The sequence below is a fragment of the Urocitellus parryii genome, chromosome 7, assembly GCF_045843805.1.
Source record: "Urocitellus parryii isolate mUroPar1 chromosome 7, mUroPar1.hap1, whole genome shotgun sequence".
In the NCBI taxonomy this organism is placed as follows: domain Eukaryota; kingdom Metazoa; phylum Chordata; class Mammalia; order Rodentia; family Sciuridae; genus Urocitellus; species Urocitellus parryii.
Genome location: NC_135537.1, coordinates 51,129,418 through 51,273,596, shown reverse-complemented (window position 1 = coordinate 51,273,596; position 144,179 = coordinate 51,129,418). Strand labels below are relative to the sequence as shown.

The 144,179-nt window shown below is 37.0% G+C and overlaps 4 protein-coding genes and 1 pseudogene across 6 annotated transcripts; 1 reads left to right on the top strand and 4 right to left on the bottom strand.

The window, feature by feature from the left end:
* Window positions 1–49,737: 49,737 nt before the first annotated feature.
* On the bottom strand, window positions 49,738–67,980 carry Impa1 (inositol monophosphatase 1). The gene is made up of 9 exons (XM_026384769.2): window positions 67,901–67,980; window positions 64,323–64,398; window positions 63,839–63,972; window positions 61,604–61,708; window positions 60,018–60,063; window positions 58,248–58,356; window positions 57,820–57,928; window positions 51,565–51,716; window positions 49,738–50,754 (listed from the first exon to the last, which is right to left on the bottom strand). Exons 2-9 carry the CDS (start codon window positions 64,383–64,385, stop codon window positions 50,639–50,641), a joined length of 834 nt encoding a protein of 277 aa, XP_026240554.1. The 5' UTR covers window positions 64,386–64,398; window positions 67,901–67,980; the 3' UTR covers window positions 49,738–50,638.
* Window positions 67,981–73,952: 5,972 nt separating this feature from the next.
* Window positions 73,953–75,263, bottom strand: Slc10a5 (solute carrier family 10 member 5). The gene has a single exon (XM_026384758.2). It carries the CDS (start codon window positions 75,261–75,263, stop codon window positions 73,953–73,955), a length of 1,311 nt encoding a protein of 436 aa, XP_026240543.2.
* Window positions 75,264–78,054: 2,791 nt separating this feature from the next.
* On the bottom strand, window positions 78,055–95,212 carry Zfand1 (zinc finger AN1-type containing 1). 3 transcript variants are annotated; one of them, XM_026383342.1, is made up of 8 exons: window positions 95,109–95,212; window positions 93,082–93,124; window positions 91,903–91,942; window positions 89,510–89,637; window positions 89,331–89,422; window positions 88,466–88,587; window positions 79,243–79,398; window positions 78,055–79,151 (listed from the first exon to the last, which is right to left on the bottom strand). In XM_026383342.1, the coding sequence occupies exons 1-8, from the start codon at window positions 95,161–95,163 to the stop codon at window positions 78,981–78,983; spliced, it is 807 nt and encodes a 268-aa protein (XP_026239127.1). In that variant the 5' UTR covers window positions 95,164–95,212; the 3' UTR covers window positions 78,055–78,980. The 3 variants fall into 3 exon arrangements, with proteins under 3 accessions (XP_026239127.1, XP_026239133.1, XP_026239139.1); XM_026383348.1 differs by having other exon boundaries at window positions 95,035–95,113; XM_026383354.1 differs by lacking the exon at window positions 79,243–79,398.
* A 13,443-nt stretch (window positions 95,213–108,655) lies between these two features.
* On the top strand, window positions 108,656–134,429 carry Chmp4c (charged multivesicular body protein 4C). The gene is made up of 5 exons (XM_026384231.2): window positions 108,656–108,845; window positions 128,780–128,957; window positions 131,371–131,485; window positions 134,019–134,172; window positions 134,365–134,429. The coding sequence occupies exons 1-5, from the start codon at window positions 108,656–108,658 to the stop codon at window positions 134,427–134,429; spliced, it is 702 nt and encodes a 233-aa protein (XP_026240016.1).
* On the bottom strand, window positions 127,139–127,554 carry LOC113179664 (small ribosomal subunit protein eS24 pseudogene; annotated as a pseudogene).
* Window positions 134,430–144,179: the final 9,750 nt, after the last annotated feature.

Sequence of the window (144,179 nt, the reverse complement as noted above, 5' to 3'; positions counted from 1 at the left end):
GGTCTTCCTAAAAGCAAACACTAATTAATTTTGAAAAGCAACAGAGATTTACTCTTGCATTCATTTCTGAGTATTCAAAATTATACATACTCTAATCACACATACTAAAATATGCATAATAAAAATGATCAGAAATTTAAATGCATCAAATTGTTAATGATGATTGTCTTAAAGAATGAAACTGTTTTCTTGCTTCCTTCCTTTTGTTTCTTCCTGCTATAGTAATTTCAATTTACCTAAAATTCCTTATTAGTTAGAAGAATAAATTCTATCACTTAAAAAAAAGGTATATTCAATGAGATCTTGTGAAACTGATAGGATGTAGGAGTTCAGATCAGAAATTATTGTAACGTGCCCTCCTGATGACATTACCAGGCCAAAAATAGAGCATAGAAAAGCAATTTTGTACCAGGAAAAAAAAGGAAATAGGAATGCAATTTGAATAGACAATAAGATGGTCATTTAAAATGTCTAAGAGATAAACCAGTCCCCCCAAAACCAAAGGCCAAATGTTATCCCTGATATGTGGTGCTAAGCCACAACAAGGTGAGGGAAGAACAGATGTTCATTGGATTAGACAAAGGGAAATGAAGGGAAGGGAGAGGGGATGAGAGTGGGAAATAACGCAGAATGAATCAGACATAACTTTCCTGTCCTTATATATGAATACACCATCAGTGGGACTCCACATCATGTCCAACCACAAGAAAGGGATTTAAATTGGAACAAGTTGTGCTCATGTCTGTACAACAGTCAAAATACACTCTACTGTCATGTATACCTAGAAAGAATAAATAAATAAATAGAACCAAAACAATAATAAAAAAAAATAAAATGTCTGATAGAAAGTTGGATAGGCAAATCTGGGATACAGAAAGTAAAGATCTAGTCAGAACCAAAAAACATCTGGTGATCTGGAAGAGCTGAGGTCACTAGAATATAAAATGACAGGAACAGGTACAGAGCTGTGGACAAAATTAACATCAATGGAGGCATCAGAACAAGAACTAGTGGAAGTGACTGAGAAAGGAAGGTTCCTAGGGCTGCTGTAACAAACCACCACAAATTGGTGGCTCACAACATCAGAAAATCATCCCAGAGACCCAAAGTCTGAAAACTAGATATCATCAGGGACATTTCCCAAGGCTCTGAGTGAGAACGCTTCTTTGTGGCTCTAGATGCGCCTTGACTTGTAGCCCGGTCACTCCAGTCTCTTCCTGTCTCCACAGAACTTTCTCCTCTGTTTGTGTCCTCTCATCTGACCCTTATAGGAAACCTCATCATTGGACTTAGGGCCCCTCTGCTGAATGTAAGGTGATTTTGTCTTGAGATCCTTAACTACATTTTCCAAGAACCTTTTTTCAAATACTATCAGTTTCCACCAATTAGAATATAGGCCTATGTTTCAGGGCACGACCATTCAATCTAAGGTAGGGGCCAGGTGGCCAAAATATTGTGAGAACTGTGGGGGGAGAGCAGGGCCTTTTTTATGGATCAGACAATGAGAATTCCTGCAGTTTGAAAGAGAAAGAGAAGAACTGCTTAATTTTGTATAACACATATTTCTGCAAATGCATTTGGCACTCTCTTCTCTCAGTGTAAATACAAAGATGAGCTAGTCTGGCCCTCAGGGAGTCTAGTGAGAAAGAGAAAAAAATCACAAAGCATCGCTTAAGTGCTAAACCAGAAAATGTCCTAAGTATTTTGGAAGCATGGGAAGAGTTAAAAAGGCATATTTTGTGGGCTCAAAGAAGAGTTTATGGAGTATACTCTAGTTTAGAAAAAAAAGGAAGGTTAGGGGAAGAATAATTCCAGGAAGAGGTTTTTGTGAGCAATGGCTTAGAGGCCAGGAAATGCTCATAAAGTACTTAGGAAGAGCAAGAGTCTGGGTAACCTGTGGGTAAGGAAAGTCTCAGGGAGAAGTGAATAAAGTGGACAAAGTACCCTGTGTCCCACTCTAATCCAGATCTGGACATTATGTCATCCTTGGGGACCAAGGGGATGTTCTTTTCAGAGAAGAATATGATTGGATTTCTGGTGTAGAAAAATTTCTTTATGGGAAGTATTGACTAAAATGACAACTAGGGTCTGAGGGACCAATAAGTGTAAAGAAATGTAATGTAGCAGTTTTCAAAATGAATTAACGTAATGCTTTATGAAAATATCTCTGTTCAAATAAATAGAAAATTGATAAAGGCTATAGGCAGTCCTACTTTTTTTCTAGTAAGGGACTGCTTGAGTTTATGTAATATACTTTTCTGCAAATGCATGTGGCACTCACCCTTCACAGTGTAACAGGACAACCCTCAATTATTTCCCTTGTCTTTTTAAATGCTATAAAATTGTTCCTAGTTAATTTGGAAACTGGCTTTTTATTTCCCAAGATTCCAATTTATGTTTTAAAAGTATTTGCGACTTAAACGAAAGAAAAGACTATAATAGGGATTTTGTTAATCAAGAGATTCATTCAGCTGGGCCCAGTGGTGCACGTCTGTAATCAATCCCAGTGGCTCAGAGGCTGAAATAGGAGGATCTCAAGTTCAAAGTCAGCCTCTGCAAATTAGTGAGGCCCTAGGCAACTTATTTTGAGACCATATCTCAAAATAAAAAATAAAAAAGGGCTGGGGATGTGGCTCAGTGGTTAAGCACCCCTGGGTTCAATCCATGCTACCTAGAGAGAAGAGAGAGAGAGAGAGAGAGAGAGAGAGAGAGAGAGAGAGAGAGAGAGAGAGAGAGATTATCATTCAGGTCACTCATTCTTCCCATAAAATTCCCTTAAAGTCCACAGGCAAAATCTATACCATTGGAAACCTCTAGAAAGAAAGTTGTAGGTTGACTCTCTAACTGAATGACACTCACTCTCAGCCTTGGATTTATTCCTTTAATTTCCACGAACAATTAGTTAGGCTCCAAGATCTTATAATTCAGCATAAGACGAAACATCATGAGTGTTTTATGGCCCCATCAATTAATGACTTGATCATAACTCCTCGTACCCAAAACAAGTATTATTGATAATTTATTGGAACAACATTGGTTCTCATTAGCAAGTCTTCATGCTTTTGCTTATGTTTCTTAGAATATTTTTGTTCAGTCAAAATCACACCAAGATTTGATTTTTACCAATTCATTAAAACAAAAGATGAAAACCAAAACAAAACTTTTTTTTTTCTTTATTGCAATATTGGGGATTGAACCCAGGGCCTTGAAAATATCCACTAAGTAGTCTACCACTGAACTATAGCACCAGCCCTATTTTAAGCTGTTTTTTGTTGTTTTGATCTGAAACAGGATCTTGCTAAATTGCCCAGGCTGGCCTCGAATTTGTGATCCTCTAGCTTTCTCCTCCCGAGTCACTGGGATTACAGGTGCGAGCCACCAAGCCCAGCTGAGTGTGTTGTTATTAACAACTGATTTTTTTTTACTCATAAAATTAATGAGTTAATGCAGCATTAGTTTAGTTTCTACAATGATGTTATAGGAATATTAACTAATGCTGTAACAATAGTTCCAACTATAGTGTTACAAATTCTAAAATAATTTCCTATTTAATTTTCCATATATATTCAACTAATATTTCAGAAAGCTTAAAAATTAAAACCTCTTGATAAAAACCTTGTTGGTCACAGAGCCTTACCTGTTTGCATTGTGGGAGATCTCTGTTCAGCCACACACCACCTTCACCCCCATTTTTCACTATATTCTGGCTTTCCTAAGCATCAAGCCTTTACAATCACACGTCATTCTTCCTAGAGCCCTCTTCCCTTGGATCACCAGGAGGCTAGTTCTTTATCACTTAGATGCTAGCTCAGTTGTTGTATGTTTGTAGAAGCCATCTCTGGCCACCTGTCTGAAGCAATCCTTACCCCAGTCACTTTCTAAAGTGTTACATGGTTTTACTATCTTTTTGGTACTCAACAGTAATGTTCTTTTATTGTTCATTAACTTGCTTATCCTCAACCCCCCTCACTGCAATAGAAAAATCAAATCTGTGAAAGGATGGACTTTATTTTCTACTACATATGGCAGGAATCCAGATTCATAGCTGGCACATCATAGCTGCCCAAGAAATATTTTTTGAACAAATTTCTCTATGTGGTCAAAATCTAGTTTCAATTTCCTATTTGCCTCAATGGGAAGTGCACCTCAGGCCAGTTTCAATTGTTAAATAACTCTTTCTTATAAAACATGAAATTTGTCTTCCTGAACTTTCTCATCTTGGTTTTTGTCTGTAGTGTTATAAAAGGTCAGATTCAAAGTCTAACCAAGCTAGGCACAGAGGTACACACCTGTAATCCAAGCTACTTGAGAGGCTAAGACAAGAGGATCCCAAGTTTGAGGCCGGCCAGGCCAATTATATGAGACCCTGCTATAAAATAAAAAATAAAAAGGGTAGGGGATATAGTTCAGTGATAGAGCATTTGATTAGTGTGAGAGTTAATTAACATGGGTTCAATCACCAGTATGAAACACACACACACACACACACACACACACAAAAGTCTAATCAATCTTCACTTGTTGTGCCTTTGGAGTTTTAAAACACAGTTTTCATAAGTCCAGAACTTATGCAGTTCAATAATATTTATTTAATAGATATAGAGTATTGGTACTAGGCTAGGGGGAAATAAAGATGAATATGATTAGGTCCCCACAATAGAGAAACTCATTTGTTTACTGTTGTATTTTTAAAATGTGGTGCAGTATTATAAGGATATTAAGTTATTCATTATTTCAGACTTCATGTGAAATCAAACTCATTTAACATTATTTACTTTGATCTATTCTGTGGATTTTGGATACACACAAAAAAAGTAAAGAAATGAATTCTAACCCTAAAGAGCTTCTACTCTATTTAAGAAAAAAAATTAAATTATCCACATTAAGTAACAGAATAATTAATGCTAAGATATTATGCTAACATAATTAATGCTAAGCTATAAAGTGCTCACCATAATTGCTTTGGAAGTGGGGGTGGGTGAGAAAGAGAGAGAGAGAGAGAGAGAGAGAGAGAGAGGTTAGTAGCATGGGCTAGAAAAAACCCACATTCCTGGGATAAATGGAAACTGATTTCACTGTGGCAAGTGAGGATTGTTCTTTGGATGGGCTGCCAATGAAGAGACAGCATTTCTGGTGCCAGAAACCGTGTAAGAAAAAGCCCAAACATGACTACATGTTCAAAAAACAAGAAAAGCATCAACATAGGAAACAAATAATACCATTCACTGCTGTAAAATATCAAGAATGGTTTGGGGCTCTAAGAGTTGGGACTGACATATTGTGAACACAGGCTTTGGAAATATTTCTGAAAGAAGAACAGTTTGGAAAGGTGGAGACCAGAAACAGGAGGAACTGAGAGAAGGGATGGCTGATGCAGTGGCTTAGAGAGGAAAGAGCAGAGAGCAGAAATGTCAACATGTTGGACACAGGAAAGAAGCTCTAGGAGAGACAAGAAACAAAGATGACCTTGGGGCTTGTCAGAGACAGTGACCCCTGAGACAGAACAAGAGACGTCAACTTTACAATTCCCTGACCACAATTTTAGATCTAAACAGTCCTGGGAAGCTAACATTTAAGAAGTAACTTGGCAGAACCCCCATGGTGGCAAACCTAATCTAAATGAAAGGAGGTCATTCATAATCTTTCCTCACTCTCTTGAGAGTCAAGTCACATTTTGCTGAGGAAATACTGTCTGATTACAAGGTGCCCCCATGATCCATGGTAGCTGCCTCGTGTTACATTTCTCAGACATGAAAAAATGTCTAAAAGCCGATATTTCTGACTTCAGCACCTAAGGGTTTGGGGGAAATTTTGCATCTGTAAAAAGTCCAGTTTGATAGTTGCATCTGAGGTATTGAAAATGAAAAAGTCCTGCTAGGAGCAGTGTGTACAGTGTGTAGATGTGGAAAAGACATTTTTCAGTGAGCCAGAATGATTTCTCTAGATTGGTCATTTAAATGAAATGTTAAAATGATCCAGAAACAGATTCTCCTCACAGGAAGTGTTCTCAGCTAACTTTAATGGGTTTAAACAATGTCTACAGGAAAGCTAACATCTAGGGTGCAACATACAGCACCTCTGCCTACTGGTTTTCTGGCTTCATTTTTCACTCAAGCTGTCTTCTGCGAGAAAATGTCAACCTTACATATTTTGTAATCCGTGATTTATGTTTCCAGTTCTTAGCTATTGCTGAATCAAATCAATCCAACAAGGACAGCTACCTGTTACCACAGCCCTCCTAAAATCAGAACACCCAGGTTTGCTTTGAAAATAGAGTCTTGGAGTAGCATTGTCCTCAGGCTAGGATTACGTGCTCAAACAGAGCAAGCAGACGGAGACACTTGCTCCATTTATGTTTTTTTTTTTTTCTGAATAATGTAAGGAAGAGAGGGTGGGGGGATCAAAATTTTCCAGGATTTGTAGCATGAGAGAAGAAAAGGAGAAACTGAACAGTTAGCAACAATTTAGAAACAGAAGTAGCCTTTACCAGTTAAAAGAGTCCTGACACGTGGACCAGGTTTACTTTAACATCATAAAGGTCCAAAAGCATATTGCCAAAGCACATGTGTGTATGAATAGCTGCACACCACGGACAAAGGAAGGGACGATTTAATAATGTGTTTCTCGCTCCTTCCTCATTTAGGCCAAGCACTGCACTACAACTTTTAAGGTCTCTGGGAGTCAATGAAAACCAAACATGCTATTACAAGTAAGTTTTGAGACCAAATGAGTACATTTGATCATATTCCAGTTTCTTAATTACTATGTGTTCATTTTAATAAGAGAGATTGCACTTAAGTTATAACTGCTTTGCTTCTTCATTTGGCAGGTTCTGGCAGAAATATTTTAGCAAAAGTAATTGCAACATATCCTGCAATTAACATTTACTGTCTAATCCCTGACCCAGAGTGGGACAGTGGATCCCCAAAACCCAACAGTTAAAATCTGATAATATCAGCTTTTAGTCCCAGTTTAAATCACTCAGTACTGTAACTGTGGCTTTCAATTTCCACAACTCCTTTATTCACTCATTCATTACACATTTCAGACATACTTTGAGTTCTGTGCTCATAGTATTCTAATCAGTGTTAGTAGTAGGATTAGAACTGTTTTGATGGGGAAGGAACTCAATTTGTATATGTGTATGCATGTGTGTGTGTGTGTGTGTGTGTGTGTGTGTGTGTGTGAATGTATGTTACTGGGAATTGAATCCAAGCCCTCACTCATGCTAAGGAAGCACTCTACCACTGAAGTATGTCCCCAGCCATTTTTATTTTTCATTTTGAGACAAGGTCTTGCTAAGCTGCCCAGACTGACCTCAGACTTGCTATTGTCCTGCCTTAGCCTCCTGAGTAGCTGGGATTATAGGCTTGTGCCACTACATGCAACTCAGGAGTTCACTTTGGAAGATCATTTATTTTGTCATCTCCTGTGGTCTTCCAAACTGTCCATACGTATTGTTTTAGAAACATGGAAAATTGAGATTTACAGAGGTAAAACCACTTCCACAGAATTCATAGAGCTAAAAATGGTAAGATATGATCCATTCATTCAAATATTTATTGATCACCTCTTATATGTCTAGCACTGGCCTGGGTATCTGGGATACACCATGATACCAAAATAGACAATGATCCTTACCTCTCCTGTCTTTCCACTGTAACCATGGTTCTCAGCCCTGGTAGAGAAATCACCAGAATCACCCAGATAATTTCTAAAGCATACCAGTAGCCAATGTCCACCTCTGCCAATTAAATCAGAATCTCTGAAAGTGAAAACCAAGCATAAGGACTAAGTTCACAAAATCATCCGAAAATTTATGTAGGATTGAGGAAATGTTCATTTATTAAATTATGCGATGTATAGTCACAATCTTCCACACATCCTCTATACATGTTAGAATGGAAGAATTTTATTTGAATTAGATTAATATTTAAAATTGTTGGACTTTGAGTTAATTGGATCACCCTCCATAATGTGGTGGGCCTCATTCTTATCTGTTGACAGTCTTCATAAAACAAACACTGACCTCTCCCAAGAAGGAATTCTGTCAGCAAACTGCTTGGGGACTCTGACTGCAGCTCATCCATGGGCTTCTAGCCTGCAGGCCAAACCCTGCAGACTTTTAGCTTCACGGTTGTGTGAGCCAACTCACCACCCCTTTTCTAGTACATGCATCTAAGCACGCACACATACACACACACACACACACACACACACACACACACACTGCCCCTGTAGATTCTTTTTCTCTAGAGAACCCTGACTAATACAGAAAGAGAAGTTAGAAAAAAGACAGAATATGTAAAGGCCTGATGGACAAGTCAAAGACCTGTCTTTATCTGACCAGGACTGAAGATGTTTTCAGATTCACCAGGAGAGTCTTCAGAGCGTAGGTTTTGTCTCTGACATTCACAGAAAACAGTGAACACCAGTACACAGTGTGAGTCAATCTCTACTGTCCTTCTCTTCAAACTGGCGCCACAGAAAGGGAAGGAGCTATTTGAAAACCATGGAACTTGTTAGAACAGGATTGAAAAGATTGCTAAACCGAGAGTTTTCTTCATTGTTATACCAAACAGCCCAAATCATCAGTGGGAGCAAGAATGGCCACACCATGAGATATTGAATGATGAGGCCGTGGATTACCAATCCTTGGCACAGGTACCAGTCTCATGTTTCTTTGTCATTTTGTGAGATGTTTAATCTGTACTCTTTTGAAGTAATAACCATGGCAAATTATCCTGGAGTTTTAGAAAACAAACCAAGCTCGATTTCAGGGTTTAAACAAAGAATAGTAGTAATTTCATAATCTACAGTCCTAACTTGATTTTCAAAGATGTCTGATCACATACATCTTGTATCCCTAATGTTAGGAGAAGGGTGGGAAAAGACACTGAACATGGATTTGTTTAAAAAGTGTTTAGCAATCACTTATGCATATTAGACTGTTCTGTAGTTATATAGCAAACTTTCTTCTAGACCAGCCTAGGTTTTTTCTTCTTAATTTTTCTAAAACCTGACAGTTCTTTTTCCAGTATCCTACCTTAGTCTTGGTGAAATATCCCTTCATTCTTTCATCTACTCATTCCTCCCATTCAACATGTATTAAGTAAATATGTACTGAGTACATTTCCAAACCCCCCTGTGTTGGGTACTGGGAAAACAATGGTGACCAAGAAAAAAAGAACGATTTTGTTCTTATTATAATTTCATGATGTATTGAAATGAACGAAGCTTTAAAATGAAAAAGATAAATCAGAAAAAACATTTTGAAAGATACTGACTCAGACATCTGATAGATTGCGTTGGCTATACAAACATGTGTTCTTTGTTAGTGCTTGATTTTTTTTTCCTTTGAAGTAGGAAAGTAGCAGGATATAAAATCAATACCCATAAATCAAATGCATTTCTATACATAAGTGATTAATCCACTGCAAGAGAATTTAGGAAAACCACCCTATTCACAATGACCTAAAAAAATACTTGGAAGGAAATCAATCTAACAAAATAGGTAAAAGATGAAAGACTTCTACAATGAAAACTATGGAATGCTAAAGAAAGAAATTGAAGAAGACTCAGAAGATGGAAAGATACTCTTGGATAGGCAGAATTAATATAGTCAAAATGGCCAAACTACCAAAACTGTAATACATATTTAATGTAATTCCTACTAAAATCCCAATGACATTCTTGGTGCTTGATTTCTACAAACCTCCTAGAGAATTTTCACAAATGAAGATGCTTACAGAAATAAAATACTTAGCCAGGAGACTTTAATGTGAACTAGTTAAAACCTTTTTCCTACTTCTTCCTTCTCTCCTTTCTTTCATTTATAAGTATGTTTGAATCTCTACTGTGGACAAGGTTTGGCCAAGGTATGAGAGTGAAAACACAGTCTTTGCACTCCTAAAGTTTACCACATAGAGCAGAAATAAGACAGGAATAAATATGTGTACACACACACAAACCCATGTAAATTCTAATTATAATAGGTGCAATGACAATGATTGAAAGGAACTTAGAGATGACAGAGGAAGCTCATTTAGTCTCGGACATCCATAGAAGTCAACAAACATAAGTACCTTCTTTGCATTTACAGAAATTAGAGAGTTTCTATTCAAGTATTTGCTTTGTGCACTTAGTCTCAATCAATATTAGGAATAATGTGATTCCTTTCTCTAAAATGGTGCTTTACCAAATGTCTACTACTAAAAATGCTAGAAGAGGTCCCATTCTTATTTACATGACCTGGCAACTCAATTGCATGATTATAAGGATGGATGTTCTTCCCTTTGAGTGGATAAGTAGTATTTGAGTTGAAAATGAAGACACTCTCTACTATAATATTAAGTGTCCCTCTGGGTGTGGAAGTCCAAGCTGCTGCTGCTGAGCCATTTCATGTTCATCTTATGGCTTACAGAAGTGGCTCTCATTGGGATCACCCAGGGAACACCCTAGAGGATCTGACTGAATTGGGATTTAAAAAGATCTCCAATGATCCTGATATGAATCTATGATTTAACAACCACTGAGGAACAGTGCTCAATGCTAATGTCACTGTTATTCCAAATCTGTCCATATTTTAAGGTGTTTGGAGTGGTCTTGCTGGTTATTCTCAAGGGTTTTGCAGTCTGCAAGTGTTGGACTTCACTTTGCACTTCTAGAGTTCACTTTGCACTTTTTAGGGTTTATCAGGGGAGGTCTCAGTTTTCTCAGAATCCAAAGTCTTTGATGCCAATTACATGTGATTGATCATGATTAAAAACTAGTTTCAGAGATTAAAAACTTGTTTTATGAAATGTTTTGAGAGAATATTTACGGATATACAATGAAATACTGCTTGAATTTTAAATGTACCTAAAGGTGGGGCTCTCTGACACAGTCTGGGGGTGAATTATATAGGCAAAGCACATTTAGATCAATAGACATTTAGAGTAAAACAAAATTTGTAATTAAAGTGACTATAAATTTAGACTAGAATAATGAGAATTTAAATTTCTAGTCAACTATATCTAAACGATGGTTATGATCCTTAAAGATATGTAATTCTTAAGTATAAGAATTGTGTATGAAGTTCTTCAGGTATACTAAAACTCAAGAAACTTCAAAAACCATTAAGGTTTAAAGAAATAAAAAGAAGTGTCTTTATCTTACAACTGCACAAACACACACACATAATTATTTATCCAGTGTGAAAATACACAAATGAGCAATGTAAATTACATAAGCCATGGGAATTGATCTAAGAGGAGCCCTAGCAAGCTAATATGGTGACCTCTTAATTTATACTATTGAAAACTACTCCTGAACTTTTAATTCTCCAAACTGAGGTATGGTATGGGAACATCACTACATGCTTGTCATTAGGATGACCGAGGAGGTTAGACTGGCCCTAACAGGTAAGCACAGTGTGGTGCAATAGAGAGAAAGGGCCAGGAATGGTGGGCAATGTGACAAAAAGAGAAGAGCACAATGAAATATTGCAGAGTGGGGAGTGAGCACTGGGGTTCGAGAAACAGGGAGGAAGCTGGCCAGCTGAAATTTAGATGAGATGGTGTGGAACCCTGGGAAAGCAAGCGAGGTTAATACAATGGGATCCATTGCCATATGGGGGAGCCATATTCAAGCTGGATGTCAACGCACACAAAGAGAAGATAATCTACTATAGTCCTTGTTAAGTTGTGCTTTTAATACTCAAATTCCTAAACTGTAAGAAGGCTCCAAAGTCCCAAGCAGAACATCAATAAGGTGGCTTTGTGAGTATTAACTTGCTGGTAGTTGCAGAATGGAAGGGAAAGACTGGAGGAAGGAGGACTATGTAGCAAGATTTGGCCATAACTTACCTGTAAGTTTATGACAAGCTTTCCTGATGACTGGACAAAGAAAAATAATGATAAGGATGTATGAAAGAAGCATTTTGCAATAAGAATCAATAAGAATTTGTTAGTGACTTATATATGTAGGTGGTAAAGAAAAGGGAGATGAGTCAAAATTACTCGCAGGTTTTAAGCCTGAGGTATTTAAACAACGTGAAGCATTGGAAATTTTGTGGAGAGCCTGTTCTATAATATGAAGATAATAAATAATCAATGCTTATAGTTGTCCCTGGAGAAAGATCTTAACACACTCTTCTAAATATTTCATAAAACTCAAGAGTGAGTGTTTCTACACTTCCTTAGAACTAATACTGCAATTTTTTTTTTCAGGCAAAATATGTCATGACAAGAATGTAGTGCTGTCCCCCTATCATACCTCAATTAGGAGAATGACAAGTTGTGGAGGAATTTGTCTCTGATATAAATGAAGAGGTCATTGTATTTGTTTGCTAGGGCTCCATAAGAAAATATCACAGTCTGGGTGGCTTACACAACCAAAATTTATTTCTGCACTGTTCATAAGTTGGAGGTCCAAGATCAAAGTTCCCCTGAGACCTCTTTCCTTGCAGGTAACATCTTCCTTCTGTGTCCTGATGTGGTTTTTCCTCTGTGCCTGAGCATCTATGGAGTCTCTCCTCCTTTCATAGGATGCCTGTCATATTGCATTAAAGCCCACCCTTGTGACCTTACTGAACCTTAATTACCTCTTTAAAGGTCCTGTCTCTAAATACAGTCACATTCTGAGGAACCAAGCATAGGAATTCAACATATGAATTTTAGGGGACACAATTTACTTCATAACTTACTTCCTTCAGTGTACTCTCTAATGATTACTCTTTTGGAGACATCCAATATTTAGAACCAAAAAGTTATGTTGAAATATTTCTGAGAGGTGTGTTCCACGATAAGGACATTTTCTTCCCCTTCCAAAAAGGTAGAGGAAATGAATCTGTTTGTGCCCCAGGAATTACATGAGATGAAGAAATACATTATGCAACTAAATTACTTTTTATTCCTATAATTATTCTAATTATTTTGAATGGAGGATGGAAAAAAAACACATTTTTCATCTCAATAAATCATTTTAATGTCCATAAAGTTTCCTACTTGCCATGTTGGTGTCTGGGCACTGACCCTCCAAATATCCATGACATTCAATTATTTTTGTATGTATATGGACATATTCATGCAGTACTCTGGACCCTGCACTGTGAAATGTCTTAAGATGCAGTAGAGAATAGGTTAAAAAAGTGCCCTGTGATACAACTTTTGTAATCCAGTTTGGAGCACAGACAAGCAAATAAGCCATAGCAACAATCTGAGATAAAGGCAAGGTCAGATCCGAAGTGGGGTGCCAGGAAATCTCAACACAGTCTCTGAAACAATCTGTGGGATTCAGAAAAAAAGTCTTCCCTGAGAAAATGACATTTAAGCAGTAACCGGGAAAATGGCAAGAGAAAAGGAGGGAGTGGGCAAGTGTATTCCAGGCAGAGAGAACAATTACATCTCTGGGTGTGAGAAAGAGAGCCAGATCCTTTAGGGCAGTTGGAAGAAGTTCAGTTTAATAGGGACAGGCAGTGCCAGGGCGGGAGTGTTACAACAGACCAGAAATGAGGAGGGTCAGCCCACAGGTGTGGTTTGAAAGAGATTAGGTGGTACCCTCAGGCCTGGGAAGTTGTTGAAGAGATTAAACTAGGGAGTGATTTGATCAGACTTGAACTTCAAGACGTTCACTTCTGAGTGAAGAGTGAGTTGGAAGATGGATGAAAAGATGCTTGTTAGCTTGTTGGAGGAATTTTGAGTGGATAAAATTTGGAAATAAGGTAGTAATAGTGAGGTAATGAAAACTGGATGGGTTTGTGAGAAACTAAAGAATTGAGGAAACTAATGCTTCGAAGTTCCACAAAGGACAGGGGAATTTTTTGGTCTGTTTTGTCTACTGGTGCATATCAAATGCTTTCAATAGTGCCTGGCACACAGAAGAAGACCCATGTGTGAATTGATTGCATATTTGTCCCTTAATATCCACGGGGGATTGATTTCAGGACTCTCTGCAGATACCCAAATCCTCATAAGCTCAGGTTTCTTATATAAAAGGTAATATTTGCCAAGGGCAGTGGTACACATCTATAAGCCCAGCTACTGGAGAAACTCAGGTAGGAGGATCACAAGTTCAAGGCCAGCCTGGGCAACTTAGTAAGAACCTATCTCAAAAATTTAAAGAAAAAAAAATATCTGGGAATGTATCTCTGTGATAAAGATATTTGCCTAGCTTCTCTACTTACTTCAATCCCTGTACTGTAAATAGATAAATGTAATATTTGCATATTACTAAAGCCTATCCTCCGGTATACTTTAAATCTTCTCTAGATTTCTTACAATATAATACAATGTAAGTGCTGTGTAAATAGTTGTAAACTGTGGTGGTGTTCAGAGAATGATGACAAGGAAAAAAGTCCTGTGATCAATATAAAGGCTAATTTTTTTTCAAATATTTTATCTGTGTTTTGCTGAATCTGTGGATGTGAAGCCCATGGATAAGGAGGCCCAGCTTTGAATGAGTGAAAAATATCGCCCCAATTTTATTTTGAGAAACTTGGAAAGTACTGGTGCTGTTTACAGAGATAAGCCATGGTGAGCAAGCTGAGGAGGAGTGAGGAGATTGGTCGTGTTCTATAAGTTTCGTTCTATATACTTTTGAGACATCCAAGTAGAAATGCAAGGTAGATAGTGAAAACTCAGGAGAATTCTGGAGTGGGGATCTGTGAGTCTTTAACATGAATTTCAGGGATTTAGAATGATCAATATAATACTTAGTATGAGCATGGCTGAGATGATCATGTGAGGAATGTACAGTGACCCCAGGGAGTGTCTAAAGTACACCTGAGTACACTAAGAGGTCAGTGACCTAGAGAAAAAGGGATCTCAGGGATCTCTCTCTCTCTCTCTCTCTCTCTCTCTCTCTCTCTCTCTCTCTCTCTCTCTCTCGTTTCTAAAACTCTAACTTAGTTCAGTACACCCAACAAAAGTTTTGCTGTAAGGCACAGTTCTAATTAACCAATTTATGCTATATTGTCATCTGACAGGGTAATGATATTTCACACTACAGATTTTCATAATTATTCAGTTTAATTGTTATTGCTTTTTCTATAGAGCATAATTATAAAATTTAGAAAGGGAGGAACCCTCTGAAAACGTCCATTATTTGACAAAGGAATTTTGTGACTTACTTTTACATTTTTCAGTTGTGTGCATATTTAGATTAAAATCTCTCAAAGGCAGAGATCATATTTCTGTTGTATTTTTTCCTGATCCCCCTGTACTTGGGATGTAGGGAAGACAAGGAGCCCTGGGGCCAATGTTCTGAAGGCCCCAGGTAATTGTTCAAAATGGATAACTCCCTTACAACTGTACATTTCCTTCAAGTGTATAGCTTTGGTGTCAAAGCTGCAGGTGGTCAAATTTCTTTGGTACTAGATGTGTTTTTGTGGGGAGGGATTTAGGGTGTGGTACTGGGGATTGAACCCAGGGGTGCTGTATCACTGAGCTACATCCTCAACCTTTTCTTTAAATTTTATTTTGAGACAGAATCTCACTAAATTGCCAAGGCTGACCTTGAACTTGTGATCCTCTTGGCTTAACCTCCAACCTTATTTCAATCCTCACAAAGACTGTGAGGTGGAGAACCCATGAATCAGAGATTAGGGGTCGTCTTCCTAAGAATGCATAGTCCACAAATGGCAGAGTCAAGACTTGAACTCAAATCTGTCTGATTTCAAAACCAGCTCTCTTCTCAAAATGATAAATTGAAATAACTGACATTGAATTTCATGCTGATCTCTCAGTAATAGGATGCAAAACATTATATTTTCCACGGAACCCACTTTCTACTTGTTCAGGGGATGATAAAATAACCACCCACCTCTGTCTCATTATACCAACTTTGACCCATAGTCTAACTTTCTCTCCCAGGAGTTTGAGTTGGAACAAGGTCAAGGCAAACACTGTTCATGTTTTCTTTCTATGACTTGCTTGGGTGACAAGTTTCTCTCTCAAAATATTTAAAAAGTAGGGGCTGGGTTGTGGCTCAGCAGTAGAGTGCTTGCCTAGTACGTTCGAGGCCCTGGGTTCAATCCTCAGCACATATTAAAAATTAATAAATAAAATAAAGGTTTAAAAAAATTTTAAAAAGAAAAATATTTTAAAAGTAAAGAGCAAAACTGCTATTTCAAGTTCAATTCTGACTTAACTTTTAAGTAGTCAGAGAATAAAATTTTGAGTCATTTAGGCAAAATATTGTCCTCAATTCTGTATCAGACATTCTTTTAGGTCTCATTTAGACACAGGAGGGAAAGGTGGCATTCCCATGTGTGTGGGACAAGAGGGAAGAAACAAAAATGTTGAACATTTATCCTAGAGTTCACAAAACCTGATTTTAATAATTTTTGGAAATTTTAAAAATCCAAACCTTAATGCCAGATAAGTGGCTCTGATTTTAATTTTTTTTTCTTTTCTTTTTAAATTAACAATATCCTTTGAAAATGAAAATTAATTTCTAAAGTGAAATGAATTCAAGCCAGGCATGATGGTGCATGCCTGTAATCCCAACAATATCAGAAGCTGAGGTAGGAGGATAGCAAGTTCAAGGGCAACTTGGGCAACTTAGTAAGATCCTATCTCAAAAAAATAAAAAAAGGGCTGGGGATGTAACTCAGTGGTAAAGCACTCCTGGGTTCAATTCCCAGTGCCATAAAAAAAAAATAAAATAAATGACTAAGACTCTAGAAGATGTGCTAAGTTCTTAAAAGTTAGTTTGGGTTGTGAAAAAATGCTAGAATAAATTCTTCAGTACAGTTTATGAGAATGTAGGAAATGCAAATGGGTGCCTTAATAATAAATAATACTTTTTCAATGTGCAAAACAAAGCATGCTACAAACATAGTTCCTTGATATTTGAAAGTAAATTCCTAAAATCTTTCATAATATCCATGTACACGATTTTAAATTTCATGTGTATCGCTACCATTAGAAAGTTTCCACAGTAACTGATGAATGGTTGGATGGAAAGCCAGCAGGAAAATCTGGCACGGATTCCTATTCTCCTTAACAGTTCCTCCACTGATTTGAATGAAGATATGGAAGGGATATTCTTAAATGTACAAATAAACCAAAAGTGAAGTGAAAGGTAATGAGTGTGAAAAGAAAGCTTAAATTAAAAATAATTTGATTGGCTGACCTGTCTAGCTGCAGTGACTAAAAATTCATTACTGTGGCTACCTACCTTCTCTTGAGTTTGCTGGGGCAAAAACCAGAACTAATTGAGCACCTTGTGTTTTTTTTTTTTTATTAGCCAAATGATTAAAAAATGAAGCATTTATTATAAGAGCAAAGTTTTTTTGAAGCTATTTAATTTGGTTTTGAAGTCCTACACAGGCCTCGTCAGATAAACACTCATTATTCTCTGTGGTGGGGCTGAGCCCTGTAAGCATACCCTGGTGCTCGTGGCCTTGGGCCCCCCTGGGCAGGAGGCTTGGGGAGGCTCCAGGTCAGCACAAGGCACTTGGTGAGGGGAGTCTGAGAAGCCAGCTAGGTAAGAGGCCACTGGAGCACAGTGGAATGAAATCGCCCAAGTTTCCATCTAGGCCAAATGGATAGGAGATTGCATGAGCATTATTATTGGCAAATAGAGAACCAGTTCCTATGGTGTGTCCTTTATATTCTATCTTGGGCTCTGAAAGGTGGGAGAATGCTAGAATTCTTCCCCAGAAGGGGGAAAGAGAATAAATAGCCATAAAATCATATAAAGACACATCTCTCCCTGCCCTCCTCACACACTGAGGCTGGATGGGATACACAGAGCGAGGCCTCTCCTGTGCCTACCTGAGAGCCCGCACAGTGATTAGAATAAGAATTCTGCCAATTTATCCTTTAGTAACATGCATGGGTGCTATCTGCAGCTCTAGGAAGATAACAGCAGACATCAGGAAGTGGTCTACATCTGCAGGACCCAACTCCTCTACCTTTTGTGTACCACGTGGCTGGGGCCTGCCCTCTCTCCCTTCAGGTCAGCTGTGCCTTGAGCCTGCTCCAGATGAAGGTAGTGTTGGCCAAGCCTCAGATGCCCTCAGCAATCACGTGCCAAGGTACTTCTGGCCTGTAGTGGAAGGGGCGGCTCTCTAAAGCCTTGACCAAGTTGCTCTGACTGCAAACTTGCAGACTTTTCACAACCAAACACAAACTTGGCTTGCAAAGGCCTTTCTCCTTGGAAACCACCAGGTTAGCCACCTTATCTTTTTCTTTGAGCATTCCCTTTTGGAGTCTTACCCCCAAATTCCATCTATTAAAGCAGTTTATTAAAATATTCCTTTTAGTACTTAGTACTCTCCGCCCCCAAAGGAATTCTCTCCATCCTGTCGCACTCTCAGTGATGTTTTATGACCTTGGAAACTAGTGTCCTGGGAAATGCCCTCTGGATGCTGACCAAATATGGGATCCATAAACCATAGCCTCTAGGTTCTTTTCATGTGAATCTAGACCTCACTTCCTTTCCTAGGCAATAATAAGTGGTCTGGTTCAAATGAAGTCAAAAGTGAGGTAATGAAATGGAGCTCTCCCCAGGACACCCCATCATTACTGGATTTTGAACCCAGGAACACATTGCCACAGAACTATATTATCAGTCTTTAAATTTTTTTTCTTTCTTTTCAGACAGGTTCTTGCAAACTTGCCAGTCTAGCCTCAAACTTGCAATCTTCCTGTTTCAGCCTACAGAATGTCTGGGATTTTAGGTGTGCAGGACCGTGCCTGGCTATGAAGTGCTCTTGCCATGTAGCCCTATTCCCTTGCCATGTGCCTCACTTTCTGCAACTATAATAAATGTAATAAATATAGTATAGGGGACCCTTGACCCCTTCCCCCTTTTCTGAGACTTACAAGGCAAGTCTTTCCTGGGTACCAGAGGCTATACTTTGCAGACATTTCAGTGCCTGTTGCTCTGTTCCTGGGAGTTCTGGAAGGGTCTGGGTGGACATTGCAACATTATTGCTCCCTGAACTTTGGAGAGGCTTAAGCCCCTGAGTACTCGAAAATGTATGCAGGAGAAGTGATTAACCTCTGCAGTCTAGTCCAGGAGGAAGCACTTAATTTCTGAACTACCAAACCTTAATTCACAAGCGAGAGGACTCCCACAGGGTTCGAACAATTCTTGGATGGAATGTAAGGTTCAGGGATCGCTATATGGGAAAATAGCAAATCTTTGTTTTTCTCCCCTTTCCTCTTCCCTCCCTCCCCAGCCAAGACTTTTTTTCTTGAATTCACTTTGAGGAAAAAATATTCATAAAAAAACATTTTCCCAGTCACACTGTTTCTCATCACACCCTCAGCTGTATTTACCTCTGACTTTAGCAGTGTTTCCTGGTCCTATGAAAAAAGGCAATAAAGAATGTCAACTCAACCAAATGAGCAAAATAACCAACTGGACATCAGTTCCCCACTCTCTCCCCACCCAGCACTCACTCACTCCTCTTCTCCACAGTCCTGGTACCTCACCTATGTTGAGGGGACAGGATTTAGAGAGACCCACTCTACCTCCAAGCTCATGAGAAAGAATGAAGCCCCAACATGACAAAAAAACAAGTCCACCTTTAAATCATATTCAGAGCACTTCTAGCCCTGCTTCATATGCCTCAGATAAGTGTTTTTTACATCCTAGATACTGGATGTGCCTTCCCCATCAGCCAAGCAAAACACCTCTGTGAACTGTATTCAACTAGAGGACGTGGCCTTTCAAGTCCAAATCATCCACGTAGTACTTTGTAAATTCCTTCTGTCCCATCTTCCATTTTTTCCTTGTTCCTCAGGAAACCCTGTGTCCATTTTTAAGGTCATCATTTCATTTAGTCTCTTCAGCAATCTAATAAAAAAATAACAATAAAAATAACGTAATAAAAGAATTGAGATATCATTGTCTCGATTTTACAGAAACACAGACTTAGGTGAGTTTCCCAAGAGGGGGCAAAGCTAGGACAGGACACGGTGACATTAAAGTCAGTACTCCTAATCCTTGTGCTGTGCTGCTTCAAGGCCTTAAGGAGAGAAACAATAGCAGCTCTCCTTGATGAACCCACACAGGGTGTCATTGTGGTTTGGAAGAGCCACATTGCTGTGGGTGTCATTGAGCTGAGGCAGGAACAGAGCCCTGGCCACCTTCCCAACACACAAATTTCCTCATCTTGCTCCACGTATGGATCCTATGTCTTTTCTAAGAACATTTCATTCTCCTTCCCAAGTAATGAAGTTTGGTGGAAATTTCCAGAATTTTTTTTCTTCCCCCATCCCAGTCTTCTTTCAGTCGTTGTGAAATCTTAAGCAAGTCTTAGCTGTTCTCTGTTCCAGGTCTTTCAAGTAGAGTGATTGCTTCCCACTCTTCCTGAGAAAAATCAAGGGATGATAGTGGATATGAAAATATTTCATAACTGGGACAATAATCTAAGGGCCATACTGACCCAAGTTTAAGTTCCAGAAGTTAAATCGGTATTAGTCACCCCAAAGCCATGGGCAAAAACTGTGGTTGCAGGAAGGACTTTGTTCCCCTGTTGGTATGTACTGTACACAAAATCCGTAAAAAATACTGATTTAACAAAAGAGGTTTTGGGTAAAAACCAAGATAGTTGTCAAACAGGTTTTTGTGGTTTATGATGAGTCTCTGGTGTAGCCAGATGAAGTCAATGATGAAGTCAAAGAGAGATGCTGAGCCATAAACCCTGGGGCCACAGGAGCTGGCATCCAGAAGAGGAGTGGCATGCAGGGTTCTGGAGAAAGTAGGTGACCTACTAGTTCTGCTGAGTAGTTCATTTTCTCTTTGGTGTAAAAAAAGAATGAAGTTCGATGGTTACACCTCCCTCAGACTCTATTTCCCCCACCAAGGGGCAGAAATACAGCCCATGCCTGCCCCAGACTGAATAGGCAGTTCTAGACTAGGCTCATACAGAGGCCTCAATTGATTTCCAGGAGTTTGTGGAATTAAAATGGCTTTTTTGACCCTTGAATTAAAAAGTGAAACAAAAACCTAGCAATGCCTGTTAGCCTAAGAAACATTCCATCCAGGTAATCACCAGTTTCTTTTTACTGTTACAAAGTGCTCTTAAATATCTATCTTGTGGTTTTGTGTGTGTGTGTGTGTGTGAGAGGGAGAGAGAGAAAGGGTTATTTCCTTTTTAGAGATGAAGAAACTTACTTTTGGAGAGACAAAAGTCCATAACTAGTAACTGGCAGAGGCTAAACTTGAATCTAAACCTTTTTCAAAGTATCATGTGTTTTTCTATTTTCGGTCCTTGTAAATATCATTGGCAAAATGCTGTGGTTATTTAGAGTCACTGCTGGGGATTCAATGAAACAGCTAACAAATACAAGGCAACATGGTGAGTTTACAGAAAGCATTTATTCTAGGCTTGATAAGATCACCTCAATTTGAAAGCTCACTTCCTATTTTCCTGTAAAAATTCTTAAACCTGTCATATTTTCAAAAGTCTGCTCACTATAGTGATTTAAAAAAAAAATTCTGTATGACCAATGTTGTTTATTAAATTTCAAAAATTAGTTACTGGTATATGTGCTATCTCTTGACTGGAAACATAAGTTTTATAAGCATAGGGCTATTCAGGGACACCTGGTGGGGAGGCAGGCGAGGACACTGGGCTGAGGGCTGGTCCAGTTAGCTCATGTGTGTCAGAGAGCACTGCAGTGCCTGTAGGAGCCCTTGACCCCAGATGTGTCTAAGTGTTGGCTAATAACTCAAATTATACCTTGCTCTAAATGCAATATGCTTGGGATGATGTTTGTAAAACATTAGGTGACCCTAATTACATCACAGAATTACCTATTCTAGGCAAATTTAATTACATCTGAGAAGAAGGTAAAAAAATGCACACACTCAAAAATTTCCATGCCAAATGAATAGAAAAAGGAGTAGATTTGGAATGTTGGATAAGGAATGATAGACAAACTGACCAGCTATGGCCTGACATGGTCCAAGAGGAACGGAATCATCTGGGAACTGTATGATATTGATGAGCAGAGAACTACGATTTTATTTTTGGACTGGGAGGTGAAAGCAAAGAGATATTTCAATGGAGGCATTCCCACAAATATCCCAAAAATAGGTTGTATAATTTTGACTAAATGCATTAGTTAAAGAAATACATCTTGGCCTTTAGGTACATTAGTAGATTTAGTTACTATACGTATTTTCTTTTAGAAGTCTTTCAAGTGTACTATAGGTCTTAATTACATTCTTTGAGCTAGAACAGTAAACAGGAATAACTACAAAATTCTGTTTTAATTCTTAGTCTCAGCATTTGCATGAATTACTTTAAAATTTTGATCAAGTCAGAATCACAGTCTGGGGTGTTGCACTGCAGACTTGGTTTAGAAGCTGGAAGCCCTTAGTTATTTATTTTACTAGATTTCCCAATAGCCCCATGGCAGGTTGAATTGTTATACAAAATCATGGTTTTATAATAAAAATTAGTTTGGGAAACATCAGGTTAAACAAAGCTAACTTTTTAAACATGGGACTTTTCAGCCCTAATTTAATATAGTCGAAGAAACTATAAATTCCCAATAAAAGAATATACTAGATAAATTTTCAAAGGTATTTGTTTATGAGCTATTGCCTTGTGAGATTCCTTCTAGAAAGCCTAATTCTCAACAGAAGATAGGGAAATATAGGCTTACAGCATTAAAAACATGAATCAACAATAATTATCAAGCATGAATTACTTGCTCGCTCCATGTTATTTTGTGATTACATCAAGTGAGCTAAAGTCCTCATTTCAAGGAGTCTGCAGACTTTTAGGAAATAATAGAAGGGGAAAAAAAGAAATTTACATAGAATATAAATAAGCAATTTACACAGAATATAAATAAACATTTTTCTAATGTTACAGAGCTGGAACTTTCTAAGAAACTGAGGCAGCATGAAGCCCCAATTCTTGTCTTCAAGTCAGAAAGATTTCAGACTTGTCTCTTGGAGTTCATTGAACGGAGAGGAAAAGGGAAAAGAGACACTCTCAGGGGAAAGAGTGGGTCCTCTCAGAGAGAAGAGGGACAGCGTGCCTCTCTTGCACTCCAGTTTTATTGGTGTCCCAAGGAATTTTCCAGAGAGTCCCACCCAGATCCACCCCTTGACTTTACTGACAGCAGATGACATCAGATTTTCAAGTCCCCAGGGCCATGACCATTCCAGGTTACTTTGGCCCATGCTGACTGGTCCTAATTAGAACCTGTTTGTGTAGATTTTACAGTTATCCTTTTCTCCCTGGATTCTGGGATCTGGTCTGTGAAAAGGTTCACACAAAAGTCTTCCCCTTCAGGGTAACTTGGGTTCCTCTTACCAACATTATTTGGGGCCTGCATTTCTCCTGCAGGTAACAGGTAGTTGGCTGAGCAATGTGACATATCCTGTCCACTTAAGCCAGGCAGGGCTGCAGGTAAATTGCTTCTTGGAAAAGAAAGCATGTGGGGGTCAGCACAATGGGCCCATTTTATAAAATTATTCCCTTAACTTCATGTTCCCACCACTCACATTAGTCTGTCCCCTATCACCAAGACAAAAGATTTATCTGATTTTCAATTTAGGGTCTGACACTCTTATTCCGTTCAAGTTTCTGTTTTGGTGTCCAATCACCATTTTATTTTTAACAAAATACAATATTTAGCATAAAGAATACCTTCTTTCAGTCTAAATTGTTCTTCAGTGAAACTCTAAGAAAACAAATGTTATCTCAGCAGATTCATAGGCTTATTTTACTGTTTCTAGATTCCTCTTTTAGCAAGGAGTAAAATAAGTTGTAAATAGATTGTATTCTATGGTTCACACAACTGAAGACTCATTACTAAACAGAGAAGAGGGGAACAATCTCTAGGGAAAAGTTTCCAATGAAAAGTATGTAAGTATTTTTGACTTTTAAACTTTCCTAAGTTTTTCAGCCATGATACAAAATGGTTAGATTAAACAATCTGCTCTGGGATAAATCACAAAATAAAAATTCTCTAAAAGCATAAATATGTTCAAATATTAGGGACAATTAAATTTTAAGAAGCAAATGTCATTTGGATCCAATAATTCCTTGATTCCTCTTTGGCACACATTAAGCTTCTTTCATATGCAAAATTGTATTCTTATTCTCATGTTACTACTACAATGAATTTAAGCATGTTATTAATATTATTAATGGTAGTAGTCATAAGTACATTTGGTTGAATTATCTTTAGTTTATATATATTCAAAATGATTTTGACAAACAAAAGTTTGGAAGAGGAATTTCTTGGAAAATTTCTTTGATGATTTGAAGTCAAAGCTTTTAACATATTTCCACCAGCAAGGGCCTAAAAATGGGTTTCCATTCCTAATGAAAAATCTAGAAGCCTCTATTTTATGTGTTTTAACTGAATTAACCCAAATCACCAGTAATATTTACATATGCTTAATATCTGTCATTATATATGCTTTCTTTTTTAAGGAAAAAAAAAATTAAGAACCTGAAGTTTGGTGCTCCTTTGTCCAATGCATTACTGCTAATCAAATTAAAACCAATGTTCAATGTGTCAAAATGCATTCTACTGTCATGTACAACTCATTAGAATAAATTAAAAACTATAATTAAAAAAACTGAGGGCTGGGGATGTGGCTCAAGCGGTAGCGCGCTCGCCTGGCATGCGTGAGGCCCGGGTTCAATCCTCAGCACCACATACAAACAAAGATATTGTGTCTGCCAAAACCTAAAAAAATAAAAAAATAAAAATTTTCTCTCTCTCTCTCTCTCAAAAAAAAAAAACACCAAAAAAATTGATTTAATTATGTATGTTTAGAAAATCTCTAGTTTCATTTATATGAAATTTATAGAAATTTCTGTACACTAGACAAAATAGTGAAGTTATATTGTATATAAAATCTTTGCTCTGAAAACACTGTCAACAAAGTCAGTCCATTAAGGGGAACTGTTCTTTTCATTCAAAAGGCCAGTTATCTACTTATGGGATTTTTTTGGTTCTCAGCAATACAAAATAGACAAATAATTCAATGTGTCAGTTAAATTACATACATTACACATAATTACATACATACACAAAAAAGTAAAGAGAGACCAGCATCTAGTCTCCCTGAATGTCTTTAGACACCCTGAATGAAGGAAGCACATACTTTCTGTTGAGAATTCAGATATTGGCCACAGCCTCTCAGAGGTTTCCATTGTCCTCCCAATAGCAAAATGCTATCAGCTTCTCAGCACACACCAGCATAAGCCTGGCTTCTGCCCATCCTTTCCAGCTGTCCCCTTGAGACAGCATTCCTGTCCATATTTCTCAGTTTGTCCAGTAAGAGAAGGTGTGCTGAGGTTAGGGACGTTCATGAATTGCACTACAGAACAGCTGATAAAGATGTTACATCCTATCCTATTCTTCCCACAGTGTAAGGCTCAGCACAGACTGGAAACATTTTTTCTTTGTTGTTCTCTGTAATATTTTGATCCAAGTAGTTTTGTAATGGAGCCTTCTCTTACTTCCTGGGGAAAGAGCAGGTTTTTTTTTTTTTTTTTTTTTTGGGGGGGGGACCTGGCAGATATCTTGGAGCAAACCTCTAGGACCAAGACAAGAGGAGGAATTTGGGAAAGGGAACAGGTGGGAGAAGGGGTTTTCAAGAGTGAGAAAGGCCTGGAGTCTTGACAGGTAGAAATGCTGAACTCTAACAGGAGTCCACAGGAAAGCAATGAAGGCTGAATTCAGGCAGGAAGTCGAGCCAACTCTGAAAGGCTCAGAAGCCTTTGCTTAGTGTAACAGAGGCCAAACGTGGGCCACCCACAAGACTGAGACAGGAAGGACTTTGACCATGATCACAAATGCCTATCTCCTAACATCCTTAATTATAGAAACACCCTCCCACTTTCAAGAGTCTAATGTGAGCCACATGAAGGGGAAGGAATTTCCTACAATTTGAGTTTGAATTTCTTAGTACCCTGAGGAAATAAAACTCAGAACCAGACTTAGCTTGATCTTAAATAAGGGAATTGATAGTTCTCAGACCTAAGGGTCTCTCAGAAAATCTATTGTTATAACACATGACCTGCCTCAACTGCTCCAGCTATTCCAAGTTTTCAGTTAGATGCTTCTAGAGAACACTTAAAAAATAAAGTTTTTAAGCAAAGGTTACTATTTAAAATGGGAAGCTAAGAGAACTTTCAGTCTTGTTTAACAGCATTATTATTCCTTGCTTATGTTGATACAAAGAATGGACTCATCAGATTTAAACTTTGTACTTTCCCCTGAACTTTGGGCAGAAACAAGTTTCTCGGAAAGTTGAGAGGTTATAATTGTTCATCTATATGAATCAAAGCAGAAGGCTGGTTGGGAGTATTTCATAAATGTGTGAAGAACATGGGAAGGCAGGGCCCAGCGTAAGCCCCAAGGGGAGATCAGCTCTGTTGTCAGTGGGATGGGCAAGATTGCTGAGCTCATGGGCTGTGTCTGGAAACCAGAACCTAAATACCAGAGAAGTGATCAAGGTTGAGCCAGGATTAGGGCTGAGCCTGCAAACAAGAGGGAAGAAATTATTCAAGTGTGATCTGTAAGATAATGTTTCAACAGCTTGTTGCAATATACCACATGTCTGATTGGGACTTTGAAATCTCTGGTGAAGGACAAAATCACAACCATTTAAAAATCTTAATGGGCTTTATTTTCAATTCGAGAATCAGGCAACGTTTCATTCCACAAAATAGAACAAGTGTTTTAATGGGCTGAGTGGGTTTGTTTCACAGAGAAAGGGTAAGAAGGCAGAAACAAAAGAACAAAAGACAGATTGGTCGTTTCAAAGGAGACAGAACCATTGAAAAATAACTGACTGGTTAACATTACCGTTACTTCTGAGTGAGGATGAAAGCAGAGGGACTGTTATTATCATGCCAATTGAAACTGTCCTGTCTGGGAAATTTGGCTGTTATTCCTCTAATCTTGTTTTCTCAAAACTCAGATCAATACCTTAGTTTCAGGCTGGTGACAACTTAGCATGAGTGAGTGACTCCATTTTGACTTTTAGCCTGGGGCCCAGTCCAGGAGCAGAGTCTAAAACAATGGCCTCATATAATATTTATTTAACACCTCATAGGATTATGTTCACAGATATGTCAAACGCCTGAGATCATCTGATTCCTTAAATTCTTATTAGGTATCTACCACGCACAATGCACTGTGCTAGATACTTGGGAGAGATATAAAAGAGAATATTAAAAAAAGAGATATAAAAAAGAATCCATCTTCAGGAGCTCACAATTTAATAGGAAAGAGAAGACAAATACAAATTGGTCTAAGGCAAGAAAATCTGTAGTATATTAAAAGAAAATAATATTACCAGCTAAGATTTATTGAGAGCTTTCAATGAATCAAACACTAATCCACACTATAACCGTATAGGGTATTCACTACTGTTTCTCTCTGCAGAGCAGAACACAGAAATAAAGGGAGATTAGGAAATGTCCTGAGGGCCTCTAATGAAGAAGGGTTGGTTCAGAAATTGAACACAGACACCTAACCCGGAATCAAGTTCTTAAACTCTCCTCTGAAATACAAATAACTTGTCAGTGTAGAATGAAGGGGAAAGAGATGAAATTGAATGTGGAGGGGAGGGAGCAGAGCCCAGGGAGCAATAAAGACTCTTGATCCTTTTACTTAACATGGGATTAGGAGGAGAAAAATGAACCAACCAAAAGTGTTTTACTTTCAAAAGCAAATAAATTCCTTTTGCTTATTAATTTTTCCTAACATGAGGTTAGAAGTTCTTGGAAAAAGTATTGTTAAATTATTTTGAAGACTATAAAATTTTCCGTATGTTTTCTCCCATAGGTGGACATTTCCTTATCCATACAGTGAAAATATGTTATTTCATTATCTTTTATTTAGAATACTGTAGTTTAAAAAATAGTAATATCTTGAATCAAATCCTTGCTCTTTTCAGAACGAATCTTGCTCTTTTCTTTCAAATAATTCTACGCACTTGATGTAGCCATGATTTTTCCCATTTGCAGAAAAAAAACCCAAAAGTTTGTGAATTTTCTGGAGTTGGGAATTACCCTCTAAAGGTGAGACAATAAAACAAGTGACTTTACTTTCAATCCAGAGCACACGCTACCATATTTTGCCAAATAGCAAAGTAAATGGGGTTGAGTTTGAAATGATGAACTAAACTGGAGACTATGTAAGCAAGCCAAAATAAAATCTGTGTACTCTGATAAAAAAAAATTAGCCTAAGAAATCCATCATCTTGTTAAAATTATTCACGTGCAAAATACCCACTGTATAGATATTTTTCAATATATAAACAATGCCACAGTTGTATGTTGATACAGCATCATTTCAGGCCATTCATATGAGATACACATTGCTAGAAGGAGTAATCTTAGTTAGACTTAGTCTTTGGAGCTTCAGAAGCTGGGTGCATCTGGGCTCTCCATAGATAGATATGTCAAATGCAGCCCAGCCCTTCTATTAGCTGAACTTTACTTTGGACTGAGCATGTTTATGATAGAACTCACTCCACAACTGACTTCAATGGAGGTTGAGTCTTTCATCATCATAATAATCCCAAGGCCAAGCTACAGAGTTCACATATTGAATTTTGCAATATTGACAAAGTTCATTTTCATAGGTTCCGGCAGATGAACTCTTGTTTCCTCTGAGTGAGGTTAGTGAAAATCCTGCTTGGTAAATAGCCATCCACGGCAAAAGATAAGAACAATTGTTTACCAAAGAAGGAGAGCTGGCTTCTCCTTGGAGAAGGCTCCTGAAATCCTGTCTCTGCAGACTTTCTGGCAGTAGAAAGACTCAGAGATCAAGAGTCCAGCACCCACAGAAATCCACTCATGACATGAAAGGACCATTGGGGCGGGGCTCTGGGCTGCTGTGGAGTTTGAAATTTGCAAGCTGATTTTTTCTGGTTTGGCTGCTGATTTAAGAGTTAGCAATGAGAGTTATGGCTTCAGGTCACCAAATAGGTGCTGGCAGCACAGCAAGAGGGATGAGGGACAAGCCCAAGGTGATGGACTGAAGCACCCAGACAGTCAGCAGTCACCAGACGGTATCACAGCTGAGGGTTGCTCTTTTCTACTTCTAGGAAGTAGATCTCTTCAAGGAGACTTGGTTAACTAAATAGTAACTGAATGGCAAAAGATTACTTAAACACACACACACACACACACACCATGGTTCAGAAGAAAGGGTCTTTGCAGGTGTGATTAAATGAAGGATCTTGAGGTGAGGGGATGTTCCTGGTTGATCTGTGTGGATGCAGAAGGCCATCCTATGTCTCTTCATAAGAGAAAGGCAGAGGGAGATTTTCATATCACAGAGAAGACCAGGTGACATTAATACATATTATTATCTTAAACAAATATATTTATCTACACACACATATGTTACTCCCATACACTCAGAATTTAGGAAAAAACTGGTCCAAAAAACCACATCTGGGACTCTTCTTGTGCTGATCAAGTTTGTTTGAGAGCAGTTCTTTAAAAAACACCTTCTTGTGCTGTAATTAGTACAGATGACGAGAAGGAATACTTTAAAATGGACAGTTTTACACACAAACTAAAGTGCTGTGCTAGGGGAAGGTACTAATTATTTAAAAGTTATTAATAGGAAATGAAGCATGTTGGATCAAGCCTGCAATTCCCCATTACTTAGAAGGCTGAGGCAGGAGGATTTCAAGTTCAAGGTCAGCTTGAGAAACTTAGTGAGACCCTCTCTTAAAATTAAAAAATAAAAGGGTCTGGGGATATAATTAGTGGAAAAGTGCCCCGGGTTTCAATCCCTAGTATTGCAAATATATGTGTGTGTGTGTGTGTGTGTGTGTGTGTGTATGTATATATACATATATGTGTGTTTGTGTGTGTGTGTATATATATATATATATATATATATATACACACACACACAAACACACATACAAAAATATTTTACCAGAGGATGGAGAGGGCAAAAATAGTAAGAAAATACCAGGTGAAAGTGGCTTTATGCCTTTGAAGAGGGTTATTTTAATAGAATTTATACGGCACAGTTAACTTACCTTTGCTCCTTTAAAATGTCCATTTAAAAAAATTTTTTAGTTGTAGATGGACACAATATCTTTATTTATTTATTTTTATGTGGGCCTCAAATATGCAAGGCAAGTGCTCTACCACTGAGCTATAACTCAAGCCTTAAAATGTCCGTATTTTGATACTGGGGATTGAACCCAGGGGAGCTTTACTACTGAGCTACGTTCCCAGCCCTTTTGGTTATTTTATTTTGAGACAGGGTCTTATCATGTTACTGAGAGTCTCACAAAGTTGCTGAGGCTGGCCTTGAATTTAAGAACCTCCTGCCTCAGCCTTCCAATTTGCTGGGATTACAGATGATGGGGAAGGTGTTTTTTAAAGAACTGCTCTCAAACAAACTTGGTCAGCACAAGAACAGTCCCAGATGTGGTTTTTTGGACCACTTTTTTCCTAAATTCTGAGTGTATGGGAGTAACATATGTGTGTGTAGATAAATATATTTGTTTAAGATAATAGTATGTATTAATGTAATTAAGATCACTAAGGGTTTTACCAGATGGGAGGAAATCTGAGAGTTTTGCCAGGTTTGCATATCCGTTCTTACATCCTTTTCATTGAACATGTGGATCGCATTTCCAAGAGCTGCCCTTACACCTGGCCTCTGACCCCCTCTCTAGGCTTTTACCTCTGGTTGCTTTGTTTCCTCCAAGAACAGTGTGAGGGCCGTATTAGAATGGTTTATAATTCCTCAGACTATACTGATCCACAGAACAATCTCTATTGATCTATAGTTGCTTATATCATGATTAAAATGTTTTCAGGAGGTCCTCTCCACTTGAATCACCTACTACAATGCTAGTTTTATCAAATTAAGTGAATTCCTGTGTGCCCCCCCCCCCACACACACATTTTACCTTATTATCTTAGTTTCCCAAGTTAGTAAACTGTTTCGTTTGAGATACACATTGCTAGAAGGGAGTAATCTTAGTTAGACTTAGTCTTTGGACTAAGTCTCCCAAGCCCCCTTGTGTGTTTTCTCTTCTCAGATTCCAAAGGAATCATGTTTAAATATAAGTATAAAATCTCGGATTGTGAAGTCCTTATCCATCTATTACCTGCTCACCTTCCTTCCTTACTCTTTACTACCACCTGTCATTCATCAAATCTCCAGACCGGCTCGATTCCCACACCAAGAGCTCTGCTCTTTGTCTCTATCCACCTTTTCTTTATACCTCAATAGTTACTGTTTTTTTTTTTTTAATTCCTCCATGAAGCCTTCACTAGTGCCCTTGACCAGAGCTACCACTCCCATCAGTGAACAGTGATGTATGTCCAGCGTGATTAGAAACTGCTGTTAACTATCAGGACCACCTAGTTAACTCTTCTCCTCACACGCCTTAGTCATTCTCAAAGAATGAAGTAGATGTTTATGGAGCCATTAGAACCTTTCCAGGCCCCTCAACATAAGTATTTACTTGGTGCCAAGCCCTGAACTGAAGGAACCAGGAATTCACAATAGGAATCAGATTCTACTTCCCCTATCAAAATGGTGTCTTTAGAGAAGTTACCAGTGGAAATCAGATGATAAGTATAATCAATAATAAGGATTTACTAAGCACATAGTAAGATACTAGCACATACTAGTATCTTCCCCCCAAATAATGGGAAATTAAAAAAGAAAAAGGCACATAAGTTGAAGCCTTTGCCCTGAGTGACATCATAAACAATGTACATGAAGGTATTAGAGAGAAAAACGGTGTGGTACAAACACATGTTGGCAAGAGAAATCCAGAGAGGAAAGATCATTTGTGGGCTGATCAGAGTGTGCCCCACAGAGGAGCTGGGTCTAGGGGTACAGAGAAATATCACCGCTGTTTTATTGGCATTCTTGTTATCTAGTGATTTACCCCACGTGGAGCCTGTTATATCTTTTATGCCTCTTTTAAGTACATATCTCAGAAGTATGTTTACATTTATTTATGTGATTATGAAAAATGTCCACCTCTGCCCCAGCTCAGATGTAAATTCCCCAAGAGGGGCTGTTCAGTTCTCCCTTGTCCAGGGATCATTACTTCTTTCATGCCTCCGTCCTCACCCAGGGTGCGTTAGACCCACACTGTCTCTCTGGGGAGAGAGGGCTTACAAAACTCTTCAACTGCTTGTCCAGAGCAATGGGATTTAGATTTAAGGACAATTCACTCTCCATGTTTCTTTGGCTCTGCTTCTAGTTCTCCCTGTGGAAGGTTCTCCTTGGGGCCCCATACCCACCTCTCTCCTATGCACCCTTTCCCTACCTGAGACCCAGCCTTATTTCGTCTATGGATGAGGAATTTGGCCTCTCCTTTCCATTTTACATTTGGGCTGCATCTTCCTAGGTGAACTAAGGTCACCTCCACTACCAGTCCCCGGCTGGCACACTCATGTGACCTTCATCTGTTGCCTGGACCCCTATGCTCCCTTTGCTGTGGTATTCCCAGCAAGCTCATAGCTCTCAATCTCACCTCTCCTTTGCAGAGAGCTCTTGGGCTGACAAGGACACAAGGAATCTGTTGCCCTTGGTCTTCCAGAAACCACAAACAGCCCTGAGCCTCCTTCCCTGGCAGTCTCTGAGATGCCAGGTTGTCCAGTTAGCTTTCCCCTGCTACGGAGAGTGGGACAATCAAGAAGCCCCTGACCAAGCAGACATCTAAGGGGAAAGGGACCTTGTTTCCCTCTCCTGGGGACAGCACCAGGCCTTAGGAAGATTTCTTGGCCCCTCTGGTTCTTTGGGTTGCTTGGGAAGAAAGCATCCCTTCTCTCTCTGCAAACTGTACTTTCTAAGACGGGCTGCCTTCTCTCCTCTCTGCAGACAGTCATGTGCCCCAGGAGAGGGCTAGCTCTCACTGGTCTCCTCTAATTAGTCTTTTGGGAGGCAGATGGCTTGAAACACAGGTGCCTCCTCAAATTTACTATTTGAACCATAGCATGACTTTTGTGCATAGCATCGAGAGCCTCTGAAACTCCAAACATAAACAGTTCCATGCAACGTGATGTTATTCCCATAAAATAAATCCCAAAGGCATTTCTAAAATTGGTCTAATTATGATAAAAACCACCTGCATTTAAGCAATAGTGTATCGTACCTGAGAATTCCAGGAAGTCACATTAAAGTCACCTGAGGAAGGAATCCCAGATTTTTACCCGCACATTATGCAGAGGCAGTACTTACCAAGAATCCCTTGAGGTTAAAGGATTTTCAGGCTCTATGAGAAGATTACTGATCTATTTATATCTCTTGTCTCCTTGTTTCAACATATGTTCCACCCAGGGTTTATTGTGACCATTTATGTTTTACAAAATATGTCCAAGAATATAAGACAGAAAAAAAATGGGCTTTAATGAAAAGCAAAATATTGTGATCCTCCAACTGTCTCAATCAAGTATGCAAGAAAACATTGCCAAAAAAAATGCAAATTGGCACACTCTGATTTTGAAACAATTAAGTGATAACGTTTCCACAATGTGAGTGCAGAAAGATTTCAAAAACAAGCAGATATTTTGCCTTGTTTGTACTAAATTTTGTTCTTTTTGCTGTTAAATGAAATAAAAATGATTTTGTTCCTTTGATTTTTATTCTTCTGGTACAAAGTTTGAAAGACTATAGGAATCACATTTTGATTCACTTCTTTTGCCCACCACCTATTTTGATCTGAGACCATTTTTTTTTAACCCACTCAAATACCCGGGATTGGTCATTAGCTCCAGTTGTTGTTCAATTAACTCATTTTAAAGGGGCTGAGTGAGGGTCACATGTGCTTGGCAAAGTCTGACATGTTCAGTACTATACTCCCTCTAGTGGATAAAGACAGAAGTACTTGACTCTATTTGAAGATGAGTTGAGTACAATTTCTGAGCATTAACTAACACAGTCTCTGGCTTGGCTTCCTCCGCAATGTTACACTTCCATATATTTAATTTACACAAGGTGCTATCAAACAGTGTAAAAGTTTTCTTTATAGTTTAATTTTTTTCTTTTTTTTTTCCGGTATTGGGGATTGAACTCAGTGGTCCTTTACCAGTGATCTACATTCATAACCTGTTTTTCTATTTAAAAAAAAAAATGTGAGACAGCATCTCCCTAAGTTGGTGAGGCTGGCCTCAGACTTGTGATCCTCCTGCCTCAGCCTCCTGAGTAACTGGAATTACAGGCATGTGCTATCGCACCCGCCTGAAGTATAGTTTTATTTTGGCTGTTGTCTTTTTACAAAATGTTTTTCCTATCCTGACTCTTTTTATCATTAAAATCTTCCATCCAACAAATATGTATTGAGAGTCTGCTATGTGTCAGGCATGAATCTAGGCACCAGGAATACAGCAGTGAGTGAACAAAACCATTCCTGTCCATGGGAGACTTGAAACATTACCATTCACCATTCTTTGTGTGCCTCCTACATGCCAGACTACGAGTTCAGTGATAGGCAATTATTATTTAACTGGATTGTCCCAACAACTCTGTGGAAACGAAGAAACTTTCCCAGGATCATAGATAGTGAGAGATGAGAGAACCCCTCACTGAGCCTGACCGTGAGTCAGTCAGACCCTGCAAGGACCCTGAACCTCATGGCCTGTTTCGATTTTCATTGTGATATATTTTTTTTTCAATTGTCCCCTGAAACCCAAGTGTTTATTTCATGAGAACTGGGACTGGATTTTCTTGTTCACCTCCATAACCCCAGCAGCCAGCACCTGATGTTGGGGCTCCAGAAACACTTGGCCAAATGAAGTAAGTAAGAAGAGAATTGTACACAGGACCATTTGACACCCAAGTCCTCACTGGTGTACTCTACCGCCCCCATGAGGGCCCAGAACTCCGCACTGGTGGGCTTCATTGAATTACTTTGGAGCCACTGGTCTTCTTGGTTTTCTTAACGCATAGGTGAAAAAAACAAACCTGAAATAGATGAAATCTGATTGGTTAGAAGATTCAAAATCTTTCAAATTTTCTTATTTGCCATCTCTCCTGAATTTCACTACTGGAGGATACAGGGAGACGTCAAAGCAGCCTCCACTGAATGCAGATTCCTCTCAAGGGGCCCTTTGTACTTTGGGAGGGAAGGGTGGGGATGGAACTAGGTGAGCTGAGCTTTGTGTGGCAGAACCTGCTGAGTAGAATCCAATGGCAGTATAAAGGGGTCAAGTTCCACAGTATTATTTTGTTATTTATTTTTATAGTACCTATTTCTTCAATCATTGTATTCTCTCTACTGTTATTTGCCACTAACCAAGTGACTCAGGAGTGTGCTAGCCATCCTTCACATCTATTAACGTTTCTTTGTGTATTTGAAAGTCATTAGCAGTGTTCTGGCCTAAGCTGCCGATTGCCGAATAGTAAATATTGAAAGAGTCATCTTGCCATTTGAACTGCTTCTGGCTGGAATAAATGTTTGTTCGGGTTGTAGCACTGCCCAGGTAAATTACTAGGTAATGAGATGGGGTCACCTTCCACCTTCCATATATATTTTAACAAAGATTGGATAAACACAGGTTAGACTTCTCAATTTGTGATCATCAGGATTCCCCTGTTATAATAAAACCCTCAAATACATGGGATTGGTCATTAGCTCCAGTTGTTGTTCAATTAACTCATTTTAAAGGGGAATTATATAACAGGGGAATCCTGGTGATCACAAATTGAGATGCCTAACCTGTGTTTATCCAATTTTTGTTAAAATCACAGGGTAGTTCTCCCTCCTTAAGTCTTTTGTGTGTGATGGGTGCCATAAGATGTTTGCCAATTGATTCTAAGCAGTTCTGCACTGCACCCAGATATTTTTTTCTCCACCAGTTGTACTTACTTATAACTGATAACCAACAGCCTATTTTGAGAGGTCAAGATATCAGTTTCCAATAGGGGTAAAATGTTGTGTTACTATTTTATTTTATGCATAGCAACTTCCTTGATAAACTTGTCTTAGAGAAGATGAACCACTTTTTAAAGATCCTGCTAGGAGCATCTCCTCCCCCAGGGCCACTGAGCCCTTTCTGGATGGACAGTCCCAGCCAGTCAGGAGCAACAACTACCCCTTGTGGACTGTCCCAAAGTTCCCCTCCCTTTTACTGTTATCCTGCCCCCGCCCGTAGACAGTGTAGGTTCAACGTAAACAACTTATGCTTTCCATCCCCAAAGTTTATAAAAATACTCTTAGCTTCTTGTCTGGTAGACATTTTTTCTAACTGCTACCTGGTTGCCGATAGTTTGTGTAAACTTATCCCAGGACCAGTTCTTTCTTTCTGGCTTTCTCTTTTAAAGCCTCTGTACTAATCTCTTTTATTTCAGAGACCCCTGATAGGCCCAAGATAGCTAGAGTTAGGCTCCCTTGCCCAGGCTTCCAGCGGGCTATGTTTTCAGTATGCAGTCCAGGTCATGAACATCCCGATTCAGCGTATGTACTCAAGGTCAGAAACCTTTGCCTATGAGCATGAGTTCACTTACGTGATCTGTTGGCAGTGTGTCTTTTTTGTGTGTGACCTGCATATAAAACCAGCCTCTGGAAGGACTGGGGAGTGGATACTGGATGGGGGGTTGCTGCCACTTCTGAATAAAGCATGTCTACTATCCCAACTGTGCCCTCATCTTTCTTCACCCACTGGGATTCCCAACCTGTTTCCCAGGGTCTGAGTCATAGCCCAACACTTGATCTCAAGTGTTGGAGTTAAACAATGGCTTTCCAGTTCCTCCAGAGAGTTTTCCCTCCAACTCTCCATAGCACATTATTGGTCATACTTCCAATATACTTTCCTTATCTTCATATTCTTGGCATATAGTTGTCGATATACATTTCTTATTTTCCCTTCAAACACACACACACACACACACACACACACACACATACACACACACACACACTCCAATCCATGCTAGAGGATGGCACAGTAGTTAGGAGAAAGCATTTGCTTTGAATGGGTACAGCCACTTGTGTCCTTATCCACTCTTGATTTAGAACCCTTATTTGTAAGAAGGGAGGAATACACAACCTTTTCAAATTAAATCAAATGATGGACATTAACTACCAGGTACTCACTAAATGCTAGCTCCTCTTTGCTATAATTATCAGGAGGACGAGCATTCAGTGTTCCCATCCCCAAATTCTAGTAATGAACTGCCCGTACTTACAGATAAACTGAGGACCTCCCTTGTCTATCGGTGGATCCCTCCTATTAATACCTCAAAATTGAGTACTGATTGGACACTGTGTTCAGTTACAGAGCACTGAAGAATATTTCCCAGCTGGATTTATCAGGCACCTGGGTTCTCAGCTGGATCAAAATGGCCTGATTTCTTTTTAAAGAAAAATTTTATTTGTTCTTTTTAGTTATACATGAAGTAGAATGTATTTTGACATATCATACATACATGGAATATAACTTCCCATTCTTGTGGTTGTGATATGGGGTTACACTGCTCAGGTATTCATATATAAACATAGGAAAGTAATGTCTGATTCATTCTACTGTCTTTCTTATTTTTATTCCCCCTCCCTTCCCTTCATTCACTTTTGTCTAATCTGAAGTACTTCTGTTGTTCCCTACCTGCCCCCTTATTGTGTGTTAGCATCTGCATATCTGAAAGAACATTGGACCTTTGTTTTTTGGGAGGATTGGCTTATTTCACTTAGCATGATAGTACCCTGTATCATCCACTTATTGGAAAATGCAATGATTTCATTATTCTTTATGGTTAAGTAATATTTCATTGTGTATTTTTATACCGCATTTTCTTCATCCATTCATCTGTTGAAGGGTACCTAGGTTGGGTCCATAGTTTAGCTATTGTGAATTGAGCAGCTATAAACATTGATGTGCACGTGTCACTATAATATGCTTATTTTAAGTCCTTTGGGTATATACTGAGGAGTGGGATAACTGGGTCAAATGGTGCTTCCATTCCAAGTTTTCTGAGTAATCTCCATACTGCTTTCCAGAGTGGTTGCACCAATTTGCAGTCCCACCAGCAATGTATGGATGTACCTTTCCCCCCACACCTCACCAATATTTATTGTTACCAATAATCTTGATAATTGCCATTTGACTAGAGTGAGATGAAATCTCAGTGTAGTTTTAACTTATGTTTCTCTAACTGCTAGAGATGTTGAACATTTTTTTCATATATTTCTTGGCAGATTGTATTTCTTCTGTGCAGTGTCTGTTCAGTTCTTTTGCCCATTTATTGATTGGGTTATTTAATATTTTTTAGTGTTAAATTTTGTGAGTTCTTTATATATCCTGGAGATTAATGCTCTGAGGTGCAGGTTGGCCTGATTCTTACATAATTACTAAAGTTACCTCTGGTAGGATGAAGTCCAAACATTGCTTATGTTTCAGGAGAAGAACAGTTGTGTAACAAGTAAGTATCCACAGAGTCAAAACCCAACATAGGGTAAAACAAGCCAGAAAAATCCGGTATTCTCAGCATAACACATGACAGTCATCAGATAAAGAAAACAAATAGTCCCTTTGTGGTGTATTCTCAGCCTTAACTCCATTTGGAGGGATTTTTCACAGGCAGAGTGGTTGTAATATGGATGGAGGACAGAGAGTGAATTTCCTTTTAGGGAAGCATTCAAAAGAAACTCCAGGTCCTCTTGACTCCCAGTAATTCACATGATCATGTTCTAAAGCTCTTAAAAATGAATGACTTTGTGGGACTTGGCCAGTAAGCAATGGTCAACCAAAGAGGGAGTAAGAGGAAATGTTGGAACCAAGCAAGAGAGGACACAAAAGAAGAAAAGTGGCGTCCAATTGTGTTAGTCAGCTTAACATCATTATGACAAAATAACTGAGAAAAACAATTTAAGGGAGAAAAAATTTTATTTTGGTTCATGGTTTCAGAGATTTCAGTTCCTGGTCATCTGGCTTCATTGCTATGGGCCTGTAGTGGGGCAGAGCATCATGGCTGAGATGGTGTGGTTGAGCCGAGTTGCTCACTTCATGGTCACCTGGAAATAGAGAGGGGGGTGAAGGAGGGAGTGTCTGGGGACAAAATATCCTCCAGGGCATGCCAATAAGAATCCACCCCCTCTAACTAGATTCCACCTCCTACAGCTTCTAGCACCTCCAAACAGTTCATTTAGCTATGACTCCTTCAGTGGGTTAATCCATTGATGACGTCAGAGGTCTCATGACCCACTCACTTCCCAAAAGCCTCACATCTGAATATTGCTGCACCTGGGACCAAGCCTTCAACACAGGAGCCTTTGGGAAACATTCCAGATTCAAACCATAACAGCCCATTGAAGCATCCATGTCACTATCTAGATGAGACTTTTACACCTGGTACATGTACCCTGAGTACAATAAAGAGAAATAAAGAAGTAGCATTACTTGTTTTATTTTATTTTATTTTTTTGGTGGTGGTGGTTCTAGGGATTGAACCCAGGGGGGACTTTATCCCTGAACTACATCCCCAGCCCTTTTTATTTTTTATTTTTAAAAAGGCCCTTGCTAAGTTGCCCATGCTAGCCACAAAGTTGAGATCTTCCTCCCTTGGCCTCCTAAGTATCTGGGTTACAGGTGTGTGCTTCACTCCCAGTTTGGTTCCATTACTGTTTGATATAAAAAGTCACTCACTGAGAAATAAGTGCAATGGTTCTCTAATCCACATGCATGACTTCTTCCTCTCTTACTCCCAGCAAGAGTGAGTTCACCTGTGCATTTTCTTTCTCTCTCTCTCTCTTTGTGTGTGTGTGTGACTCACACACACACACACACACACACACACACACACACACCCTTCTCCTGGTCAGCCAAATGTGTTTACTCTGTATCAATTGCCAAGAATTTTTTTCTCTACAGAATGTGTGTGTGTAATAATTACTTACATATTTGTGTGGTTATCTACTTGCTCCTTGCTATGTTGCAAAAAGGACTTAAGATGGCTTATGTGGCTATGTAATATGACAAGAATTTAAATTGGAAGTGAGGTCAAAGAAGCCAAAACAAACCAAAGATTAAAAACACAGGAGATAGTAAAAGAACTAAAAACATAATGGTCTACATGACTGCTTCCTTGAACCACAGATTTGCCTCTAAGCTTTGTAAGTGGCCAAGTTTGATGAGAAAACTTGTCAATTACTTAATTACTGTCCATAGGAGGGATTCCCAAACTTTTGTGTGCATCTGAATCATCTGAAGAGTTTATGAAACTAGAATTACTGGGGCCCACCTACAGAATTTCAAATTTTGTAAAATGTAAAAATGAGGTTCTTTATATAAATATAAGGTGAGATCATGTTAACACGTTCCTGTTCCCACTGATTCCCTCACTCAAAATCTAAAGAAATATTCAGGTTAAGAACAATTATTGTGTGTGTGTGTGTGTGTGTGGTTCCAGGCATTGAATCCAAGGATGCTTAACTACTGAGCCACATTCCCAGCCCATTTTATTCTTTATTTTGAGACAGGGTCTCACTAAGTTGTTTAGGGCCTCGCTAAATTGCTAAGACTAGCTTTTTACCTGTGATCCTCCTGCCTCAGCCTCCGGAGCATCTGGAATTACAAGTGTGTGCCACCATGCCCTGCAAGAACAGTTAACTTTGATATTTAAATCAGACATTCTAGGAAGTGACAACTAAAACCTCATACAATAAACATTCTCACAGAGATGTAAGATGTTTCAGAGGTCTGCGGGCTGTTGCTTTAATTAGCTTCAAAATGGGTTTTTTACAGACTTATATGTTATGTTGTTATGAGATTCAGTAAAAATTGGGGAAGGGTCAAAAAACTGACAATAATAATATAATAATAATATTCTTCAAGAATTCATTTTTGCCAATTTGGCTTGACCTAGGGTAGGAATTAAAAAGAATCCTATTCAATTCCATGTTCATTGTTTTGTTTGGGGTTTTCAATTTTTCTTTCTTTTTTCCAGTGGTGGGGAATCAAGCTCAGGGTTTCACACATGCTAGGCAAGCACTCTACCACTGAGCTATACTTTTAAGTCTTTCAATATTTTTAAACCAAGAAAAAAGTAAGAGCCCCATAGTAAATAGATGAGCAGAGTATACTAGCTTCAGGGTCTCATCAGTACCGAGGTTTATCTACAACTCTAATGTGGTTTTGAGGAAATGTAATCTAGTTAATCTTATCTGTAAAGTTTATTCTTCTCCCAGGCTTCACTTGTGATGGAGGGAGAAGGCACAGGGAGCAGGAATGGAAGGAGACTCATCCTCACCCTGGAAATTGCTCTCTGGGAAGGTCTAAATCTGTTTTTAGTGGGCTCAAATCATCTGAAGTTCTCAATGTGGTGAAGTACTTTCTCAATATACACAAACTTTGCATATTCACATAAGTTTCATTCATTTCACTTTTGTGGCAGAAGAGACTTAAATTTCAACATGTTTTCTTTTTCCATCTATCTTTCCCCTTTGAATTAAATCCATCAGATCTTGGGGTGTTTCCTAGGGTTTGCTCATTTTGTTTTTTAGCAAATCAATTACTAGATGGCTGGCCCTTTGCTTTTCTGAGAAAGGAACAGTTTGCAATGTTCTAGACAATCTGTTATGTGCAGGTATATGTAGTTACTGCTCTCAAACTCGAGTACAAAATTGCTTAAGGTGCTATTGGATATTGAGCTCTCATTCTCTTATTTAACAAACACTTACAGAACATTTTGTATTTCCCAAGCATTGTGCCAGATGAGGGTAGTAACAACCGCCATCATGAGTTTATGGTCATATCCTTCGCGCATGTGCGCAGACTGTGTATGGAATCCGGGGCCATCTACTGTATTCTGAGTGAAGAAACCACAGAACACTCAGGAGAGGAAATAAACCCACACTTGAATGTCGAGGAAAGGCTCATTTGGATGAAGTTGCATATGAACTAAAACCAAATATGTAGAAAATATACAAGCAGAAGTTAAACATGTGAAGGTGGACTGAGCCTGAGTTTGGATGCAGTTCACAATGGAAAGTGGGAGAGAGTAACAAACCAAAGACTGCTTGCCATGAACGTTTATAGAAGAAGATGCACTCAATTCACAAATGTCAAACTATGGAACCAGCCTAGGTGTCCATCAATGGGTGAATGGATAAAGAAAATGTGGTACGTACACACATGAGATTTTATTCAACCATAAAGAAAAAAATGAAATTATGTCATTTTTTCAGGAAAACAGATGGAACTTGAGACCATTAAGTTGTTAAATAAGCCACACATATATTTTTTTCTCTCATGTGTGGAAACTAGAAAAGAAAATGGAAAAGAAAGTTGGGGGATGTCATGAAAAAAGAAGACAGATCAGTAGAATAGAGGAAAGGGATCAGGAGCTGGGAGGAGAAGGAGGGGCAAGTGGTGGAGAGTGATATTGGCCAAACTATATTGTTATATTGTGTGCATGTGCTTACATGTAACAACAAATCCCACCATAGTGTACAACTATAATGCACCAATAAACAATTGTGGGTGGGGGAGAGGTTGCACTGCCGAAACTCAAGGAAAGCCTGAATTCTGGGTGGAATAAGTGAGATTTAGGTGAGGGTGCTGACAGAGCTGGAGAGGAGACCAAATCTTGAATGGCCTTGTAATCCATAGGAAGAAATTGAGGCTGGACTCTAAGAAAACGGAGCAGCTAGCAAGCCGGTGATATTTGTCTGCATGAAGAAAGATGCCTTGAGCACCTGTGTTCTCAGGCCTTATCTGTCATCTTGTGTAAAGTTGAATACGTGCTATGAAGGATTTAATACTCAAAAACCTAAGGACATAAAAGACATGTAGAACAGAGAGTGCTGTTGCAGCCTGGAAAAGCTCAAGCAGCTGCACAGGTGCACCTGGCCCTGCCTGCCAGAGCATGCCAATGCGGGTGGCTGGACAAGCTGTGGCCACCTGGAGGTCTGAAATATGAAGGCACCTTGTGGGTTATGAGACTAAATCTAATAATGTTGGTATACTTTCCCTCAACATGAGTAGTGTGTTGTATACTTACTTTGTTCCTCACATACCCCACCTCTAGATCTCCATCATTCAAGAAGCTTCTAAGGAAAAGGAAAAGGAAACCCAGACACATGGTAGTGTCTTGGTGCCCCCTGCCTTGTACTGCTAGAAATGCCACAGACTTCCTGAGAGGTAAACAAGACATTGGGCTAATGTTATTTTTAGTGGATCAATTATTTAACAGGAATGTTGAAGTATGTTAGAGGAAAAATATCCTCAAGTATAATAGAAAAAGACAAATATTTCATTTTATATATATATGTTTCATTTCATTATGATTAATGAACCACTTTTACTAACTGAATCTAGGAGACAAAACCCAGGCCATAACACATGCAGGGTACACATAGCTCTGCTTAGGGGAATGTGAGTCAATCCACAGTACAATTTAAAAAGAGTTACCTTGATTTTAATTTTTTTTTTTTTTTTTTTTTTTTGCAGTGAGTAAGATTGAACCTAGGGTCCTGCCCATTCTAAGTACATACGATCACTGAGCTATACCCCCAGCACTCAATATTATTAAACTAAGTATTTAGTCATGAGGTTATTTGAGAGGAACACAAAATGTTTTGAAAATGAAAATGCTGAACATAAAATTATTTCCTATGTGCCGTTTGCCATCTAGTGTTAATTTTGGGAACTAAAAAAGACTAATAATAATTTCCCAAGCAGGATTACCAAGTGGCAAAGGGCCCACTCAAAGTAATATTCGATTTTAAGATATCAAACTGTACCACAAAAGTCTCTGATCTGAGGATGTGGATGAGTGGGTGAATGGGCAAGTGGGCTACTTTTAAGAAATGAGTTATTTCTGGGGAAACAAAATGCTTCTCAATCCTGGCTACCTGGTCATTTTACCTGGCGTTATGGTTTTGATATAAGGTCCCTCAACAAACTCATGCGTAAGATAATGCAAGAAAGTTTAGAAGTGAACTAATTGAGTTGTGAGAACTTTGATCAGTGGATTGATCCACTGATATGAACAAATGGGGCAGCAAGTGTAGGCAGGTGGGAAGTGGCTGGAGGGACTGAGTCACTGGTGGCAGTCTTTGGGGTTTATATTTTGTCATTACTGAGCAGAACTCTCGTAGGAGAGTTCTTTGTCGCCATGCTCTGAGCTGCTTTCTTCCACCATGCCCTTCTGCCATGATAGTCTGCCTCATCTTGGACCCAAAGCTATGGAGTTGGCTATCTATAGACTGAGACTCTAAAACAGTAAACTCTAAATAAACTTTTCCTCCTCTAAAATTGTCTTTGTCAGGTCTTTTGATCACAGTAATGATAAAACTTCTGAGAAACTTAGAAATATAGAGAGAGTTGGGCCATACTCCAGACCTAGGAAATCAGATTGGCTCAGATGGGACTCCATCAATGGCATGTTTTAAAAGCTCCCAGGCAATTCTAATGTGCAGCCAGGGTGAGGGCCACTGAGTAGTGGATTCAGACTGTGGACTCTACTGAGCTTTATCTCTACGGGAGTTCATCACTTAGCACATTACCTCATGCAGGGAAATGGGGCTAATTATATAACACTCGTGTGCCTCAGTAAAATGAGGAAGACAACTTCTCTAGGGATTTATGTGAGAATTAAATATGATAATGAATATCAAGTGCTTAGCATAAGTGGCACATTGTACTCAATAAATGATAAACATTATTGAATAACAATAGTTATTATTAAGGAAAATATTTTATGAGTTATCTAAAAAAAATAAACTTTAAAGGATATGAGCTTGTTACACAGACTGATTAGAAATTAGAACACAGTACCTGGCATTTTCTGTGGCATATTTTTATTCCTTTTAAACAAGTAAAAACATCATAAAAAAAAACAAACAAATAACCCAATCAATAAATGAGCCAAAGAACTGAACAGACACTTCTCAGAACATGATATATAATCAACAAATATATGAAAAAATGTTGATCATCGCCAGCAATTAGAGAAATGCAAATCAAAACTACTCTTAAGATTTTATCTCACTCCAGTCAGTATGGCAGCTATTAAGAATACAAACAACAATAAGTGTTGGTGAGGATGTGGGGAAAAAGGTACACTCCTACATTGCTGGTGGGACTGCAGACTGGTGCAACCAAACTGGAAAGCAGTATGGAGATTCCTTGGAAAACTGGGAATGGAACCACCATTTGACCCAGCTATCCCACTCCTTGGTTTATACCCCAAAGATTTAAAAACAGCATACTACAGGGACACAGCCATATCAATGTTTATAGCAGCACAATGCATAATAGCTAAATTGTGGAACCAAACTAGATACCCTTCAGTAGATGAATGGATAAAGAAAATGTGATATATATATGTATGTATGTATATATATATATATATATATATGTGTGTGTATATATATATACACACACACACACATACATACATACATATATACATACATACTCAGCAATAAAAGAGAATAAAATCATGACATTTTCAGGTAAATGGATGGAGTTGGAGAATGTCATGCTAAGTGAAGTAAGCCAATCCCAAAAAACCAAATGCTGATGTTTTCTCTGATAATATGAATGCTGATTCATAATGGGGATGGGGGTGGGGAGCATGGGAGGAATAGAAGAACTTTAGATAGGGAAAAGGGGAGGGAGGGGAAGAGAGAGGTCATGGGGTAGGAAAGACGGTGTAATGAGAGGGACATCATTACCCTAAGTACGTGTATGAAAACATGAATGATGTGACTCTACTTTGTGTACAACAGAGACATGAAAAAATTGTGCTCGTTTGTGTAATATGAAGTGAATTGAATTCTGCCATCATATATAACAAATTAGAATACATTTTTTTAAAAAAGAATAAAAAAACACAGAGACAACCAAATGGGAAAAACTGCAGGTCAATTAAATTAAAGGCAGAAAAGATTTGGCTTCTGTAAACAAAGACATCACTGGTGACTTCAAAAAGAGTAGAACCATTGGAGAAAGAGGTAGAGCCAGATTGGAATTCATTCACATTATTGTGTAGCTGTCATCATCTTCCAGTGCTTCATAGCATTCATTATGTGACTATTCCACACCCTTTTAAATCCATTTTGTTGTTGATGAACTTTTGGATTGTTTTCTGTTTGGGGCCATTACAAATAATGCTGCATGAATATAGCTGGTGGACAAAAGTATGCATACGTTAGGTATGTACCAAGAAGTGAAGATACTACATCATGGGGCAAGATCACCTCTATTCATGTGGTAAAGCGCCTTGATTTTGATGTCATCAGGGGGTTATGTGCTGCTGCTGGATTTTGTCTAGTTTAGCCATTCTTGTGTATGTAGTCATACAACTTTATTATTTTGATTTTATGACTGATAATATTTTAATATATTGTTTTATAGAGTATGAATACATACTCTATATGTATGTATATGTATCAAATACATAGTTGCTTTGGAATTGGATTATCTTTGTTAATATGTGGAGGTCATACATTCAGTAGTTTGTCTCTATATTGCAAACTCTGTGGGTTATGCTTCTGAATCTCTCTCTAAATGGTCCTATTTTGATGACAGAATTATTAATGTAGCTCAAATCATCAACCCTCCTTCTCTCCCTCCTTTTTTCAGTATCCCTAAATTGCCAAGGCTGGCCCCAAACTTCAGATCCTCTTGCTAAGCCTTGAATCACTGGGCTTACAGGTATGGACCGCCATGCCCATCTTAATCCTCCTTTCATGTTTTTGTGTTTACTGTTTACCAATTCTTTGCCTACCAAGTTCAGGAAGCTTTAGGAGTCCTTTTGGGAGAAATAAATATTTTGGAAATGAAAATATTTTTAGAAGTATTGTTTTTATCTTTAACCGGCACTCGGGATTGAACCCTGGGCCTTGGGCACAGTATGCAAGCATTGTACCTCTAAGCTACATCCCCAGCCTTTTTAATATTTTGAGATAGTGTGTCACCAAGTTGTCCAGGCTGGCTTCAAACTTGCAAAGCTGAGATTACAGGCACACACTACTGTACCTGGCTTTTTCCCTCTTTGATATTTAGGTTTTATGATCCATCTAGAATTGATGTGCGTACATGGTGCAGTAGGATCAATATTTTTCCTCCTTTAATATGGACATCCACACCATGTATTGAAAATACCAGCCTTTTCTTTACTGCACTGTGCGGCCACTTTTTATAAACTAGGTGGCTGTGTATGTATTTTATTGACATGCTTATCTAGATTTGTGCTAGTGTCACTATTAGAGTTCTGAGTCTTGAAAAGCAAACAAAAACAGCAGTCATAACATTACTAGAATGAAATGGTGTTTTGTATAAGATGCAACAGTCTTCTCACTTTGCTCTTTTGCTTTCAGTTATATCTGCTCTGGCTCTCCACATTTCCATTAGTTGTTAACCTTCTCATTTTTTAAAAAAGTATTTACTTTTTTTTTTAATTGTAGGTAGACACAATACCTTTATTTTATTTTTACGTGGTACTGAAGATCGAACCCAGTGCCCCACGCATGCCAGGCAAGCGCTTTCCCTCTAAGCCACAACCGAGCCCTAACTGTCTCATTTTATCTCCTGCTAGTTTGAATGTTGACTATCTCCCAAAGGCCCATGTTAGACACTTGGTCCTCAGGATGGCATTATTGGGAAGTGGAGGAATCTTCAAGAGGTGAGGCCTAGTGGAAGGTCTTTCTACCACTGGAGATGTGTTCTCAAAGGGGATTTTAGGAGCCTGGACTCTCCCCTTTCCTTTTTTTCCTGGCCACAGAGGTGAGCAATTTTGCTCCAACATATCCTTTTCCCTGATGTGCTGCTTTGCCACAGGCCCAAAGCAGTGGGGACAACCATTCATAGATTGAACGTATAAAACTGAGAGCCAAAATTAACCTTTTCTTTTGATGCTAATTATTTCAGATTATTTTGTTTTAGTGACTGAAAGATGCCTAACATACCTAATTCCCTCAAACGTTATTGAGAATTTGGGAATGTACTGAATCTTTAGATCAATTTAGCAAGAATTGATATTTGAGCAATGTGGAGTTTTTCAAACCATAAACATATTATTTTTACTAATAGTAAGATCTTTAAATTTTTCTTCTCAGTAATGTTTGCTAGTTTTTCTGTGCAGAGCTGGAATGTGCACCACTGCGAAGTATCTGATGGCTTCTTTTTATATTCCTGTAAATGGTGTCTACATTAAATTCTCTTATGTTTTGCCAGTTACACAAATGCAGTTGTAGTAACCTTATCTATATTGACATTACTTATTCTAAGAGATTGCTTGTAGATTCTTTTGGATTTTCTAGTTACATAGACTAAAAATGACTATATAGTCATTTTATTTCTACCAATCAATTTTACTTAGTTTCCCTGCCTTGAACTTAAGGCTATAGATCTCATAAATAAAACCTTACATGCATCCCACTCATTTGAATATATATCTCAAGACAAGGGACCATCATCAGAAAGTTGAAGATGCTCAAAAATGTAAGAGACTGCCAGGCGTGGTAATCCCAGCAGCTTGGGAGGCTGAGGCAGGAGGATTGTGAGTTCAAAGCCAGCCTCAGCAATTTAGAGAGGTGCTAAGCAACTCAGCGAGACCTCGTCTCTAAACAAAACACAAAATAAAGTTGGGACATGGCTCAGTGGTCGGGTGCCCCTGAGTTCAATTGTGGTATCCCTCCCCCACCCCCAAAAAGGTAAGAGACCAAGAAAAGAAACATACATTAAAAACATCTGAAAATGAGTAATTTGAAAAGGAAAATGCAGAGGACAAAATATTTATATTATAAAAAAATACTATGAAGAATAACATATTTAGTCAATGAATAAGAACAAAGTACCCAAAAAAGTTAATGGATGCATTGGAAGATAAAAATACAGATAGGTAATATACCCTGCTTGTAACATAGATGTCAGGTCCATCAAAGAAGTTCTGCTACTCAAAAACATCTTCCAATTATTATTGGATAATCCACTTGCAAACAATCCATTTTCAATATCTAAAAACTTCTAGTCACTAAGAGTATACATTCAATCATAATGGCAAATTTCAAATAATTGTAATTTACCACAGAACTCCTAAAATTAGTTTAAACTATAAACTTTAATAATGTTAATATCAGCTACATCTTTAAAGTTTTATTCATAAGTCATTTTAATTAAAATAAACTTAATTGAAAAAAACAACCTGTCTCAGAATTACATAGTATGAGATGTTTTAAGTGCATGTAACTAACAGTATAAATACAGTAATTATAATACCCAAATGTTAGTAACATACAGATTTAATGTATCATATATACCCAACAATGAGATTAGGCCCTATCTTGAAAATTGTATACAAGCACTTTTCATTTTATCAATTACAAGGTTCATATGCACCTGTAACAAAACATAACAATCTGTTAAATGCCAAGGGAAAAGACTAAACAATAAATTAATCCTTTAAATATGTCTACGAACCAATATAATTTTCTTGTTGAGTTTGATAGGCTAAAGGCTATTAAATATTTAGAAGCAATGAAATTAAATATAGAGTTTGGGAAGGAATCAAATAATTAAGTATCAACAGTGTATTTGTTAGCACAATTAAATCGGTGTCTACATCTTTATAAGAATATTAAATATAGTAAAATGTTATACTATATCTACTCGGATACCTGATGAGAGCTTTCTAAAGTTTCTTGTCTCTTTCACAGAGAATACATACAGGGAATCCAAGCATATGATATAACATGTGCTTTGGAAAATACATTAGTTGCAGAAATGCCCACAATAAGCAACACTATCTGATGGTATAGCAAAATGAAATGATGTAGTAATACGAAATATAAAACAGGATAATAATTTTTACTCCAACTTGAAGCAAAAATAAACAATGAGCTCATTACTTATGTATCTATTATAACAAGGAAATGCTGCTTGAAAACATTCATTCTTGCTAGGCATGGTGGAGCACTACTGTAAATTCCAGTGACTTGGGAGGCTAAGGCAGGATGATCACAAATTTGAGGCCAGCCTCAGCATCTTAGTAAGACCCTCACCAACTTAATGAGACCCCATCTCAAAATCAAAAGTAAAAAGGACAGGGTATATAGCTCAGAGGTAAAACATCCCTGGATTAAATCCCCAGTACCAACCAAAAAAGTTAAATATATGTTTTACAATGTTTATTTTGGATATGTTAATATTTGACTGGTACTTTGCTAAGTACTACAGGTACAGTGATGATAAAACAAACAAGGTTTTCTGCCAAGAAAGAAACAAAACCTAATCTAAGTAGTTGTTATATTCTTAAGGTATGGCTTTTGAAACAAATAGAATTTTTTCCAAAAAGGTAACTTTTAAATTGAGTGTTTATATATACAAATAGTAATTCAAATTAGGCATGATGGCACACACCTGTAATCCCAGTGACTAAGGAAGGTGAGGCAGGAGGATTGCAAGTAACAAGAGGATCATAGTTAGAAACAAACTACTAATCGACAATTTTAATTGATAGTTCATGAACTAAAATCCTGTTTATTTTTCCCAAAGTATATTCTTACAGGCAAAATTGTTCAAAACAATGAAACAAACATTACATCTATTTTTGCATACTTATTCTATGGAAAAAGTTTCCATTTTAAAATCAGGACATCAAAGACAATTTAATCAATCATATCTTCCTATATCCGAAACAGATATCCATCAGTGCATCAGCAAATCTGGGGAAAGCAATTGTGACTGAATACAAGGCTATTGTAATCAATCTTCATCATCTCTTTGTAAAGGTATTATCTGAATTTCTTTGGCTATCCTTTCTGCTAATGCTTTACTATTTGCAGCAATTATTCTTCGTGACATCAAATCAAATGGTCCACCTAAAATCAGATTGAGAAAACAGTTATAACCTGTATAAAAATAATTCAGAAAAAAACAAGTATAGTTATATATATCATGAACAACCTTAACATTTTAATATGTTCAGTTTTTTTTAAAAAAAACTACTGTCAGATAATTATAATGTTTAAACTTAACAGTATATGACTGAATCTCTAAGCATTTTGAGTAAATACCAGGGTAAAGGTGGATCTCAATTCATACCAATCTGAAAAATGTCTTCTTTTCTCTTTTTCTCTTTTGTGCATGCTTATTACCTTTTCATTGTTTGAGATCTATGGAAAAGAATCTGACTTCAACACGTTTTCATACTATTGTCCTTTCTCATTTCCTATTTCTTTGCTGCTTTTTTCCCCAGGTCACTGGGGAACTCCTTAAACCCAAATTCATTCCTTAAACATTTTGCTCTCAGCTCAAAGGAGGTATTATTAAACCTCTTTAGGCCCAAAGTAGAAAATGATAATGAAGGAAGTCTACTGTCATCTATCACCATGGTCACCATTCACAAAGCTCTTGGTAGAGCCTCAAATCCAATGACTGCCTAGACTTTCTCTACAGCCTCTCAAGAGTTCCTATACACTTGAAGGGGTATAGCCATTTGTCACTGTTAGTCGAACATTACCATTAGTTCTAATCCTTGCTTCTATCTACTATTTTTTAGACTTTGCATCAAATTGTATAGCTTGTTTTTGCCTTAAAAGCTGAAAATTTAACATGTATCAAACATTTTTTTAAAACCCTATATGGAGAGGAAAGTACACAGAAAAATGCTTTATTTCCCATAATTTTACCTGTTACATCCATTAGCACTCCACCAGCTTCACTAACAATGATGCCAGCTCCTGCCATATCCCAGCAGTGAATTCCCATTTCATAATATGCATCTGCTCCTCCAGTTGCCACAAGGCACATATTAATAGCTGCCGTTCCAACGCTCCGGATTCTAACATTTGAAAATAAGATTGGAAAAATCGTCCTCTCAAATACTGTATTCCTCCTTACTTTCAGTTTACTTTAAGTGTTGACAGACAACCTGAACCATCTAGAGGATACAAGTAAAAAACAGTGGTCTCTGATTTTGAAATAAAAGACATAAAATTTAATTATCTTGGTGTACTATATAAATCAAAAAACTAATCCTCACAAAGCAATCATTTAATAAGATAAAAACAAGGATTTTTTTCAGGAAAAAAAATTCTGAAGAATACACTGAAAGTCTACTATGATAGCATTCATGTATATTCACATGTCTAAACCTAGGCACTAGTTTATTTTACATACATACACATACACACACACACACACACACTCGCTCTATAGTGTAAATAGTCTTTAGGAGATATAAAACATCATGCTATTGGTCATCCCAACTGGGTGTGCATCACACATGTATCTGAAGGAATAATATTAGGCTTGTCTGGAATCTGCAGAGACCTCGGCCTGTCATGGAAGATTACTTTGGGTTTGTCTTCTCACAGTAACTCTTCCTTAGAAATATACCAAGTTAAGATATAAGTACTGGTACTACTTGATAGCCACTATAGTATTAACTGAGTCATGACAGAATCAAAAAAAGCTAAAATTAATGCCAGGAGCAGTGGAGCACACCTATAATCCTAATGACTTAGGAGACTGAGGCAAGAGGATTACAAGTTTGAGCCCAGCCTGAGTAACTTAGTGAAACCCTGGCTCAAAATAAAAAATAAAAAGGGTTGGAGATATAGCTCAGTGTAGAGTGCTACTGGGTTTAGCCCCCAGTACAAAAAAAAATTTTTAATTTAAACAAAAGAAAAACTATGCCAAAATTAACGGGCAAGTTTGATGTTTATGTAGTATCAAAGTATCTTCCCACAAGACACATAATAATTGCAACAGGAAAAATATCATTTTTATAATGTTCTACAGTTCCCAAGGTATCAATGTTAACATTCACAATGGAAAACAGGACCATGTACCTCCTGATAAGAAGCCTTAAGAAGAAAAGAAGATAAAACTTCTGTGGCATTCTTGCCAAAAAATGCAGAATCTAAACAAACAAGAGGAAATCAAACCCACCCAAGCAAGGAGACAAACTACAAAACATGTGGCCTATAATTCTAAAAATATTCAAGATCAAAAAGACAAAGACTATGCAAATGTTCTACACTAAAGAAAACTGAGGAGAAAGGACAACTAAATGCAATGCATGCTCCTGAAATGGACCTTGGTTTAGAATTGTTTCAAATTTTGAATAAGACTTCTATATTAGGTTATGCATCAAAGTTAATTCACTGATTTTTTTGCGGGCGGGGGTGGGGGTGGGGGTGGGGGTGTACTGTTGAACTCCGGAATGCTTAAGCACTAAGCCACATCCCTAGCCCATTTTATTTTTTTTTATTTTGAATCAGGGTCTTGCTAAGTTGCTTAGGTCTTCCATAAGTTGCTGAGGCTGGTTTTGAACTTGTAATCCTCACCTACCTCACCTTCCTAGACCACTGGGATTACAGGTTGTGTACCACCACACCCAGCCAAATTCCCTAATTTTTATAAATATTTTTACCATTTTTATGTTATAGAATGTTCCTTTTATTATTAAAGAAATGGATATGTTTGTGTGTATTTAGAAAAAGATTCATCATGTCTGCAAGTTACTTTCAAATTTTTTTACTGAAAACTCTTTTTTAATCATTTAACATCTGGAAATAAGGCAGTGAGTTCTATCCACCAAAATCTTTCAAAAAAACTTTTTTAAAAAAATTCATAGGGCTGGGGATGTGGCTCAAGCGGTAGCATGCTCGCCTGGCATGCATGCAGCCCAGGTTCAATCCTCAGTGCCACATACAAATAAAGATGTTGTGTCCACAGAAAACTAAAAAAAATATATTAATTAAAAAAAATTCATAAAGGTGTTTTTTTCCCCTTCTCACATGGGATATAATTCATAGTAAAGGTATTGTTATCTCATGCTCTGAAAAGAACACACCAAGATCTTTTACAAATAATCCTTTGATATTCCATTAAGGGACTGACCCCAAGTTAGAAGAACAGCTATGATGGCTACTAGTAAATCTTAGGTCCTCTTCTAGTGAACATCTGAGTTCTCAAGCAAGGAGTTTAAGAGTCAAGAAGAGCATATTCTTCTATGGACAAATATTTTCAAAGGATTACCAAAAAGGTTATATGATTATCAAATAATAAGGCCATGACCCCAATTCTTAATTCACTAAAATTGTGAAAAAGTCTGATTTTAGCTTTCTGGATATCAAAACAACAATACCATTTTACCTTGGATGACTACTGTAATGACTACAAATACCCTAAGTTAAGCACTCACAGAGTGCCTAGCACAGAAAAGGTCTAGTGAAAAATAGTTATGTTTATGAAGAAACTTTCCCTAAACCATTGTCAAACACAATCTACAAGAGACACAGTAAATGAATTCCTCAAAATTAAATAAAGGTAATTGGCCCACAGTCATTTTACTTTATTTCTCATAAACAGTATTCCCTAGTTAGCAACCTATTAGACTATTCTTTTTGTTTAAGACATTCAACCAGATTATGATTCTCTTGGTCTCATTTTGTTTTGTATTAGTAATTCTGAAGTCACAATCAAGAATCAGCTGAATCCACAGACCATTAAAAATATAAAAATAAAAATAAAGAAATCAATATATATCCCTGGTAAATCAATATATATCCTGGTTAAACTATTGAAAACATCCTAAAGTAAAAATTGTATTTTACTTAAGCCAATGGCAAAATAAATGGTCAAAGTTGTAAACACTTGCGGCTTTTTTATGGCTAACATAGACATTTTAGTGTCCAATGTTAAAGTGCTTCCTTCAAAAGAGCTGTGGCAATAGATTTTTAAAATCACAGTGTTCCTGCCTGAAGGAAAACATTCTGGGAGGTTCTACAGCCACATGACAGTGATTCTTTTACTCATTACGATTATGGACCACAGATTTACAGCCTACAATGACAGTTTGTACCATGGTCAAACTATATTTTTAATGTCTAGATTCCTAAAAGAGAAGTCGAATTCTGGAGAAAGAGAAAGATCTAGAGGCTAGGGTTGTAGTCTTATCTCCATCTAGCTGTCTGATCTCAGAAAACCACTTCATCTCACTGTGCCTCTGTCAACTAGACCTACAAAATAATGGCTTATTTAATGATCTTTTTGACTAGTGCCAAGAGTTTTAAAAGTTAAGTAACAATATTTTCAGGGAAAAAAGGTAGAAAGGTAGGAACAGTTGGCAGTAAAATAAAATCATAAAAACATACTATTATTCCATAGCTTTTTACACATGATTTTTCATTCAAACTAACTACAATAAATGTCAGAGAAATGATACTTAATATAGTCATAACCTATAATAAGTTAAAGAACGTCAAACCTCCAGATCTGCCCAAAATATTAAGGAAAAATATAAAAATAAATATCTTAGAAAACTAAAGCATCAATTCAATTTGAATTAAATATCCTATCAATATCCTCAAATACTTATAAATATGAAAGAAAATGCTAAATCATAAAAACAGAAACCAAGAGCAGAAATGGACCCAAATAAATAAAAAGTTTTTTTAAAAAATCTAGATGATTAAACTTAGAAAAAAAAGTGGGGTGACCCCACATTATATAAGAATCAAATAATAAATTACAAGGTTCCCAAAGAAAAACTTAGCGAGTAAAATAAGAAAGAATTTAAACAGGACATAGAGAAAATGGTGAAATGTAAGACACAAAGGATGTAACATTCCTACTGGTGTCTTAGAAGAAAAAAAATGGGAACAGCAGAAGTGAAATGGCATTTAAATCTAACTCAAGAAAATGTTCCAGCAATAGACATAAATCTACACACTGAAACAGAAAACTAATCCAGAATGAGCTATTCTAAGATAAATCCTTACAAAAATATTAGCCTTCAAGGTTTTTTTTTTGGGGGGGGGGGCTGGAAAGGGTGATTCTCAGAGCCTCCAGTGAGATGAAATAACTTAAAAGCCAAGAAAATTAGATTGACATCTTATTCAAAAACAATACAAAAAGCAAGGCAACAGTGAAATAGCATTTTCAAGAAATAACTTAGTTCATACTTTCATATCCAGCCAAGCTGCCTTTGATGTTTCAAGGCCACAGAAAAAGAGTTTGGAAAATGTCAAAATTCAAGAAATACTCTGCATACATGCCCTCTCCAAGGAATCTACTACAAGATGCACTTCATCTAATCAAAAGGTGACTGGAAAACTTTACCAAGTTTTATGGAACTGTGAATTGAAGAATACATAAAATTGATGTTTTGACAAAGTAGAAAGAATTCCAACTTAAAAATGGGAAGAAACTGAGAAAATGGGAAAAGAAAGTAAATTTCTGTTATATATGTAACAAATGGAAGTAAAAAAATCTTGGGACCTATACAGATAGTTAGTGGATAAGTGAAAAAAAGAATATTAAAGTCACCATAAAAAGTTTTAATGCCCAAGAAGTTCACTAGAATAAAATTTAATTTTATACAAATACAAAAAGAAAGTTAAAAAAAAGGAGAGAGAACTTACCAAATAAACATTGTAACTATAAATAATATACACAGTAATTACAACATTAGATAATACAGCAGAATTGAGGTCAAACAAAATAGTCCTATCAATTCACCAATAGTACTCACTTGTCTATTCAAAAGATTTTAAAATTGACTTATAAATAAAAGCTCCACTTATGTTGTATAGAAGAGATGCATTTAAAATGCAGGAATTTAAGAGGGCTAAAAAGAAATGGGGGTGGTATACAAAGATTTAAAAGGCAAATGGGAACAGTAAAAAGGCAGGGATGGCAATTCTGATGTCAAAGTAGACTTCAAGCTAAAAAGCATAAAATAAGACAAAGAATACTTTACAATATTAAAATTATAAAATGAAGGTATAACCATTACAAACAGGCATCAAATAACATCTTCCAACTATATAAAAGCCACAAGAGTCATAAGAAATACAGACACACACTAACAGAAGGCTCTAACACAACATTCTCAATATAAGACAATAGACAAAAATACAAATAATATGATTAAGATAGAGCTTTGGCTGTGCATTAAATATTATACCCTGAAAATAGAGAATATACTTTTTTTAAAAGTATATATGGAATCTTCACAAAAATTGATCACAGACTAGGGCACAGAAAACTCTAGTGGGTCCTTTAATGAAAAATTATTACAGTTCAATAAAGCTACAGATTAAAAATGATAAAAAAAAAAAAACCCTTCTCCTTATGGACATTTAACAATATAACTCCATGCCAGGTGGGTGGTACACCCAGCATCTGGAGCCTGAGGCAGGAGGATTACAAGTTCAAAACCAGCCTCAGTCACTTAGCAAGACCCTGCCTCAAAATAAAAAAGAGAAAAAGGCTGGGGGGATGTGGTTAAGCAGCCTTAGGTTGGATCCCTAGTTAGATAAAAATGTATTTATTAAGAAAGTAACTATACCTATTCCTAGGAAATAAACTGAAAAATTTAGGAGTAAAAAGCCACAATGTATGTAACTTACTCTGAAATGGTTCAAGGAAACACACACACACACACACACACACACACACACACACACACTCTCTCTCTCTCTCTCTCTCTCTCTCTCTCAGGATAAAATGTAAGGCAAAAAAAAATGTAAGGCAAGCGGGATAAAGTGTTAACAGGTGAATCTGGGTAAAAAGTATACTATTTTTCTTTGTACCATCTTACTTCTACTTTTTGTTAAGTATAAATTATTCAAAAGAATTTCAAAATTATATTACAAAAAGTTTTCAAAATTGTATTACAAAGGGCTGAGGCGGTAGCTCAGGGGCAGAGCACTTGCTTAGCATGTGTAAGACACTGGGCTTGATACTCAGCACCACAGGAAAATAAATAAAATAAAGACATGCTGTTCATCTAGAACTACAATATTTTTTAATTGCATTACAAAATTAGAATTATGGTACTGATTCTGTGTTGTAATAAAAATTATTAATTTCTAAAGAAAAACACTATTTTAAAAAAATCCTATATTGTCTGGAAAATGAAAAGAGCTTACCCATGAATGGGAATGGAAAAAAGCTTTTCCATGTTAGAAAGAATAATTCGTACAGTCTCTGGTGTTCTGGAAGAGCCCAACTCAGTCACCAAGAGTGATTTGGTAATATCTGAAAAGGAAATGTTTCAGATAATCACTAGATTTTAATATTAGAATTCTAGCAAAAATGTGACATCTCCAATCCAAACTATAATAGGACATTTTAATACCTCTTCCTAGCTTTATCAAATGTCTTTCTAAGCCTTAAATGTTAAAATACTGATATACTTATCTTCAAGTGATGATTTTAATAAGCAAAGATTCTAATTTCTTAGACTATTACCTAAAATGTATAAAATATAACCGGTTTACGTATGGGTCTGAAATAAACATTTAAAAAATATAAGTACACAAAATCAACTCCACCAAAAATTAGAAGACAAATCTACCTTCTTGTTTTGAAACCTGCAGTTTTTGGCCATTACAAAAGGCACCTTTTCCTTTCCTGCCAGTATACATCTTATCTTCTACACAACTGTACACAACTCCAAATTCCATCTGTGGAGGAAAAAACAGTTTTCTTTATCAACCTGAGTATTTTTCTTTATTAAATCAGTATTTTTTTTTCTAAAAAAGGAACTGAAAAATTGTAGTATAGGGTAACAATGTATTCAAATGACAAAACTGTGGGATACTTAAAATGCTCATTTCCAGTCTAGATAGAAAAAGAGGTTATCAAACCTGAAATCCTCAACTTTCCTTCCACCCAAGTCTAGACAGAGCCCCTACTTTCCCTCTCTCCCTTAGTTTGAAATGCAGACAGCTCTTTCCAATTTGCTAGGGTGAAAATGCTCTCCTGTGTTTCTACTTTCTCATCCACTCCTCAATCAACTGATCCCTAATCTTATTCTTACTGACCAAATGCCTTATCTACAGAATTGGAGGCTGCTAGCTATCATCAATACTTCGATACTTAGTCTGACACCTGTGTGCTCCTGGCTCTCTTGTTTGTACCTCACTCACAAATCCATCCCAGTGTCATGATTTTATAATCTTCTCCCTAAAAGCTGTGTAACTGGGGTGTTTCCATACCTAGGGTATTTCCCCAACTTCCATTACTTCCTTTGCCCTTTTAGCTCTCCATATTCTTACAGATTGGTCCATTTCAATTGACAAATTCAGCTACCACTAAAAACTTTGGTTCCCATCAACCCATCACTACAGACTGAGAGCATATGCTTTCACACCTTGTCTTACAGAAACCTCAGGGGTCAAAAAATCACTAAAAAATCGCTTCTTCAACCTCTCCAAACTATTGTTTCTGATTGAAATGCTTTCCTTTTCTTTTTTATTTGGCAAATTTTTAATTTTCTAAGTAGCAACTCACATAACTAACTTCTAAGACCCCTTCTGGTAGAAATATTTCCCCAACCCACAACATGCAGAATTGTTCATATCTTCTTGTGTGTCCCACTGCCCTGAAGTATGAGTTCAACAGCAGGGTCAGCATATAGCCCCAAAGCTAATTATATGCTCAATGCTCAAATAGTTCCTTTGGGATGTTCTCACTTTTTAATACAATCCTGTAGCTAAGATTTCAACTAATTTGTGTTTTTATTTTCAGAAATTTCTTAACTGTTTTATACATGCTGATATAATATACAAGCTCCTTGAAGATAGATGTCAGTACATATCCTTTACTGTTTAGATAGTCAAGGAGTCAATCAGCAAAGAAAGGCTATAGGTATGGATTTTACTCAATTGAGTTCTGGATGTAGGTATTCAATGTTTAGGTCCACATTTTCCAACCATGCTTTGGCTCTTGCTCCTTTCTAGACTTTGAATATCTCTATTCACTAGTACCTACTAAAGTATTCCTAGCTCCCAAACCTCACCTCTTCCAGGCAGCATTTAAGATCACATCAACTGCTATCATTATCTGATTCTATCACATATATAATGGTGATTAGATACTAAATTGAATTTCATTTACTTGTGTCCATTTTCTTCTTACAATTCCTGCTTCTCAGAAAACATTAAATTTTCTTCACTGGAAATGGATTATGAAAATTTTAATAGTTCTATAGTTTATATTAAAAGTTAAACAATTATATAAACTGAATCTAGAGACAAATCTGAACTATTAAAGAGATACATTGACTCTTCCTCAGAATATGATAGCAAGGCATTTTATGAATGGTACATTTAAAACAACATACCTTTTTATTTACAACAAAGCCAATCGAAACAGCTACAAAAGGAAATCTTAAAAAAAGAGACAAAACCCACAAATTTACCAAGACAGAATTTAATTTTAATAAAATCCACCTTTTTCATAAGTGCTTACAAAGTTTTTCATACAAAGGCTCATCCCTCTTTCCCCAATTAAGTTTATAGAGTATGTAAATAGGAGGAAGGGAAGAAGCAGTATATATACACATATATTTATATTCATACATACAGAAAGCCTCTGCAGGCATGAAACATATCTGTAAGGAATCACAAGAAACTGATGATAACTGTCATTTCCATAAACAGATGTTGAGAAATCAGGGAATAAAGTGTGAAGTACACTTTGCACTGCATGCCATTTTCCATTTGATGAAGGTCAAATACCATGAATATAGTAAGTATGTAAAATATTCTTTTCATAAAATAAAAATAAATTGGAAAAAAGTTTAAATTGATCCTGGTTAAAAGAAGGGGCTGTATGCTCAGCCCTTTTTTTTGTTCATTTCCCTCACAGCCTGAACCTGTGATAAAAGCAATTCTACAGAATAAATAGTTGTTGCTTATCTGTAATCCAATGCCAAGCTCAGAGCTTCACGTTTAAAAAATAAACTGCTGGCCACAGTGATTACTTATGGCTGCTAACAGTTTGAACAGAGGGGTTCTAATATCTTACTCATAAGAGAATCAGAATTAATAACAAAATAGGTTCAATGTAACTACTGAAAATAAAAACTCTCAAGTATTAAATACTTGAATCCCACTGTATGCACTGTATTATCTTCTTATGTTACAATATATTATGAGCTGCTTTCCACATTTTAAAGATACAACATTCTATCACATTTAGATTCTAGACCTTAACTTTATATTTAACAAGATTCTGTATGTGGTACAGACACAGCAGCTACAAGACAAGTTCAAATACAACATTTATTTATGTGCAATCCCATCAAACTAGGTACTAACTTTAACTCTCCAATTTCATCAGGCTTTCTTCTAATGATAATACACTAAGCTGCAAAATATTTACTAAATTCTTATATAAACGAACTACTCAATGAATCCCAACAACAAAGAGGTGCCATTAATATAAAAAAGGAAATCTTAAAAAACTGAGGCTTACAAAGATTAAGAAAGATTTAAAAGAAATCTTTTAAAAATTGAGGCCTACAAAGATTAACTATCTTGCCTATGGTCATAAAAAGAATTTAAAAAGCACCAGAATTCAAGTCCAAGTCTGCTGATTCTAAAATTTGTGCACTTTTAACACTATTTTCCCTCTTGAACTGAATTCATTCTATACGGACAACACTCCATTAATGACCTTTCATTAGTTTTCTACATTGCACTTTCTACAAGTCTACAACATTTTTACTGTTTCTTCACCTCCTCTATATATGATTAAAAGTCCACATAATACGTTTTGCTCTACTATTAAAATATACATTTCTTTAGAATAAAGAAGCATAAACAAATTATACAACTCTCTAAAGTATGTATGTTTCTTGGAATATTCTGAAGTTCCACCCAGTTAATATACAAACAGTAATTATATTAAAAATTAAAAACATACCTATGTACAAAGTTAGTTGTTCCATCAATAGGGTCAATGATCCATGTGGGGTTATCAGTCAAGATACTTTTTTCCCCAGCTGCCACAGATTCCTCACCAATGAAACTAAAAGCAAGAAAGACAAACTTCTAATCTCTACATTGTTTCCAACAGTTATCAAACAAGAATATTTCTTTACCACAAGAACGGACTATAAAACATAACCAAAACTGTACATTATTTTTCCACTGTTGCTTCTTTGTTCTTTCTGTGAAACCTAATAAAAGTGACAAAGCTTTATTTCTCCCAGAGCAAAGGCATATGAAGTTACAGATTCAATAGAAGTTCATTGGATTAGACAAAAGGGAATGAAGGGAAGAAAGGGGGGATAGGAATAGGAAAGACAGTAGAATGAATCAGACATAACTTTCCTATGTTCATATATGAATATACAACCACTGTAATTCCACATCATTTACAACCACGAGAAGATATACACCATGTGTGTATAATATGTCCAACAATACTCTACTGTCATGTATATCTATAAAGAACAAATTTTAAAAAAGAGAAAAAGTTACAGATTCATAATTCTAAAATAAAATGGCAGGGTATGTAATGGCACACATCTGTACACACACACAAGCACCTAAAAAGGACATTTATTTATTTATTTATTTATTAAAAGAGAGTGAGAGAAGGAGAGACAGAGAGAGAGAGAGAATTTTAATATTTTATTTTTTTTTAGTTTTCGGCAGACACAACATCTTTGTTTGTATGTGGTGCTGAGGATCGAACCCAGACCGCACGCATGCCAGGTGAGCGCGCTACCGCTTGAGCCACATCCCAGCCCCAAAAAGGACATTTATTGCAGATGAGAAATCAGTAGGAAATATAATTTTACAATAAAGTCTATAAATTCTCTACTCATTTTTTTTGAGTGTGAGCTGGACACAGTTGTTTCTAACTAACAGAATAAAGTAAAAGTGACAGTGAACAACTTTGAAGACTTCTCACAAAATGGCCCTGTGATTTCCATCTTTGAGGACAAACCTGTTGTGTTATGAGCTGCTTAGAGAAGAGGCCCACATAGTGAGGACCTGAGGGAAGCTGCTAGACAACAAACCACAAGGCGCTGAAGTCTGCCAACAACCACAGAAATGAATGGATACTTCAGCCCTAGTCCAGCCTTGTGATGACCGCAGCTTTGACTGACACTTTTGACTGTAGCTTCATGAGATCTTGGCCTCAACTTAAGTACAATAGGATAAAAATGTCTAGAGCTTTAAGTTTTTAGAGTAATTTCCTCTGCAGTAATAAATATCAGAGGATATTAAATACATTAATGAGAAAGTAAATCACCCATAAAAATTGCTGTGTATACATGCCTTCTTAAAACAACTATACAAGAAATCTTCGGTAAATTTCACAAGTGATGTCTGAATTTATTGGTATACTTTATTCCTATTTTATTATTTTCCATTTTTTAATACTGAACTATCCTAACAATCACTTGTCATGTTTTCTTTTTTAATCTTTTTCTGTTAACTGTAAACCTTTTTACTGGAGACATTATCTTTAGCCACAGCTTTAATGTTTAAGAGACCAGGAAAGGCCAATGGCATGACTAGGAAAAAGTACAGAAGCACAGTGGACTCTAAAGTAAGTACAGTGCTATAACTTAAAAATGATGAAAATGTCTCTACTATATTTCTGTACCTGAGAGCCCTGATTTTAGGATTTTCTTTTAAGCTCCCACAAGCTACCACTACTGTAACATATAAAGAAGTTTACAATATAGAAAACATAACTGAGCTTTAAAATCATGCCTATAGCAGATTTTTGCCTCCTAACATCCAAATGTTCCTCTTATTATGAAAGAATCCAAATTTTCTTCCCTTTTCCCTGATCTCTGGCACTTAGAGCACAAACAACCTAAGCTTAATAATCACATGCTGCTGCCCAGAATTTGTAATCTTAAACCAATGAGGTAAAGACATAAGACTGGGTAGAAAGTATTCAAAACCATCAGTCAAGGGTAAGGCCAGAGATACCCTAAACAATGGTTGCTGTATTATCTATAAGTATGCCTTCTTCCCTCTTCCTGGCCTGAGCTGCCCAAAACCCTCAAAATAAATTCCTTTTCAGATTAAATTAACTAAAGTCAGGTTCTGTGTCTAGAATTAAAATTTTTGTCTAATACATTAACTCCAACCTAGGCTTCTTATTATCATTGGAAATTGATATAAGAAATACCTGTGAGATGGATACTTTTCCTTTATGGAAGAGATAAGCATTTTTTCAACTTTTTGGTCTGTAGCAGTTACCAAATCAGCCGGAGAACTTTTAATCATAACATTCATTTCACATTTTAGAGCTTCACAGATCACCTAAAAAGATTTTTTGGTAAACAAACAGAAAAGTCATAAGTAATTTTAAATCAAACAAAAAGATAAAATACTGTAATAGGATTTAAAACATTCACTTACAAAAATTGTTATAAAATAACTCTTTAATGGCTATGACCTTCTCAGCACAAACTTATATAACCTTACCTCCTATTTTAGATTCTTAACTGTCATCACAGAATGTTTAATGATATAAACTGAAATAGTCTCTCTATTTAAAAGAGTTCATTAAAATGAAAGCAAATGTAAAATAATCAAAATACATGTTTTATCTAACAAGGCAATCATGCTCTACTATATCTCATTTTGGTGGACAAAATTTTAATTTGTACCTCTCCAGCTTGTCTTGCTAGGGTTACTGCATAATCCATGCATTCCTGCCACGGATCAGCCATCTTCTGATTATATCTAACACATAGAAGGACATAGTAGTTACTAATCTCTGATAGTTTTAATCATATAACAGTTAGTTTACAAAAGCATCTCAATTAGCAGAAGATTTTCATTCCAAGATTCACCCCCTCCCCTATTTTAACGTTCATTTTTTGCCAAAAATTTACTTGTAGGTCCAGTAAAAATCATTTTTTATCTAACACTTCACATCTATTATAGAAACATTTTTATCACAAAAAACAGACTATGATATCATCTCCCTAGGTGTCCATACCATATTAGATTAAAAAAAAAAAACAAACAAAAACCTTAAAAAACCTACTGGTTTGGAGAATGAAAAAGAGAGGTATATGGTTGGGTGGAGAACAAAAATAAGAAAAAAAAGAAAATACTTAAATAAAAGAAGCTTTGAAAATAAGGAACAAAAGGCACACGTACTAACAAAAGCCAGACAGGTGCTTAAAACAACAATTTTTTAAAATAAGGTTTTTGTAAAGATAAAAAATTTAAGGTTCAGAGGTGAGAAATAAGACTATATAGAAAGATGATAAAGACAGAAATTGATTTCAATTCTGATTTTAAAGTCGACTTCTCTATTTGGATTCTGAGAGAAGATTCCAGGACTAAAAATATAGTTAAAAAAATTAAATTTATTTCCCTGAGTTTTACAGAGAGGAAAAAAAAATCATAGTTTTGTATTGTGACCTGTCCAACTTTCCACTGACTTCTGAAGATTCACTACTGCTTGACCACACTCCAAAGTGGTCAAGTGGTCTGCCTAGCACAGAGAAGCATTTTAAGCTGACATACTCAGAAAATCTGGCACTCTTTATGAGCAATCTTAAATTTTTCCTCTTTTAAAATTGAGAACAGACTGTTTCATCTTGAATACTACTCAGAAATCCATATTATATTGCTTACATTACAGGAGAAGTGAAACAAGAACAGGGGAAGGCAAGGGACATATAGGGCTTCTGCTGGTTGTTTTTTCTTCCTGAGATAAACATTTAAAGAATTTTTAAAAGGAGGTCACTTTTTGAGTTATATAAGTAACTGCTTAGAAGTCTTCAAGAATAGTATCCAAACTTTATTCCACTCCCCCTCCCACTCTCTTTTCTCATCAGAAGTAGAATCCTTGGGCTGTGTGTGTCTGCTTCTTCCCATTACTTTGCTCAAGTCTCCCACTTCACCTTCTGATTGCACTAATATTGTATCAAGAGCTCAGATTCTTCACTTTTATCTGCAAATGCTGGATGGGTTGCTAAAAACAGGATTAAAGAGTTGGAATCTCTGCCTCCATTTTGTATCCATCTTTGAGGATGAGTCACCTAGGATTCCAGGAAGAAGTTCAGATCAATAAACACTTTGTGAAAAGATGAAGCCACAAAGCCCTCCCTGATCAAACCTGATGTGGTGGTGGACTAGACCACAATTCCTTTGGCAGCTGTGAAAAGGCTCCAGCTATGCAAATCCCCAACCCCTGCCCTCATTCCCCTTTCTATAAAACCTCAAAGTTAGCCCCTAGAAGACAGGACTAAACACTGGTTACATCTGATTGGCTGAATCCCCAGAAATAAGTCTCTGGCCTTGGACTCTGGTAAAATCTAATTCTTATTCAATTCCTCAAGGCTCACTTCAAAACACCACCTTTTCTTTTAGGAATTCTCCACCCAGAAGTTGTTTAATCATTCCACAAACAATTGATGAATACCTATTATATGCTGTATACACACTATGGTGAGTAAAACCAGGTCCCATTCATTTACTTTCTAATAGGGAGTCAATGTCAATTTAAAAAATCACAGATTACATGAAAAATCATAAATATTATATAAGCTAAGCAGAAGAAATACAATGAGAAGCATATAACAGGGGGGCTTTGACTGAACTTAGGTATCCAATAAGGCTTCCCTGAGGATATGATTAAACTAAGATACAAAAGACAAGTGAATAGGCATCAACTAACTCTACTCAGGTCTCTTGATGCATGAAACATGCACCCAAACATGATAGCTCAGAGATCCAAGGAAATAGGAAGAGATAAGGCTAGGGGAGGCAGTAGAATCACTCCTTACTTAATATGACAGCCATGAAGAATCATTTCAATGTGGCTACTAAACAGAATGAATTGGATGGTAAAGGGAAAAGCAAAGAATGAATGTGTACAAACATGTTAGGACTTTTAGCTTCAGGATGCAAGAGTCCAGAGGAGACCCAATGGTTGGCTTAAACCTAGGGAGAGAAGTTTTACAGGCAGAGAAACTCAAGAGTCAAGAGATCTGCTTTGTGGAATAAAACTAGGGAGACTTGGTAACAGATCAGACATGGAGTGTGAGGACAGAAGAGCTGAAGAATGTCCACTTTTCACTCTGGCAACTGAATAGATAATGATGACACCTACTGAAAAGGGAAGCAACAGAAGAGTCAAGTTCAGGAGTTAGGAGACCAGAAGATTAAGAGTTTAATTAGTGTGGCAGAAGCACTTCTGTGAAATCCAGTGACAATGACAATTAGCTAGTTAAACCCTGAGCTCAGAGAAGTATGCCCTGAAGATATAAATATGTAAGTCATTTGAGTAAGCAGCAACTGAGGTTCTGAATCTTAATGAGAATCCTGGAGCCTTGGCCTGGAAGAACCCACAAAACTTTGGATATCATTTTTAGGGCACTCAACAATGTCTTCCTTACATTTGTATGCATACTGTATCTTCTCAACCAGTTTGAGTACATTTCTTGATGCTAAGGGAAATTCTGAGATGACCTAAAATTTATTACAAGAGTCAGAAAGAAGAGATAATTACAGTTAATTAGTAAACGGTTTGGGGATGTGTGTGAAACCAACATCTAAAAATTCTCTTAACTCTAGGTCCCAGGGAAGTTTTTTCCAACCTAGCCTCGTTGCTGGTAATTTTAAGAAACTTTTCCCAGGTCCTGGTCCTTTTTCCGGTGAGCAACTATAAATGGCTCAATAAATCCTTTTGGTTCGGAGATCTCTCGGTCTCAAGAATACTGGTTTCACAAGGGCTGGATTTTATGACCCTTCACTTTCTCAAAGCTTTATATACCTGAAACGTTTCCAACCGTCTCTGTTTCTGATCAGCCTTGCCGGGGTGGAAGTCACACCAATTTACTGCCACCTGTCCCCAGCAGCGCGACCCTGGACAGCACAGGAGCTGTGGCCAAGCCCCCCTCGCTTACACTCTTGACGATACGACCCTGGCAATGTGCCAGGTCTGGGAGCTCCTTTGAAGTCCGTGAAAATGCGAACTGAGCAATTACCCTACATAAAGTGCCTCGAGGATTAAGTAAGATTGCGCAGGCGAAGCCACTTCACTAATGGTTTGGCTGTTTCTGCTTTCACTCAGAGGCGGCCCGGGATAACGGTGCAGCAAAGAGGTGGCCTCCGCTGCGGCCTTCGCCCAGGGCGCTGAGCCCGCGCCGGAGGCCGTGCGAGAGAGGCCGCTCCGAGTCCTCCCAGCCCTCAGCGCCCACCCAACCCGGAACAAAAGCGGTCTCACCTCGGAAGGTGGTAGGGCGATCTCCTCTCTCAGCTGCCAGCTACCTTGGACGCGGCTCAAGTCTTCCGGATGTGGAGTGGCTGCCCACGACAGGAAGTCCCGCCTTCATAAGGCCTGCCCGTGGGGGCGTGGTCTCCTTGATGCCCCGCCCTGTCGCTGCAGCTCTGCCTCTAACTACGCCCCCGGGAGGCCAGCCTGGGAGCGACGGATCTTACCTCTTCTAACTCTATCCTGGTGACCCTTTTTTCCCCCTGAAAACCCCTTTTTTCTTTGCTTCCCACTCATTCTTTTCATCTTCTATTCGTTCACATTTTCCCACTTCCCTTTTCTTCTCCTCTCATTTATTTTCTACTACTTTGGCCAAACATAAATAGGAGCTGTGACTCCGATTGTGCAGCTCTTATTTGCTAAACACTGTGCTTGGTAGATTTCTTTTGTTTTTTTTTTTTTTTTAAATAACTGATTACCACAACCAACTTCGCCCCTGTTCTCAATAATTCATTTAGATACCGTTTGTTGAGGACTTACCAAGCTTCGGGCAGTTGTGGTTTTGTATGTGGTGTTTAATAAATTTTAAAACAGTTTCATAAGCAGTTTCATAATTTGCTTCATCATACAAATAAAGGTTAGCGTTGTTAAGTGATTTGTCCTCTGGTCACACAGTAGAGACAGGAACACACTGACTTCAAAGTCCACCATGCAGGAATATATACAGCACAATGAGGTCCAGGGCTAATCTATGGTCTTTGAAATGCTTCCTCTTCTTGAAATAACAAATTTAGCACCATTTTATATGTATATCACTATGATGCAAAAGTGTTGCAAAGATAGAAATCATCCTAACCACATCAGGACCAGAGAAGTGAACTGTCTGGCTCCTTGCTTGTGAAGTGATTGTTTCCCTTAGTTTAAAACTGTGTGAAACAGTTCTCAAAGAATGATGTGAATGGTGGATTCAATTCTCAAAGCTTGTGAAGAGCCAGAGACTTGTCTTTGTTCTTCTGAAGAAGGTACCTTAGGAATCAGATTTGAATACCTCTATTTGTATATGAAATGATACTTTGGGCTTCTTGATTTTAAAAACACCTTCAGAAACTAGGAAAAAAAATTTGGTTCTCCATTGTCAAGCTAAAATTAAAATCTTGCCTAATATATATGACAAGTATTGATTTGTAACTACATAAAATTTTCCAGGCATGTGCAGAAATATCATCAGAGTCATCTTTAAACCTTTTTTAAACAAACATTGTCCCACCAATTTGGCAAAGCCGCTAAAATCGGTATAAGCAATTCAAAGTAAGATGAAGGATCAATATCTTTCTCCTTCAAATTAAAACCATTTCATGCTTCCTACGCCAGATGAGCAAAAGTCCAGTTTTTTTTTCTAGAGGCATCGGCTGCTACTTCACAATTGAGTTGTTCTCAGGTAACTCAGTTTTTTCTTTCTAGAAAGGCCATTCTGCTTCCAAATGCCTTCTGAAAGTGAAGTAATGAATGTGCCAGGGCTAGGGAGTCTAGCGTTCAGATTCGTTTGTGGCCCTGTTACAAACTGGTCCCACACAGCCAAAAGATCTTTATTGGGTACTGTGAATGTTGTTCAAGTGGCAGCAAAGACCTCAGTACATGACAGGAGGAAAATTCTGAGATGTTAAAAAAAAAAAAAAAGAAAGAAAGAAAAAGAAAAACAAACAAGAAAACAAAAATTGCTCCACACTTCTAAACAAAGACTGATAACTCTTGAGGTCTAACTTCCAGGTGCCATCACATTCTGCTTATAGTGCCAACCAATCAGGGAGCAACACTATCCTCCTATGCCAAAACTTTGCCTGCTTTGCTTTGTCCCATCCTCTTATCTATGATCAATGTAGGTTCATTGTAAGTAATTTATACTTTCTTTGCCCCCAAATTTTATTATACAACATTCCCACTATTTAGATCTGGTAGACATTTTCCCGGCTGCTATTTAGCCTTGTTGGTAGTAGCTCAAGGCACTTAATCTTAAGACTGATCTTTTCTTTCTGACTAGTAGCTATGTAATGGCTCAATAAATTTTTTTTTCAGAGATCTTTTGGTCTCAAGAATTTTGATTTAATAATGAGTCTTCACTCTTAAATTCTCAAAAGGGCAGTTTTTCAAGCTGCAGTCACATCTGCAGTCCGTGCTTCCAATACCAAAGAACATGTGCTGTGCGAAAGTGGTTGGTGAGGGGGAAGGAGGAGACAGGGTCCAGCCTCAGCTATGCACTGTGACAGAGCAAAATCTGCTTCCTGGTATTGTGTCCACATCATCATGTTTCTATTCTTGATCTCTAAGGGCAAGTTCCCCTTTGGAGGCCTTTGACATTATTTTCCTGCCAGCTGACTTCCATCTAGAGAGGTTTTAATTATGTCAAACCTCAAAATGGAAGAGAAGTGAGGTCCAATATACCTGACTCTACACAAAGGAATTCTGGAGAAGGATGGCCATTGTCAAGCCAGGCAGTAGTCTGGTCAACCTTCATCATGGACAATAGGTGACCATTTGCCCTACATTTGCATAATTAAGAGGGGCATCCGCTGGGATACCTTCCCCAGAAATTGAGAGCACCTTGCTAGTTAGTTTCTGGGACTAACTAGCAACTTTTACATAGCAACTTTTTTCACTTAAAAAAAAACAACAAAAACAAAAACAAAAAAATCCTCAGGTTCAACACACCAAGACTTTGTTAACTAACAGTTACTTCTTTAGTAGTAGTTTTTGATTTTAAAATGATCAAACTTAGAACCAAGTACAGTGATACATTCCTGTAGTACCAGCTACTCAAGAAGCTGAGAGTGGAGAATCACTTGAGCCCAGGAGTTTGCAACCAACCTGGGAAACATAGCAAGACCCCATCTCAACAACAACAACAACAAGATATTAAAAAATAATCAAACTTACATACACACTATACAGCTGCTCAGGAGCAGTCTCCGTGCTACTTAAGATTTCATGTTACAAGTTAGAGTTGCAAACTTTGGTTAAAACTTCTAACATTCTCCTATAATACTAACAACTTTCTCAGTTATAAAAATATGTATCCGATGATTGTTTTTCTTAGAATAGTTTATCATAACATCATCTCTCTAAAGGACTGAAAAAAAAAACTTTAAGAAATAAGTCCAACAAACTCTCATTCTTAATAATAAAATAATGGGTGATTTCATCCCCATCTCACATTTCAGGCAAGTTTTATTATGCAAAAATCTATCTTCCATGACATATATATAAAAGAAATAAAATACACTTAAAATTTTATCCGTGTACTTCCAATGGCTTTTTAAGCTAATATCTGATATAAATAAGCATAGAGTAACATTAATAATAGTAAAATTTACTAAGTATTAGACACTGTTCTGAGGATTTTGTTCATATTAACTTACTTAATCTTCACAACAAAACCAGGATATGGCACTATCATTTTTAATCCTCATCTCCCACATAAATTTAAACAGAGAGAAATTAACAGAACCAGTGTCACCCAATAGTAAATTGAAAGGGCTAGGATTGCTGACATAGGCATAGATTTGGCTCTTGAGTGTGGGACTCTGACCTTTACAGATACTACTGATAAGTGATTTAATAAACATTTAGTGAATACTTACTTTGTTTAATGCATCATGTAAACACTGTGGGTAATTCAAAATGTAGTATGTGGTTCCTGTCCTCAGGAAGCTCATATTTTGGTTGTTCCTTAATCAGAAAGCAGCAGCATTGTGTACCTATTCTCATCATCCTGAACCTTCTACTCTACCCCATCATCGTACCCATAGTGCTAGGTTTTATTCCTTAAAATCAGATGCTTTTTTTTTTTTTTTGCTAGAATCATCAACTTATTGAGTTGAGTGAGATCTTAAACCTCAACTGCATCTCTATTTTACAGATTTGAGAACTAAAGTGTGGAGAAGTATTACAAGGTCAATGATAAAATAAAACTAGAAAGACAGGCTTCTTGTTTCTCAGTGAGTAAAATATGCTCATTAAAATGTATAGAAATTGAATTCATGCACATTTACTTATAATGTAAACATGCAAATGAAGATTTTTGTTTAGAGGAGGAAAATAGTCCACATAGCCAAATATTGTTTTAGAGACTGGGATATGTCATTTATCCACCACCAGGTCAGTTATGAATCATGGTATCCATACACTAGATTGGGTGACATAAAATAATACAGTTGTTTTTTCAGTTGGCTAAGTAAATAAAAATCCTAATAGTATGGGCAAAATTGGATGAATAATTTCAAATCAACAAATCAGGATCAAAATTTGAGGCTTTGATATAATAATAGCAGCTAACAGTGTGCTTGCTATGTGGCAGGTGCTCTTTTAAGAACATTTAATTTAATTCCTCTTTTAATTCCCAGACCAATCTGATGGAGGTGACACCATTATCTATATTTTCAGGTAAGACAACTGGACTGTAGGGAATCAAATAAATTTCCTACAAACAGAGGGTTAGGAAATCGGAAATATAGGATTCTTAAGAGTCATATTTCCTATTCTTGGTGCTCATACTTTGTTTGGAGAAGAACATAGACTGGATGTAGATAGAAGATCATAGTCTATGATTCAACACTTTATTTAAATAACTCATAGGAAATGTTATGCTGGGCATTTCAGGGAATGTCAAAATGAATCAACATAATTCTTACATTCAAGGACTTACAGCAAAATAAAAAGGATAAAATAGGAACAGAAATAGCTGTGAAACAAGCCAAGTTGGCTCATTGAAAGGCATATTTTTATGATATTAAGTCCTTCTGCTCAATTGGAGCAAAAATTTGTGTGTAAAGAAGTGGAAAAGAAGAAAAACTGGAAAGATAAATCAGAGAGTAAAGTGTAATAAATGTCTCATTAAGGAATATAGAGTTTATTTAAAAGGAAAAAAGGCTTCCTTGAAGAAAAATTACATGATATAAGTTAGATATTTAGAAGATTAATATGAGAATGACTGGAGATTGGACAGACACCATAAGTCAGTTTGGTGAAGTTTAGGGAAGGAGCGATTGCAGGGTAGAAGAAAAGGGCAAAAGGGATAGAATGGGGAGCAAAAAGGAGATTGATGAAAAGGTACAGGTAATTATTTATTTACAGGTTATTATTATTTTTTGGTACCTGGGATTGAACCCATGAGCATTTAAACCACTGAGATATATCCCCAGTCCTTTATTTTTATTTTTATTTTTATTTAGAGACAGCATCTCATTGAGTTGCTTACAGTCTCACGAAGTTGCTGAGGCTGGCTTTGAACTTGCAATCCTCTGGTCTCAGCCTCTCAAGATGCTGGGATTATAGGCGTGTGCCACCTCGCCTGGTTTATAGGTATTTTTTTAAAAAAAACTACAAAGATAAATAAAAAGAGGGAAGACAGAATAAGAGGGAGAAGAAATGATCCTGTGTTTCAAGGCAAATGATAATGCTACTGTGGGAGTTACACAGGACAGAAAGATGTGCAAATAAATATGTTGCAGGGTGCAGGGGCGCACACAGTAATATCAGCTGCTTGGGAGGCTGAGTCAGGAGATCGAAAGTTGGAGGCCAGCTTTTGCAATTTAGGGAGACCATTTCAAAATAAAATTAAAAGGCTGGGGATGTAACTCAATGGTAGAAGATCCTGGGTTCAATCCCCAATACAAATAAACAAACAAAAACAAATGAACAAGCAGAGATGTCACATTTAGTTTAAGACATGTGTATCCATTAACTTTGCATTTACCAAATGTGTACCATGTGTACATACCTCCCTTAATATTTAGTCTTGATTATATTTATTAGTGAAGGAATTTGCTTTTTCTCAATGTGAATTATTCTATCCAAACTAACACAGTGGAAAATTTGTCTCTTTTCCTCTAAATTCCTGCATATTTTGCTGTTTGTACCACACTAAGCATGTGATACATACAAAGTCCCCACATCCCCCGGTCAAATTTTAACCAGATCATAAGTGGCTTAAGAGTAGGCATTATTTTGTGTATTTTTTAATCTCCCACAGTACTTCCGCCAGAGTGGGAATTGAGTAACGCTTTAATTTTTAGAGTAGAAAAGATTTTTTGTCTTCTCTGGTAGAGATACATCTTTTTTTAGCCTTGTAGACCAGAAGGATCAGTAACATTTCACATCCAGAACACATGGCTACTGTGAAGGGAGCTAGCGAAGCTAAGTTGGCCTTGGACTGTGATAGAGACAGCTGAATGATGGCAAGGGCTAAGAAACTGTTTAATATCCCACTTTCGATAGCAACAGTTTTACAAACAGGAAGAGGCAGCATACAAATTTTACTAAAGGAGTACCCGAACAACAAACCCAAAGTAGGGACTGAGAGACCCAAAAGAAGTACCTCTAAGTTAGCTGTTTTTAGAAACATCAATCCCATTCTGAAAGTCAAATAAATCCCTACAAACATTAAAATAAAACTCAGAGGTCGAATTATTTTCTCTAAGAGGTTTGCTTTTTCAGGTATTCTACGCTTGATGATTATTCCAATTGATATTGGTATAAGGATGAACAGGAGTGTGGACACAATTTTAAAAACAGGAATATGAAATATACCTGATAACCCTAATATCTTACTGTATATATAAGAATTGATAGGCATCATTATCAGGGCCAATAATGTTGACGTGCAAGTCATCAGAATGGCCAAAGTGACATCTCCTTCCAGAAGCAGAGCAAAGAAATAACCCCCACCCCCTCCAGGGCATGTGCAAGTCATTATAAATCCAAACGCTTGTGCCTCAGGCAAGGCCAAAATCTGAGACAGAAGAAAACCGCAAAAGGGCATAAGAAAAAACTGTGTAACTGCCCCAAGAATTACGGGCAAAGGTCTCTTCCATACTGTTTGAAGCACCTGTAATTCAATCTTGCAACCAAAGGCACATTTATTTAGCAGTATCAGTGGTAAAATAAGCATTAGGATCTTTCTATCGACATGCATTGATGCCTGGAAAAGATTCTTTTTTGTTTGTGTGCAAACTTTGACTTTGACATTCTTTATTTCTTCGATGAGTCTTTCTTGCCTACCTTCAGAATCCCAGAGTTGAATGGTCAAATTGGTCTCTCCTTCTTCATCTGCTCTTAGGTTTATGGTAAAGTTGGTAGCATCCGAGGAGGTTTTGGTCACATTCACCACATGCAACATTTTAGGATCTTCTAATTGCACAAAGAGGTAGCTGGAGTTAGGCCGTTTACCTTTGTAACTTGACTTTACAATAACAACCTCTTCAGTCTTTGTGAAAAATAGTATTTCAGTCTTTTCTGTGTTCTGAAAACTGAGAAATGACTTCCTTGCTTCTCCCAGAGTCACAAACAGCGAAAGTAGGATCATAAAATTTTTTCTAATCATTTTGAAGCCGTAAGTAAATGACATACAGCAAATCGCTTTTTAAAAATGAAAGAACATTCTTCCCACTGACTGGTGTTCAGAGATGGTATAAGGTTCAGTTGGGTGAGTTGTTTTGCTGGATCAAAGTCCAGTAGGAGGGACTGCTGTACTTTTCAAACTGATATAAAAGCTCTCTCTTGAGTGACATAACCTGTTTAACTTGTAGTTAATACAATTTATGGCATTTACCAGGTTCAATTTACCACAAATAGAAACCTAATCTCCTTCTTCCTGACCTCCTTGTTTCTGCTAATAGGAGAGGGAGGAGGGCGGGAGATCAAAACAAAACAAAAAAACAAGTCCTATTTATCTGAAGTTAAAAATCTTGGTATCATCAGTTTTTAGTTCTTTTCTATGCTAAGAAAAATTCGCCAGGCACAGTTGTGCATGCCTGTAATCCCAGAGGCTTGGGAGGCTAAGGCAGGAGGATCAAGAGTTCAAAGCCAGCCTCAGTAGAGCTAAATTACTGTAAATAAAATACAGGAAAGGGCTTCACGTGGTTCAGTGGTTAAATGCCCCTGAGTTTGATCCCCGGTATCAAAAAAAAAAAATTACACTGAAAGCAGTCAAGATAAAAAAAAAAATCTAAAATGTATATTGAAGAGCCCTGAAGGTCTGTATCAAGTGAAAACCAAACAAGCATTTACTGAATACCTTGCTGGAGCACTGAACTAAGACCTGGTTTACACCATGGTGATCAAGCCAAGTGCAGTTTCTGCTCATTTAGGCTTAGAGAACTACAGAGCCCATAGCCTGGCCTTATACTACTGATAGCTTTATGACACCTGAGAGTGACTGTATGGGTCAAGCAAAAAATGGAAACTATTTTGATGTCCTTAAATACGAAAATAATTTCCTAGAGGGTTACCAGATAACTTGGGAACATAGGGAAAGTAGGTGGCTGCTATTATTGCTAAAGGGTATATCCTAAGGGGCTGCTGCTATTGGGTACTTGAAACCTTATACATAGGGCAATGGAAAAACACTGACACTAATTCTAAATGTCTTATTCCTTCTTTTTTAATACTAATCCCTATCAACAGTTAGGGACCATGGACATTAACTAACCTAACTTAGGTCATGTCTGTCCCTCAGTTGCCAGGGATAAGGAAAAGCATCAGTCTTTTTACACTTCAACCCACAGACACACACAATTGTGTAATTTCCCAAACAAGGTGATGAAGTTCTGATACTAAGCAGGCAAGAAACAAAACAAAAACAAACCCCCAAATACTACAACTGTCTACTATTGAGCCTGCAGATCTAGTAGTTGTTTGTGGCCATTTCAGAAGATGCTTAATGTAATTATGATGCAATTTGTTAAATGAAGACAATGTGTATAATTTTAGATCATTTATGATCCTCAAAGAACACCAAAGCCATTTTTTAAAATTTTGATAAATTTTTTAAAAAGTCTATCATTTATATAGGTTAATCTTTCAAACACAAGACTTTAGATGTCATGAATTTTATTTCCACGTAGAACACTAAGGAAAACAAAATTCTCAATGTTGAGATTAGAGAAAGGAACAAATCTGTTGCAGACACTTCAACTAAATTGCCAAGGAACTTAGTTTAATGACAAAAATAAAACAAACATAAAACAAAACTATCTTTATAGTTTCCTGACCAAATATCTTAGTTCACAATATTTATTGCCCAGGTCCAAGATGTGTAGTATGTAAATTTTCCCACTCCAATGCCTTTATATACAACCTTCTTCCTTCTTCAGGTTCTCCCAAGTCTTCCTATTTGAAAACTGTGGAGTACAATATCTGATAAAGCTAGAAAAGATCTGATAATCTCCCATTTACGTGTATTTGCTGTCTGATTAAACTGAAGCTTATTTGTATTGCAGAATTATTTTTCCTATTTACCTAATTTTAAAACACTTTTTTTTCTTTGTGGATTTTCAGTCGTCTGTAAGCAAGTGAAGAGAAACTAGGGTGAGATGTGAACAGTGTAATACTAAAATTATATTAGGTGTATAAAATTCTCACCAAAAAGTCTGAGAAAGTAAATTGGAAATAGGGAGCTAGAGAAACTAGATTCCTTCTTTCCTACACTGGTTGTCTTTAGAGAACAGGAAAGGGCTTCACATGGTGCTGGAGCCACCAGTCCCTAGTACTGAGGACGCTGGTACCTATGCATCCTCCACAATAGTTCTACCATCTGAGACCTGACCTAATTCACCACCAGTATGCTTACTGATGTCTTTTTTTCTCTGTTCATTCATTAATAGGAGCATTTTTTATTTTGCCTAGATTTGTATCTATCCCTGCTAGCTTCATTTCCCTCTTCTCAATAGTTGGGTTTTTGGGGGGCATATTTAGTTTTAGTTCACTTATGTGGCTGACCAACTACTATGTGTAAGTAATTATGACAGACACTAAGGTATTGGTTTGCATTACAACTTTCTGGTATCTTTCTATTATTAATCCTTTAATTTAAGGATTATTTCTACTTCTGGTTTATGGTTTCTGATAAAAGAGCTGTTGGAACATGGCTATACTGCCTACTAATCTGCAACTTGCTATCCTACTTTGTATTACCATTAAAAGATTGCATAAATATCTTCATTGTATTTACTGTGACAATTAGAAACCAATCCTTATATTTAATAGGTATTCAAATAATTATGTTAATAGATAAATGCATAAGCTCCTAATAAAAGCTGAAAATTATTGTCATCCTTCATATGAAAATAATATGAATAACACAGTAGACCAAATGAACATTGTTTATTGTTTTAATTAAATTTAAAGTCACTGTATAGGTCCATGATAATTAGCATAGAAAACAAAGAACATAGAAATAATTTATATTCCGTCTGCATAATAGTACTTTGTTAAGCGTAACAGAAAACATTAGTTAGAAACATTAAATTCAATTTGTTGGCAAAGTGTAGTTATTTGTGGCAGGTGTTTTGCCATGGTACAGAGACTATAATAAAGTTGGGCTATTCCATCATCCCTCTCATTTGTAATACATTCATACAAACAATGGGGGAGGTTATCAGAAACATACCCCAATGCAGTTAGGTGATACCAAGGCAACAAGTTTCTCTTCTTAGGTCTGAGATTCCTCATCTAAAAATTTAGAAGACTGAGACTGAATGAGGTGATCTCTAAATCTACATAATTCATGTATACACATCAATGTATACATCATGATGTAGGTAAACAGTAAAGCTGTACTTTTGGGCCCTATAACACCAGGCGTAAGCATGTGACTTCTTAAAGCAAAAATAACACAAGAATCTTTTAAGAGCTGACCTCATATCTACCATCTCCTTCTGCCATAAGAATGGCAAAGTCCCAAAAAGGGGGTTGTTACTTCAGCTTGGATTCTGGAGTGAAGATGGGATGGAGCAGTGTCACAGCCAATCAATAGCTGACATTAACCAAATGGGAAACACACTTCTACTGATGTTTCTACAGTATAAACTAATAAATCTAATTTTTAAAAATTGCTAACAATTGAGTATCAGCACATAAACTTTAAAACATAAAAACCCCAATTAAGTAGAAAACTGATAATATAAATTATGACAGAATGGAAATAAATTAAAAAGCATCTTTTAAAAATTGAAAAAAAAAGTATCTATAGTAAAAGAAATTAACTTAAACATGCACATAAAAATTTTCCTTGTGATTTCTGGTTTGAATTCTTGAGTGATTATTCCAAATAAGAATCAACATTTTTTAAAGACTGTTCTTCATCACTAAGATATTCCAAAATAATATTTCCACCATTATATAAAGGACAATCCTCCTTAGTAATCCAGGTTTCCAAAGCATGATCCAAGGGTAAGGCTTCTCCTGAAGTAATGTGACATAGCCTTAATTTCTGTTGAGAGAGAAATTAATCATGCTGTAATATACACTTGTATAGATTATCCTAAAACTTTTAGAGAAAATTAATCATAACCATATGTTACCTTAGCTGTTAATTTGTTATTGTCATTTTTAAGACTGGCTAGAGAAGCTGCAAAGTCTATGACCTTTCCAATGCTCCATCTGTGGCAAAAGAACATGGGTTTGCTTTTTTCTTTGCTCCCCTTAGGCAAGAAAACCTGAAAGTAAATTCTTTCTGTCTGTAAAATAAAAAGTTAAAATACAGGTTATATATATGAAGTAAAACATATGTTTTAGTCTGGTGATATCCTTTCTTCTCTTCCTCTGGTTAGAGGATTACCCTCTAATGAATTAACTCTTAATGGGAAGACAAATCATGGTAGCTTCAAATCTAACTAATTGTATGGGTATGGCCATGGCTATCTATGCATAACTTAGGCCAATCGGGCTCTTTTTCTTAAGATTTTATGTTCAAAAGCTGAGGATAGGGGGAGTTCTTCTTTTTTTAATTTGCTGATTTAAACATGGAGCTGCTGCAGTGAGTCCTCATACTCCTTTAGTCATTCCTGAACCAATGTGGTAAAAGAAGCCTTAAAGAGAAAAATCAAGAAAATGGATGAAATGGATGAACTCTTTCAACGTAATTTGGCACTCAATGAGATAATACATAACTCTCCGTTACATGAGAAGGCTAAAAATTTTTTTCTTTCCTGTTTCTTGGGAGGTACCAGGGATTGAGCCCAGGGGTGCTTAACCACTAAGCTATATCCCTAGCCCTTTCTAATTTTTTATTTTAAGACAGACCAAGCTAAGTTGCCAAGATTGGCTTTGAATTTGTGATCCTCCTGCCTTGGCCTCCCAAGCTGCTGGAATTACAGGTGTGTGCCACAGTCCCCAGCAACAAATCTATTTTACTTGTACTACTTGGGAGTCAAGTTTCAGCCACTTGCAAGTAAAGGATTCTTTGAACACAAAGCATTTCTTTTTGTGTAAAAGACCCCACTACTACATTTTTAGAGACAGTAGGACTTTTTAGAACAAAGAAACTTAAAACCAAAAAACTAAACTATAAAACCCCAGAAAAAATTTATTAATAAAACAGGAATTCAGAGATGGTTTCTCTAGTATTCTATATACTACTTGCCTCCTTATACTCTATTTTCTTGCTTAATTAGCAAATGAAGGAAAGAAAATAGGATCTTTACTGATTAGTTGGAGCTTCTCTATGTTGTTGGAGAAAGTATTTTAAATAACACTTCCCATCTCAACACAAGGGAATTCAGATTTGTTGAAGATCAGTGGAGTGTGTTAGTAAGATAACAAGCATTCAAAGAAAAAAACAAGAAATCATTGGAAATTCCAGTGGTCCATAAAGAAAGTCTCTGCTTCAAAACAAAGTAGTAAGAGAATAAATATAAAATGAGATTAACTAAAAATATATAGCCTTGTTGGGCACTGTGGCAAACTCCTGCAATCCCAGCAATTCAGGAGGCTGAGGCAGGAGGATTGCAAGCTTGAGGCCAACCTAGACAATTTAGTTAGACCATGTCTCAAAATGAAAAATCAAAGGGCTGGGGGATATAGCTCAGTGGTAGAGCACTGCTGGGTTCAATATGCAGTACTATAAAAAAAATAAAGAAAGAAAACGAATAAATATATCTGAGGATCAAAAATGAAATGCATGTTGTCATGATACTCTAAAAGGAAGGAAGAGGTCATTCAGAGTTGAGACTGAGGGTGAATGGGAAATACTGGTGTAGCATAGAAATAGAACTAAAACTCCCTGGTCAGGTTCACTGGTTAAAAGCAGAGGCTGGAATGGGGCTTGGGCTCTAGGAAAGGTGGCTAAAGAAGTGATTGCTAAATCTTAACTGGGCTGTTGCTTATACAAATCAACATTCTGAAGGCAGCAAAACATGATATAACCTAATGACAGTGAACAAAGCTCAGTAAATGCATCTTTAAAATTTTGAAAATCTCTGTAGGGCAGAAGCACAAACTTCCAGTCTCAAATATGGATTTGATATGGAGGTTCTGGAAGTGTGGGTCAGGAAGAAGAAAACACAAAATTGCTAGACAGGGATTAACCATGTAAGGAGAGGGAGAGAGATACAGACAGAATCTCTTACTCAAGATGAACACACAGAGTCAATCAGCTGAAATTTTAAAACAAATTCAGGGTTCAGCTATTATAGACCATTGAAAATAAGTGAACTTAAAAGACATTAAATAAAGAAATAATATGCAAAGGAACAAAAAGTAGTGAAACCAAAACAAGTAGAAATGAAACAGGAAAAGTTACGATGATCCAAACAGAAAACCAAAAATAAGATTATTGAAGTAGGAAACTCAAACAAGGTAAATTTCTACATTCCTCAATAAAAAAAGTGTATTAACCAAGAGTCGGCCAGAATATAAAGACATACTGAGAGAAATTATAAATCTCCAAAACATGTTGAATAAGAACTTCAGAGACTCTACACCTACCAGTGAAGTGACAACCAGAGAGAAAATGACTATAATTTTTCAAAAGTGAAGAGAAAAAATTAAAAATGTATTTCAACTGTCCAGTTGGATAATTTAAAAATACATATATTATTTCGGTTTTTTTTTAGTACTGGGGATTGAACTCAGAGGCACTCAACCACTAAGCCACAACCCCAGCCTTATTTTGTATTTTATTTAGAGACAGGGTCTCACTGAGTTGCTTAGGATCTTGCCATTGCTCAGGCTGGCTTTGAACTTGTGATCCTTAGCGTCTTGAGCTGCTGGGATTACAGGCATGCGCCATGGTGCCTGGCAGATAATTAAAATATACTGAAACCTGGAACACTGCACCAATATTTGAGAATATCACAGATAAAAACCTTAAAAGCTATCCAAAAAGGAGAATTACAAAATACAACAAGAATGAACCGCAAAAAGATGTTTCCCTAATAACAGATGGCAGAGGTCAATGAAGAGTATGAGTTGAGAAAGTCTAATAGCAAATCAAGCTAAAAGTGAGAGCAACTTACATCCTTGTGGGAAAGGGAGGAGATAGGAAGACATATTTCTAAGACCATGTTGTATTATCCCTGTCTCTTAAAATATTTTTAAACAGTATATGCTGAAGCCTATCATTTGCAATTATATCCCAGAGTTATAGTATTGAAAATCCTGAGATGTTTTTAAAAATTTGGATATAGTAATTTTAAAGTTCATATGAATGAATAAATGCTAAAATATTTCTTAGAAAAAAATAGAGACAGGACTTAGGTTACAGATATAGAACAGTCTATGAAGCTACTATTAGGTATTAACATGAGAAAAGAAGAGATAGATGGTGAAATAGCTTGGAAAGTAAAAAATAATTCTGTATATGTAGAATGTTAATTTACCATGAAGGTGATATTTTGGTATTTCAATTCAATAGGAAAAAAATGACTATTTAATATCAGTGATGTAAAACTAGCTAACCAACTGAATGAAAATAAAATTGAGCCCATAGCTCATAACATCTACAATAACAAAATCAGATTGATTAAAGACAAATGTAAAAATATTTTAAAAAGACAGATCATACAAAATTCAAATATTATATCAATGAGAAGCATAGTGAAATCAATACACCTGATTTCAAAGAAAGTTTGCAAAGTAGATTGATTATAAAAAGATTAGTGCCTGTTATAGTGTAAGAGTTTCTTTCCATAAGCTGACAAAACAAAATAAAAAGCCCCAAAGAAAAATAATCAAAGGATATGTATGGGCAATTCAGAAAACGCAATTTCAAATGGCCAAAAAACATATTAAAAGAAGTTCAAATCCAACAGAAGTCAGATAAATGCAAATTACAGCCATTATGAGCTATGATTTTATAGCCAACAAACTAGAAAACTTTACTTAAAAAGAGTGATAACAGCTAGTGGAAATCACAGGAGAGAGGTATTCTCATGTAAGAGTGACAAGTGGAACATACTGAACTGGTTAGGAGGGCAGGCTGTAACTGAGTAATTCTTTTCTTGATTTTCTTTTTCTTTTTTGCAGTACTGTAAAAATTTTATTTTAAGGCTGGCTTCAAACTTGTGATCCTCCTGACTCACCCATCTGAGCTGCTGGCATTTCTGAGTGATTCTTAAACAATACTTAACTTCATTTAGATTACTGTATGAAATGAAGAATAGTGAGAGAGGAAAAAAAAATCCAGAGTCACAAAATAATGCTTGGTATAGTCAATAAAGGTTTGCTATTATAATTACTTTTGGTAGAAATATGAATTGTTACAACTCCTCTGTAGAGTTGTTTGCCAATATTTATTAGATTTTAAAATATATATAACCTTCGGTGCAGGAAAAACATCATTAGAAAACATCATTACAAATAAAAAAGTATCAGATTGATACTTAAAATAGTGGAGGAAACTAGAAACAACATGAATGCACATCAATAGGAAAATGGCAAAATAAGTTACAGTGTATCCACATTATGGACTATGATACAGCTTTTAAAGAAAATGATGGAGAGCCATACTTGTGCCCTTGAGGAATCTTTAATAGGCAATAATGAGTAGTGTATGTAGAAAAAAAATGCATAGCCACTGAGCCCTTTCCCCTGCCCTTTTGTATTTTATTTAGAGACAGGATCTCACTGAGTTATATAGGCCCTCGATAAGTTGCTGAGGCTGACTTTGAACTTGTGATCCTCCTGCCTTAGCCATCCAAGCCACTGGGATTACAGGTGGCACCAAAGGAGAACTGCTTTCATTTTATTTATAGACCTCAGCACCATACACCAGACGTGTGTGTATGTGTATTATACATACACATAACAATATCAGATTCAATAGCATATAAACATCATATGAGCAGAGACTTTATTTTATTCACTGCTGTATCCCCAAGGTCTCATATATAACAGGTGTTCAAAAACTATGCTGACCAAATGAGTACATGTCATTTTTGTAAAATAATGATCAAAAAACACTCTTCAAGTTATTGCATACATAAGTAGAATACATTTCATTTTGTGTAAAATCAAAATCACACATGTATAAATATATATGTACAAAGAAATGTGTGCATTATATATATATATGCATGTGTATGTGTACACATGTGTGTACATACATATTACCTATGAAATGTGTGTATGAGAACACATACACCAATATATCTATATATTTATATTTGTACACACATACAAAAACATTAATAGTAAGCAGAAAAATTATATCTATAGATTTGTAGAATGTTCCATAATTTATTAAGGATGTAAGAAAAGAGTCTCTGAAGCCAAATTGGCTTGTTTTAATTCACAATTCTCTTACTAGGTATGTCACTAGCAAGTTACTTAACCCTTTTGTGCCTCAGTTTTCTCATCTGCAATAATGTATACCTCACTGGCTTGCTGTAAGGATGAAACATGTTACAATAGTGCTTAGAACAAAGTTAGGTGATATTTAAATTTTAACTATTATTCTAAGTATTGAAAGAAATGAAAAATAATGTGAATGATATTACTGGATGCTTTAAGATAGGTATTCTCAACTTTACAATACTGACATTTATTCTTTGCAGTGGTGGGGACCAAATTTACTTAACATAAGCTAAATAAGAACTCTAACTCCCTCCAGACCAGTACTGATATATTGGCCCAGAAAACTCTATTGTGAGCACTGTCCTTCGAATTGTAGGATGTTTAGTAGCATCCCTGGCCTCTATCCATTAGATATCAGTAGCACCACACTCCCAGTTGTGACAACCAAAAATGTCTCCACTGTCAAATGTCCCCCAGAAGGAGAAATCATCCTTAGTTGAGAATCACTGATTGCGGGGCTTGGAAATGGACGAGGGACATAGGAGGGTATATTTAGTTTTTAAATATACACTCTCTCAACAGGTATACTATAAAAGTATGGACTACCTTTGTAATTATAAAAACATCTAATAAATTTTTGTAAATGACACTATTAAGGATAACCACAAAAATTAGAAAACTATAATCAATGATTTCTAAACCAGTAGAAAGTAAGGGAATATAGAAAATTTAAATAAGAAAAAAGAAGACGGGAAAGACAGAAGGAATTATAAGAATAAGCAGAAAACACAAGATGGAAGAAATATGTTCAAATGCATCAGTGATCACAATAAATAAAATGTATTTAACTCACCTATAAAAGAGATACTATCAAACTGGATTAAAAAAACAAACTCCAGCTATATGCTGCTTACAAGATACACCCTAAAATAAAACAACACAGAAAAGTTGAATATAAAAGAATGAAAAAAGACATAATAGTTAAATGTTCACTAAAATAAAACTAATAAAAATATATTATTATAAGTAAAAAAGAATTTAAGGCAAAATTCATCAAAAAAATACAATGAAGAAATTCCATACACCTGATAAACACAACTCAGGAAACCATTAAAATTACAAGAAGAATCTCCATGGTTGAAGATTTCACTAACACACTTGTCTAAGAAACTGACAGATCAAGTAGACATAAAATTAACACACTTGTGCACACACAAAGAAAGAGAATGCAAATGTTATAGCAAACAGAGAAAAATGTAAATAACTGTTGCATTTGGGTAAAGGATATGAAAAATTCTTTGTACTATTCTTGTAACTTTTCTGTGTTTGAAATTGTATACAAATAAAGATATAAAAAAAAAATACACCCAAACAACTACGCTGAACATAAATAAGTTGACCATTTCATTTGAGAACTTAGGAAAAGAATGTCAGACAAAAATCTAAACACAGTAAAGACAAGGAAATAATGTCTGAGCAGAAATTAGTGGAATGCAAGACAAAGAAATAATATAGGTGAATAAAACCAAAACATGGTTCTTTGAAAAGATGAAAAAAACAAAAACAAAAACAAACAAACAAACAAAAAACCCTAGCAAGATTATTTAAGGGAGAAACAAATCAAAGTACAAATGAAAAATATTAATGAAATGGAATATGGAATAACAAAAGACACAACAGAGATTTGGCTTCATAAGAGAATAACTTGAACAATTTTGTAACAATAAACTAGAGAATCTACAGCTAATAAGAATTCTCTAGAAAAATACTGCTTACCAAAATTGACTTCAGAAGAACTAGATTCACCAAATAATCCAAGAATTATCTAATGAAGTAGAATAGTATTTAAAATTCTCCTCTTAAAAAATATTAGACTGGGTGAGGAGGGAAGAATAGAAGTTCATTGGATTAGACAAAGGGGAATGAAGAGAAGGGAAGGGGTATGGAAATAGAAAAGACAGTAGAAGAAATCAGATATAACTTTCCTATGTTCATATATGAATACATGACAAGTGTTAATTCCACATCATGTACAACCACAAGAATGGGATCCTAATTAGAATAAATTACACTCCATGTATATATAATATGTCAAAATACATTTTACTGTAATATATATCTAAAAAGAACAAATAAAAAGATACTGGAAAAAAATATTAGATTTAAAGGTTATAAAACCTGAATGCTATAATCACTATATTTTCTACAACTATCTCAAAGTGTAGAAGAGGGAAAGCTGCTCAACTAATTTTATGAGTATACTTTTACTAACTAATGTTATTAAGAATATATTAGCAAATCAATGTAACAATGCATTTTAAAATAATCATCTACTAGAGTCAAGTGGTTTATCCTGGAATATATGGCTGGTTTAAAAATGTAAAAGATCAATCAGTGTAATTTTTTATTGTAGTAAGGAGAAAAAAAGATGATCATCTTACAAGATACAATAAAAAAAAACTTAACAGTGAATTTTTTTTTTTTAAGAGAGAGAGGGAGAGGGAGAGGGAGAGGGAGAGGGAGAGAGAGAGAGAGAGAGAGAGAGAGAGAGAGAGAGAACTTTTAATATTTATTTTTTAGTTATCGGCAGACACAACATCTTTGTTTGTATGTGGTGCTGAGGACCGAACCCGGGCCGCACACATGCCAGGCGAGCGCGCTACCACTTGAGCCACAGCCCCAGCCCTTAACAGTAAATGTTAATACCCATTTATGATATAAATTCCTAGCAAACTAGCAAGAGAAACAAATACTGTTAGGCTGATAAAGGCTATAGAAAATATAATATTTGATGAAACTTTAGAAGTATTTGCATTAAAGTTAGATGAATGACAAATGCCTGCTACCATCCATACTATCAACATTTTTGTGGAGCTCTCAGCACAAGGAAAAATAATAATAACAAAAAGAAGAAGTTAGAGAAAAGAAAATTTTGGGAAAAACACCCCACAGAAACTGGTATTTGCAGAATATATGACTGCACAGAAAACATTTCAAAAAATCTACAAAGTATAGGAACCATTCAGAATTTATTTGCTGCATACAAGGCCAACATATAATAAATAACCTGCAAAGACAGAAAAATGTGACTTTAAAAAAGGTATTCGTGATGACAACTAAAATGATAAAGAATGTAAGCATAAACCTAAGAAAAGATAAAAAATAAGGTAAGTATTACAGAATGTTGTTTACACATATAAAGAACACCTGAGGGCTGGGGATATAGCTCAGGTGTTAAAGAGTGCTTGACTCGCACGCACAAGGCCCTGGGTTCAATCCACAGCACCACACACACACACACACAAAAAAAAGCAGCATAATTTTTATGAAGATTGAAGTTTCAGGGGCTAGGGATACAGCTCAGTTGATAGAGTGCTTGCCTTGCATACACAAGGCCTTGGGCTCCATCCTCAGCACTACCCCCCCCCCCCAAAAAAATGCAATTTTGCAGAACAGGACAAAGTAATTCTGAAAGAATAATGGCCAGGAATGGATACAATTGAAAGTGCTTTTGGAAGGAGATAAATCAGTACAATCACAGACAATAGGAAATTGATTATGTCCAACTACCTATGGAAACTCTACCACACATACATAAGGGATAGCAATTTATATAGCAAAAGATTGTATAACAATTATATAGCAAAAGATTGGAAAAGTCTGAATTTTATTAATAAAAGAATAGATAACTTGGAGTATATTCACATGATGGAATTAACATGCAGCTACCAGATGAACTAGAACTAATCTAAAAGTATTGGCATGGATAAGTTTTAAAAATATGATGCCAAAAAGTGGGGGAAAGTTGGAGGATTTATATGGTTCACTGTCATTTTTATAAGTGAAAAAACTCATAAAACACATATTATTGATGCATATCATATACTATGTAATATTAAAAATGATACATATCAGATGCAGGTTAATTGTTACTTCATGGGACGGAGGAATAAAAAGGAGACTTCAACTATATTTAGAACACCTTTGTTTCTCCAGATTTCTAAGACTAACCTGTGGCAATGACTTGTCCCCATCAGCATGCATCTTTAACTTCATCAATGCAACCTTTGCAGCTGTTTCACTATTTTTGGCACCTTTCCGTCGTTTACTTGCTGTCTCTCCTGTCTTGGAATCTAAGAAGTAAATGTTAAGCATGTAAACACATAAGAACTTTTACATTACATTTCCAGAGTCTTATTTTAAGGCATTTATTCATTATGGCCCTAAAACATATACAAATTGCATACTATAGAGATTCAGGCACTATATATGACTAATGGAAAAGTATCACTGAGGTTGATCAAGCAATCTCCACATCAAAAAATTTCACTGTTTCCAACTTAGCCTGTTTAATCTAAAGCAGTCACTAATGCTTCTACAAAAAAGTTCAGGATTTTATTATGGAAGATTTTAATACAGGTACTATCCTTAACACAAAATGAAAATTCTGCTGAACTAACATACTGGCAGAGATAACAAATCTAAGTCACAGATCTATTCTTTCTTGGTATCTTAGCAGCATTTATAACACAGCCAAACAGGCTTTTTAGAGTTTGCTCTTAAGAGAAAGCAAACAACTATGTCAACCTCATGAATACCAACCAAATCTAGCCAGGATGGTTAACCAGCTGATCTGATGGGCAGCCCAGCAAGAAGACCATCTTGTGTGGTACTTTCAAATAGCTTCCAGATTTGGTCAGGTAGGCCTTGTAAGTAATAGTATTGCAAGAATGTCCTCAAAATACAAGTTATTACCATTGGAGCTGTTAATGATACATTCCATAAATGGTAAGCAGAAATAAGAGGCAGGAGCTCTGGAACTAACAGAGAATAAAGAAACAAGAAAATCAATAGTACAAGTTTTCTAGATACCTACCAATAATGTCTTTAACAAGTTTCTGAGTGTTAGCCATTCGGGGCTTTTGGATTTCCAGTTTTTCACACTCATGATCTGACTGATGGCGATGTCTATGAACAACAGAAGAGTTTCACTAGCACATGTATTTGTATACAACTTAAACAGATATACAAAGCTTGAATGGTCTAAGTAAATACCTCAGGCAAAAATTCTTCTCACAGTAAGGACATATAACTGCCACAAGCTCTTTTTCAACACAATTCTTGAATGAGCATGGGTAAGATTTATGTTTATCAGTCTTCAGTCTCTCATTGATTATAGTTACCTGAAAATGTAAAAGGGGGGAAATGGCATTATCCTCAACATTTAAAGTATATATGCAAATCCATTTTAGAAGGCAGAATTCACATCATTTTGGTTTTAACTCATTATATCAAGTTATATATTCTCACATAAAAATATAATGATTGTTTATAGAGTGCTTGCCTCACATGCACAAGGCCTTGGGTCCAATCCCCAGCACCATAAAAAAAAAAAAGGAAGGGCTGGGGATGTGGCTCAAGCGGTAGCGCGCTCGCCTGGCATGCGTGCGGCCCGGGTTCGATCCTCAGCACCACATACCAACAAAGATGTTGTGTCCGCCGAGAACTTAAAAATAAATATCAAAAATTCTCTCTCTCTCTCCTCTCTCACTCTCTCTTTAAAAAAAAAAAAAAATTAAAAAAAAAGGAAGTTATTACAGTGTTGAATTTTCTACATTTTCATAATTTTCCTACTATGGTATATTTATCTTCTAATTTAAAATGACTGTTCAGTTATTCTCTGCAATTTTAATCTTCTATTTCAAAAAAGTCCCTCATACAAATGCCCCCATAATATGTTCAGGTGATCATCTTGTCAATCCGTAACTGGCAAGTCATAAGTACTTTCTATACAAGTTTTGGGGAACTAAACAGTTAACTTAGGGAACAGACTACTTAAAAATTACCTATTTACCCATGAGACAAATGGCTAGACATAGTTTTATAATCATATACTATTTTCTATGCTATATTTTACATTGTCAAAAAATATTATATCAGGTGAAGACAAGATTTTTGTAAGAATTAAAAAAAAAAAAAAAATCCAGACCAGCCAGGCTGTTTGGCATTAAAGTAACCTAATTTATAGAGTTGAGTAAATTTAGGGATCTGTGTGAATACTATACAGCCTGAAGAAATTCTTTTACATTCATGTTGTACATTTTTGTTGCAATTTACTTCTTAAATATCCTTCCAAATTTGTTGCAGTAATCTAATGATAAAATTAATTTATTTCACTATTTATTTAATAAAATCCAATAATTTGAGTGACACTCATAGAAATCAAATGATACCCTTAAAAAAAAAAGCATAGGACAGATTTGTGAGCTGCATTAGAAACATTAAGAAATTTTACTATAAACTCTAAAGGAGTATTTCCTTCCAATTAATCCTATAGAAAACTGACATATTAGATAATTTTTATTTTCCTCATTATACAGATTACTTAAACTTTAAAAACTGAGATTTTTAAACTTTAAAGGTTCAGATTTTTGCAGGGATAGGCACTAAGGGATGGAATCCAGAGTCTCACACATGCTAGGCAAGTGCTCTACCATTGAGCTACATCCCAAGTCCCTAAAAGTTCACATTTTGATTTAAGTTCATGTAATTTTATTTTTCTATAATTCAAAGAGCACATGAAAAAATCCTTGGAAACCTTGGAAATGTACTTGATAAATGGTGGGTAAGAATAAATGTTAACTGAAAAGTATTAAAGACAAATGTTTTTCTAAATGGTGTGAATTCAGTCTAACTCCCCATCTTTCTTTGTCCATAGGAAGGTGGAACAACTTATCTGACTGCAAAATTGAAGATGATACTACACATGGTAGTCCTAGCTTTCTCTTTCTCAAAATGGAATTCATCTGTTTCTAGTGAGGAAGCCTAACTTGGTCCAGTGCTGCTGTGACTGGTGAGCAAATCTACCTAATTCTAGATTTCCTCTGCAGACCCAAATGTCTCTATATTAAGCTTCTTCATTCAACTAAATAACAAGGGTTTTTTTTCATTTGTATCTGCCAGCCCTTCCTTAGTCCATTAACTTGTTCAGAATTAAGGTAGGGATTCTGCTGGATAAAAAGTTTGTTCCTGGTGTATGAAAGCTGATAGAGCCCAAACAACTTACTATCAAAGGATTCTACTACAAAATACCAGTGAAAATGAATAATGAAGGAAACAACCAACTGGAAAGACTATATACTGAGAATATTAATTTCAAGGTATATTTATAAATAGAAAACCTAATGTTGTAAGTGGACTACCTAAACAGAAATGTCAAGGAATAAAAGTCATATGAGGATAAAAATTTATACATACCATGTAGAACAATTTTTCTTTAAATCAGAAAAAAATAAAAATAAAAATGAAGCAAAAGCTTCTTTAAATATTCAGTTCAGTCTGCCAAACTTTAATCTGTAGGGTACTGACTGGCTTTAAATCTAATCAAATTCTGAATGAAAGTGCATGGTTACAAACATGTTTCATTAAATTGGAGAAAATTAACATACCTCAGGACAACCATGTGACTCTTTGCTTCTGTGTTCAAGGCTTAAATAATTAAAAAAGTAGCGTTTAATTAAATGCAATCAAATAAAACACTTAAGATAACTATAGCAATGTGAGATACTTTAATGGTTTTAAATTAGTAAGGACCATCAATAGTGAAATGTCAAGGAGTACTGTCTTTTTTGGGGCAGCACTAGGGATTGAACCCAGTGGTACTCTACCACTAAGCTATATCCTCAGCCCTATTTATTTATTTATTTATTTATTCATTCATTCATTTCAAGACAAAATCACACTAAATTGTCCAGGCTGGTTCCAAACTTGTAATCTTTCTGCCTCAGTCTCCCAAGTTGCTGGGATAAACAGGCATGTACTACCACACTTGGCTCTATTTCTGAATAATTTAAATATACACACAACTTTTATTTACCTATAATTCTTCCTGAATTATATTCAAAATATGCTCCCCGCCCCTGTGTTCTATTTCATAAATACAATACTTAAAATTTAAAAAAATTAATTGTAAAAAAAAAAAAACATTTTCCAAAATTCTTGGTTAGTTTTTGGGTTTCACTATACATGTGATATGTTGAAATCATGTAATGCCCATTTTAAAAAAATGATAGTTGAGTTCTTTTCATTTTATTTTTAAAAACAAATAGTAATAGCCGGGTGTAGTGGCACATGCCTGTAATCCCAGCAACTTGGGATACAGGATCATGAGTTCAGAGCCAACCTCAGCAACTTAGCAAGGCCCTGAGTAATTCAACAAGACTCTGTTTCTAAATAAAATATGAAAAGGGCTGGGGATGTGGCTCGTGGTTAAGCATCCCTGGGTTCAATCCCTGGCACTAAATAAATAAATAATAGTGATAACCATAACTGGATTGCTTTCCATATTCTTTGTATTTATGTATTATTTCCTCCTTGCAATTTAAAGATACAAATATATTATTTTATATAAAATTCACATATATAACCCCAATTCTGGAAGTTGACAGGTTAACCATACATAGGTGTAAGTAGTTAATGATTAGTCAGTCTTTCTCAAGTGATTAATATATTGAATATCAAGTATCAATGGTTAAAGAAACAATTATTTTAAATTGTTATATTTTTCAGAAATAAAGCATATTACAAATACCAAAATTACTCCCAAATCCTGCATAAGAACAACTTACCAAAATATTCCTGAACAACTGTCACATACAAATGGAAGAAAATCTAAAATTGGGGAAAATGTTGTAGGTTCTGATCAGTATCCAATTTTTATTTAGTTTTCTTACATAGAATCAAAGTATTCATTTTCTATAGAACATTTTTAAAATTATTAATATACTAGTGTTACAAGTCACTACATAATCACTGCTAAACAGAGATCATCACAATTTTAATAACTGAAAAAAAAAAGAATTAACAGAAGAATGCAATCTGTGGCATTCATCTTTTTTGTTTTGTTTCCAAGATTTACTAGATGCAGTTTTTGAGGATTGTATACTGCAAAAATTCCTCATTTGGAGTAAAATATCTGGACTTTAATTCTGATTCACTGTTTACTGATCTAGTAACATTAAGTAGAATAGCTTTGGAGATATATATGTATACACACATGATATAGTGTACATGTGCATGACTCTATGTCTCTACATACACAAAAACAAAAGCTCTATTACTAGGTAAATATAAACAGGTAAATAGAATTACATATACAAAATATAAGTATATAATATTTGTCTATGTACACATGTGTATGTGCATATGCGTACGCATCTACATCTGGATTTATGCTATATACCACACTCACTCCACAAGGTAATTGTAAAAACCAAATGAGATAAGTGTGAAAGGTCAGAATAGTAATGCAGTAACTAAAATTAATAAGAGCAATATAATAATTAGCTTCCTTTGCGTATGCTCAACTCCAAAAAATATTGTTGTAACTGGGTGGAGATGCTTTCAATGAGATTCCAGAAATTCAATAAATGGACTGATACTTTAAAATTAATTGCTGAATTGTTTCTTTGTTGGTGAGGAACAAGTACACCAGGACCAAATAACAAGAACTGAACTGAACTTTTGGAAAGTACATGAAAGTATCCATTCTCAAAAATGGCAACTAACAGTTAATTACTAGATTCAATGAATCACTTTCTAAATTTTTAATATTTTCTCATATTACATTATACAGCCAAGTGAAGCTGGGTATACCCAAGCTTACTACTTTTAAAAAGTGAAAATCAGAAGGTACTACTGAGTCCTTCTTTAGAGAAAGCTACAAATGCCTTGAAAAGATCTTATTCTACAGGTGTTTTCATTCCAAATAGAAAGAGGTTTTACTGCAACCAAAAGGGACCCTTGGATCATTATACTTTTGGAATAAAAGGGCCTGATAATTCTTCCCTCACCGGAGAAATGGGCTTGATGAACTGTCACTATTGTTATTACAATATTCTAAGATTTAGTTTCAAACCAAGAAATTATGGATACATTTGTCAATAAGAGAAAGAAAGTACAACACATAATATTCTACAAACTTTAGTTATGTTTTCAATATGAAAGATTGTACATATTTGTTATTTTGAGACTTTTTATAACAAAGTAAACATTAGATGCACCAAAACCAATGCTTTCAGCTCCAAAACCAAAGCTTTGTTCAATGATAATCAGAATCAAAGAATGACCTAACATAGAGAATATAATCAGCAGATGGAATAGTTTGAAGATAAGGAGCTCTTTTAGAACATGACAAAAGTCTTCTCCCACATGCTCATCTCGCCCAAGTCCTTCGTTTGACATGTAAGTAAATACAAAGGCTGGGAAAGTGGTTTGTACAGGTCGCCAGGGCCAAGGCCGGAGGGGAACTTGAGTGTTCCCACCTAAGCCTCCTAGCTCCTGGCGCTAAGCAGAAAGGAGAGGGCGCTCCGCGAGCCAGCAGTGTACTCTCTCGGACTTCTTGGAGAAAACGCACTGGAAAACCATAGTGAACTCTGCAAGGTTCATTTTCAGGAACTGCATGGAGACCGCAAATTTCTTCCCAAGACACAGGAACAACAATTAGCACCAATACATCTCACTGCCCACTAAGCAGGAACGCACCCGCCCGCTCCTCAGCCAGCTCTGCGGCCTCCCCTCACCCGCCGCCACCATCCGTGGCGCCAAAGCAGAGCCTGGATCTACCGCGGCGGGGGAATGGGGACTCCCGGGTCACCTCGCTGCCGGCAGTGCTCCACCTGACAATGCTGCCCGATGTCCAACTCCGCCATGTTTGCAGCGCCCACCAGGCGATAGGCGGAACTACAGCGGGGCAGGGCGATGTTTCGCTCGCGGCGCCTGCTGGGAGCGTGGAGCTCCCGGGGGCGGAGCCTGCAGGTGAGGGACGGGCGAACACTGGAAGCTGCCGGCATCCTGGCCATCTAGGCGTGCACCCAGGCGGCACCGAGTAAAGGGAGGGGCCTCCTGAGTTCTTTTCCTGGAGCGGAAGTTCTGTTCGCCCAGTTTCTACCGAAAGCTCAGCTGCAGTTCTGGGATTTTGCAGGCGGTGGCGGTGTTTTGAGGGTGCCACCACTAGGATCTGGCACGCTTTTATAAGGAGAAAGTGGCTTGTACAGGTCGCCACTTTTTTTTTTTTTTTTTTTAATTAATAAGACCCCAGGAACCAGCACAGTTCCTGGGACAAAACATTTCAAGAATCAAGTGAAAGGGACACTGATTATGCAGCTCCTGACTTATCCTGTCACACTGTCTTGATATATGATTTGAAGTAAATGCCCCTGATAATGGAGTCACTAGGCCTTTTAAGAAGTAAAGGTTCTTTCTCTTGTCTTTTTTTTTTTTTTTTAATTCAAATGGGGGATTTTTTTCCTGAAGTCTCCAGTGTGTTGGCTTCCTCGGTTTCTACAGCACACATTCATTTAACATGACGACCTGAGAGTTAGGAGGATTCCATTGGGAAGTAAGGGAGTTGTGTGCCTGATGAGCCACCTCAAAGGCTTTACTAGGTGGGGTAAAAAGAATGCCATTCCACTAACATGACATCAGACACCACGCAGAGTGGAGTGAACATTATACTCATGACAGGATCTGGAAAAGCATCCAGTGCTTGCTTGGGATCCTTCTGCTTTAGCCTCCGGAGTTGCTGGGATTACAGGTGTGCACTACTGCACCCCACTCAATTATCTTTTTGCTTAAGAAATTCTTAGCCTGGCCCAGTGGCCCACGCCTGTAATCCCAGAGACACTGGAGGCTGAGGCAGGAGGATCCTGAGTTCAAAGCTAGCTGAGCTCAGCAAGGCCAAGGCGCTGAGCAACTCAGTGAGACCCTGTCTCTAAATAAAATACAAAATAGGGCTGGGGATGTAGATCAGTGGTTGAGTGACCCTGAATTAAATCCCTAGTACCAAAAATAAAAAGAGAGAGAGAGAGAGAGAGAGAGAGAGAGAGAGAGAGAGAGAGAGAGAGAGAAATTCTTTGTTCTCCCTGACTGGAACAAACCTTGCTGTTATACAATTCATTTTGCATCTTTTTCAAAACTGTAAGCTTCAAGAAGACAGAGATCGTGTATGTTTTTTTTTTCTCTCCATTGTATTGTAATTGCCCTGAGCCTGTCAGACATAAAATAAATATTTATTGAATAAATGAGTAAAAAAAAAAAAAGACTTTAGATGTTTTATGCACTGGTCAGCTTTAGTTACTACATGTTTCCTCTTCCAATCCCCAAATGCTTTACTCTGTGTCTTTGTGCTATTCCCTTTGCTTTAAAGTGTCCTTTTGCTATCTTTACAAATCAAATTTCTACCTATCCTTGAGAGTTACATTCAAATGTTATTATTTCAGGGCTTTCCTTCATTCCTCCCACTATCAAGGAGTCAATCTTTCTTCTAGACTCTATTGTGGTTTATCTGTACCTCTTTATTAAACTTAGTTACTTCCGAATTTTTATAGTTATTTTTATGTACATCTTCTCCTTTACAAGGCCATATGGTTATAGCCTAATGGTTCATTTGATCTTTTATTCCTTGCTGTAATTCTTCCAATCTACCACAATGCCATTAGACCACATAATAAATATTTGATATAAATCTATGAAATAATTAGCTGAAATTTAGATTTTTTGATTCATACCTAATATTTTGATTCATACCTAGAGCCCTTTTCTCCAGATTTTAGAATAGAAAAATGACCATAATCTAAACACCTGAAACAGTAATATTGCTATATACTGGAGGATATTTGAGCATAGGAGAGACATACAAGAATCCTGAGAGCAGCACCAGCTTAATCTGAAAATAAAACAAATGCTTACCAATAGCAGAAATGCTAACTCGTGGAATGGCTAAACAGTTTAATCCTTTACAACAGTGAAAATGAAGGAGATACAACTGTGTATGAGAATGTTGATAAAACTTAAAAATATTCTGTGGTAAAATAAAACCCAAAGAATGTATGTCATATCATTCCACTTACATAAAGTTCAAAGAGGCATCATTAAATTGTTTAGGGATCAGTACATAGAGGTGTGCCTATAAAGAAAATTAAGATAACAGTGCAGTGCATAAGAGTGAATACCTGTGGAGGTAAGGAAGGACTTTGATCAGAAAGGCACACATAGGATGGTAGTGGGGAAAAATGCCCTATTTTGAACCACATGTTGTGTTTATATTGATGTTCTCTGTACATTTCCTTGTTAATGTGTGTCTGTGAACTTCTCTGGTGATTTGTTGTTTTGCAATGAAAATGTTTTTTCAAAAGTGATATACTGGAGAATGAGAAATTAATTCTGTTTAAAGGTTTGGCATATTTAGACAAGTAGGGAATGACTATGATCCCACTTAATGCTACAACGATGTTAAAACTCATTCATAACAAATGTTTGGAGTACTGATGTTCAATTTATGTATTTAGGTACTGAGGATTGAATCTAAGGGCACTTTACACTGGGCTGTGTCTCCAGCCCTTTTATTTATTTATTTTTTATTGGTTGTTCAAAACATTACAATGCTCTTGACATATCATTCTTTATTCTGAGACAGGGTCTCACTAAGTTGACCAGGCTGGCTTTGAACTTACTATCCTTCTGCCTCAGCCTCCCAATTAGCTGGGATTATAGACATGCGTCACTGCACCTCATAAATCTAAAAATTTATTTCTTAATTAGTTAAAATAAGAATTCACTTTTGCTTGAATTTTCTGGCAATACCAAAAGGTGGGAATAAGAATAAACTTAGTACCTGAAATTATGATTGCTTAAAAACATTGAAAAGTGTCAAGTAAGTGTGAAAAGTACTTATCCTATTGTTAAACATTTGAAAAGAATGCAATAATGTTTTACTTTTAAAAATTCCATATTTATTTTTAAAATTCCACATTGCAGGCATGGTGGTGCATACTTGTGATCCTAGTGACTTGCGAGGCTGAGGTAGGAGGATTGCAAGTTTGAGGCCAGTCTCACCAACTTAGACCCTGTCTCAAAAATGAAAAGGGTCAGGGGTGGCTGAGTGATAGTGGGCCAGTAATTCACACCTACACACAAAATTCCATATTATTAGCAAATAATTACTATTATTTACTTATATTATCATATGCATGTTTAGAATCCCTCTTTGTTCAGAATCTCTGCTCAATGTAATATTAATAAACATGAGTAAGAGAAAAAATATGTTGTTAATTGAAGTTATTATTTTTTGATACAGAGTCATATTATCTGTTATAAACCTGCAGGTGTGACAGTTTGAATTATTATTCTGCAAATATTCACTGCCTTTCTACCCAGTGGGGGCAGGTGTGCTTTATCAACTCATACATATTTGGTTTGGCCAGCCATATGACTTTCATTGCTTACGGAATGTTAGCAGACCTGGCGTAGGTAGGGTACTTAACTGGGTTTCTGTGGTTTGTCTTGCCTGTTGTGCTTTTGTGCTATACCACAAGAAGAACATAAGCCACAGAGCTGCTGCCTTTCAGTCCTGGCCCCAGAATGAACACATGTGGAGCATGTCTGAAACCAACCCACAACCTGGATTGGAACTTCGGCAATTGACAGCCATGCCTTTTCCATCCCAGATAAATCTTGATAGGCCTGTGGGTCTGCAAGCATGAGTATGAAAGCTTATTGTTAAGGTCCTAGAATTTGAGGGTGTTTTGTTACACAGCATCATCGTGGAAATAATTGAATAATATAGTTGATAAACAAAACAAATGAAAGTGAGATATTCCATAATTCACAGGAGATTATTTCCACTCAAGGTCAATTTTGTTTTTTACTGTAGGAAATATCATTTAATCAAAGTTTCTGGGTTTTATTACCACTCACAGGAGAAACCAATCTGACAGAGAATGTATTAATGAGAATAGAAAAAGAAAAAACGTAAAGCACTTTCAAAAAGCTCAAGATATTTTTAAAAAATTTTTACCTAAAAATGGAGCAAGGGATATATTTTCAAAATTTATTTTCACTTTTTTTGTCAATTAGTCAGTATTAAAATTTGTCTTGTTAGATATAACTAACTTAAATAACATTTTTTATGATAACATTAGTTATTGATTTTGTCTCTTCTTCTGTACTAGGAAAAGTACAGTTATTTTCTTGACTAATTATCTTCCATTCTCTAAAGATGTCACATTACCTTTTTTATTTTCCCACTTTTAAATTTGTTCTTATTAGCTATACATGATGATAGAATGTATTTTTAAAAAATATTTTTAGTTGTAGATGGACATGGTACCTTTATTTTGTTATGTGGTTTTGAGGATCAAACATATGCGAGGCAAGTGATCTACCATTGAGCTACAAACCTAGTAAGGTAGAATGTATTTTGACATATTATACATATAAGGAGCACAATTTCCCATTCTTCTGGTTGTACGTGAAGTAGAATTACATTGGTAGTGTATTCGTATGTGCACATAGAAAAGTAATGCCTGATTCATTCTACTATCTTTGCTATTCTCATTTCCTCTCCCTTCCCTTCATTCCCCTTTGTGCAATCCAAATTCTAATTTTTTCTACCCACCCCCCCCATTATGATTTAGCATCCATATATCATATGGTTCTTTGGGATTGGCTTATTTCACTGATAGTCTCCAGTTCCTTCAATTTATTGGAAAATGCCATAATTTCATTACTCTTTATGGCTGAGTAGTATTCTATTGTGCAAATGTATCACATTTTCTTATCCATTCATCTGTTGAAGGGTATTTGATTTCATAATTTAGCTACTGTGAATAAACATTGATGTGGCATCTCCATACTGCTTTCCAGAGTGGTCGCACCAATTTGCAGTTCCACCAGCAATGTATGAGTGTACCTTTTTCCCCAGAAAAGATCAACTTTTGAATATTCTAAATTCAAAATTTAGAAATACTAACAGTTTAGACATTTTGATTACTTACTATGTGCCAGGTAATTAAATCCATTATTTCATGAAGTTTTAAAAATAGATACCATTATTATTCCCATTTAATAGACTGGTTTATAAAAATGACTGACCTCCTGCCTTATTGTCCTCAGCATCTAAGACTACTCCAACCTTTAAGTCCACAGGTAGACTCTGAATCACTTTTACTTACCAGCTTTCTTCCTGCCCAGCCTCATGGACCAGTCCATTAGTCTGAAATTTTTCTCCCTTCCCTCTATTTACCTGGTAATCTCTTTCTCATGTTTTGACTCTCAGGAGAGGGTTCTAGGACATGCCCCAGATTCAATCAAGACCTTTGCTGTTTGTACTGGTTTTCTATTGTTGCTTTAATAAATTAGCATACATATAATGGCTTAAAACAACAACAAAAAATGTATTATCTTAAAGTTTTGTAGGCAAGAAATTCTAAAATCCATGTAACAACAGTTCCTTCCAAAGGCTCTAGGGGTGAATCCAATTCTTTGCCTTTTCCAGCTTCCAAAGTCGGCCTGCTTTGCTTGGTTTGTGACCCCTTTCTCCATCATTAGGACTTACACAGTGGCATTGTTTTCTGTCAGTTTTTTCACTGCCGTGACTGAAAAATCTGACCAGAACAATCGTAGAGAAGGAAAAGTTTATTTGGGGCTCATGGTTTCACAGGTCATAGTCCATAGAAGGCCAGTTCCATTCCTCGGGAGGCTTGAGGTGAGGCTGAATATCATGGCAGAAGAGTGTGGCAGAGGGAAGCAGCTCACATGTTGATCAGAAAGCAGAGGGGGGGGGGAGGGAATCTCCATCTTCCAGATACAAATATATACCCCAAAGAAATGCCCCTAAGGCCCCACCACCTCCAGCCACACCCAACCTGCCTTCAGTTATCATTCAATTAATACCATCAAGTGATTAATTCACTGATTGGGTTAAAGTTCTCAAACCCAGTCATTTCTCCTCTGAACCTTCTTGCATTGTCTCACATGTGAGCTTCTGGTTGACACCTCACATCCCAACCATAACAGGCATCCTCAAATCTCTCCTTGCCTCCCCATGCTCTTCTTCTGCCACATCTCCTTCCCTGGGTCTAACCCTTCTGCTTTCCTCTTTTAAATATCCTTGCAATTACAATGGGTCCCTTGGGATATATCAGGATAATCTCCTCATTTTATGAGCTTTCATTTGATCACACCTCAAAGTACTTTTTTGCCAAAGGTTTCAGGGATAAGGTCGTGGATAATGTCAGGGACCATCATTTCAACTACCTCAATGTACATTCTTACTTATCTCATATTTCCAAATATTTCTTCACAACATTTGTTATCATTTTCAACCTTATATTTCCATCATTATTGATTTATATGTCTCCTCTTTGTCATTTGAGGACAAAGATGTTGTCTTATGCATTATATCTCCAGCTCATTGATCAGTGCTTGACACATGGCAAGGCCTCAAAAATATCTGTTCACTGAATCAATGAATAACCAAGTCAACATTGACATATAGCTGTCCCCAAAACTGTTATAATCTCAATATCTGTCTCTGTCTCTCTCTCTCTCTCTCTCTCTCTCTTTTCTCTCTCTCTCTTTTCTCTCTCTCTCTCTCTCTCTCTCTCTCTCTCTCTCTTTCATACAAGGGATTGAATCCAGGGGCACTTAACCACCCAGCCACATCACAGACCTTTTTTTTTTTTTTTTTTTTTATTTATTTTTTAGTTTTCGGCGGACACAACATCTTTGTTGGTATGTGGTGCTGAGGATCGAACCCGGGCCGCACGCATGCAAGGCGAGCGCGCTACCACTGAGCCACATCCCCAGCCCCTCACAGACCTTTTTTGTATTTTAATTTTTATTGAGAGACAGGGTATCCATGAATTGCTTAGGTCCTAGGTAAGTTGCCAAGGCTGGCCTTGAACTTGTGATCCTCTTGCCTCAGCCTCCTGAGCCTATGGGGTTACAAGCATAGCTGTTATAATCTTATCAGGATTATTAAAATACAATTTTCAGAACAAGGAACACGAACACTGTAATTTGTTTTATGTGCTTGTCTGATCAAAACACCAGGACTATTTTTCTTGGTTCTGAGCATATACTTTTGATGTAAAAGAAGATAATTGGAGCATATTAAAAGGAAGGTAACAGGATGGTGAAGAAACTAAAAACAGTAATGTGGCCAGGCTTGGTGGCTCATGCCTATAATCCCAGCAACTCAACAGGCTGAGACAGGAGGATCAAAAGTTTGCAGCCAACATGAGCAATTTAGTGAAACCATCTCAAAATAAAATTTAAAATGGCTAGGGTTGTAAGTCAGTGGTAGAGCACTTGCCTTGCATGTGCAAGGCTCTGAATTAGATCCCTAGTACCAAAACAAACAAACTAACCAAACAACAACAACAACAAAAACATATTATGTAAAACTCATGGAGTGTTTTTAATGTTTACAGCTCAATGAGTAGAGAAGAGGAAGGAACGGTGTTCCGTGATACAGAGACAAACCTATCATCATGTCCTCAGCCCTGTCATCATCATGGCCATTTTTGTGAGGGTATTTTTATGTTTGTGTGTGGGCGTGGGCAAACCTGTGTTCATGCATGCTGCATGTGTGTGAGCATGTGTGTGCATTTTGGACATCTTCATCTTTTTAAGCAGTAGTCTGCCCACACAGGTAAGTTTATAACATTTTCTTAGGTAATTATTCTTTAGAGAGACAATTTTAGTAGTCCTGACCAACACATGTGAAATTATTTTGAAACATCAGCTTAAATTACATTTTGGCAGGAGGTGGATATTTAATTAGTCTAACTAGGGAAGTTTCTTGATGATGCAGTAACAGCTACTATTATCTTTACTCCTTGAAATTCCTACCAATGCAAAGGAATAACAGATCTAAAAACATGAATGATTTTCTAGAGAAAATATTTTTATTTTGAGAAAGTATTTACCTCTCTTTCTAGTGCGGGGTGCTGTACCATCTCAAGTGTTTTCCATTGCCTCAGATGGGCCAAATATTCTGTCAGAACTTTTGCCTGCTGGTCTCAGAGATTTGATTACTAGAACTGTGGGTGGATCTTCTGTATCGTCAGAGTGATGACACAGGTTGTAGGATCTAGGAAATGAGTTTCAGTTTTTTTTTCATATGTTGTTCCATCATTTGGATATGTTACCTATGTTGTCTTCCTTGCTTGCCCTCCCTCTTTCCCTCCAGCCCTCCCTCTCTCCCTTCCTTCCCTCCTCCCTGCATTCAGTGAATATTAATAGAGATCTTACAATGTGCCAGGCTTAGCTCTGGGAACTGGGAAGGTACTGGTGATCAAAACAAATAGGTACTGGTGACCAACCTCTGCTCTCATGAGGATTGTTCTGGAAGCAATGGAGATGGAAAATAAACAGAATTAAAAAAAAAAACAGCATATAACAGATGGTAGTGAGTATTATGAAGAAAAATAAAGCCAAGAAAGGGGATTCATATTCTGTAGGCAATAGGGAATGAGAGGTTAGGGAGGTGATTTAAAATACAGTGGGGTGACAATGTGATTTCACCCAAAGAAGGTGAGGGGTGAACAAATTAGATGTCTGGGAGTAAGTGAGAAGGCAGAGGAGCAGCTTGGGCAGAGACTCAGCTGGGAGATGGTGCTGGTGTATTGCAGACCAGTGGGGCTAGTGCAGAGTGGACCAGGGAGAGAGAGAGGATGTAGGGACAGGGGGGCCCTGCTGGGGTAAGGCTGGGGGTCAGTATTACTTCATGTGAGGGTTTGAAGACATTTGTGAAGACCTTGGCTTTTAATTGGAGTGAGATGGGAAGTCATTGGAGGGTTCTGATGTAGCTCACTCTGGCTGCCATCTAGGGACTATGGCAAGATCAGGGTGTTTATAGGGAATTCAGTCAGATGTCCCTCCAGGGATAATCCAGGGAAGACATGACTGGCTCACAGCATGAAGTGTGATATTAGCAGTGTTGGTGGTGACAAGGAGTCAGGTTTCTGTGTTAGAGTCCCCGGATTTGCTGGTGGATTGAATGTGCTTCAAGGATAATTCTAAGGATAATTTCTTTTGGCCTAAGCAAAAGGAAGCCCGGGATTATCATTAACTGAGAAAGAAAGAAACTGGACTGGGGAGAATCTGTTGTTTTGGGATTAGGTTCAAATCTCATGTGATTCTATTCAAGAATAATTAAATTCTGGAGGAAAAAGGAAAGTGTAAAAATTAGCTTTTAGAAGGTTGTATAATAAGGGTGACATTGAGCTGTCCATTAAGTGTGGTGTAGAAAACACTTTAAAGCCGAGTCTGATAAACCTTAGGCTTTTTTTTTTTAAACTTCTCTCTGATCAAAGATGGACAAAGATATGAGGAACATGAACAAAGAGCAACACAGGCGAAATTCAGTCACAAGCATCATATATTTTCATTATGAATTAGGGTAATCAAACTTGTAGTTTTGCAAAATTATTATTTTTCATAATGGCTACTTTTGTACTCATTATTGTGATTGAGTATTACATACAATGAGTATTTGGTTCTAAGAAGCTAAAAAGAACTGCTGATGAAAAGAATGTGTACATGCTTGTTGAGCTGCTTAATAAATAACTATTTGATGATTATTCTGCAGTATGTTTAAAGGATAATTCTTCTTCTGTTGCTTTAGAGAGCTCATTTGGCATTCTAAAAATGGATGTAATTTCAAGGGGTGGCCAAAATGTATCAATTAGCCTGACATCTAGGTCTTTTTAACAGATCTATAAATTTCCAATTTCCTTTGCTATCTTAACCATGGTAAATCATCCTGAACAAGATCATTCTTTTGAACAACAGCCTCCTTATTAGCTGAGATCAATTGAGATTAGAAAATGAAAAATACACTAGATGCTGAGAACTCTTTATGAAATCACATTTGTAGGATGAGTATTGAATGAAGATTAATGTGTTATTTTCAGCTTCTAAATCATTGATTTAAAAATTTATTTTCTACATCCTGCTGCTGGATTAAACACTAATACATATCTGGATGGTTTACTTGCTTGCAAGTATTATCTTTTCCCCATTGAATTTATGTATTAATGGAAGGGAATGATTTTTAATTTAAACGTGTCTTGCTTTGCATACCACATGTTTCTGAAAGTGCTACACATTAAATTGGGTAAATTACTTTTTCCGCTGAATTTACAGATTAATAACCAGATTCTTTATTTTACCTTCTGATTGACTTTCAGTTGCTCTTCTGATAAAATATGGGTCCTTAGCACATGGTGTGGACCCTCTGTGATCAGGATGCTACCTTTGAAGGCAATCTTTCCACATTCCGCTCTTCTGTCTCCAAACCCCACTTATACTGGCTTTCCTTCAAATGTTAATACTACAGACTTGAGATATTTGTATGTATTATTTATAATTTTAATTCTCAAATAGTCCCCATTTTCCCCCAAAGAGCACATTTGGTACATTATTTTCTTATTTAATTAATTGTCTGTCTCCCCTTATCTAGAACACAGGCAACAAAAATCCATGGATTTTTGTCTAATTGCTACTGAATCTCCCCATCAACTGTTTTGGCTATAGAAAATGCACTAAGGAAAAGATGATAAATGAAAGAAGGAAGGAAGAAAGAAAGGAATGAGTGATTTCTTATACTAGAACACTGATTTCCCTTCTGAAAACTTATGGAAATTGTATTTATTACTCAAATTCTAGCTTAAGTGTCACTTTTTCAGACCATTTTTCTTTGATCCCAAGACAAGACCAGTTTCCTCTATTATTTACTCTTATAGTTGCTGTCCTCTATAGAACTTTTTATAAAATTAACTTATAAAGCTCATTATTTGTGAGATCATTTGTTCAACTTTTGACTTCTCCGCTAAGGTATAAACTTTCTTGGAACAAAAAAAAAATGGTTCTTATTCTTAATAATATGACACAATACCACTAGCACAATTCCTTGGACATAGAGATATTCAATAAATATCTGAAGAATGAGAACATAGGTAAGTGGATAATTATGTAGCTCCCCTTATAACTTTCAGTCCCTCTGTTCCACTTGTTCAATATTCTTCTGACAAAAAAGTAGAATGGTGAACTACAAAAAAATTGGTAAACTGGACAGTTCCTATGTAAATGTAGCCCTCTGTGAATTCATTAATACATGTAGGAGTCTTTAAGTTGGATGCTTTTTCATAACCTCTTCACATCATATCATTTAATCAAACAACTACATAATGAATTTCTTTTATGTATCAACTCAGGGAAAGAAGGCCATATAAATCGTGACAACACCATAAGTTTTAAAACAGAAAGCTCTCTTCACTCTTATGTGTGACCAATTGAGCCTTAGGTACTTCCTTTGTCAAACATAAAAGGGAATATTTATCTTGTGAGGTTATATAGGGGTTATTGATAATGCATGTAGCATTCTTGCCACACAATGGCAGTCAAAAGATGGCAGCTACTACTATGATAGCTAGACAGTAAGCTCCCAGAGAGTGAACTATACCTGCATTCTCAGTCTCTCATATGTAGATTATACTCAAGCAACTCAGGAGGCTGAGGCAGAAGGATATCATGTTCAAGGCCAGCCTCATCAGCTTAAGGAGACCCTGTCTCAAAATTTAAAAACTAAAATTAAAAAAATAAGCTGGAAATGAAGCTTGTCAGTGATACAGTGCCTCTGGGCTCAGTCCTCAGTACCAAAAGAGGAAGAGGAGAAAGGAAGGAATAAAGGAAGAATATACTCATAAAGTTTGGGCCAACAAGTCATTAATGGGAAACATAATAGGATATGTATACTACTCAATTTTTAAGGGGCTTAAAATCTAATTAAGAAAGCAAGTTTAAAACATTTATGAATTTTTTTGTAGCTGGCTGCAGTTACTGGGAAATGGTAAGCTCGTTTGTGTGTGTGTGTGTGTGTGTGTGTGTGTGTGTGTGTGTGTGTGTTGTATGTGTATATGATGTATATTGGTAGTTTCCTATGAAAATGTTTAATTGTTTTAGCAAAATTTGATGCTAGCTATTCCAATGTTGGATAAAATGGAATAATTTGCTTCTTCTGTGTTAATATGATGGCAGACAAAATTAGGATCTTGATCTTGGGTATCAAGGTGAATTTGTTAGAATAATGGATGCTGTTTTCCCCTTTAGCAGTGGTTTGCTAACAGTTACAAATAGGTTCTGATGATGTTCCCTAATGTTGCTCAAATAGGGTTGCATTATGCAGTGAACCTTGCTAATCTTTGAAAACTGGAACATAGACAAAATTTCACATGCCACTTCTTTGTAGCATACTCAACACAGGTTTTTGATTGCATTGTATCATCCATAATCATTACATATATTTTTTCATTTTACCAAAGTCTTTGCTTGCAGCTCTAATAGATGGGACAAAGATAATGAGCATGACCTAAATAACGTATCTTTTCTATAGGTCGTTTTCTACTTTTTGTTACTTAAGTGTTTATGTAAAGGCATTTGACAAAATTCAAACAGAAGGGAAGCTCCATTTAAGGTTATTGATATACTGCCAATCACACAGAAAGCTTCAGATTTTTAATTATAGACGTCAATGCAACCATTAAACACACTGAGAAGTCCTGACTTTGGAAAACAAGTAGCCACCACCTCTCACTTGAAATTATGGAAAAATAATTTAGATACACTCATGCTAACTGGCTGCCGCTTAGCCACATACCAACCTACCTGGACTACATAAATGCTGACCAGCCAATCAGAGCAGCTGCTCTTAACTTGCCCACACACCTTCAAGATAGGGGCAGGCAAATGTCCCGGAAGCCACACACCTCTACCTACAGGACACACACTTATTCACAAGAATGGAGACCTGAGCGCGCGCGCGCGCGTACACACACAAGTACACACACACACACACACACACACACACATACATTCACATACACACACACACACACACACACACACACACACACACACACACACACTATCTTATATTCCACGTAGGCAGAGCGCACTTGTTATATCCGCGATCAGGTACCGCACAAGCCCCCAGGAGCCATTCGCATCCCTGGGTGCGTCCCCAGCGTGGATCAGGCAGCAACTTTGGCGCAGTCTTCCTGCCCCTTTCAACTTTTCTCTGCTCTCCCACAACTCCCAGAGGGCGGGTGGCGCCGGCTGGCCGCCTCGGAATGGGGTGCCCTCCCCTCCCGGTAGCGCTGAGGGGCGGGCCCGAGCAGGCAGCCAGGAAATGCCCAGGAGTGTGTGTCACCTGCGCCCGCAACTTGTTGATTCCCGGGAGCGTCGTCTGCTGGGTCTGGACTTTCTCGCCCCCTTGTCCCCTGGGCGCAGCCCTGGGGAGATACGGAGACGCCCCGGAGACGCCCCGGCACAGCACTATCCCGCAACTCCACAGCCATGAGCAAGTTGGGCAAGTTCTTTAAAGGGGGAGGCTCCTCTAAGACCCGGGCTGCTCCCAGCCCCCAGGAAGCCCTGGCCCGACTTCGGGAGACTGAGGAGATGCTGGGCAAGAAACAAGAGTACCTGGAGAACCGAATCCAGAGAGAACTGTCCCTGGCCAAGAAGCACGGCACGCAGAATAAGCGAGGTAGGCTGGGGTCGCGCCCCCAGGCCGCAGCTCTCCCACCTACCTCTGGCCCCTCCTTCCCTTGGGGACCTTGGGGAGCAGAGCACCCTGGTCCCCCAGGCGGCAGGGTTTGCTTTACAGCCTTTCTAGGAACTGATGCTGGACCCTAGGGCCCGGTGATGAGGGTAAGCTGAGCAAGGTACTTACCTGTATGGCAAAATGTAAGAGAGCTTCCAAAATCTCGAAATGAGCAATGCTGTTATGCCATATTTAAAAGACTCAAATTAATAATAATAAAAAAAGAATCCATGAAGGACCCCAAATCAAGTGTTCAAATCAAGTCATGATAGATATTATTGATTCTTTTTCTCTGGTATCTGGTATGTTATTCTATATGGCACTTCTTTATTTAAAATTCTTTTTTTCATGGGATATTTTGTTTATTATGAATTTTTGTATTGATTTTGAGTTTTAGTACATATTGCAGTAAATGTTATTTATCTTGAATACTGAATTTTCTGACACTCCCTTCAATTTTGCTTCTGGCTTTCCTTTCTCTAGTCCAGCCCTCTCACTCCAGTACTGCACAATTAAGTTTTCTGCTGTATGTTTGTGTACCAACACAAATCACGCATAAATCTCCAGTGAAGCATATTCTAGTTTGTTCTGGCTTACTTTGCTCCTCAGACTTTGAAAACTTTGGCTGGCTGTTGAGTAGTTGAGATCTTTAAAAAAAAAAGTTGAGGAATTAAATATTAAATTTCCTATCACTGGCTTTTACCACACACAAGGGACTTTGAGTCAGTAATGATTCTTGGTTCTCCTGTTGCACCTTGAACTCTTTGTTCTTTGCCAGAGTTAATTGGTTTCTACAGTATATGGCTTTCTCTCTAGGATTAGATCCAAATGGTACCCATGGCACATATAAAAACCCAATGAGAAGATGAAGTGGTTTGCTCTTATAATATCAGGCAGACACAGAAATAGAAGTGATAGAACTGGACTTTGCTTACCTCCAAACCCTAAACATCTGCATCCTCAAGTTGGGCTTCTTTAGTCATGAAGAAGCCCTGGGAAGATTGAGCTCACCCTAATGATGCTGCCATTGTTTAAGGCAGGAAAGGAATGGTGTCTCATGGAGTTGAACTTGACAGCCTGCTTCTTCTTGTAAATGTAGGCATGATACTTTTATGGCCAGTTATTACTGGCAATGAAAAGGTCAAGTTTCATTTTTCTCTTCTATTGCATATATCTTTTAGTCATATTAAAGCTTGTTTTAGAGCTAAATAGTGGTTTCTATTTTTACTTTATGTCAGAAAATATTTTAGGAAGTTATTAAATGGCAGTTTCTAAACTGAGACCATATCATTATGGGTTGCTAAAATATCACTGGTCAAAAATGTCACTGGTCAATCTGTTACTCCTCCCTTTTTCCTCAGTTTGATATGTACTCTGACATTTGCTTAGTGCCTGTCAAGGCATCTTTCGACTTTGTCATCTATTTGGATTTGTGTGTAGTTTTGTCTGCTGTGGTTGCTTAGTAAATATTGGTTTAAAATGATCAGAAAAACTGAATATCTCCTTTACGGAACTGGTAAACATGTAGGTTTGCTTTCAGAGAATCACATGTAAAATAATATGTGTTTTATTACTTCTTTTTCCCCCCCCAGAAATGTCCTCCAATTGGCAATGCACCAAAGTGTGTCAAAAGCTAACTTTGTAAACACAAAGAAAATTAAAGACATTGTTAAGAGCCCCAGTCTAACTTCCTTGAATCAGGGAAATTACAGATGCAAGTGTAAAGAACAAGTCACCAATTGCTGTTAAGAAATTCATCCATTCTTTGCCATTTGTACTTGGAAACTTCACAGGTGTTATCCCAGGCCTGGTTCTGCAGTAGCCCTTGCAAGTAAGCAGCAGAGGCTGATTAGCATCAGGCCATCTATTGTATAAACTATGGAAAGAATTCAGTCACAGCCCTGTGCATTAGAAATGCTCTTAATATCAATATCTTCAAAATGTACAAGATAAAACCAAATGCTGAATGTTTTCTTTGATATAAGGAGGCTTATTCATAGTGGGATTGGGAGAGGGAGCATGGGAGAAATAGATGAACTCTAGATGGGTCAGAAGGGTTGGAAGGGAAGGAAGAGGACTGGGGTTATAAATGATGGTGGAATGTGATGATCATTATTATCCAAAGTACATGTATGAAGACATGAATTGGTGTGAATATATTTAGTATACAACCAGAGATGAAAAATTGTGCTCTATATGTGTAATAAGAATGTAATGTATTCTACTGTCATATAAAAAAGAAAAAATGTACAAGATAACTTCATATACATCTAATTACCTCTGTTAGACACTATTGTCACACTCATAGTAACTTAAAACTCTGTATACTCAGTACTAAATGGTCCCCATGCTGCTTTATGTCATTGTTAGAATGGCTGTAATTTACATTGTAACCAGAGTGAGATAGTGAATGTGCAGTTAAAGCTTTGCTTCTAGACTTGGTTGGTCAACTAACACCCTGCCAAGTTTACAGCTAGCATTGCATTGAAAACTAAAAGTTCTTCAATGAACTGTTTCTGTACAACAGAAGCCTTGACAACAATCTAAATGCCCACAAGGAGTTTTACTGGAAAAACAAGTAACTTCTAAGTTAGCAAGTGTTAGAAGTGGAATCTCATTGGTGAAATTGTAGATTGGCTAAGGTAGATTTAGAGACACTTCCTTGTCCCCCATGTCCGAACTTGTGAGAAGAATCTACTAGGTACATTACTACTTAAAACCAGGTGGTATCTGAAGTTTGATCTCAAATCAGTGTGGCATCCTGTCATTGGTTCTGGTGGATTTCTGATTTGAGTGCATCTCCCATAGGGCACAGCACCTTCCAGGAAATGTCACTGTCAGCCTCAGTGAGCCTTTCAAACAACGTGTGTTGGAGCATCTGAAGGACATAGAGTCGGGAATTCATTGAGCTTTGAAACAGATTGACAAACTGTTTATGTTTGCTTACCAGTGCATGCTTATTTAATAATGTATTTGCAGAATTTAGTCAGAATCTTGTTTGCATGATCACTTGTAGAGAGGCAGTGCAGAAATATCTAATTCTCCTCATCTTAAACTTCTTTTGAGGTTACCGTAAATATCTATCAAAAAGAATCTAAGTATGCATAACCAAATTGACTTTGTGATAACCATAATATCATGATATTCAATATTGATATTGGAGGCTAGGGATATAGCTCAGTTGGTAGAGTGCTTGTCTCACATACACAAAGTCCTGGGTTCAATCCCCAGCACCCTCCCCTCCCCTGACACACAAAAAGGTTCTGTTGGTCCAAAGGAGTATCACTTAGAGTTGGGTAATGTGGTGCATGTCTCTAACCCAGCAACTTGGAAGCTGAGGCAAGAGAACTGTAAGTTCAAAGGTTAACCTCAGCATCTTAGCAAGACCCTATCTCAAAATAAAAAATAAAAAGGGCTGAGAATATAGCGTAGTGGTAAACTGTCCTTGAGTTCAATTCTCAGTACCAAAACAAGTGAAGAATAACAATTGGAGCAAGATTCATAATTTAATTTTTTAGTTCTTCAGATTACTATCACATAACACCTGCTTTTACAGTTAGTGCTCTTTTTTATACAAAATACAACTTACACATGGCTTAATTTTTTTCCCCCTTTCTGAACTCTGTCACCTACAGCAGTTTTTAGTCTTGGCTGCATAATAAAGTCCCTTGGATGCCTGGAGTCCGCTCCTGTAGATTCTGATATAACTCTCAGGAATGGGTTTAGGCATCAGACTTTAAAGAAGTGCTTCCAGCTGATTCTGCCCTGTTGCCAGGCTTCAGTATCAGAACTCCAAATCCATAGTAATGTGAATGAGATAGAAAAAACAGGTCTTTTACTCTCCCAGTGCTTCCTGACCCCTCTCACATCATGCCCCCATGGCAATGATTATTTATACGCCTCACTGGGATATGGCAAGTCACCTGGAATTTCCATGCCCCAGGCTGGTGGGCCTCCAGAGTGTCAATTATCTTAGCCCACTGCAAACCTCTGCTGCCACATTGGTTTGGCAACATACCTTAGAGGTTACTCTTCTAATTCCTTTTTGAGGTCTTTTTTTTTATAACATCCCTGACAGATGGCCGTAGGGATTTTGCTCAAGTGCAATTTCATGATTTAATTTTTATAATTTAATATAAAAGAACTTGGTGTCATAGTTAAGAACCTAGCCAGGCCTGGGCTTGATTTCTAGCCCTGTCTGTCACTTATCAACTCTGTGACCTTAAATCTGACACTTGGAACCTCTCTCATTTTCCATTTTTTCATCTACATAATGTAGTGATAACAGATACTTAGAGTTTTGAGGATGAATGACATTTCTGTGTAAAGCACTTGGTATACTGCTCTATAAATATCTGCCTTGGTATAGCATAGTAGCATTTTTTTTTTTTTGAAGCTGAAGTCAGCCCATTTACCGGCCCAGATTTTTGTCTCCTTGAATAATGTTGAACCGATGTACTGTATCTCTTTTGTGGGACAACAATCTTTTCTCTGAGAGTCCTTTCCCTCATTCTCCTTATTTTTATTCCCTTAGCAAACCTCCTTTACTCTGCTGAGGTTTGTCCCCCAGGGCCCAGTTTACAGTGCAGCAGGTGAGACACCCAGGACAAACCTGTGTGACCTGGGTGAGTGCCGCCTAGCATTTTGCACCTTACCTGCTCCTTCTCTTCTCACCCTAGTCATGGCCCTGATGCTTGTCTTGTTGAGGGCTGAGCAACAACTCCAGATATGTAATTAAATGAAAGAAGTGAATTCAATTTGTGGCTCTCTGTAGGCTTCAGCTTGCTGATCTCATAGGTTAATAGAAAGAAAAAGCTAAGACAGACAGGAATAAATTTGTCCCAAAGCTCTCCTTGGTAATATTACATATGATTCAGGGGAATATCTGGTGCTGAGGCTGCTCCCCCAGTTCGTCAGGTTGTATGGTGAAGTGAGTCGGTCGCCCAGGCAGAGCGTCCTCTACTTGAATGAGCTATCTTGCTTTGGAGTCTGGGCTGTGTGGACTGACAGGGATGGATTTGCTTTCAGAGTCATGCTGCAGACATGGTCTGCTGCAGAGCCGCAGAGCAGGGGTGTGTGCACAATCCCACTCTTATGTCAGTGATAGGAACCTCCTTGGTCTCTTGATTTTGCTTTTAACTGTACTTGTCATAGGGCTGAATTCTTCCACGCTCACTCACCAGTGACCAGAAGGACTTCAGTGTGAAGAGAATCACAACACAGCCAGCTAACACTGAGGGCAAAAGCATGGCTCAGGTAACCGCAGGACCCTGGCAGAAGTCCCCTGGGTGATATAGCTTACCTGGTGACCTCCTTTCTGAAGAGTTTCTCAGAATGTGGCTCTCCAGTTACCTGCATTAGTGTTCCTTCTGGATGCTTATTAAAATGTTTGCTCACCAGAACTTGCTAAATTTATTAGGTATGTAGTCCACATATCTGAACTTTGAGGAAGCAGCTCAATGATTCTGATCCCCACCACACTTGAGGGCCTGTGAAATATTATTCAGTGCTCTGTTCAACTGCAAGAAACTAATCTCTATTCTGTTTTCTCCCCTTATCCTATATCTCTTGATTTTCTCCCTCTCTGTTGTCATTCAGATACCTGGATGAGAAATATTTACCTACCATCCCCTCTGTTTACTTCTGAAGAAACAATTGAGGAGCTTCTGGCAGATCCTTATAGCCATCTGACTCAGTTTCTTTTCTTTTTTTTAATGACCCAGTTTCCTTAGGGACATTTATATGTCTATAGGTGGTACAACTCAACCAGTTAAGGAGGGTTTCAGATTTATCTAGTATTGAAATTACAACTGGGCATTCTCATATATTGCTCTGTTTGCCTTTGTTTATCTGATTATCTTGTACTATACTCAATATTCCAGTGCCTGGAGGAGAAATTTTCTTTTTTTTTACTGGATGATTAATTAATACCTAGGGTAGGTCTTCCTCCCCAATCAACTGTCCCTCTCTCTTCCAGAAATACAGATTGTAGAAATGTGAAGAAATGTGATCCTTCTCACAGCCTCTACCCCACCCACGTTTCTCTTCCTCACATAGACAGTTACCCCATAGTGGGGGACCCTAAAACATCTGCCCCACTCCTGAAAATCCCCCTTGCTTAAACTATGATTTTAAAACTTCTCACCCCCACCCCCACCCACTGCCTCTGTCTCCCTCTGATCCTGACAAGGATCCCATTTTGACTTAGGCCTTCACTCACACACCTAGGTAAGGACCAGCACAGGGTGCCCTGGGCTTGTTATCGCTTTTGCTCTATCAATACGTCCTCAGTTTGTGGGTACTTTTTCAGGTGCCCATGTGACTTACTTTTTTATTTTTTTTTTATTTTTTTTTTTTTAAAGAGAGAGTGAGAGAGGAGAGAGAGAGAGAGAGAGAGAGAGAGAGAGAGAGAGAGAGAGAGAGAGAGAATTTTTTTTTTTTTTAACATTTATTTTTTAGTTCTCGGCGGACACAACATCTTTGTTGGTATGTGGTGCTGAGGATCGAACCCGGGCCGCACGCATGCCAGGCGAGCGCGCTACCGCTGAGCCACATCCCCAGCCCAACTTACTTTTTTGAACTAGATTTGGGAAGAGTTAAAATTCCTAGCCAGAGGAGGACCCTCTCCTCTTATGTAAACCAACATGTCAAGCTTGCATTTAGTGCTTTACATTTATTTCTATTAAACATTCTATTTTGGGTTAAGAATTTTAACTGAAATTAAATTAAATTCATAACTTAAAATTTAGAATTTTTAACTCCAATTTTATTGCCCTTTATATGAGCTCTTTTAGTTGAATCAGCCATAATCTTTTTGTTGTTACAGAGATATTTGTTAAAATATCAAGTAAGACAGAAAAAAGGACAGAACCTTGTGGCTTTCTACTGGAGACTTCATTCCAAGATAACTTCTGCATGATCCCGACAATGTTTCATCTAAGATTCAGCTACCCCATGATAGATCAGCACTCAATGAGTTAGCTCATTGAGTGATCTCACCCACAGCTGTTCTTAATGGTGCCGACATGTTTCTCACTGTTTAGAGCTATTCATTTTAGATAATTTTCAAAATAATAGGAAAGGAAAAAATGTATGCTATTCTAGACAATGAGATAGAAGGTCAAATATCTAATACTCAGGTTTTGAAACTTAGATATTTAAACTCAGTTATTCATCTAGCTATGAATACACCTGACCTACATTTCAACCCATTATCATTTTGCTTATCCCACTTTTTTCTCTTTTCTACACAAAATGCTCTTAAGTACCTTGTGAATCTCATACCTAAAACCAAACTATCTTCACGTGCCTGGGGATTATGGAACTGATAGTGTGTTAGATTTATCACATTCACTAAAGAGCTCTTCAGAATGCCACAGTAGGAGGTTCTATTTCAAGAGATGAGGTTTCAAGACTGTGGTCCTCAGAGCTTTCTGTATGATTTTCTTTGCTAGATTAGAAAGCCAGCAAGTGAACTTTCCTTGAGTCAGCATCCAAAGAAAATATGCCCATAAGGTTAAACAGTTTGGCATTTTTAATTTTTGGTAACTCATATGGACTTGTTAGTAATCACAGTCTTATTTTCTAACTTCTCAGAATTAAAGTGTACGATATTACAGCTCTAAAATTGTTCTGTCATGTTCGTGTGGCACAGATTTTGACAATTCACTGATGCATTCTGGACACTTCCAGAACATTTGGGACTCTTTGTAATGTTGCATAACACTACACCCACTTTTCTAAAACATTAATGAATTCGAAACAGTATTATGAATATTGAAACATTCATTATTATTCTTCATTTAAATTCCACCAGAGTAGGAAGACACTATATTTGGGGAAACATGTGTGTTAAGAAAAGAATGTGAGTTTTCTTGTTGTCTACTTTTTTTTTTCAGCTTATTGAGTCAGAAAAAATAAGATAGAGTAACATAGAAAATCTGTATTAACCTGTAACTATACCAGAGTCAGAGGACTTGATACAGTTTCAAGAAACTATGGCAGAAGAGAACTGTGAGCTTACCCACATGTGTCCTTTTTTTTAACTCTTTTTTTAATATTTATTTTTTAGGTGTAGATGGACACAACACAATGCCTTTATTTTTATGTGGTGCTGAGGATCGAGTCCAGGTCCCACCCGTGCTAGGCGAGCGCTCTACTGCTGAGCCACAATCCCAGCCCCCCACATGTGTTCTTAGGTGTTGATATGTTTCTCAGTATTTAGAACTATTCATTTAAGATAATTTTAAAAATAACAGGAAAGGAAAATGTGTGCTACTCTAGCCAATGAAATAGAAGGTCCAATATCTAATACTCAGTTTTTTAAACTTAGAATTCTTTGCTTGGAATGGGCATGAGTGAACTGTGCTGTTGTTCTATTTGTATAATAAGCTTGATTGCATGTACTTTTTTAATTATACCAGATACTTAATATAACAGATAATATTGAGGACTTATTATTATTTTAAATCACATTCTTGATCTTCCCCCTTAGTAAATGTAATCAGGTTAATGCTTTCAGTACACATTACCAGTGATTTTAGTCTCTCCTGCTTCTACGGATTATCCTTTGGTAGAAGTTCTAAGAAACACACTAGACAACCAGTGAGCTAGCTCCTCAGGTAGGGACAGGCCCCACTACCATAGCCCTGTGCAATCTCATTAATCTCTTCCTCAGTCTAGCAATCTAGTGACTTAAAATACCAACCCTGTAATCACTACCCACAGAAGAAAACTCCCTCAAAAAGGAAGCAAGCAAGAATGGTGATTCTAAAATTACAGGCAAAGAAAAGGAGCTCATTCTTTATGAAAAGTTAGGAATCCTGCATTAGAAGTGAAATCCTTGATGAAAAATTAAAATTTAATGTCAAGCATCTAGCTTAAAGGAAATGAAGGCTTCAAAAGAAGTTTAGAGAAAAAAAAATCATGCAACCCAATGTTTGACAAGCACTTTGGACATTTTGTTCTCTCTTTAAATAATTCCCAGTGAATCTTTTTGACTTTTTCACAGAGTGTTGTAGGCTACATAGTCATAATGGGTGTGTCTTATTTTCTGTGGCTGTGACATTGTTCTGTGGGCCTTGCTCAGTAAGCATGCTGTTTACATTACCACTTATTTTGAATTTTTATTTGTTTCTTTTGAAATAGAGTCTTGATATGTTTACTTGGCTGGTCTCAAGACATCTTCCCACCTGAGCTTCCTAAGTAGCTGGTACTACATGCACATAGTACCACTCACAGCTATACCATTTCTTTCCACATATTTAGCACATACAGAGTGAAAGTAAATAAATCCTTGGAGTTTGAACAAGAATATTATCCTAATGCAAAAGTTACACTCTGTTAACTGCAGAGAGAGAGAGAGAGAGAGAGAGAGAGAGAGAGAAAACAAAAAAATATGATTATGTTAAACTAATTTGTATACTTTTCAAAGATTGTATATGCAGCCAGGTGTGGTGGCCCATGCCTGTAATCCCAGCAGTTTGGGAGGCTGAGGCAGGAGAATCACAGTTCAAAGCCAGCCTCAGCCATTTAGCAAGGCCCTAAGCAGCTTATCGAGATCCTGTCTGAAAATAAAAAATAAAAAGGTGTGGTGGGGATGTAGCTCAGGGGTAAAGTGCCCCCTGGGTTCAATCCCCAGACCCCCCCCACCACACACACATGAAGATTCACACATACGAGATCCCATGTTATATCATTTTGTGAGCTTTAAATATTTAATAATTTTACTCAGGAAAACTATCTTGATTTGTTGAGTGTTACTTGTCTTTGAAGAATTAGAGAATAGTATAGTGTGATATTAATTTCAGGATAAGTATATTTCTAAAGAGTTTAAAATACTAATACTCATCTTGAGTGACTCCAAAATTTGTTGACCATAAGTTCTCAAAGGAGTGGTCATAAAGTCATAGACAGATCTAAAAGGAATATGGTTTGTTGGTCCTTGAAATTCAAGTGATAGAGCAAATTTGTGGTTACTTGCATAGTGCTTCAAACTATTGCTGCATCACATGAACAAAGAATTTTTCCAACAAGTAGAAAATAGAACCACATTAAATATATACATAACATTTAAATAACATATTACATACATAGATGTATATATTACATCCCAAGTACACATATACCCTGTAAAATTAAGCATAAGAAGCTATTTGTGTTTTTTCTGTTAACATTTGCTGATTTCGTATTCATACCATTTTTCTTATATTCTAGGTGACAGGAGGTCCACAAAGATTTCCAATTTGTGAAGTTATGAATAATACTAGTAGCAAGTAAAATATTCAGTCAGTTATGTATTCTGCCTAGTGTCAAACAATTAATTAGGTTTTCACAAAGAATATCAAGTAGATTTTAATTAATGTATTGGTATGTTGTTCCAATAACAGATCACTTCTACTTGCCTGGCAATTGACCTCTGTAGCAATTAATTATAAGGGATGAGAGTTTCACTGGGTATTTAAAGTAAGTCTTTTTTGCTACATTTCTGCTTTTTCTATAGTTCAGGGTTGATAGCATTTTTGGATCATGAGCTTCCCCTTAGGGTTTACCTCCTCTAATATTCTCCTGTATGCTATCCTGACAGCAAGAATGGCCTCATCCTCAAAAGCAACTGTGAACCATTTAGAATGAGGCGATGAGCATTTTTTTCTGTTGGAAAATCACTTTAATTGTCCTTGTCTATTTGTTCTGTATCTGGCGAAGGAGGAGGGCACTGATCCACTTATCTTTTGCACTTTGTAATATTAATCAAACACTATGTTTTCAAATACAAAATGAGGTCCAAAGTTGTGGGATTGCTCACTGCAATATTCCACTTCCAAATGCTCTTTCCTCAGAAAATCTCTGATTTAGCTTCTCCAATCTCATTCCCTTTTACTGTTTTCTCAGGCATCTGTCTTGCCATTGTATAATCCCATATTTCATTGTTGTGTTCCAGGCTTTTTTTTTTTAGTTTGCTATTTACCCTTCTTATGACATTTAATATTGGGAGACCTCTGAAAATATGGAGGTTATATATAAGATCCAGCTGGTGTGGCAAGCCGGTGTGATTTGCTCTATTTGTGAGGTTTATAGTTCCTGGTGTCCAATATATCTCAGCCAGAAACTTCATATTGGTATGAGATTTGCAGTAGGAGAGAGGTCATGTTTTTTTTATCGATCAGTGTATTGAGTATACGTGTAGATAGTCACTGGGCTTTATCTACATTGCCTCCTCTCTGAAGCCTTCCTTGAGAGAGAGAGAGAGAGAGAGAGAGAGAGAGAGAGAGAGAGAGAGAGAGAGAGAGAGAGAGAGATTCAAATCTCTCCGTGTATCCACTGTACTGTGTACATGTCTCATTCTCACTACGACTTGAGATGGAGAATGTTACTTATGCATGTTACTGTACTTGGGGGCAGTGCCTATAACATAGCAGGTGCTTAATAAATGCTTCTTTTATTTATGTGGTGCAGGAATCCATCCCAGGGTCTTGCACATGCTAAGCAAGTGCTCCACCACTGAGTTGCACCCCCAGCCCTAATAAATGCTTACAGCATAGTGAATAAGCAATTGAATGCCCATTTTGTATTTTGCCTTTCTGAGTTTGTCATCTTGTTCCTTTGTTCCTCTAGTTCCTAAAAGCGCCAGGCATGTGGTAGATCCTTCATAGGTATGTGTTAGGTTACTGAAATAAATGAAAAAAGAACATTCTTTGAATGTGCACAAACCGAGGAAAATTCATAATGGGATGTCCCTGGCTAAATGACTGTTAAAATTTCCTAGTATTTTCTCAGCTGTTTCCAATCTAACCTGTGACTTTGAACAGAAAGATTTTATTTTTATCCCACTTGTAAAATGCTTGTGACACTTATTCAGATTGTGCTTTCTGAGAACTAAAATCATGTACCACAAATGGAAGGCACTGCTTAATTTACGAGGTGATTTGTATGTGAATATGAACAGGGTTTACAGTAAACTTCCTCAAATAAAACCTGATCATGAGATTCCCCAGTTAAAAACAAAAGATGACATAACCAATTAGCTCTCTTAAGAACTCTCATAACTGGCTTAATCTTCAGACCCTCATCTATTAGTTCTTCCTTCCTTAGAGCTCATCCATTCATAGAGAAGAGCTGACGTAATGCAGTTTCATATTTTATGACCAGGGTTGTCTGAAGTCACTGGATAAAATGGCTCCTTAAAGGTTCTTCCTGTTTGCCAGGATTAGCAATGCACACATTTATGCATCCTAGATGAGAAAACAGACTGACCTTTAAAACCAACATGCTTTACGCATTATACAAGCAATGAAGCTACAGCCCTTTTTTGCTATTTTAAGTTCTTTGGAGCAGATGACTGAAAGTCTTCCTCCTTTCGCAGCAGAGTTGTATAGGATGGCTTTTATTTTGACTAAAGTGGATAGTTCTTGCATTTCATTCTCAATCTCCAGTGGTCAGCAGTCAGGACTCTTCTGTATTGACTTATGTTCTCCTGAACATAAAGCACATTGTTCTGCAGCTCCATTGCTAAAGGGACATCACTATTATGTGAGAAGACTCTTGGCTGTTTCTCCAACACAGAGGGATACAATAGGTTCTTTTGTTTTAGAAAGAAAGTTGCCCAGTTCTCACCAGCTGCTTAAAAACACATGCTGGGAGTCTGGAAAATGTAATTAAACCTTCCAAACAGGTTAAACTACATGGTTCTAAAAGTGTCCTTTGCCATATCAGGAGCTATGCTTGATTTGCAGCATTTGTTGCATGCCTTCTCAAAAAGTCATAGTAGTAGGGCTGGGGTTGTGGCTCAGTGGTAGAGTGCTTGCCTAGCATGTGTGAGGCACTGGGTTCGATCCTCAGCACCACATATAAATAAATAGAATAAAGATCCATTGACAACTAAAAAATATTAAAAAACAAAAGTCACAGTAGATGTGAGATCTAGTCATGTAGGAGTCATTGGTTTTACCTATGCAAGATTTATAAAAAAAATATTTAAATCAGTATTTAAAATTAAAATTTGGGGACTTTGCTTGCAAATCCAGATTTCTTACTTCTTTGGAATATATGGGGGGCTAGGCCATAGACAGAAGCCCAGAGGTGTTGCTTCTATTAGATCATGTACATGCTCTCTGGTCTCTGGGTCCCCCTTACTTCTCTTGAGGTCCTGAGTCTGAGGCTGAGGCTAGTGTCCAATGCCCTGGCATTGGACTTTTTTTTTTTTTTTTTTTTTTTTTTGCACTAGAGGTTGAACCCAGTGGCGCTTTATCACACTGAGCTACATCCCCAGCCCTTTTAATATTTTTTATTTTGATATAAGTTTTGCTAAGTTGCTGAGGCTGGCCATGAACTTGCAATCCTGTTGCTTTAGCCTCCCGAGTCATTGGGATTAGAGGTGCGTGCCGCTGTGCCTGTCCTGGCACTGTTTTTTAATGTTACAGTAGAGAAACGTTTCTCTTTCTCATAGGAGAGAAAAGAAAGAAAGCCCTTTTCCTGACCCTCTGTCTGCTTCACTTACTTTCCTTACCTTCCTGGCTCTGTCTGAGTTTGGGACTCTGGTGTTGGCCAATCTGTTGTTTGCAATATGGGAATTAAAGATGAGGTCCCAATCCTGGGTGAATTTCACATTTCTCCTAAATATTTTGAGAGGCAGAAACCATGTGTTAACATAGGCATTTAAAATCGTGTCCGAACCAGAATTTATTAATAATTACCATTTTGCATATTGTGTGTATCTCCCCATTGGGGTTCCGACAACCTATGAAGGAAATGGCCATGAGGACAAAGACCCCTGATATTTAGTTATTATGCAGTATGTGCTAGGCATGGCACTAAGCATTTTACTCGTGTTATTTCATTTAATCCTTAACAACTGAGTAAGTTATATTCCCATTAACCACGAGGCTAAGCAAGTTATTTAAAGCCATATAGTTGTATATTGAGGGAGCCCAGGTTTGGAAGCAGGCAGCTTCTCAGTTCTATTGTTGTCTTCTAGGTGTTGTTTTTTTTTTTTTTTTTTTTTTTTTTTGCTTTTTAAATATTTTTTTTTTTATTGTTGGTCGTTCAAAACATTACATAGTTCCTCATACATCATATTTCACAGTTTGATTCAAATGAGTTATGAACTCCCAATTTTATCCCATATACAGATTGCTGTATCACATCAGTTACCCTTCCATTGATTGACATATTGCCTTTCTAGTGTCTGATGTATTCTGCTGTCTGTATTATTCTCTACTATCCCCCCTCCCCTCCCCTCCCCTCCCCTCTAGGTGTTGTTATTATTGCAGTGAGGGAACGAACGTCAGTAAGGAGAGTTAAGGGTACACATTAAGATTATTATGCGCAGTTATTAAGTGGTAAAGGTAGGATTAAAATATAGGTTTGGAGACTCCAAGACTTCTTTATACCAAATTATATTTCTTAATTTAAAAAAAAATCTATAATTTTTACTAGGAAATATGGCATATTTCTTCATGGAGAACTTGTAAAATTTTCTGGAAGGAAATGTTCTTGGGTCAGTAGGTACCACTGCACAGAACAGCCTGGCAAGTGAGGGAGGAGACCCCCTGGAAACGTTCCAGAGTGCTGGGGGAAGAGATGTGTATTTGCTAGTCAGCTTTTTAGGATTCTCTGCTGGAAACCATGGTTTGCTGTACCTATTGAAATGCACAGCAGTTTTGTAATATTGTGTTCCTATTATGGTGAGTTATACTGAAAAAAAAAAGTAATTTGTTTTCAAGGGTTATCACAATTGGGATAGACAATCTTATTAAGAATGTTATATAAATCACTGTCATTGATAGTAATATTTAGTGGCTATGCCCCTGTCATTCACAGGGGCTATATAAATGATCCCAGTTCTTATAATTCCCAGGACTGATTTAATCCCCATTCCCAGAACAACAAACTAAAGCTCAAAGAAGCAAAGCGACACATCTGTTAAATTGGGCAAGAAGGTCCACACTCCATACTCTTTTCACTGGACCATGCTGTTATTGTACTGTGGGGCACAAAAATCATGAAATTTATTCATTTAATATTAATTTATTCCATCATCTTTAAAATGGCTTATTGTTGTATGTACTCTTGTGTGTGTTTTTTTTTTTTTTGTGTGTGTGTGTGTGTTAAGTGGCATAAATTGTATCATGCACACAAAGCACTTAGCACCAGTTTGGCATATAGAAAGTTATTCAGTAAATGTTACTTTTTTTATGTATTTTATTGACCCAGTCGTAGGAACTGGACAAGTTGCTGGAGAAACAGAGACGTAAGATGCTCTTTCATCAAAATGTTTATAATTAGGCACAGGAGAGATGGAACAGAATAGATTTTACAAATAATTACAATACAGTGTGGTAGATTCAGCAGCAGCTGTGGATCCACAGACAGAGGGGGTAGCCCAGGGGGTCAGCTGGCCATTCTCCCTGTGCATTGGAGAAAACCCTCCTCCAGATTGGTCATTAATGTGGTAAGGCTCTCTTAAGTGTGATCTTGTAAGAAGGTCGTTGAGCCAATTGACTTAAGAAAAAAATGTTTTAGTTCTTTCCTAAAGGACAGATTAAGCAAATAGGAGCTGTTCTATAATTAAAGTGTAAATGCTGTTCAATAAAAGCTTAATTGTGATACCACACCCAAAGAGGAAAACAGCAGAGCCACAGTGGGTAGGGAGGGTGGGAAGGAAAGTCACCACTGCCAGGAGGGAGAAATATTCCACAATCAAACAAAGCCTTTCTTGGGCAAAGGAGTCCCCAGCTGTGTGCTTGCTCCCTCCTGTGGAAGGAAGCCTGCTGGCATTCCCACTTGTTCCACAGAGCCGTGGGCAGCCTTCTCCTTCCAGGAGAGGCTTCGGTAACTACAAGACACACAGCAACTTACACGAACCATTCTAGCCTTTCATTTATAAATATGAACCTACAAGAGACAATCAGAAGCATTTTGAGGAAGGGCAGTTATGCAAAAGCATCAAGGTAAGCAAAGCAGACAATGGAACCCAAGAGAAGAGAGAGAGTTTCAGAAATGAAAGGTGGAAATAAACACCTTGTATTGAATCTTCAGAGTTCAAGAGGCTATTGCATCTTTGAGACAAGAGAATGCTGCCATCAAAATCTGCAGGTAGAAAACAAGAAGTTAGAAATTAAAAACATCATTTAAAAACCAATTAAAGGGCAAGAAAAAGGTAAAATGAATACAGGTGAAGATTTACTAGTAATCAGGAAAATAAAGTCAAGACATTCTCCCTGGATATAGATCAAAAAGATGGAGAGACAAACTAATAGGTTAGAAGATAGAGCCAAAGAAGCTGGTATCCATCTCACAGAGGTTTCAAAAGAGAGAAAACAGAATGTTTATGTGGGAACAGGTGATGGTAGAGATAATTAAAAAATAAGTGGGGATTTCAGAAGAGAGTGACAGAAATATTGGAGAAGAGAGAAGAAATAAAAGAAATAATGGAATACTTTTTTTCTCAAGCTAAAAGAAATTTTTATTCTAATTCTTCATAATAAAAATGCTTATTTGGAAAAAAACAAAAGATAAAAGGCACATGCCTAGAATTATCCTAGGGAGATTTCATGACTTTAATATAAAAAAATAGAATCTCAAATACTTTCAGAGGATAAACAAAAAGGCAAAGCATTTACAAAGAAATTAGAATATTTTTAATCAAACTTTTGAGATGTTGACTACTGCAAAATAGCAGAATAGAGTCTTAAAATTTTAAAATATTTGGCATCTAGAATTCTGGAAAAGTCTAAATTATTATTGCAAGTTTGAAACAAAATAAAGATGTTTTCAGACCTATAGGTATTCAGAGTTTACATCTATGCACATTTATATAAGTATATCTACAGTATTTTATCTATATGCTAAAAAATACTTTGCTGAAAAACAAAGATTCACTTCAGTAAAATTTAAAAAGCCATCAAAGAGAACAATGTAGAATATAAGAAGCAATAGTAAGAAAATAAGCCACTAAACATACAGATTAGGGTAAATAACTAGTGAAATTGTGCATATGAAGCTTATTATTGAGAAAGAGTCCCTTAAAAAGTTGAAAGAATAGCAAGAAATTTGTTAGTCATCTCGAACTAAAAAAAAAAAATTGCAGATTATTTAGACATGTGGGGTCTGAGGTGGGAAGGGAATGTTGTTTGGGAATAGTAAATTATAGACTGATTAATTTTCAATAGGGTTACAAAATTATTTAATTATATGTGTATATTTTAAATACAAGTGTGTTTGTTAGGAGAATAAATTTAGTATATGCACAAACTATAGTGAAAAAAATGAACAAAAATACTTGACTAATCTACATAAAGAAAAGAAAGCCATGAAGACAAAATGTACAGCAATCAGAAAACTCAAAGTTTACAGTAAAAAGACCATATTTTGTAAAATCAATTATTGTAATAAATGAGGCTATGGCTACATGCAGTGGAACATGTCTGTAATCCTAGTGGCTCCTGAGGCTGAGACAAGAGGATCACATTTAAAGACAGCCTCAGCAACTTATTGAGGCCCTAAGCAACTTAGCAAAATCTTGTCTCAAAATAAAATATAGAAAGGGCTGGGGATATAACTCAGAGGTTAGGTACTCCTGGGCTCACTCCCCAGTACCATGCCCCTGAAAAAAAGAAGACCAGAAGACCCAACAATAAAAATTTTAGAAGAGGAGAAGTTCATTTGGGATTCACAATTTCAGAGGTCTTAGTTCAAGTACCACCAATTCCATTGCTCTGTGCCTGAGGTGGGCAAAATATCAAGGTGGACAGTTGTGGTGCAGGACATGGCCACCAGGAAGCAGAGAGAGTGAGAGAACTCCCCTCACCATGGACAAAATATAAACCCAAAGTCATGCCCCCAGTGACCCTCCTCCTCCAACCACACCCTGCATGCTTACAGTTACTACCTAGTTAATCCCCATCAAGGGATTAATGCACTGATTAGGTTAAACCTCTCTCGTTATCTAATCATTTCACCTCTATGCTTTCTTGCATTGTCTCTGAGGAGAGCTTTTGAGGGATTCCTCATACATAAACCATAAAAACATTCGAGTATATGCTATTTTTAATGGGCATTCTAAAAAAGGGCAAATAAAATTTTGAAATAGAGGTCCATGAAAAAGTTTATTAAAAGCAAACTGTAACCAAAAGAAGGCCAAAATGTTATTATAAGACAAGATGGAATTTAAGGAAAAAAATATAAGTGGGACATAGGATGATATTTTGTGCTGATTTTTTCAAAGTCCTTGCAGTTTATTAACCCTCTTGTGAAAAACTGGCACAATTGCCACAGAGAGTCATGGTAGAGTCTTTACTCTGCATTTTGCTGGCTCTAACACTGGCCTTTGCAGTTCCCCTGACTCCCTTTGTTCTATTCTTCTGTTCCTTTCACTGTTTTCTTGAGGTCTTTGTCTTCTTGTGTATGTCAAGTCTTGCAAGCCTATATTTGTATTCACTTTTCTTTGCATAACCCAAGGAATTATAAGTCATGCCAAAGCCATCACCAAAATGGGTTCTAAATCCAAAAACAAAGATGATGTCTGGGTGGTCTTGTACATTTTGACTAGATTTTCCTGAGAATCTGTTTTATGTACTGTTGTCTTCTCAAGGTGAAGGAAATCAGTAACCATTTGTTCCCTCTGAAGTGGTCAGTTGGTCATGGACTTCCTGGTCTGGATATGAATGTGTCATTCATGATGGTGGCTGATCCTCAAGTAGCCAGAGAGGGTTGAAAAGAGCTTCACGGATGACTAATAAAATCTATTAAGAAAATACAATGCCTATGAGTCTGTGTACCAGTGAAAAAACAATGGAATAAGTAAATTTTGTTGGAGTTAACAAAAAGCAATTCCTGCAAACAGAAGGAGTTTTCTCCCAGAAGTATCTTGTAATAACTCATCTGCTTCTGTCCAGATCCACAAACTATTTGAGTTCTTTTGTCAAATCCATTTAATTATCTTTATGCTAACATTCTTCTTTTATTCGTTTCTTGCACTTCCCCCAAATGCTTTATCAAAAATGAACATTTTAGGTGGCTCAGCAGAAGAGCACTCGCCTTGCAGGCATGAGACCCTGGGTTCAATCCTCAGCACCACATAAAAATAAACAAGTGAAATAAAGGTATTGTGTCCAATTACAACTAAAAAATAAATATAAAAAATGAGCATTTTAGGGCCTGATAATGTTGCCTTTCAAAATGCTAAAGTCAAAGGACTCTTAGTACATGGCATATGGGTTTCAAATTGATACAGGTAAGATTATCTTGCTAAGGGGTGAATAAGAAGGTTATTTGGATATTGTTTCTCTGAAGGCAATGTTCTTTGATGACACCCATATGCCATGTACTCCTTGAGGATGACTCTAACTGCACTGATTTCACGGACACTTGGTTAGATGTAACCTTAATGGCCATTTCTTAATCATTTCAAATCAAGACATGTAGGTCCACACTCCAGGATCTGGTTCCAGCTGCCACCCATTAATGGTCTAGCTTTAAGCAAGTCACTTAATTAATCTGCGTCTCCATAAACTCGCCTTTAAGGAAGCAGGACTAGAATTGACAACCATTCAGGTCCTTTGCTCCTCTAAAGACTTTTTTTGTTTTGCATAGTTTTACTCATATTTTTATCTTTTTAGAAAAATCCAATATCGACAGAATTTTTTTTCTGTGTTATATTTCATGGAATATTATAATTGACTTTGCAACCTCTGTTATACCTTCCAGATCTTTGGAAGAAAGCATAACGCAGTGTTTGAGAGATGTCACCCTTTAGTGTCTCAGGAGTGTTTGGTGTGAGCTTTGTCTTAGGTATCATCAGTTCTGAGTCTGTGGGTGGTGTGTGTAAATGCCTTGAGTAGTGTCTCTTCCCTTATAAAGGTGGTCTCTCCCTTGTCTAGCTGCATTGCAGGCGCTAAAAAGAAAGAAGAGGTTTGAAAAGCAGCTCACTCAGATCGACGGCACCCTTTCCACCATTGAGTTCCAGAGAGAAGCTTTGGAAAACTCCCACACCAACACAGAGGTGTTGAGGAACATGGGCTTTGCGGCAAAGGCAATGAAAGCTGTTCATGAAAACATGTGCGTGACTTTGTTCTCCCTCTGAATCATAAATGCCCTCAGTGTTGGGAAAAGCCCTTGAAATTATATGATGATTTTAGCAGGAATCTCTTTACTCATTTGAGGCTCTTTGGCATATTGAATGGAATGCTTTCTCAGAGGTAAATCAGAGGTTGCCATGACAAAAAAAGGCGAGGACAAACCAACCAGCCATGAAAAAAAGAAGGGTGTACATTTTTATCCTTCATGTTTCTTAGTTCTCTATGATTGCTTGAAATTCCATCGCTGTACATACCTTAATTCTGTAATTTTAAAAAAACCTTTCAATGTCAACATCTGTGCAGACATTAGAACTGAGGAATAGTGGTTGTCCAACTTGGGTGGGAATCTGAGCTGTTAAAGGGAACAGATTCCAGGTTCCTGGAAGTAGGATAGGATTTTTTATTTGTTTGTTTGTGTTTAACCAACTTCCCAAGTGATTCTGATACCACCCAAGGTTTGAGAATTTCATAGAATAGATATAGAATATAGAGAGAGTAACAAGTTATGGGAATGAAATTTTATACTTTGGGGCTCAAATTTGCTGGCTTATCATCCTACTGCCCAGGGACAATCCCTTGGGCAGATTGCTTTCTATCTCTCTGATTCAGTTTCCTTATCTGTAAATTGGAAATTTCAGTGAGATACTAGATGAAATGCACTTAACACAGTTTTCAGAGTAAGCACTCAATAATCATTCATAGTGGTAGTGGGGCTGGAGGCAGTTTGGTTTACACCCACATTGGGAAGTAAATGCCAGTGACCTGATCCTTTCCTGGTGTTGGTCATGACAGTGGAATCTTGGTCAAAGATGCATAAGAGCAATGAATGCCTGAGGGATGTAGACAGATTTGCAAGGATAGAAAGAGTGGAGAAGGCAGAGGCTGGGGCAGTGAAGACAGCCTTGTGAACATTTTCTTGCCTTTGTGGTCCATTAACAATCAGCCACCATTTTGGCAGCTTTAGAGAGGTCATTAGATTTGTTATCAGACTCTAAATTCTCTATGGTTGCTGTAAGCTGGGTGCTGAAATGTACAAATTAGTCTCTCCCCAGGTAGCTCAGCAGCATCACACCATTGTGTTCCTTTTGAGAAAATTTCACACCCAGCCCCAAACTTTAGCAACACATTTCTCATTCTCCTTTTAATAAATATATTCATTATAGATATAATAGTAAGGATTGGAGATAAAGGGTGTAGGAGAGTGATAAAAGTATTCTTTTTGATTACTGCATGAAAATATGTCAGAGTACTCTGTGGTCATAGCATATAGAGAGAATCTGATAAACTCAAAAAGAGTGATTCTACTGGGACACAAACTTTCAGTGTTTAGGTTACTTAATAATGAGAGACACAAGACAGTGTCTCTCATTATTAAGTAACCTTGTATCCAATCAGCTTGGCCTAGTTTTGGAGCTGAAGGAATGATATGGAGACAGAGTATTAGAGAGACATCTTAGACCCTGGGGACACCAACAGCTTACGCTGTTAGGTTAGCGGCCAATGGGGCTCTGGTGCTAGAAAGTGCCTTTAAGCCTTCTTCACCTAGGCCCATGGCCACATGGATTCCTTTGCTGTAGTTGCTGATTCTTCTGGGGGACCCATAGGCCAAATCCTTTTCCCTTTAATAATCTCCTGGGGCATCACACTATGGGAAAACCCTCAGGGCAGTAGGATCTGGGGTATTATAGAAATTAGATCTCTAGTCTCAGAGTTCAGCTTCTACAAATGCTGCTTTCAGAAAGTGGCTATTGAGAGCTGCCATACATATCTCCATCTTGGTGGTCCCTGGTGGTTCATGGTATATCTCCTACAGAAGTAATATATGGTAGTATATATCTAAATTTTTACAAATGCCCTTTTAGACAAAATTTCAGAATGGCCCCATAATTTCTGTTATAAAATAATTTGATTTATAGTAACTCCTAAAGGTATTGGATATTTACTTAATATTTAAAATATAGGTGCATATAAAGGATTGTTAAGTTTTTTGAAATGCAAATTTATCAACTTTATATCAGTGGGAATTTTTGTTATGTTACTGAAATAATTAAGAGTTTATATTATGGGCTTGGGATATAGCTCAGTTGGTAGAGTACTTGCCTTGCATGCACAAGGCCCCGGATTAGATCCCTAGCACCACACACACACACAAAGTTTATATTAAATTGACTCATTGTGGTGGGGTTTGGTGGTATATACTTATAATCCCAATTACTTAGGAGGCTGAGGCAGGAGGATCACTTCAGCTCAGGAGTTTGAGATCCGTCTGGGCAACACAGCAAGATTCCATCTCAAATTTTAAAAAATCCACTAATTTTTCATATGGGATTATGCCTAAATTTATAATTTTAAGGTAAAATCCTAAAATATTTCAACAAATTATTATTTGCTAGGGATCTGAACAAAATAGATGACTTGATGCAAGACATCACAGAACAACAGGACATTGCCCAAGAAATCTCAGAAGCATTTTCTCAACGGGTTGGATTTAACGATGGCTTTGATGAGGTAGGTAACACAATGGTAATGTGGTTTGTGGCTGCTATACCACAAGAGGGTAGCAGCCTAGCGGTATGTAGTGGGTAGATTCTTTTGTTCCTTAGAGAATAAATGATATTTGTTGAAAATGTACTTCTTTTAAGGGGGAAATTAAGAGTTAGTAGCTCTGATTTAAAGGAAAGATTAATCTAGTTTGGCAAACAGACTCCTAATTAAGTTTTCAGCTATTAAGGAAAAGCGGCATGTGATTATGTAAAGTTACTGACTTTTAATGGTTGGAGTCTGAATAGCCCCATTAGGAGGGATCGAGTGCTCACACATCTGGGCAAACAAAGCAGACTGTGCTGCTTTGCAAAATGCAGGCATCATGCTTTGTAGATGTTAAATTAGAGGTCTGGCTGCTTCTGTTTATTAGTCAGATTATGAAACAACATAATGTGGGGTGGCATTATTAACACATACATTCTGTTTAGATTAATCAGTCTAATAATACAGAGAGGAGGTAATTATGTTGGTGGTGTTTGCACTGTGAATTTCAGCTGCGCTACTCAAAGCATACACAAATAGGACTAGGGCATGTTTAAAAACATGTCCACATACTAGAGTAGCATAGCAAAGAGTCCAACTTCCTTCTATGTGATACTAAAAACGATGTTACATCTAACAAGTACAATGTGGCTCCATGGAATCCTAGAAAGTGAGAATTGAGTGATAACCGAGTTTAAAAAATGGCATAGATCAGGGGTTGGCAAAATATGGCTTGAAGACCAAATCATTCCCTTTGCTTGTTTTTGTCTTGCCTAGAGCCAAGAAGGTTTTTCAGTTTTGTAGTATTGTAGAAAACAACTACAAAGAAGACTATGTGATGGAAAGATATGTGGCCTGCAACACCTAAAACATTGCTCTCTGACCCTTTATAGGAAATATTTGCCAACCCTGGTGTTGACTAACAAGCATCTAATGCATGCATTATGGCATGGTGGAAAGGGCCTTGGGCTTATGAGGACATCTTAAGTCCCTTTACTTTTCTCACCTGTAGTTTTCTCATAGATAGAATGGAAACTCTTGGTCACTGGATTATCTCCAAAGTTTACTAAATTCTAAAAATCTTTTCATAAATGATCAGATAAGAGTTTGGAACTGAAAGGCTGAAAATGATGAGGAGATAGCTACTGTGTCCATCATATTTCCTGAAGAAAACATCAATATCTTTCTGGTGCTGTTGGTAATTGTCAAGTACCCATGGCATTCTGGGCATGCATTCAACATAAAGCAGCTCATTCTGCCATTACCACAGTTACTATGTTTGTTTTTTGAGCAGAACTAGGCATCAGACTATTCATTCTATTATCATTTTATTTATATAAACTGAGGAGAAGTGTAAAGCACTTAACCACACTCATCATGCTGTTTCACATGACCTGATGGTATACACCTTCTTATTTTATTTTTAAATTGCAATCCGTTTAATAGAGGTCAACTTTCTGCAAATCTGATACTCATGAATTTGATCAATGAGTACTTGGCTTAAGTATCTCCTCTCTTGCTCCATGGTGTTATTAACCTTACTTTAACATATTTGTTTACATGGCTTTCTCCCAAATTTAAGCATGCACTCCTTGAATGTGGGGAGTGTGGATTCAATTTTGCATCTCTAGTACTGAGTTCAAACTAAATTTGTGGAATCAAGAGTGAATGAATGAATAAAGAATCTACCTGGTTGATTATAAGGGTGTCCCAGGTCATTTCTAATTGTGATAACCTAAAAAATTCAGTGATGGTAAATTTAATTTTGACTCTTGACTTTTTCCTGAGGGGAGCTGATCTCCATCTGAGATTTATGGAGGCAGGTAGATGTGAAATACTTCAGGTTATCTCAGACCTGGTACAAGGTGACGTACATCCATAAGATCTCAAACTAATGTTGCCTCTCTACAGCTTTTGTTCAGGGAATAGTTTAAGATTAAACCAGACACTCTTGGACCATTGTTAAAGAAATACATTATACCTGTCTTTGAACTGAAGTTGTATTAACCCAAGCACACACATGATTTATGTTAACTTTGATGATTTGATAAAGGTACCACAGTATCTCTGATTCTTTTTATTTTTATTGCATTATGGTTTTTGCCATACTTACTGTTCTATTTTCAATAGCATTAGCCCAAATAAAAATATTTATTTCTTCCAATTAAAGTTTCATCGCTTCTCAACAGGAGAAAAGAAGAGAGCATATTGAAAAAATGACAGGCAAGGTGTAAATTTCCCAGAAACTGAGATTATATATTCAGCTAGCACAAATTACTTGAATGGCTGTTTACTGAAGTATTATAAGATTAACTACAACAAATTTGCACAACCCAAAATATTCATTTTCTAATCATTGCTCAGTGTTGCAAAAAAGACTTAGTTTTAAAATAAATATTCCATTTCACTGGGTTCTCACATATCAATCGGGTAGCAGATGTTCTTGTTATTGTGTTTAAGGAAACCCACTTCTTGAAACGTTAACTCGGTAATTCTTCCTTTCTCCTACGTTCAGGATGAGTTGATGGCAGAACTTGAAGAACTGGAGCAGGAGGAATTAAACAAGAAGATGACAAATATCCGGCTTCCCAATGTGCCTTCCTCTTCTCTCCCAGCACAGCCAGATAGAAGGCCAGCCGCATCCTCCTTTGCACACCGATCTCGAGCAGGTCTCTTACCCATCTCCACTACCCGTGTTCTCACAGTTTCCTAAACATAATAGCCAGGTCCCTTCCTTTAGTACTCATTTACATTTGATTTCATAAATAAACACATTTTATGTGTAATTCATACCTTTTTGTAGGCTGAAAGTGGGAGTGATGCCAATGACTAATTTTTTTAAATCACTTTTTGTGTTCCAGCCTCTTCCAGGAGGGTAGAAGACGAAGACGATGGTATCAAGCAGTTGGCAGCTTGGGCTACTTAATCTAATGTGGAATTTCCTGAAACCGAAATCGATGAACTATGCATGAGACATAAAAAATATTTTTGTCAAGTTCAGAAGTTAACAAAGACCCTGCTTTATATTTACACTGGATGAGTGAATAATTGCCTTTTAAGTAAATGTTAGGAAAGGAGTTTTGTGTAGACACAGAATGAAGGAGGGAGAAGGACCTCCTGGTAGCTTCTGAAAGGATCCCTCCATGTTGATGGTGGGGGACACACGTCTCTCTCCTCTGTTGGCTCCTGTATTTCCCGTCCTTGAGTTGATGTTCTCTCTCTATTTGTTGAAAGCTGAATTCCACTGACATGTATGATATGTAATAGTTTACAAGCCATGTATGAAGGACACGTTTAGGATAGCTGGGGAAACGTCTTTTCCTATGTGAATGCAAGGTTGTGTGTTGTCTATCCACGTCGCCCAGGGTAAACCTAAATATTCGGAGTCTCTTTTAGGAAAGACTTCTGGTGGGGAAGTCTCCGTATGAGTCTATACATACAGAGTTGCACTTGAGTCTTGCAGTTTAAAATCTTAAAGGAGCTTTAATTGACATTTATTATGCCAATTAAGCTTGGAATGGGGCAATGGATGCATTTCCCAAAATGTCTGAAAGCACTAAAGGCTTACACTGCTGAGCGAGAACCTCTGGGGTGTAATTTAGCCACTTAGGGAGCTGCGTTAACACTCCCAGGCCATTATGATGCTGTTGTGGCTTCTGTGTGCTAAATGTGAGTGTTCATTCTTTTCTGTTTTGTGCTCTCTTGCACTTTTTTTTTTTTTTTACAAACTTTGTAACTATATAAAAATATTGACAATTCAAAGTATGTCCTGAATAAAATTTTGGCCATAATTGTTTTTAAATGAAGATAAATTATAAGATTATGTATTACTCATAAATGTCATAAACCATAAAATGACAAAAATCATTGTATAATGTGATCTGATATTCTCTACATTTATTTAGCAATATCGTGGAATGGGAAGAACACTAGATGTGAAGGTAGGACTCCTAGTCCCTCTTCTGCAAATGGCACATGTCATAAATTCTCTGAGCCCTTGTTTCTTCATTGGGAAATCTAAGGGCTGGGCTGGATGATCTCTAATGGTTTCCATTCTGCCACAGGCCTTTTGCATATGCTGCTCTCTTCGGTAATATTCCTACTCTGTAGAATAGTGACACTAAATCTCCCTTATTCCTTAAATCTTAGTTAAAATGTCCTTTGTTTCTTGATTTCCCAAACTAAATCAGGTGTTCCCATTATATACTTTTATAGCACTCTGCTCCCTCTCATACATATTTACTTGAATAATTTTTAGTTATTTTTTTCCCCTGTTGGGCTGTTGTAACCACGAGGGCAGGGACTGTATATTTTTTTTAGTTCAACAGTCAATCTCCAGATCTTTGCACAGTTTCTAATATACAGTAGGCACTGAATCAACATTTATTAAATGAATGGCAATTAAATTTTTATATCCTTTAGACCATGATAGAATAACATAAGCTAGATTTGCCTTTTCTCCTCAAACACTAGCAAACTGACAGTTTGCAGACATTGGACAACAGATAGCACTAGAGAGAGATTCCCACAGAAAGGAAACCAATCACATAAGCACTTCCATGGCCCTGGATCATTCCTCTATGGGGAAAGGGACCCCAAACAACCTGGTGGTCCTGCTGAGCTTAGGAAATTTGTGGAGAAACATTCTGGAAAGGAAGTCGCTATGGAGAGAGGGGAGAGAGTGAGAGAGTGAGTGCACACACAAGAGGGTAAGCGTGCCCTGGCAGGCAGGCAGGCAGCAGCAATGGCCTGAATGTTTGCATCTCCCCAGAATACACCCATTGCAGTTCTAACCCTTGGGTGAGGGTAGTAGGAGGCAGGGTCTTGGGGAGGTGATGAATTCATGAGGGCAGAACTCTCAGGATGGGATTAGTGCCCTTATAAAATGGGCCCAAGGAGCTTGTTTATAACTTCTTCAGTCCACAGAGGACACAGTGAAAGGTGCCGACTCTGAACCAGAGTGAGCTCTCATCGGATACCCTATCTGCTGGTGCCTTGACTTGGACTTCTTTGCCTCTAGAACCGTGAGAAATGAATTTATGCGGTGTTTCAGCTCCTAGGCTATGATATTTTGTTATGGCAGGCCCCAGCAGGGATGTACAATCTATAACAAAGAGAAAAGTCAAACAGTAGGAACAGATCCAGAAATGACATAGATGATAGAAGGGGAGAACCTGAAAGCAGCTCTTATAAATATACTCCTTGTCTTCACTAAACCAACTAAGAAATGTACTCCATGATTTTAAGACAGGAGAGGAAATCCTCATAACAACCAAAAGAAAAAGAGAAAAAAAAATAGGCATAGATCAAGCTATTTCTATCTATTGTGGGGGGAGGAGAAAGAAAAAGTGCATGATCTGAAAAGAAAAATATAGAATACGATGGATGGTATTAATAGCAAATTAAACACTGAAGAAAAAAATGTGTACTTGAAGATAGAAATAGAAACTACACTAAATAAAATAGTAAAAAAAAAAGATAGAAAAAAAAGAAAAGAACAAAGCAAAAGTGAGCTATGGGACCATATTAAGCCGACGATCATGCAGTAACTAGAATCCTGGAATGGTGGTTTTAGAGTGGTGGGTAGTTTAAGGGGGCAGTTAGAGGAGGATATAGGCCAGAAAAAGAAAAAAAAAACCTTTGAAGAAAGAAGGACCCTTAAAATTTCTGAATTTGATGAAATCTATAAAGCTACAGTATATATATTGTTGATGGACCTTTCTTTTTTATTTATTCACTTATATGTGGTGCTGAAAATCAAACCTCACGCATGCTAGGCAAGCGCTCTACCACTGAGCTACACCCCCAGCCCTAAAGATACAGTTTAATGAGGGTTAACATACCAGTCTTAATCTGTTTCCTGCTACTAAAACAAGAAAATCTGAGACTGGGTAATTTATGAAAAAGTTCATCTGAGTAATGGCTCTGGAGGCTGGGAAGTCCACAGCATGACAGCGGCATCTCCTCATCTCGTGAGGGCCTTCTTGCTGCATCATTGCATGGCTGGGGACATCACATGGCCAGACAGCAGGTAACTAGCTCAGGCCTCTCTTCTTATAAAGCCACTAATGCCATCCTGGGGACCATGGTAGAAGGAGAGAATGTTAAAGCAGCTTTTATAAATATACTTCATGTGGTCATTAAAACAACTGTAATAAATAAATATCTTCAAACTTTTAAGAATGAAGGAGAAATCATCATAATGACCAAAAGAAAAATGGAAAAAAAAATTACACAGATCAATTGTTACATATCTGTTCACATAAATGTATCGACCATTAATCTGGTTATGAATGTATAGTCCCTACATATAATCCCTATCTCTCAAAGGTCTCACTTCCACATGCTATTAGTACAAGTAGGGATAAAGTTTCCAACACAAACTTTAAGGAACAAATTTCAAACCATAGCAATACCCGAAGATACAAGTAGAAATCCTAGTATTTTTCAATAATAAAAATGATTGAGAAGTGTTTAAACTGCTAATACCTTGAGAGGGATCTGATGAATGTTTGAGCACCTCTCCTCACCATCGTTGAACACATGTGCCTAGAGAGTTCAGCTGGATTTGTAAGGTCTAGAGTATTTGTAGCCAGGTGTTGCATGACTGTAATCTCAGGAGGCTGAAGCAGGGGCATCTCAAATTCAAGGCCAGCCTCAAAAATCTAGTGAGGCCCTAAGCAACTTAGTGAGATCCTGTCTCAAAATAAAAAGGGCTGGGGATATAGTTCAGTGGTAAAGTGTTGCCGGGTGCAATTCCCAGTACCCAAGACAAAGTTAAACAAACAAACAAAAAGAAAGTATAGATTAGCCACATGAAACATGCACTTGAAATGTGGGTAGTGCAATAGAGGAACTGAATTTTAATTGCATGTAATTTTAGTTAATTAAAAAATTATACTGAAGCCATTAATCAGAAACTTTATGTTTGAGGAACTTGGGTATTTGAATCTACTTTTTCAACTCTAAAATTTATAAGATCTATATATGAACCAAATATTTCTAACGGAAATTTGCATCTGATTTGAGAAGTGCTCTAAGTGTTAAAACACACACTGATTTTAAGGACTTAATATATATAAAAATGTAAATATCTCAATAATTTTATTTTGATTACATGTTGAAATATTATTGTAGATATACTGGGATGAAAAAAAATTATCATCTATATTCATTGTACCTATCTCTTTTTACTTCCAAAACATGTGACCATTGGGAAATTTAAAATTTCTCTATGTGATTCTCATTTTATGTCTATTGGTTAATCCTGGGCAAGACCAATTGCTTGCCATCAATGAGTGTACAGATAAGTATTAAAGACTTTCTAAAATGTTAAGTTTTTAAAAATATAATAATAAAATATTTTCTTAAGATAGGTGATGTTTTACCCTAAAAAGAAAAAATATTTCGATATGAATCATCATGCTGCCTTTCTGTTGAAAATAAGAAGCAAAATGAATGAGAGAACAGTTGTAAAAGTAGATCATCCTTGAAAGGTATGAAAAAGAATAAAGTATTAATTAGACATCTGTTTCCAGAAAAGCATCCTTAATATGGGATGTTGTTTAAAAGTTAAAAATTCTGAGAGGTTTGCTAAAATTTGGTCCCACTGCCTTACAGGACGCTTTGGTGGTGGAACTCAGATTGGACAGTGCTAAAGAGTTAGTGTGTTGGGTTTTTTTTTTTTTTTTTTTTTTGTATTTTTAAGATGTTTTGTCATATATCAACTTCAATTTTTTCTTTGGTTGTAAAGAACATATTCAAAATAATTTAGGAGACAAACTTGAATTTATTGGCAGTGATTTGCATAATGATCAGAATCAATCTGCTTACAATGCAAATCTAAGGGAAGGTCAGAGAGATGGAAGGTTCTGGAGCTCAAGGCAACCAGATATAAGAGATTTATTTTCCTGAGTAATCAACTGTAGGGAAAATTAAGCGATCCCAACTTTGAGCAGCTGTTCCACTCAACAGTTAGATTCCAGTGCCAGGACATTTGACTGACCAGGCTTGGCTCAGGTACCTACCTCTGGAGTCAGCCACCTGGACCCTTGAGAACAGAGAGACAGGAAGTAGGGATAGTTTACGTCCTGTAATCAAGGTGATCCTACACAAATCAGAGGGGATGGATGTTGGCCACCTAAAACCCAAACATACCAGCTCAAACCATTGGTATCCACTTAGCAACTGAGAATAATTCCATCTTAAGTGCAAAATTTTCTCATTCTTGGTAAATGTGGTCTGAGCACTGACTTATTTTGCAGAAATTGGAGTAGGAAACAGTTTATACACCACAATGGTATGTGTCTAACCGAACAAATTGTTTAATGTGTTAAAGTTAGCAAGCCTTGCAAAAAGAAAGAAAAATCCAAAGAAGCTTGGGCTAATAAGGATATCTTGGTACCATTACATTACAGCCCCAGGAAACAAACTGATGAAATGTTAGTCAATTTCTGTTTCATCTCTCCCTTTCCTTTCTCCTATCTCCTTAATTTAAGACAGATATCCATGCTTCTTTTGGAGAAAGCATTTCTTAAAATAGCTAAAATCCTCCTCTCACTTCACATTCACTTTACATCATTCGTTTCTTTCCTAACTAGAAGCTTTATTGCACTATGTAGAAGACACTCAAGCTATTTTTCAGAAGAAAAAGACTTGGTATACATCAAGAAAACACAGACAGGACAAAGCAATAGAGTTGTTACTTAGAAGAGAGATTTACAAACACTGAGAAGTAGGAATGCCTCTGATTAAGAATGATTCTCTGGACAATTCTAGTATTTACAGGCTATTGAGGTTATATATACACTATTTATTATGTTGAGGGGATTTAAATGTTTCCTTTCAGCAGACTGAAAAAAGACAAAACCCTCCAGTTGAAGCTTCTCTGTGGCACCCTCAAGGAGTGACATGTCTGTAGTTTTGATCATTTTGGTAACAGAAGTAGTTTTTTCCTTGATTTTATTTACCTATGGTTAATATAATCCAAAAACATTAAATGAAAACTTTGAGAAACCATTCACAAGTTTTAAATTGTGTGCTGTTCTGAGTATCCCGATGAGCTCCTACTGTGTCGCTCCCTCTTGCCCAGATGTGACTCATCCTTTATCCACCATTCATGCTGTTATGCCACCTGTCTGTTAGTCACTTACTAGCCATCTTGATTATCAGATGGACTGTCACCTGTATCACAGTATCCTTCATTTACTTAATAATATCACCAAAGGGCGAGAATAGTGGTGCTGGCTATGTTATTGCAGAACATTCTATAATGGTTCTATTTTATTATTAGTTCTTATTGTTAATCTTTTGCTAAGCTTAATATATAAATCAAACTTTAACATAGGCATGTATGTGCAGGATGAAACATAGTGCATACAGGGTTTGATTCTCTTCATGATTTCAGGCGTCCACTGGGGATCTTGAAACAATCTCTGCAGGTAAAGGGGGACTGCTGTAATGTGTGTATGTAACATGTATGTATGAAACACAGATTACATATGTACTCTATATTAACACAATACGTGTGTCCTGCATTCTTGAAAGTCTGCTCTTCTTAGCCCTCTATTACATTCTTGTATTTCCTTAATTCTAACTCTTTCTTTTTTTTCTTTATAATTATGAACCATTTAGGTATTTTCTATGATTCAGTTGTTGCTGTCTCTCCTTTTCATACTCTCCATAGGTCTTATTTAAAATTATGGCTTTAACTATCACTTCTATGGGAATGATTGAAGAGATTTAGAGTTCATATATAAATTCATTTATGTAATCAATATTTATTAAAGACCTATTATATAATATCAATATCTTTGTCTTAAAGGTTCTTTTCTTCTGAAAATAGTTCAGCCGCTCCGGTTCTCTTTTGGTTAAGGTTTGCATGGAATACCTTTGCCCATCTTTTTATTCTCAATCTAAATCTGTACTTGATCCTAAAAAATCTCTTGTAGACAACATACAGTTGGGTCATTGCTTTTTTCCTCCCTCAATTTGTCAATCTCTGTCTTTTAATTGGAGAGTTTAATCCACTTAAATTTAATGTGATTACTGTATCTGCTATTTTGCATTTGTTTTTGTATGTCTGATATGGTTTGAATATTTGTGTCCTTCCAAAATCCACGTTAAACTTAGTTTTTATTTTGGTAATATTAAGAGGTGGGTCCTTTTGGGAGGTGTTAAGTCATCAGGGCTCTGCTCTTAGAATAGGATTCATGCTCTTATAAAAAACTTTGGAGAGCTGCCTAACCCCTCCAACTCTTTGCCATGATCTTGAATTTTCTAAGCTCCAGAACTCTCTTAGTGCTTTCCTTGGGGATCACAATTAACACAATTTTTAAACAAATTACGTTGAGTTAATATAAGCTTAATTTTAATATTAAAAATCTTGGCTTCAACATAGTTCCATCCTTCTCCCAAACTTATGCTATATAAATTACATATTTATTTATACATGATGTGTCTATCAAGTAAGACTTATAATTATTGTGATATATATTTGGGTTTTAAATAAAATTGAAAAAAAAGGCATTATAAACAAACAGAAAACAAATTAAATGGTCTTTTATGGTTACCTATGTAGTTACCTTTCCTGGTGGTTTAATTGACTTTGTGTGGATTCAGATTATTGTCTCAGGTCTTTTCATTTCAGCCTGAAGCATTTCTTGTAAGGGAGGGAGATGAGCAATGAATTTCTTTCATTTCTGTTTATCTGCAGGTATTTTCATTTCTTCCTCTTATTTTGTAGAAGTTTTATTCGCCAGTTCTTGGTTGATCATTTTTTTTTTCCTTTCAGCAATTTGAATCTGTTATTCTGCCTTCTGTTGTTTTTAAGGAGAAGTTAGTGGGTTAATTTTATTGAGGATCCCTTGTACATGATGAGCATTTGCTTTTAGAATTTCTTGTCAGTATCATTGGCTTTTTTTTTTTTTTTTGGCTGGGCTAGGCCTGGAACCCAGGGCCTTGAACACACAAGGCAAGTGTTCTACCACTGAACCACGTCCCCACCCAACTGTTAACTTTTGACCATTGGATTACAATGTGTCTAAGTGTGGGTGTCTTTGAGTTCATCTTTCTTAGACTTTGTGGAGCATCTCAGGTATTTATATTCATGTCTTTTATCAAATTTGGGAAGTGTCTGGTCAAGTGTTACAGGCCAGGCTCCCTGGGAATCAGACTCTGAAATGGAAAGGAGAGTAGAGGAAGTTTGTGAAGAAGTGGTTTTGGCATCAACACTCAATAAAGAAAGGGAAGGAAGGGAGGTTGGATAGAAGTTAAGTCTCCAAGGAGAACTCTGCTGACTCCATAGGATGCTCAGATGTCCCCATAGGACATCTGAGTTGAAGTGGTCCCTCACAGAAATCAGTCATTAAATGTGGCTCTACTGCAAAGAGGGCATAGCCTTAGGTGAGGAGTGCCATAGACAACAGTCCACACAGAGGAGGCAGCAAGTACATTCTTTTTTATTTTCAGAATTTTTTTAAATTTTTTTATTATTAGTTGTTCAAAACATTACAAAGCTCTTGACATATCATATTTTATACATTTGATTCAAGCAGATTATGAACTCCCATTTTTGCCCCGTATACATATTGCAGATTCACATCGGTTACACATCCATTTTTTTACCTACTGCCATACCGGTGTCTGTTGTATTCTGCTGCCCTTCCTATCCTCTACTATCCCCCTCCCCTCCCCTCCCCTCCCCTCCCATCTTCTCTCTCTACCTCATCTACTGTAATTCATTTCTCTCTCTTGTTTTTTTCCCCTTTCCCCTCACTTCCTCTTATATGTAATTTTGTAAAAGAAGGGTCACCTTCCTTTACCATGCAATTTCCCTTCCCTCTCTCTTTCCCTCCCCCCTCTCGTCCCTGTTTGCAAGTACATTCTTAAAGAGGGATTTGGAAGGTGACATTGCAGCTTCTGCTGCAGGGACATCAGGTAATTTAACCTTGCTAAGCAACATTCAGAGGAGGCTCAGACCTGGGTGGGAGGGACAGGATAAGTTTGGTATTGATCATCAAAGCTGAGGTGCTTAATGCCAATTGGTTATAGGGCTGGAGTATTGGAGGATAATCTGTGGAAGAAGCCAGAGTTTGGAGACAGCAAATTACAGCTATAGAGTGGGTGGGGGGCAAGTACAGAGAAGGAGGACTGGTTAACATCCAGTGAATGTGAATTGCAATTGAGGAAGAAGAGGTGGATAAGCAGAAATTCTTGGTTTTCTAGTTTCTATCATGTGGTTTCAAAATTGTACTATTAATACATATTAATTAGTGAATATTTACTTAATTTAGTGTTGAATAATGAATATCATTGTGGCATATTCATATAACATATGACATACTTTGATCAGATCCACCTCTTCTATTGCTCTCCTCTCCTGCCTCTCATTTCTATCATTTCCTAGTCTTCTATCATGGGTTTTGACAATATGGAAAAATACCCACCTACAGCTGATGAGGTGTCATCCTTTAAAACTCTGAATAAAGCAACTTCTCTCAGGTGTCAAACCCTAGCCCTCCCTCCAAAAAATGATAAGGAGTAAATAGGAGAGATTTTACTTTTTCAGATAATGTGACAGCAATTTATCTAATAACATACCATTCTTATGAAATTAATCAGCTTTAGAAAAAAGAAAAAGGAAAGAAAAAGAAAAAACAGAAAAACAAAGCTAAAG

Bases quoted from the DNA above. Each gene is read 5' to 3' on its own strand.
- Impa1 (XM_026384769.2), bottom strand. From the start codon at position 64,385: ATGGCTGATCCGTGGCAGGAATGCATGGATTATGCAGTAACCCTAGCA. The intron at 57,929-58,247 runs GTAGATTTGTCT...TTTCCTTTTCAG, and splicing joins GCAGGTTTCAAAACAAGAAG to ATATTACCAAATCACTCTTG. The intron at 51,717-57,819 runs GTAAGCTCTTTT...TTCAAATGTTAG, and splicing joins TTTTCCATTCCCATTCATGG to AATCCGGAGCGTTGGAACGG.
- Chmp4c (XM_026384231.2), top strand. From the start codon at position 108,656: ATGAGCAAGTTGGGCAAGTTCTTTAAAGGGGGAGGCTCCTCTAAGACC. The intron at 108,846-128,779 runs GTAGGCTGGGGT...TCCCTTGTCTAG, and splicing joins CGGCACGCAGAATAAGCGAG to CTGCATTGCAGGCGCTAAAA. The intron at 134,173-134,364 runs GTCTCTTACCCA...TTTGTGTTCCAG, and splicing joins TGCACACCGATCTCGAGCAG to CCTCTTCCAGGAGGGTAGAA.
- Zfand1 (XM_026383342.1), bottom strand. From the start codon at position 95,163: ATGGCGGAGTTGGACATCGGGCAGCATTGTCAGGTGGAGCACTGCCGG. The intron at 89,638-91,902 runs GTATGTTAATTT...TTACATTTTCAG, and splicing joins AGTCACATGGTTGTCCTGAG to GTAACTATAATCAATGAGAG. The intron at 89,423-89,509 runs GTATTTACTTAG...TGTTGTTCATAG, and splicing joins GAGAAGAATTTTTGCCTGAG to ACATCGCCATCAGTCAGATC.
- Slc10a5 (XM_026384758.2), bottom strand. From the start codon at position 75,263: ATGATTAGAAAAAATTTTATGATCCTACTTTCGCTGTTTGTGACTCTG.